The 144179-nt window shown below is 34.7% G+C and overlaps 4 protein-coding genes and 1 pseudogene across 5 annotated transcripts in view; 2 read left to right on the top strand and 3 right to left on the bottom strand.

Moving 5' to 3' along the window:
• Positions 1–14196, bottom strand: part of LOC136235618 (low affinity sulfate transporter 3) — a 15556-nt gene extending 1360 nt beyond the window's left edge. Inside the window, exons 1-11 of the mRNA XM_066025426.1 lie at positions 13828–14196; positions 12025–12073; positions 11679–11886; positions 10530–10704; positions 10262–10327; positions 9698–9928; positions 9295–9421; positions 7842–8128; positions 5030–5223; positions 4799–4908; positions 4142–4218 (exon numbers count right to left, since the gene is read on the bottom strand). Of these exons, the coding sequence (XP_065881498.1) occupies positions 4142–4218; positions 4799–4908; positions 5030–5223; positions 7842–8128; positions 9295–9421; positions 9698–9928; positions 10262–10327; positions 10530–10704; positions 11679–11886; positions 12025–12073; positions 13828–14139 (1836 nt within the window). The 5' untranslated portion in view covers positions 14140–14196. The remainder of the gene's footprint in view (positions 1–4141; positions 4219–4798; positions 4909–5029; positions 5224–7841; positions 8129–9294; positions 9422–9697; positions 9929–10261; positions 10328–10529; positions 10705–11678; positions 11887–12024; positions 12074–13827) is intronic.
• Positions 14197–67243: 53047 nt separating this feature from the next.
• On the top strand, positions 67244–74402 carry LOC136235564 (sulfate transporter 1.3-like). The gene is made up of 16 exons (XM_066025304.1): positions 67244–67612; positions 67701–67790; positions 67871–67917; positions 69440–69783; positions 69872–69920; positions 70013–70217; positions 70330–70504; positions 70814–70879; positions 70966–71079; positions 71548–71664; positions 71908–72034; positions 72478–72764; positions 72854–73044; positions 73656–73741; positions 73821–73897; positions 73996–74402. The coding sequence occupies exons 4-16, from the start codon at positions 69454–69456 to the stop codon at positions 74137–74139; spliced, it is 1968 nt and encodes a 655-aa protein (XP_065881376.1). The 5' UTR covers positions 67244–67612; positions 67701–67790; positions 67871–67917; positions 69440–69453; the 3' UTR covers positions 74140–74402.
• A 5133-nt stretch (positions 74403–79535) lies between these two features.
• On the top strand, positions 79536–87388 carry LOC136201518 (uncharacterized). 2 transcript variants are annotated; one of them, XM_065992200.1, is made up of 10 exons: positions 79536–80044; positions 80126–80264; positions 81506–81627; positions 82087–82290; positions 84050–84109; positions 84267–84405; positions 84954–85072; positions 85302–85526; positions 86123–86309; positions 86789–87388. In XM_065992200.1, exons 1-10 carry the CDS (start codon positions 79562–79564, stop codon positions 86857–86859), a joined length of 1749 nt encoding a protein of 582 aa, XP_065848272.1. In that variant the 5' UTR covers positions 79536–79561; the 3' UTR covers positions 86860–87388. The 2 variants fall into 2 exon arrangements, with proteins under 2 accessions (XP_065848272.1, XP_065848273.1); XM_065992201.1 differs by lacking the exon at positions 86789–87388 and having other exon boundaries at positions 86123–86473.
• Positions 87389–89430: 2042 nt separating this feature from the next.
• On the bottom strand, positions 89431–101862 carry LOC136235199 (acetyl-CoA carboxylase 1-like; annotated as a pseudogene).
• A 16041-nt stretch (positions 101863–117903) lies between these two features.
• On the bottom strand, positions 117904–119437 carry LOC136200475 (non-specific lipid transfer protein GPI-anchored 11-like). Its single transcript, XM_065990850.1, has 3 exons — positions 119137–119437; positions 118514–118633; positions 117904–118207 (listed from the first exon to the last, which is right to left on the bottom strand). Exons 1-3 carry the CDS (start codon positions 119435–119437, stop codon positions 117978–117980), a joined length of 651 nt encoding a protein of 216 aa, XP_065846922.1. The 3' UTR covers positions 117904–117977.
• Positions 119438–144179: the final 24742 nt, after the last annotated feature.

Raw genomic sequence — 144179 nt, 5'->3', positions numbered from 1 at the left:
TGTCTAGGAAGAGCGATAGAATTATGAGTATTAAGCTAGTGATAGGGGATGAGGTTGTGTATGTCATCAGTGCATATACGCCACAAATAGGATTAAATGTCTCTATAAGACAAGCTTTTTGGGAGGACTTAGAGGAAGTGGTGCAACAGGTTCCTAGGGATGAAAAGATGGTACTGGAGGGTGATCTCAATGGACACGTGGGTTCTAGGCGAGATGAGTTTGAGAGTGTTCATAGAAGGTATGGTTTTGGAGATAAGAATGAAGCAGGAAATGATATTTTGGAATTCGCATCAGCCTATGACTTGAGTATCATGAACACATGGTTTATGAAGAGAACATCCCACTTAGTGACTTATCGGAGTGGCGGTAATGTGAGCCAAATTGACTTTTTCTTAGTAAGGAGTTCTTGGAGAAAGAGTTATATTGATTGTAAGGTGATCCCTGGTGAGAGTACGACAACCCAACATAGAGTAGTGGTGCTTGATTTTCGAAGTAGGAAATGTATAAGAAAACGAACACCACAAGTGGAGACTAAGATTAAGTGGTGGAAATTGCAAGGGGAGAATCAACAAAAATTTGTGGATGAGATGACCAAAAAAGATATTTGGACTTGTAATGTGGATTTAGATATAGATTCGATATGGACTAAGATGGAGCATAGTATAAGGGAAGTAGCGAAGGAAGTTCTAGGGGAATCTAAAGGTAGCATGCCACCGGGTAAGGACACATCTTGGTGGACAGAAGAAGTACGACAAGAAGTAAAGAGTAAGAGAGAATCCTATAAAATATTGGGGAAATGTAAGAGTGATGAGAACTACGAAAAATACAAAGAGGCTAAAAGGGAAGTAAAGAAGGTCATACGAGATGCTAGAGCAAAGGTGAATCGGGATCTGTATACAAGATTGGATATGAAAGAAGGGGAAAAAGACATATATAGAATTGCTCGGATGAGAGATAGGAAGACGCGAGATTTAGGAAAAGTTAAATGTGTGAAGGATGTGGACCAGAAAGTCCTAGTTGGAGATAAGGATATCAAGGAACGATGGAGGTTCTATTTTGATGACTTATTTAATGGAGATCGTAGACAAGATGTTGGAGATATAAGTATCCCTCACGATATGATAAATCATGAATGCCTGCGGAGAATTAAAAAGGGTGAAGTCAAAATGACATTAAATAAGATGAGGTTGAAGAAAGCAGTAGGACCTGATGGCATCACTATTGAGATTTGGAGATGTTTGGGAGAGAGAGGAATCGAATGGTTGACGACGTTCTTCAACAAAATTTGGAGAAACAATAAGATGCCATTAGAATAGAGGAAAAGTATCTTAATCCCTTTGTATAAGAACAAAGGCGATGTCCAAGATTGTGCCAACTATCGAGGAATCAAATTAATGAGTCACACTATGAAACTTTGGGAGCAAGTGATCTAACAAAGGCTAAGGAGGACGGTGAAGATCTCGGAAAACTAGTTTGGTTTATGCCGGGAAGATCAACTATGGAAGCCATCCATCTAATGAGACAATTAATGGAGCACTATTGAAATAAGAAGAAAGACTTGCATATGGTTTTCATTGACTTGGAGAAAGCATATGATAAGGTACCAATGGAAGTACTTTGGTGGGCCTTGATAAGGAAAGGCATTTCGCGTAAATATATTGACATCATAAAGGACATGTATGAGGGAGCATGCACGAGTGTACGTACTAGTGTTGGGAAGACTGAAGAGTTCCCTATTACGATTGGAGTGCATCAAGGTTCCGCACTAAGTCCATTTCTTTTTGCCATTGTTATGGATGAACTAACAAGTTCACTTCAAGATGGTATACCATGGTGCATGTTGTTTGCAGATGATATTGTGTTGGTTGATGAGATGAAAGAAAGAGTGGAGAGGAAGTTGGAACTATGGAGACAAACTCTAGAATCTAGAGGCTTTAAGTTGAGCCGAAGTAAGACAGAATATTTGGAGTATAAGTTTAGCGGTCATAGGAGTAGGGAGGCAGGGACAATCACCCTAGATGGGAGAGTTGTTCAGGCATCGAATTGCTTTCGGTATTTAGGGTCTATTATCCAAACGGATGGAGAAGTAGATGGAGATATTGCTCATAGGATTAAATCTGGTTGGTCGAAGTGGAAGAGTGCTACGGGTTTCCTTTGTGACCCTGGCATGCCTAATAGATTGAAGGGAAAATTCTACCGCACGGCAATCCGACCAGCATTGTTATATGGTACGGAGTGTTGGGCAGTGAAACACTGTCACATCCATAAGATGTCGGTGGCAGAGATGCGTATGTTGAGATGGATGTGTGGTCATATGAGAAAGGATCGGGTGAGTAATGAAATAATTAGGACAAAAGTAGGGGTTACATCTATTGAGAATAAAATGAGAGAAAACCGACTAAGGTGGTTTGGCCATGTGAGACGTAGAGCGTTTGATGCGCCGGTTAGGAAGATCGAAGAGTGACAAAGGGATGTAGTTATGAGGGGTAGGGGAAGACCTAAGCAAACTTGGAGGAGGGTGGTCGAGAGTGATATGAGTTTACTGGGAATTGAGGAAAATATGGTAGTGGATATGACGAAGTGGAGGGAGCGAATTTGTGTCGCTGACACGACTTGATTTCACAGTTTTATATGATGGTTCATGTTAGCCGACCCCGAATTATTTCGGGACTAAGGCTTTGTTGTTGTTGTACTATATCTAAGAGTTCTACATAATTTAAATTAATCTCTAAAATCTCTCTAATTCTCTGCATATCTATATATAATATAAAACAGTAACGATGGAGCTGAGGTGTCACTTCCTCCTTTTTTTACTGATAAAAATATAATATATTAATTTTAATTATATTATTATATTTATCTATAAAAAGATTATTCAAAGTAAATGTGAAAATAAAATAATAATATTTAATTTATATAGCACCTTTATATCATTAATTGTAATTATTAAATTATATTTTTGTTAATATTTATATGTTAAGATGAATCCGTGCATCGCACGAGCCAAAAACTAGTTACATTATAATAGGTATCCTATTCCAAATAAAAAACTTCAGGTAGTTGTTGACATCTCTCTTCAGTTACCTAAATGTCATATTATCACTTGTCAATAGACACGTTTAAAAGCTTATTGGCCTGCCTTTTCAAGATTAGTGTTGGACATATGTATTTCCTAATAGACCCGGATCCATCTAAGCCCGCTTAAACCTAAATACAGAGTTGGTTAAGCTTGAAATTTATCTCAAAATTCAGGCCCAGACCCGGCCTAGCTTAAAACTTTTTATATACAAAATTGCAAATTAATATTCTAAGATTCTAACTCCAGTTTAAGCAAGATTAGTAATTTTGTTGTGTTCTATATTAACAGTTGCGTTCACATGGATCCTGATGACTATGTAAATTTAGTCATTTACCGTTAGATCTAGACGGATTAAAATCCTAAGGTGGAGACTCAAAATATCCTAAAGCTTATATTTAATCCGCCTAGATCTAACGATGAATGACCAAATTTACGTGGTCATTAAAGTCCATGTGAACGCAACTGTCTATATTAAATTCAATAAAGATATAGTAACTTTTCTAATTTTGCAGAATAGGAAAAAAATCTATCTTTTTTTTTTTTGAAAAAAAAATCTAAATATTTTATCGAACTGAAAGATATTTAATCTCCAAGTATCTTTTAAAATCGTAAAATTGCAAAACCGTTCCTTTCTTAACCAGCTCATGTAAAACATAAAAATAAAATATTTAGATTCTTCGATGATATTTGAAATTAACTTAGCTTGTGAATATTAGCTCTTAATTGCACATTTATAATATTCGGAGTAAAATTGATTTTCGTTGACAATAAAAGATGTATTTTTTATATCTTATCCTCGAAGTGACGTGAATTATTTTTTATTCCTTTATTAGTTTTGGACGTAAAAGTGAGTCTTATAGTAAAACCTTCATAAATTAATACTCGATAAATTAATAACCTCTTTAAAATAATAATTTCTATTGGTCCCGACTTGGGCCAGATCACTAATTTTATAGTCGATAAATTAATATCTCTATAAATTAATAAAATTTCACGATCCCAATGTTATTAATTTATAGAGATTTTACTGTATATCTTAAATAAAAGTATGCATTTTCTTACTTCTGTTTCATGTAACAACATCTGCTTGTGCAGCTCTTCTAGTGCAATAATTCCTGCTGTGTCAACGTTTGTCACACCTGCAACAATAAACAATAAAAATTCATTTAATAAATTAATTCAAATTGATGAATGTTTAATTATATATTAAAGGCCTAATACACAAATAACCCCTGAACTTGTCCAAATATTACAACTGTCCTCTCCAACTTTCAATTGTAACAATTTACCCCTTAAATTTATTCAACTGTAAAACATAACCCCAAATTGGGAATTTTTTTACCCGTACTTGAAGTAATCGTAAAAATGTTTCCCCGGATTCGTATCACGCCAAAGATCTGATTATCACACTCTACGAGTGTTGTAGCTTTTGTATTTCACGTGTTTCTTCAGTTGCAGTCTATGTCAGCAATTTTGGGTTATATTTATAATTGGACAAGTTTGAGGGGTTATGTTTTACAATTAGACAAGTGTGAGAGGTAAGCTGTTACAATTGAAAGTTTGGGGAGCAGTTGCAACATTTGGACAAGTTCAAGGGGTTATATGTGTATTAGGCCTATATTAAAACTAATTACTTTTGAAATAATTTGTAACTTTTTACCAATTTCAGGACTTACATAGTCATTTTGACTCTTAATTAATTCTTGAATAAATACTTACAGGACATGTCAAGAATTACAACTTGAATCCTTTCTTTTCTGTTTTCTTTAATTTCACCCTCTTCTTCTTCTTCTTCTTCTTCATCAGTTTCTGTCACCCATCTCATTATCCTAAAATATACAACATTAATTGGACTGTTATACATAGATAAATAATTGAGATTTAATCATTTAAATTTAAAATTAAAGAAGTAAATGAGAATTAAATAAAAAAATGGTAAATTAATCTGACCTTTGTCTAATAAAATTAGCATTAGCAAAACAGAAGAAGGAAGAGTTAATTCGGACAGATAAGATGCCCGGAGATTTAATAGCCATTGGATATTGATTTATGTCACCATATATATCTGTTCTTGGAATTCTTCCAACCTCTTCGATACCGGGTCTAATCGAGTTTAACACTATCTTTCCAAACGAGATGCTTACCTGTATTACAATGTTAAAACGGATTATCGTGTTATAATTATGATATAAAGTAACCTAACTTGAACTTGGTAAAAAGTGGTAATATAAATTAATCATGTCATATAAACAATTATTTCAGAAAACTAATAAAATATTTTTGGGATAGAAAGTAAAAAATACATCTAGGAGCAATTTTACTCTCAACGTCTAAAATGATGTAATTTTATCATTAACATTGACAGTCAAACACAATTTTACTCCTAGTGTTGACAAGTTGGGTCAATTGGAATTATTCATCAAATTGTTTTCTCGGTTATGAATCTTGTCATCTACACTTCACATGTGCGTTACTTTATGACTCATTAGTAACAGATTACAAACAAATGATTAAACATGATTTTTTTTAAAAGAAACTAAAAAAATACACTGTATTTTGTACGAATTAGATAAAAAAAATTCAAATATTTCACTCAATTTAAAAATATTAATCTTCAATTCTATTATTAAATTATAAAAAATATGAAATCTTTTTTCTAGAATCAACTTACGTGCAATATGTGCAGAATAAGGAACAAAATATAAGTGTTTTATAATAATATCTGAAAGGCTTAAAACACTATTTGGCCCATGATCTATCCAAAATTTTATCATTTGGCCCCTAATTATTTGATCACATTTGATCCATGATCTATCCCAATTGATAAAATTTCACCCAATTTGTATTCAAATTTAACTGAATCGTTATCTCATTGATAAGTAACGATATTATAACACTTGAACTGGATAGATAGTAGTTTAGGATTTGTTTTTTCTTTTTCTATTTTTTTAATCTAATTAAATATTTCCGCATAATGTGGCAAAAAAAACTTTAAGAAATATCATGTTTCAAGTTCAAGTGTCAAAATATCGTTACTTATCAATGAGATAATGATTCTGTTGAGTATTCATACAATAGATCATGGACCAAATGATAAAATTTTAGATAGGTGAAGGGTCAAATAATACTTTAAGCCTATCTGAAATTGATCCAACTTGTATAAAATTGCTCTTGATAGCCAACTTTAAAAATAAAATGATAAATAAATAAAATGATATTATTTTAGACGTTAAAAGTAAAATTACTCATATATATAAATGACAACTTATCTTAATATTATATTTTTAAATGAGTCAATCAGTGAAGATATTTTCTGAAAGATTGGGCCCAAGATATATTCATCCTACATCAAATAATTTTGTTAGACAAATATATGTAACGGTCCCATTAATGGGTGGTGAGAAAATGCCATATAACATCCATCCATTTTGGCATAAATGAAGTCAACTGCTCCTAGAAAAGTCTTCCCTCATATATCAACTTCGACAACATGTGGAATGACTAAGAAATCACACTCATCAATTGGGACTTATATGTGGAAAATTAAAATCTTAGACACCTAAATTTGGTTAAACGTCAACATCATCTTAAACATAAATACCATATAATGTTAACAATGACTTTGAATAGACATACAAATAAATCTAGGAGACTCCGGGGAAGACTTGGGCACAACGACAGATCTAAAATTCATTCATTAAGAGTAGAGGTGGTAGAAGTACACACGACATGAAATTTTAATGTTTGAGTTTAGCTTAATATGTAATGTGTCATTTTTAAGTTGACATGTAAATTTTTGGGTTGAGTTAGGATTGATGTGCTAACTCGAAAACAATACGAAATGATCGGAGATGCGTATGTAGAGATGGATGTGAAAGGATAATGAAATAATTAGGACAAAAGTAGGGGTTAAAATGAACGAAAACCGACTAAGGTGGTTTGACCATGTAAAACGAAGAACGCTTGATGCGCCGGTTAGGAGGACTGGAGAGTGATAAAGGGATGTAATGGTGAGGGGTAGGGGAAGACCTAAGCAAACTTGGAAGAGAGTGATCGAGAGTGATCGAGAGTGATATGAGTTTATTGAGGATTGAGGAAAATATGGCAGTGGATAGGACGGAGTGGAGGGAGAGAATTTATGTCACCGACACGAATACTTGATTTCACGGTTTTATATGATGGTTCATGTTAGTTGACCCCAAATCATTTCGAGACTAAGGTTTGTTGGAAAAGATTAGGGTTACAGAAAAACTAATCGCAAATTGAAACAGAAATCGAACTGTGTCGTGGCGAGAGCCACTGCCTTGAAAGCGATTACGGCAGACCGAGGTGCAATTAGAAAATTAGGAATCGTTTTTGACCAAATAATTTGTTGAAGAAAACTTCAAAGGAGTAAAACAAACAAGCGAGTGCGCGTGTGGTATATTTACCAAAACCCACTAAACACAACTTAAAGGCTTATAAAGCCCACGCCTTTATATACCCTTGGAAACTTTGATAAGTTTCCCATATGGGATAGGAAAAGAGCTTAGCAAAGTCACAAATTACAAATATACCCACACAAATTAAAGCCATTTTCTCACAATCCCCCACAATAAATCAAAGTCATTTTCTCACAAGGCTTTGTTGTTATTGTTGTTGTATTGTTATATTCTCTCGTATTTTTATATATTAATTTATTAATAAAAATAATAAAATTATAATTATTTCTAAATCTGTTCTTTCTGCATAAGTGAAATGAGTAGATAGTAAGTGAAATTACCGCAGCTAGAAGACCGATCTCAATAGATGCAAATAAGACGCCGAAGAAAGCACCAATGCACGCAAGGAAGTCAAGTTTATCAATCTTCCAAATATGGTAAGCTTCATGTATGTTGATAAGTCCAGGAAGAGCAGAGAGTATGATTGAAGCTAGAATAGCCATTGGAGTATAATACAGAAGTCTTGTGAATAATTCCAGTGACAATAACACTGTAATTGCCATTACTATATTCGATATTACTGTTTCGCATCCTGCACTGAAATTCACTGCCGTCCTTGAAAATGAACCTGTAAATGTAACACTAAAATGAGTTAAAATTCAAAATTCAAGGTAAATGCGACATCATTTGGGGGAGATACGAGTAAATTGTATTGATAATTATTGAAGTTTGAAATCTGTTTTTGTAAAGGTTACTAAATTTTCATTTTGTTTCGAGGAAATTGCCTATCTTTACATAGTCATTCCGCTTAATTTGGGTATAAAAACTCACTAGGATCTCAATGTGGCACAAGATAGTCTACTATATGTCTTTGGTTAAAAAAAGTTTAAGGGGAGGAGGGGTAATTCTCTAGACGAGGGTCAAGGAAACCCTTAAGGTAGATATAGACTATTGAAAAAGACTTACAAATCGTTCCACTTGTATGGACCCCAATAATGACAGCATGAATTGAACTTAGATGGAATATCATAAGAGTCACTTTCTTACTGCTGAACCAAGTCTTATTAGCTGACTATATGTCAACTAAGCATGGCGTTGGACACGTTGTCTAACTTTTTACTGTTGATATGGCAGAAACGTGGTTGCCACGTGACACATCCTAAGGCACAATAAAAAAAAAGCATCGTTGCCCTAACCTAGATTGGGTTATAGGCATTGATGGAACCAGTTAAGAGGATCTGAGAAAGCAATTACAATTTGCAACACTTCAAATCCACTTCTCAGGCGGAGCGTAGAACCACCCTTTTCAGAGTGGATTTCGATTAGTGCAACGAAACCCATACACACTCCTCTCTCTTGCAACACCTAGACCCTTTTATCAGGTGAAATCGCTTAACTACTCTTTCTATAGCGGGTTTCGATGAGTGCAACGAACCCATGCACTCTCCTCCATCCACCACTTGATTCATTATATTAAAATACTGCAAGATAAGGTATCAAAATAGCTTCAAGTTTATCAGGGAAAAAGAACTAATTTGGCCTCATCATACTAAAAAAAACAGTACAATTTCGATCTCAATCGTTTATCAAATGGTGCAATTAAGTCCTCTACACCTAGACGCGCCACATCATACTTCGACCAACAACATATGTTGGAGACTATATGTAAAGAGGTTATCAACACCAACATCTGAAATGTCAATTTCTATTACTAAAACCTTTAATTCCATTGTTTGATAAACGTTTAGACTGAAATTAAAGTACGGACTCCAATTGAAATCGCAATGGATTGACCTGTAGCAACATAACATGAAGTGAAAGATCCAGCAATATTCATGAAACCCATGGCTACCATTTCTTTGTTGCCATCAAGATGGTACCCTTTTATTGAAGCAAATGACCTTCCAACAGCAATGGCTTCCTGCAACAACAAACAATATATATCAGGCAGGGGTAAATTGTATACAACTTTGTCATTTTTCAGATTTTGGTGTATAATTTTCAATTTTGCACACAAAAAACTTTTGGTAACTTCGACCTCCCTAAAAATCAAAATTGCTGACGTGCCGTGTTAACTTGTCATCGTTACCGGCTGAAGTTACCAAAAGGTTATACAGAGTACAAAATTGAAGGTTGTACACGTGTATAATTTAGGCAGTCTCCGAACAAAGTTAAAAGATGAATTTAGAAAACTTACAGTAAGAGCAATAATGGCAGTAATTAAGCCAATTTTGGCTAATTGTCCAAGATGTGGAGTTTTGAATTGTAAATCAGAGATTGAAATAGGATCTAATCCACCTTTGATGTGTTTGACAATGTTGACACCATGTTTATCAGCTTTTGTTAAGTACACAATCAAAGTAGATATTATTACTGATACAAGTGGTGCTATGGCTGGAAACCAGAACATCTTCTTGTTTTTCCTCCCCTGAATGAATTCAATCACCAAATTTATTAAAATAACTAAGAAATATTGTACTCTATCTGTTCCACAATACATGTCTTTTAAGGTTAAGGCACAATAATTAATTTTAACTTAAAAACTTTGTTACCTTGTATTAATTGCATCCATTAATTAACTTTTATCTATTCTCAAAGTAAAAAAGCAACTTAAATGAGGGTATATTTGGTGAAAATCAATTAATATGCATGGATTGAATCAAAATGACATGTATTATAAAACAAAAAAAATTCTCTAGAAAGAGGGATGGTGAAACGGAGGGAATATTAAATTAAAATTTAATATAATAAAATGACTTACAATAAACCTGGCGAAAAGGAGAAAGATGAAGAATGAACAGCCCAAAACGAAATTTAATGGGTTCCACTGTCATAAAACAATAAAAGGGAAATATATCAGTTCACAGCTATGTTGCATAGAAACGGAAACAGAAATAGAAACATAAACTAATATGGAAATGGAAACCGATGCCAGAAATGTTATTTCTATAAAGATATAGTTAGAAAACGGTAATAGAAACAAAAAAAAACGGAAACCCACATGAAACACTAGTGACGAAAAGACTCACAGGATGGTGAATGGATGTGAAAACAGAATGCAAAACAGAGACAACATCTGTTTTAGTAGTGAAATGAGTTATTCCAAGCAGTCCTTTTAGCTGCTGAAGACCAATAACAATGGCTGCACCTCCCATGAATCCAACTACAGCAGCATGTGATAGAAAGTCTATCAGAAATCCCAACCTGTTCATCATTTTCTTAATCATTAAACTTCGATGTCACAATTGGTGACGGATTCAAAATTCACTATAATCTAACATGAGGTGTTTAGAACGTTTTCTCGTTATTTACGAGTGCCCAATTGATATTCATTTTTGGTGTTTTTGCACGTACATAATATCCATGGAGTTTTTTGGAACTAGTTGGTGCTCAAACGCCCTAAATTCGTCACCGGTTACAATGAGTTGGTAAATAGAACTTTTAATGTCATCTTTTTGGTTTGTGTTTTCTATAAATCTAACTATTATGGCATAATGGTCATATTTACAAAACCACCAACCGGAAATATCCTTCAATTGACTTAATTGATTACTAACAGTTGTTTGTGTAAAAGACAAATAAGGATATGGTAAAGCCTTTATTTGGGATTAAAGAGTAGTAATTAGAGGTAAAAATGTCATTAAAAAAAGATGAAGCAAGAAGATAATTGAAAAAACTCCTAAAACTAGCTTTTGGTACCCAATAAGCTTTTTTAAAACTTTTTTCACCAAACACCATTATTAGAGGTTTCACTAGTCAAAAAAAGTGGCTCAAACTTATAAGTTTACCCCCCAAAAATTCTTTACCAAAACTTCTAACTCATCATATTTTTTTAGCCACATGGTTCAATCTATTTTCATTTAGACAAACAGTGAGGTGGATACGTAGTAGAAATATCATGAAAAATCTGACAAACAATGAGTTAGTCAATAGAATTTTTTTATAAATTAATCAGTGAGTGACAGATCAAAGATTTACTGATAAGAGGTGTTTGGAGTGTCCTACTATGATTTGACTTTAGTAGAAAAAATAAAAGCTCCCTACAATTTTCACCAGGTTTTCGATGAACAGTGAGTGCTCAATCTCAACCTCCCTACCCCCTACATGGCTTGAATAACCGTGGGTGAAATTGAGTTGATACTTGAAACAAAATTCAGTTTTTCTTGTGAAAGAAGTACCTAAACAATCCGAATAAAGCTTGGAATATTCCGGAGAAGAAGGTAACGGTAAAAACCAAATTTCTGTAAGCAACAGGGTCAGTAGCAGGATCTTGCAAGGTCTGAATCATGGAGGAAAGCAGCATTGACACAACAGCTACTGGCCCAATTGCTATGTCTCTTGAACTCCCCATTACTGCGTAAATCAACGGAGGAACAACACTCGTGTCTGATTTCCAAACAAAACAATACCAAACTTTAGTTATCGGGAAGGGAAACAAAAACGGACACAAAATACGAAAATACTTATGACGAACAGTTTTCGTGCATCATAGTCTCCAAAATTAACAAAAATACATGGACTTACATAGTCCGTACTGAGGATCAAGTTTTGCTAAATTTGCATATCCAATGCTCTGCACACAAAAAAACATGTCTAAGAATTAAATGCAGTTACCAATTTCAAAACGAAAAAAGTAAAAAAAAAAATTTGAAATTGTTTATAACAGTATTTCTCAGGGAATCTATGGTTTCAATTTTCCATATCACCATTTGTGAACCTTTTTCTTTCTAAATAGTCATTAATATCTAAAAACTCAAAATAAAATGTTGAAAAATTTAAATTATTTAAAATATTATTTCTATCAGCTCTATAATAATGAAGTGTTAAAAGATTAAAAACTTTTATCCTAATAAATAACAAAGGTCCTGATGTTTATTACTGGATTTCAATATCAATCAGTTCAGTTCAGTAATCAGTTTAGTTCAGTAATTTATCATTACTTATTATAATTATAATTATTTTTTTTCATTATTATTGTTATCACTATTATTAAAACTATTATTAATTTTATCAAATTTTTATTTTAATTATTGCTATTTTTAAAGGATTATATTATTATTTCAGTTTCAGTATAATTCAGTTCAATTCAGTTCAGTTTTTTTTTATCATAAAGAACAGAGCCAAAGTTACTTTAGGTTTGATTTGAGGGTAAATTACATCCATGACCACTGGACTTTAATTATTTTCACGATATGGGCAATGAACTTTAAAAATAACATAAAAACTACTGAATTTTATACTGTGTTACACTCGTGACCATTAAACTTTAACTAACTCCTCAAAATGACTCTTAACGACCTCAAAATGAAAATATTCAATAATTAAAGTTGTTCAGAACGACATTTATCATGAAATCACGTTTTTAGTCTTCCAAAATCACAATTTTTGGAGTTTTCACTCTAAAAAAATCCACTATCTCCTAACCAGACAACACTTAAATAACCTCAAAACGAAATTTTTCAAGAATTAAAATTGTTTACAATACCATTAATTCTTGGAATTTTTTTATTTTGAGACGTTGAGTGGCCACATGTATAACAAAAGTATAAAGTTCAATGACTTTTATGTTATATTTTAAAGTTCAGTGGTTATACTGTGAAAATTTATAAAATTCAGTAACCATGGGTGTAATTTACCCTTGATTTTGAAGTTGAACCATAAGTGTAATTTATCCCATCATTATTGGAATAGTTTTTCCCAGTGGCGCAACTAGAATAAAACTCTTGGAGAGTACGGATGAAAATGTTTAAAAATTGGCATTACATTAAAATCATAGCTTCAATGTCAATTAAGATCCTAAATAATTAAAATCATCAATCAGATCTTTGAATTAAGCAGAAATCATTAATCGAATCTTCATCTTATCCTAAAATCAGAAGCTGTGTTTGTTTGATATAGACAGTAATAATTTCTGTGTTGGTTCAACATGTATTTGTGGAAGAGGGTCTGAAACTGTTTAACGGAATGATTTTTGATGAGGCCTCAATTGATGATTTTTGTTTAGAATGAGGACTCAATTGATAATTTTTTATTAGTTTAGGAAGCTGATTGATGATTTTGATAGTTTAAGATCCTGATTGACTTTGAAGTCCTAGTTTAGGGAGCCAAATGAGTATTATGCCTTAAAAATTAGAGATGTCTCCGGCCAATTTCGTCGCTAATACTACATCCTATAACAAATGTACATTACCGACGGAAAATTACATTTACGACGGAAATAACCGTCGTTAATCTAATTTTTCATTTTTTCTTCCTAAATCTGGGTTCGCAGAGGGTCAATCAAAAAACAAAAAAGACAAGTAATCCAAATTTTATTTTATTTTGTACCTGAGGGATACTAAGGCTAGCAAGTGTTAAACCTGCCAAGAAATCATTCTTGAACATAGAAAGCCTGTAATTCCTTCCCCATCTTAAGATCGGAAATAAGCCATGAAGCATAGACATAGCAACTCTTCTGGGTTTAGTTTGCTCAGAAGTTGATTTTCGATGTGGGAAAACAACTTCTTTTACTGAAGAAATTAACTCCTGCAATGCTCCTGGCGGATCAGGAGCATTTACAACCCAATTTCCTCTCTCTCTTCGCCTAATTTCATTTGCTTCATCAATCTGCTCAAGTTCAGATGTTTGGTCTGAAGCCATGTTTATGATTTTCTGTTCAAGTTTCTGAGTTATATGGAATGGAAGTATATTTATAGCTCAATCTGAAAATGGTAACTTTAATAGAGTAGAGGATGATTGATCAAGACTTTTTTGCTTTTACTATTATGGTTTTTATTATTACTTAATCACTTCAATCATAATCATCCAATTATCCAAATTCTGTCTTAAATTATTGGTGAAATCTATATAAAATTGAATAATTCACACTTAAACAATAAGGATAAGGTATCATGTTTTAATATTTGTGAAATGGTACGATTAAAGCACTCGTTAATTGTCGTTAACTACTTTACATCTAGGTGTCACATATTTCAATTTCAATATTACTTTTATTTTTTTGATATCATGCAAAAAGATCACACTGATGACGTCAGCACCATCCCCCTTTCTAGCTAAAAGACCACATGCAAAGGAGTCTACCCAAGGACGTCGTTATAGGCTTTGTCTTCCTCCAATGGAGGAACCTTTGAGAATCGTACATGACAAATGATTCCTCCCAGGACTTAGATTCCTTATGAGACACTGATATCTTCAATTCATAAAAATTCCTAATCAGTGAATGACTTAACTTAAGAACCCACATGTATAGACACAAGATACGGTATGTTAACTATTATCTCACAACTAGTCCATACTCTTAAATCCTTTCTAAATCAGAAACTGACTTAGGCATCAGAGCGGGTTCGCCGGACTCCGGCCCCGTCTGTATCCGGTTCTGTTTTAAAGGTTAATATGACGATGGGTTGTCAAGGCGACTTGGATATGTAGGCAAGTTCAGATACACGGTTATCATTGGTGCGGTGAGCGTGGATCTGATAAATCAACGATAAATCAAATCATCAAAAGATGACTGCTTCCACTCGAGTTCAATCAGAGATTCATCGGAATCAGGAGCAAGAGGTTAATTAAGAAGCAGAGCGCCAAACTTAGCTTGATCCTCAGTACCAGCTTGATAACATCCAGATATTATCCAAAGGCAAATTCATAAAGCTTCACAGACTCAAAGGACCAAAGCAGCATTTAGCCATTGGCTACGGCCGAGGGATACGCCTGCTGGATGGCGTATGACGCAAGCTATATGCCACATGGGATCCTTGGATTCAATGATACGCCTCGAGAAGATCAGACATCTTAAAGAGGCTCAAACTCGTCATATCTTGGGAGACCCGCCATCTAGCATCGATACGCCCAAGATATGTCGGCGCCGTCTTCTAGTATGGAAACCGAAGCTATTAATGACAAGTAATATCTCCATAAATTTACTAACGGTCGTACTTGAATGAACATAGTAACCATTAATTATGTGGCATTAATGGAGACTCACTACTCACCAGATTGATGACTACAACTATCCTAGTATAAATAGCTTAGCCTTCCAAGCTATTGAGGTATACTTTCCAACGCTATTCTTCGTGCTTATAGTTTATCATTTTCTATACTTTACTGGTTTTAGCATCGGATTCCTCCCGGTCGAACCCAACGGCGCCCCCACAGGTGGAGCTCTGACGTAAATTCAACCGGGTGATATCAATTGGTGCAGTGAGCGTGGAAGCTCTAATTACAAAAAGAGCTTACACCGCGGACACAAAATGGCAACAGGGATGATGTCTTCAATTATGAATAACACTTTTCTATTCGTCTTCGGATGACCTGAATCAACAATAAACAGTCAGGGATGGGTCAGAATTCGGTGTCTCCTCTCTAATGTTTAAGTCAATAAGATACTTGAAAGTAGTTATGAGAGAATGTGAATAGTAAAAAGCACATTGAGCTCTGTTTCCAAAGTTATTTATAGATTATTACATAACTAAAGTGTAATGCACTTTACATGTGTCAACACTTGGTTGGGTTTGGTAATGCACCTTTCCACGTGTAGACTTTTGGTTGGCGTCGGACTCATTTCCCTTTATGTCATCCGCAATGTACGACATGGTCTAGGGAAAAGGAGGGTACCTTTGAGTTCTGAAGCAACCATTGGTCCACGTGTTATCTTAGATAACTTCATGTTGAAGCTTCTAAATTTTTGTACAATCCAAATCTTTTAGCTTGCTTTAATATGGGCTTTTGGTACAGGTTCATATTGTTGATTCGGTCGTGCCTTTTTCTTCCCCGGTTATTTTATTTTATATCAAGGGATATCGGCTTTCCTCTAACACGCGGACCAATAGGAAGATATATACATCCCACTTGAACTATATCCCGCCAGATTCACCTAGAATCAAGAAGTCCAAAGGGTAGATCCAACTTGCCTAAAATGTCTTCCGAGAACACCTAAGACGGTAATTCCCTATAGATATGCCTAAATATCACATAATCAAAATACATACTGACCTTCAATGCAATTACTCTCAAATTGCTTAATACTCCATCCTATACACTACTAACTTAGATATTAGAATAGATTCGTGTGTCAACAACCTGTCTCTGACTATCTTTTCTATCTGACCGTCTTAACTCAGACATCCGAAAGATCCCATCAATCACCGGAGTATTAATTCATAGAATCCCTGATATCACTAACTAAACACTTTTATCCTAGTGTTTGAAGTATAAGATCAATGTTTTGAAACACCCATCATTTCCCATAAAATAGTATTTGTCAATGTTTTGAATGCTCGGATATGTATCAGTGCATCATGATGAGTATAATAGAACTTCTTGTTAATCTCTTTGTTCTTAGAGATTCTGGCCAATCATGGTGATGATTTCCATGATAAACAAAATCAAATCAAATTGAATGGGTGATCTGATATGGAATATCCTTATAACGATAGCACAGGAACAGAAAGAGGAAATGCGCAGAAAAGATGGATGGATGGTGGAAGATATTGAAGTCATGTGAAGTAATGATAGACGAATATAAAAATGTATGGAGGAGGAAAGCTGGTCCCTAATTCTTTGGGTTTCAATCAAACTCATTATCACCACCATCCATCACTATAATGGGTAAATTGCTTTTCATTTGATACTAACTCTAATTTGGGTAATTACTTCTAAAAAATTATTAAACTTTATTTGTTTCATTAAAATGATCCAAACTTCTTAATAAAGTTGTTTGGTAAAAAGCATCATGATACGAACATATTAAACCTCTGATCTTTTATTTTCTATTTGTGTTCATACATCGTTATACAATCATATTCCAAATAATTAACTTTTATTATGATATAACAGCTACATTATTTACTTAATTTATCTGTTTGAAAACGCTACATAACACTTAATATGTCGCTACGGTACGGTGTGATAGTCGTGTTATATGTAAACAAAGTATTTTAGAAACCCTAAGACCATATCTTTTGTATTCTATTTCTTTTTTATAAAACTAAAATTTAATTAATCATTGACGGAACCAATAAAAATAAGGGTAATTAATTTATTAGTCCCTATATTTTGATAAAACACACTGTTTAGTCTCTGTATATTTTCAAAAACACACGGTAAAGTCCTTAACGTTTTTCTCGATGAACTGTTTAGTTCCTAACGTTTTTTTCAGTGAACTATTTAGTCTCTGTCATTAGACTCTCATGAAGATTCTGTTAGTCAATTTGGATTTGCGTTCTTCTTTTCCTTTATTTTCCTTTCCTTTAAACTCTAATGCATCTGAAATCAACTTTGAATGTTCTTCTTCTTGATTTTCTTCTTAATCGTTCAAATTCGTAAGCATTGGGTCTGTTCTTTTTCTTGTTCTTCATACAAATAGCTTCTTTTTCTAAATTGCATTTCCTCTTCTGAAGTTTGTAGGTAAATAGTAAATAGTAATTTAGTCATTTCTGAAGTCATAAACGGTAAAAAATCTAACAAACATACGGAAGGACTAAACAGTTCACTGAGAAAAAGGTTAGGAACCTTACCATGTGTTTTTAAAAATACAGGGACTAAACAGTGTGTTTTGTCAAAATATAGGGACTAATAAATTAATTATCCTAAAAATAAAGATCAAGTTTGTAGGTACATAGTAAAGGGTAATTTAGTCATTTCCGAAGTCATAAACGGTAAAAAATCTAACAAACAGACGGAATGACTAAACAGTTCACTGAGAAAAAAGTTAGGGACCTTACTATGTGTTTTTAAAAATACAGGGACTAAACAGTGTGTTTTGTCAAAATATAGGAACTAATAAATTAATTACCCTAAAAATAAAGATCATGTTTTTGGAACCATTTTTAAAGAATGGAATTATTGTTAGGGTAAAGTAAAAAAAAAAAATACCATATGATTTGATGTTTTTACGAACATAGTTATGTAGTTTAAAAACTTGCAAATAAAAGTCTGTGATTTGTGAAATTGTCACACCCAAATATTTGTAAATTTTTTTTCATTGTGGCTATTAACCTAAAAGGGAGCGATTTAAAGAAATTAAAAAATCTGATTTTGCAAATTACACCGTATAAAGTACTTAATTTAACAGATTAACTAGACCACAAATATTTTTTGACAAAGAAATTGACTCACAAATCCTTTAACTGCTAATTGCACAAATAAAAAATCGTTGTTTGCAAGTTTTTAATCAGAAGACTGCGTTTGCAAATCGGCAAATAATAAGTTATTATATATATATTTTACCTCATTGTGAGAAGTTGTGAAATAAATTTTGGAGGGTTCGTATTGTAATATTTTTGTTTAGGGCACTGATTGAAAATGATAATGTGTGCCATTGTTGTCGAATTCAAATTCCATTTTAGTTGACCGTATTTATATTTTATTATTATTATTAAATTCACATAGATAGAGAATAATATTTAACATTTGAGATCTAAATAATTATTGTAATTAGGCCCCTTAAATCGAAAGTCAAAATTGAAATATATTTTGGATTTAAGGCCCCTTAAATCGAAAGTCCTAATTGAAATATATTTTGATTGGTGGCCCCTTAAATCGAAAGTCCTAATTGAAATATATTTTAGATTGGAGGCCTTAAAATCGGAAGCGCCATGCGATCGACTAGGCCAGCTCCCACTAGAGCTTACTTTGTATGTAAAAGTAAAAAAATTCAACGTGGTTGTTACATCACTATTCAGTGGACTTTTTTCTATTTGAATCGGATGAAATAACTTTATTGAAAGTTACACTTTTATTATCATTAAAATAATCCTGATTGGATTTAGCGAGAGTTAAGGGTTTTAACTCTTCCACGTGAATGTGTTTAATAAAATTCAAACATGAGATCGCTCCCTACAAACTCAGCATGCAATATCAATTGAGCTATAAAGTTATGTTCTTTTTTACTGAACTGAATTGAATGTTATTGAACTGAACTGATAATAATAATAATAATAATAATAAACTTTAAAAATAGCAATAATTAAACTAAATAAGCTAATAATAATAATGGTTGTAATAAAATAAAAAATAATGATAAATTATATATATATATATATATATATATATATATATATATATATATATATATATATTTGGTAGAAAAGGAAAGGAAAGCAAAGTAAAACAAGTAACTACACCGGGATTAGCCTAGGAAAGCTAACCCCAATCCTATCCTCTAAAAGAAGAGGAGAAAGAGCGATAGGGGGAACGGTAAGGGTAGAAACACCTAACACCTCCTCATGGCCTGCCGCCGCCAAGTGATCTGCAACACGGTATATAATTATATTTATAATAAATAATAATGGTAAAGGCTATGCTTACTTTGTTTTTTACAAAGTAAGTCTTACTTTGTGTGTTTTCATCATTGGATGAATTTTATACTCCATCATCTAATGGTGAAAATAACCAAGTAATGTTTACTTTGTCAAAAACAAAGTAACCATAGAAGGCACCAATAATTATATATATATATATATATATATATATATATATATATATATATATATATAGTTTAGGCCTATATAGGCATAAACCATACGCAGCCCACTGAACTTGTCACTTTTAGTCATTTTGCCCCCTCAACTTACGGGACGACCTATTTGCCACTTTAAGTATACAAAAGTGGTATTGGCAACCCCCTGTTTTCATTATAACGGAAACAATTGTGACATTTTTCATTGCAAGCACCAAGGTCATAGTAAAAATGGTTGTGCACTACTAAAATAAGCTGCAAATGAGGTTAGTATAGACAGTACACAAGTTCTCTTGTAAAAATAGCAAATATGGTTATGCATTACTAAAACAAGCTGCAAATAAGGTTACATATATGCATGCTGGTTCCAGTACTTCCATGAACACTTGTTCTAATGTTGGAATTTCATTTTGTTTCCGTTATAATGAAAATAGGGGGTTACTAATACCACTTTTAAATAGTTGATGGGGCAAATAGGTCGTCCCATAAGTTAAGGGGGCAAAATGACCAAAATTGACAAGTTCAGGGAGCTGCATATGGTTTAGGTCTATATATATATATACACACATAATGATAAATTATATATTATATATAAATAATTATAATTATAATATATAATGATAAATTACTGAACTGAACTAAATACTACTGAACTGAAATTACTGCTACTAAAAATTAAATGAAAAAGAATAAAACCTAAGTTGTAGATAGATTAATTTGTCCTTAAAATATATTAGAACTCTTAAATCAAGTGGTCGAAAATTTCAAATTCCAACGACTCCATTTGTTATTGGAATTTTAGAAAATATGGTTGAGATTATTTCAATGATTAAATGATTTGAGTTTCTTCCTACTCAAATCAACCTTGATTAAAATGTTTTTTTGTTTATGATTAAAAAAAGTAGCTTCTATATATGAATATGATTCACCAAGAATAGAATTATCCTCCACCGACCCACTATCTTTTATTCCCAACAAAAATAGCATTTCCTTTTTTCCACTCACTCTCTTTACCTCATTTATGCTATTACTACTAGTTGTTTGTAGAGTGACCAAAATTAACCAATAATTGATATACCCAAACTGAATGGAAAAGATGTAATTTGGTTAGGTTATTTATTTATTTAGTTTAGTTTGTATTTGAAAATGACATATTTTTTTTGTTATCGATTATCGGTTTAGTTATTTCGGAAAAAATTGGTGTAACAAAAAATGAACCAAATTATATATAATATAAAAAATAGTATTTTATAGGAGTTCTTATATTAAGCACCGGGTCTTCCTTATCATTCGGAGGACCTCCAATTCACATTTAGACACGTGTATTGTGACCCCACGTAATAATTAAAATAGTGGGGGTCTCTTATAATATGTGTGGGTTCATGTTACGAGTTCTTATATTAAGCACACGGTCTTCCATGTCACTCGGAAGACCATCAACTCACATTTGGACACGTGTATTGTGACCCTACGCAATAATTAAAATAGTGGAACCTCTTATAATATGCGTGGGTCCATGTTACACGTGTTAAAATATATATGGAATGACCTCCATTTGACATGGAGAACCGGATGCTTCTAATAATTTGTCCCCATATTACACGTGTCAAAATATGTATGGAAGGTCCTCCATTTGACATGGAGAATCCGGTGCTTCTAATAATTTGCCATTTTATTGGCATATATGCCCTACTTATTCTACATTTTTATAATTTTACATGGTTATTTAATATATTTACTATTAATGTAATACTATTTTTTTCATATCTATATTATATTTATTATAGATTTTTTGTTTTACAATTTTTATCATGTTTATCATAACACATGTGGGTAGTTTCTCCACTATCCACAAACCAAAAAGATATGGATCTTTACCTAAGAAACCAGCAATTGCATTGAAATCTTGAATTGGTGATTATTGCACTATACATCTTGTTTTCCATACCTTAAACATATATTGATGCGGACATTTCTCTGAAGAACCCTAGTCAAGATGAAGAAAGGCCTCACACGTCGTGTAACATCAGCCACACGACGTGTGAGCCAAGGGTTGAATGAAGAATCGTGGGGAAATACCCCACATGACGTGTGAGCTTGTTGCTGAGCTCCTAGATTGTGAATTGCTATTTCATATGGCGTGTGGCTATTCCTCACACGTCGTGTGACCTGTTGAAGAGGAGCCTTGATTGCTGGGCAGCCGGAGGAATCAGCCACACAACGTGTGGCTAATCTCACACGGCATGTGAGTTGACTTAGCCAGCATGGAGACAGATGCTTCCCTAATCCTGTCACATTCGTGCTCACTCTTAATTATTGTTTTTGCCATTTAGGCATATTAACCACTTTGCCATTTATTCACTTCACTCGATCCTACTCTTATTATTTCCTTTATATTTTGTAACCCTAGTTAGGGTATTTAAGTCTTTTACCTTTAATTTAGGGGAGGTATTTAACCCCATTGTTTGTAAGGATATTGGAATTAACTCCTTCAAGTTTAACTTGAGAAGAATTTTTTTTGTTGATTTACGATTAAAATTAACTTGTTTGTTAGTAATCCGTATCAGTTGGTATCAAAACCAAATTCCTTTCCGGAGGCTTCTTTTTGGTGATGGTTCAACCTCGACTACCCTAAGAAACTATAGAGTCCGTGGATAAACGTTTTGAGGATGTGAAAGCTAGCATAAGAGGGCTTAGAGAGATTCTTATGGAGCATAACAAAGAGATGAGGGAGTTAGTCGCCTCTTTGGAAGATTTCAAGATTGAGATGCGCAACTCCCTTCAACAACCCACTGTAGGTCCTCATCGGAGACAAGGTAAAGTTCTTAGACCCCAACCACAAAGACAACCTACACCACCACGTTCACCACCATAAAAGCAGAACATAGTTCAACCACAACCATCACAAGTAGGCCCTAGGGTTCCCGAGGTAAGACGACCTAATCATGTTATCATTCATAACGCGGATAGTGATGGTGATGGTTTTAATGAGTTTGAGCATGTTAGGGTTGGTATGGATATGGATAATGATGATAATATTGGCGTGGTTGGTAATAGAAATATGAACTTTGTTAGGGGGCAACCCGTATGTTGATGATATATTTGCTAGAGGCGGATATGCGAGAAATTATGATCGGGATAATGCTTTTAAACTGAAAATAGACTTGCTTTCATTTGGGGGTGAGTTGGACATTGAAGGATTCCTTAATTGGTTGTCAGAGGTTTAGAGGTTTTTCGAGTATGCGGGAATTTTGGATGAGCGGAAGGTCCATTTGGTAGCATATAGATTGAAAGGTGGAGCATAGGTTTAGTGGGACCATATAAGGGAAGAGGGGAGAGGAGCATGAAGTGATCTGATAAGATATTAGCTTCAAATAAAGGCAATGTTGAGGCAGAGATTTCTACCATCCAGCTATGAGCAATATATTTACAGTTCTTACCATGGGTGTTCACAAGTAGCTAGGAGTGTCCACCAAAATATACCTCAGAATTCTTAAGACTTTCGGTAAGGGCAAACTTATTGGAAATCGAAAGTCAAAAGACTTATTGGTAACTCGAAGGCTTAAGGTATAACATTCAAGAGCGAATTAGCACGTAAATGGTCATCCGGGTGCAAGGTGCTCAAAATTTGGCATTGAAGGTGGAGTCCCAATTGAGCGTAAGGAGTCGAGAGCATTCTAGGAGGATGGATGGGGATGTTAACACCTCCACTTAGGAACACTTAGAGTCAATAAATGAGGGGAAGCAAACTGCAAGTGCTAGTGGGACTAAAGTGCCTAATGTTGAAACACCTTTCCACATGATTTTGATTTGACAAAATTATTTAAGTTAATCCATGATTAAGACAATTAAATTTAAGTGCTTTGATTTAATTGTACTAATGTGTTTGTTCAATGTTGAGTATAATCATAAATAAGAAAAGAAGTAAAAAGTAAGACAGGACGAAGTCAGCATGAGCCACAGAAGCTGAGTAGAACACGACTCATCATAATAGAAGAAAAGTCTTCTTCAGAACAAACGCTTGAAGACGAAGCTGACCGAAGAAGCTGAGTGGAACGTGACTCGGCCTCACCAGAAACAAAGATCGAAGGCAACGTCTATTAAAGTCAAGCTGAGTGTTCATCAGGACAGTGCCAATGATCCGTTTACTAAAAGACAAGATCCGACAGAGATCTGCGCCAATTCAGAAGCTTTGGAATTACGCAAGGAGATAGTTTCGAGACGCATGGGTCAACTGGCCTCTGGCTAAAAGACGAAACTGGCGCTAGAAGACGAACCTGGCGGAAGAAGACAAGCCTGACGCCTGCTAAATTCAGACGATAGGATTGGCCTGCAAAACTGTATGCTGACCAGTGAATGACGCAAGAAGACAGTTTGAATTCAACGGATACATCCGAATTCAAATGATTGCAGCCTCAGAATTCACTATAAAAGGACAAGCTCTTCACTTGGATCCATTGCCGAAATACAAAAAGAGAAAAGCATACATACAAGCACATACAAACAAGAAAAAGCAAATACTTACACCCAAATCCTATTTCTGTATAAAAGTCTAGATCGAATTTGTATTCATCTAAAGTGTTCTTCATCTAGAAAGAACAAATTTGTATCAATTGTAAAAGTTGAGAGAGTGGTGCTGAGTACTCGGTTTTAGTACTCAGCGGTATAGAAAATCTAAGTGTTCGGTTATAGCGCTTAGTGGGGTTGAGTAGACGAATAGAGGAAGGTACTCTTGCATACTCAACTGCTTTGTAAACGGTTTGTGCTCTACCTTTAAAGAGCTCAGTATTGGATTGAAAAAGCTCGGAAGGATTCTGGGGACTGGACGTAGGCGGTGAGGCCGAACCAGGATAAGTCTGCTGAGTAATTTCTAACTCTTTCTCTCAATATATATATGTATGTGTTGCTTGCTTAAATTACTCAGGATATAAATTGTATAAGCTGACACTGAGTAATCAGAGTGCTGAGTTGGAAGCTGACCTAAGTGTTAATTCCCAACTCACAAGTAAAACGGTTCTAGTCAGCCTCTGACTAAAGCTGTCTTACATCTTTCTTGGCCGTGCTGACCAAAACTGAGTTAAGTAATTTAAAGAATTGATTAAGTCAGCATAATTAAGCGAAAAGTTACATTAGTTCCTAACCCCCCCTTGGAACTAATTACACGGGACCAACACCTAATACCAAGAGGATGCCCGTTGGGGATGGAAAGCAAGGTAGGGGGTACCACCTCCACTTAGGAACAACAACATGTATGCCAAAACGACCCCTTTCAAGTGTTTTTGGTATATTGTGAGCCCATTGAGAGTGGATCCTTCGGGGATGAAAAAGCCATCTATATGGTGAAGGAAGTGCTAATGTCGAGTGAGCAAAAGCATAATCCGAGACACCAATTGTTTAGAACTCGATGTTTAATCCTTGGGATGAAATGTAAAGTGATCGTTGATGGGGGAAGCCAAGAGAACATCCTTAGTAAAGTCGTTGTGAGCACGAACTTTTTCCGGTCCTAATGATGATACTATGTTACTTGCTTGCGGTTTTGTGTAGGCGGGCTTTTACGTCACATTATACAGGAATGCAAGCTAAGACTCGGACCCTATTTTCTCATTTTGATAATTTACTCAAACTATCAAGTTAATTATCTTTTTTTATTTAAAAATTATGTTTATATCACGTGAGTAGCTGATCGGGTATTAAGGTCGCCGATCGGCGACTATTGGCAGTTTCCAGGCAGTTTTTAATTCAAATCATACGGTTTCTTACCCCAAAACAAATATATTTGGCTGGGAAAACCGTCCCATGGGGTAGAAAAACAAGAAAGGAAGAAAAGAGTGAAAAAAGAGTGAAAGTGAGTGAAAGTAAGAGATAATACACAAATTCAACCATTTTTATCACATTTTCATAGTGCAAATACCGAAACCAAACACAATCCTTGTTTTATATAGTCGAAAACATGTTTTCTACAAACTGTTTCACTCTACAATTCTTTAAGTCATTACACTTCTTAGAATTGAGATTTTGGGTCCAAAACTTTCATATTTGGTGCAATTTGGTCCAAGTTAATTTGAAATTATAATTTATGGTCCTTCCAACTCACTGTTACTCGGGTTCAGGTAGCTGCTTTAGATTCCTGTTCCGTGTACATCGGCCTACCACGCGCAAAAAACTGGGAAATCTTTCAGAAGGTAACTTCTAAAGGGTTTAAAAAGCATTTTCCTTGAATTTGCAATCTGTTTACTATTATTTTTGGGGTTTTCGGGTTTTCTGCTTGAAGAAGGAAATCTGTCGTCTGAGGTTGGTCCCCGATCGGGCACCTTATGCTAGATCGGTGACAGGAACCAGACAGATAGAATTCTATCTTAATTCAGGTAGGATAGATTCTGTCTCATTTCGGTAAGTTTATTATTTTTGTTTATACGGTATAAAATCATTCTTAGGATAATAAGGGTATTTTGGTCCTTTTAAATATATTGTGGCTTAACTGCATGCTTTGTGTTAGATCCTAAGCTTGATTGAGTCCTAATTGATCGAGTCCGGTGTCGTAGTTAAATCCGAAAGACGGGTCCCAATGTCCCGCAGCTAATGTTTATTGTTTTGCAGGGTTTATAGATTTATTTCATAGGACTAGAACTGATGTAATAGGACTCTTGCACCATTTGTATCTTGATGTAATATATTTTTATCATTTCAGTATTTATTATCACTTTCGAATGTAAATCGATATTTAAATGAAATTTGATTAGAATATAAATGATATTTTAATAAAAGACAAGTCTACGTGTTCATTAATCAGACCATTTAAACCTTTAAGTCACGCACCTAACTCTGAAGAGGTGACATGATTAAATTAAGCCAATTCCTAGGAAAGATTGAATTGACCATTTCGTATTGGAGGAATAAGGTTAGAAGGGAGTGTCGTATAAACATGCATTAGTTGCTGGAGCGTCTGATGGCTACTTCTGCAGCTTCGAGTTAGACTTGGATGTGCGCCATCTCTATAGCGTGCTCTCCTCTTATCTCATTCACAACATCCTAGATAATGTCCACATTATAAATGAGTTGCTTGGTGATCCTGTCCATAAACTTTCTACTTTCTGGATTGAGTGGGCCCAAAACATTCGTCTATGCATTTGTCTAAATCTGGGGTGATTGCTTGGAATCGGATGAGAGTTCTACTAACATCCAAGGGAGTCTTGGGTTCTTAAGAGGAGTATGTATTTGGAGGGGTTATTACTAGAAGGTTTGAAGTGGCTAGGATCGTGGAATCTTTTAGGTGAGCCATGAATGTAGTATAAGTTCATGCTGAATGAACTAAATTGTTATAAGAAAATATGAGGAGGAACTCATGGATGAACTTTTGCAGAATCAATAATCTGTGGTAACTCAGAAAAAATGGTCAAATGAGGGAGCGAGAATCAACAACCTCACTTAAATTCTTAAGTTAGCACATTTTTAAAGAAACAAGAAGATGTCGAATAACAGAATTCTAGAATTTTGTGATGAGATACCTTAGTTGTGCAATCATTATTTTCTATTTATAGTATGTTGAGAGTAATTCTGACAATTTATTAGTTTCTACATTCTAATGGTGACTCGGGACATGTTTAGGACTGGCAATAAAGAATATCCTTCAATAGGTCAAATGCGATTTGCCATGCAAACTGTCATCCCATAATTACAGAGATTGGCATCTTGTGGTTTCAAGTCTTCTTTCTATTGATCTACGTGTTAATAAGAGTTATGTTCTAACAGAGACACGCTCATTGATCTACCTCTCCTGCTTATTTATTGACATGTTATTTATGAGTATTAAGTATGAGTACAATTTGTTTTCGAATTTATTAATTTATATTCATAAAACAATTACACTACTTATTCTCACACGTGAATCAATTGGGATGTATAGAGTGAGGGATGTCAATGGGTAATGCACCCGTGGGCATCCAATACTATCCTATTATAATGAGACTCCATACCTTGTATAAAAGGGTATGAGACGAGTATGAGATCAAAATCATTACCCATGATGGGCATGGAAATAACCCTAGAGTACCCAATACCTGTTACCCGTTATAAATCTTTTATATATTAAAAAGTATTATTGTTTTTTAGATGTAAGATGTGAGATTCAAACCCACACATTTTGTTCTTCACACGTTGAGTGATACTATTAAGCTGTATTATTCTTATTAATTAAGGTTCAATTTGTTCAACTCTTAAATGAATGGTTTATTAAATTTATACTTTACTAAATTTGTAATATTTTTTGTTTTATGTATTGATTCTTAACGGATAAGGGTACCCGCGGGTATCCGTGAATTAAATGGGACGGGTATGTGATGCAAAAAGTATATCTATTATGGTAATGAGACAGGTACGAATAATTAAAAAAATTAAATGAATAAAGGTTTGAGATTGACACTATCCGCGAGTCAATTTTGATCACATAGACTTTAATGACCATGCAATATGTGGTCATTCACCGTTAGATCTAGGCTTATTAGAATCTTAAGGTGGAGATTCGAAGCATCTTGCAGCTTAAATTTAATAAACCTATATCTAACGGTGAATGACCAAATTCACTTGGTCATTAATGTCCATGTGAATATTCCTGATGCGCGAGTACCCTACCCATTGACATCCTACTCAATATAAATGAGCTGGCTTAAACTAGAGGTTTGATTTTTCTAGCTCGGGTCAGAGCCCAGTTTATAGATACTTTTAGATGGGCTAGAATATGTTTTTAGAATTAGGCCCATCTTGAGCGGCCCAACTCATAAATATGTCCAAATTCGTTGGATTTTATTGCAATATAAGTGGATTCTTAAGGTCCAAAAGAGAGAGGAAAAACATAGCTAAAGTGATAATAAGTAATGTAATTTTTTTATGTTTATTTGTATACTAATTTTTAAAAACTGAATTTCTACATAAATTTCCCAAAGAAAAACCCCCATTTATAGTCCGGATATATTTGGATGGAACCGACAGCCGAGTTAAGATAATTTGTATTCGTTTGGTTTCATTTTTGGAATTGCTTTTTACTTTTTAATTCTAAATATGAAATAAAAAATATATTGTTAAACAATCGAAATACCTGATTTTAACAAAAAAAAAAAAAATCAACTAATATCCATTAAATATCAGAAATAACAAATATCTAACCGCAATAGTATATCAGAACATAAAATGAAATGTACCCGTAATCAGGATATATCCCTTATATAAGCAATATGTAATGAATGTCACATATGAATCAAAATTTTACGCTTAGGTGTTGTTTGATAAAACTGAAAATTAAGTGCTGAAAAAATAAGTACTGAATTTTAAGTAATGAACATGATAAGTGCTGAAAGTATTAATGGTGTAACTGTTTGATAAATATTAAAAATAAGTGCTGAATATAAAAATATTAGTTGTAATGGTTTTTTTTTAGTTATAAATATTTTGACTTATCAAAATAAGTGAATTTTAACTTAATTAATCAATTTAAGTGGTAGAGAAATAACCCTTATCAAACACACTTAAATTAAATAAGTGCGTGGTATTTTAATTTAAGTGATAAATGGTGTTATCAAACAATGTCTTATATTTTGTTTTGTTTTTTTGAAAAATAAAAGTAACAAGGTAGATTAATAATGTAAGATAAAGTACCAAAATTGATAAAAAAAAAAAAAAAAAAGCGGAAAAGTAATCATCCATAGATGCAGGGGCGGAGACCTTCCATGGTTACGAGTAGTTTCGCCCTCTCTAATATTAGTAATAGTTTATATAGACTATATTTGGTAATATTTCATTGTTTAAAGGTAGATGAGATAGTTAAAAACATTTGCTTCATCAAAAAAGATCCTAGGTTTAATTCCTTCCAACCTCAATTTATTTTAGAAAGTGTTTATTTATTTAAATTTTATTTTTTAATAATTATAAAACTATGTTACCATTATTAATTTATTTATTTATTTTCATAATACTTTTGAACTCGTTTTTATTATGTCTTTTCCTTTAAAAAAATCTTATTTTTGAGACTCAAACTTAATATCTAAATTAAATTTTAAAATTTTAAAACTAAAAATAAAAAAAATGTAAAAATGTTATAATTTTTTAGAAACTAGCATTGAACTAATAAAAAAAATTAAATATATCCCATTACGTGTTAGGCTTATCCAAAATTCAAAATTTCAATATTTTGGACCTATTAGGTACTTTCTAAATCCAAATTTCTAATTTTTTTAGGCACGTTAGGTCTCTCTAAATCTAAATTTCTAATTTTTTGGCCTGTTACGCCTTCGTAAATCTAAATTTCTAATTTTTTTGGCCTCTTAGGCCTCCTTAAATCCATATTATTAATTTTTTTTGGCCTGGTAGGCCATCTGAAATCATTTTTTTTAATTTTTTTACATGTCCAGTCCTCCCTAAATCCATTTTTTTTACTGTTATGACTATTAAATGAAATCTAGCTTAATTTTGAGAAATTATACATTAATACTTAAAATTTATTCTTGACCATTCAAATTATAACACGCATATATACAAAAAAAAAAAAAAAAAATTAAGCAAGTTTGATTTAGCAAATTTTTTTTCCCAAACGCACATATAAAATCGGCCCCTCCAACCGAGTAATCATGTATTCGCCACTGCATAGATGACCACCAGAATGAGAGTCGGACATCAAAACAACAGAAAAAGCTACTATATGTGATGTCCGTCTAAAAAAATTAGTTGGTAGTATAAAAAAAAACTAATAAGGATCCTTGAACTGATAACGAGCCTCCAGACTCAAAACAGTAGTAAACTTATTGAAAAGTCCATAAAAATATACATCAAAGTGTACGCTTGAGCCAACCATAATCATCCTTAGAGATACACTCAAATCTAAAACTAAAATGATTGATAAAACATGCAACACAAAATTTAGATGGAGATGACCAATGGTAGAATGGAGGTGTTAGAGCCGAAAAATTAAAAACACACTTACCATTGAAATTGATGGACAGTCCACAAACTTTCAAAATTTCGATAAATCTTGCGAGAAATGAAGTTGCTCATTAAATCCTTGAAAACACTAGATTTTCTCTCTTATGGTAGTAGTCAAATCTACTCTCTTCATGAAAGTCCATGAAAGTAGTCATCTTGACTAGAGAGATATAGATATGAAAAGACAAATGTGAAAGAAGATAAGAGAGATAGAGCACGCTGTAATCACACAATTAGAGAGGAGAAAAAAAACTAGTAAAAGGCTACATAAAGAAAAGAAAAACTGATGAAAATGCCAAAAAAAAATTTTTTTTTATAGTTTGTCTGATTTCTCGGTTAGAGGCTCGTCATCTACCTTTTAGGAGGGTCTTTCTCAATTAAATTTTTATGCGTATACTAGAACTCGAACATGAGATCTTTAGTTAGAGACTTGAGACCTTTAGCCACTCAAACCAACCTTAATTGATTAAAAACAAAATACTGGAATACAACTTCTAAAGAGTGGTCTCACTTTATCTCCCTAAAACCTATATCCGTAATAAATCTTTATCCTACACCTATAAATTTTGTTATTAGATCATACCCACTTTATACCTTTAAAAGTAGGGGTGTACTATGAATAATTTTTTGGTATTTGGAACCAAACCCAACCCACTAAAATAAATAGTTCATGGATTGGTTGTTAAAACCAACCCAGCCCATCAAATATTCAAATTAAAAGAGTTGGATTGGGTTGGGTTGGGTTAAATGTTAATTCAAATAATTCAAAATGACAACTATATATAAAAAAAAAACTATAATTTTGAGAATATTAATTATTATATCAACTAAAACAATAGTTGTAACTTAAAAAAAAATATTAAAAAACTATTTTAATTCTTAATAAACTTAACTAAAATATCAATTAAAATAATAACTCCAAATTTTTCAAAAAAAAAAACCTAGAAATTTGTTCACTTGAATTTCAATTAACATACGTAAAAACTATTAGTCCAAATAATGTAATGTTCTATCAAATTAAAATATAACAATATTATATTAAGATAACCTTCAATCAAATTAAAAAGTTTTCGATAGAATATCATCAAACAACAATGTAGTAATCATCCAAATCATCAAGAATTTTTGAAATTCTAGAATTTCTGAAATTTCAGAATTTTCAGATTCTGAAATTTCAGATTCTGGAATTTCAGAATTTTTGAAATTCTAAAATTTTCAAAATTTTACAATTTCTGAAATTCCAGAATTTTTAAAATTCTAGAATTTTTTGAATTCTGGAATTCCAGAATTTTCATATTTTGGAATTTCAGAATTCTTGAAATTTGTTTTTTTTAAATTACCCTTAATTTTATAAGTTTTCTTTTGAGAATATATAATTTAATATTTCGTGGAATTAGAGAATATTTTTTTTTGTTTTAGACGTTTTATATGAAAAATAAAAAATATATATTTATTAATTATTAAATAAATGAATGTTTTGACGAAATTATTTATTGGGTTGTCGTCGCAGTCTCACATCCTCACATTTTATAAATAAATAAATATATTATTTCAAATGAAACTATATATAATAAGTTGAAAAATCTACTAATATTAAAGAATAAGTATGAAAAGAATAATATGAAGATGAATATAAAAAAAAGAATAATATGAAGATAATAATTCTGATTTAGTGGATGAATAATTCAAATTACATTCAATATTTCTTAATCAAACTCAACCCAACAAATAAATTAGATAATATAGAATATGTTGGATTGGGTGGGTTGGGTATATTTTGTACAATTCTATTTAAAAGTATATTACAGACTTAGATATTAGAGCGTACTTTCTTACACCACTAATGTCTTTTTTATTTTACATGCTAAAGTTGGATCGAAATATAAGTATATTCACGATTTGTGATAGAAGAGGGTGAAAGTAAAACTGTTAAAAAAAATAAAAGTGATTAATAAAGCCTTTAAATCTAAAATTGTCTAATTTAATTAACAAACTATGAACAAAAAAACATAGTAATGAAAAATAATATTATTCATCAATGTGTGATATCATATGATATAATGCTTGAAAATTGTATTAATCCAAAACACGACGTCATTTAGGATTTTGTAATTCGTTGAATAAAAAGTTAGGACAATTTTCTTGGTGTTCGTACATTGCAATCATTATATGAATTTTGCAACTCATCCATAATAAAATATACAAAATCTGTGTGCAATAATTCCAATATTAATTACACTTATGGTCTCACAAGTTTGATCATTATTTTTAAACTTCAAAACTGGATATAAAAATCCATAATACGTCCATACACTTTATCGTAAAAAATTTCAAAATGATCATTAACAACATGAAATTGAAAAAATCCAAAAATTAAATGACTTAGAATTATCACGATTTCGATTTTTTAAATCATAATTTTTTAGAATTTTCTCTCTTCTAACCAAACAACATTTAATTGATCTTAAAACTAAAGTGTTCAAGTATTAAATTTAGAGTTAATTATATATAGATGCCATGTAGTTTCACCGATTTGCTGATGAGTACTTGTGGTACTTTTTTGTGATTTATAAAATTTTGCATTTGGGTTTAACGACCTCGGAATAAAAAAAAAATTAAAAGTTAAATAATATTTTAAGCGATTTTAATTTTTCAACCTTTTAGGTTTGAGGTTATTTAGGTGGTGTTTTTTTATGAGAGAGAAAATTCATAAAAGGATGATTTCGAAAAATTAAAAATATGGTTTCATACTAAATATGATACTACACAACTTTAATTCTTAAAAAAAATTACTTTAAGATGGTTATCGGCCAAATTTAGTAAAGTAAAAAAATGTAAAATTTTATGCGTTTGTAAAGAAAAATATCATAAAATATCAAAGTTACCAATCTGAAAATCTATGTAATTACAGAACATGTACTTATAATTAACCCTTAAATTTATTTAAGTTGAAAGTTAAACACTTTTATATTAGTAAAATTTAGAATTTTTTTTTCTTAATAATTCCATTAAGAAAAGACAAATTGATGACATAATTGGAAATTAGTATACAGTGTTATTGATTTGTGGACAATGCAATATATGTAATTATTTATGGAATTAAACAAAAATTAGGGAACTTTCAACACCGACTTTTGCTTTAAAACTACATTTTTAACCAATGTACTAATTAAAAGTTTTAAAAAAAAATATGGGCTGATCACATTTAAAATTAGAGATATTACAAGTGAATTATACTCATTTGGTATAAGCAGATGTTTTTAAACCTTAATCAACCATTTCATATATTATTATTTGAAATAAAACAATGAAAATAAAGGTCTAGTACATTACCGGCTCCCTGAATTTGTTTAAAATAGTAGATTGACGCTTTGAACTTTGTAAGTGTCTCACCAGCTCCTTAAACTTGTTTATTTCGTATCATCAACTCCCTAAATTTGTCCATAAAAGTAGATTAACTCTCAGAACTTTACAAATGTCTCACCAACTCCCTAAACTTGTTTATTCTGTAACAACTAAATACAAAAACTTATTAAACCTAAATTCTAAAATTATATTTTCATCTGTTCGAGAGATAATTTTTCGCTTCTCCTACCTTTTAACGTAGGCTTAATAGGCACCCAACCCCCTAAACTTGTAACTTTTTTCACCTAACCCCCTCAACTTAGGGGACAACCTCTCAACCCCCTCAACTCTCCAAAAACATCACATACAACCCCTTACACCCCTATGTTCGGTCAAAATATTGACCCGTGTAGAAAACGTGCTTGACTGTTGACCACACCAATGTCACGTGTCATTTTTTTATTAAAATTTTTCATTCTGGCATAAGAATTCTGATCGATATCCATCTCTAGTACTTGCTCGTCGAGCACAATTGGGCTTGCTCGCCGAGCAGGGGTCTCAATGGAAAAATTTAATAAAAAATGACATGTGGCATTGGTGTGGTCAACAGTCAAGCGCGTTTTCTACACGGGTCAATAGTTTGACCGAACATAGGGGTGTAAGGGGCTATATGTGATGTTTTTGGAGAGTTGAGGGGGTTGAGAGGTTGTCCCTTAAGTTGAGAGGGCCAGGTGAAAAAAAGTTACAAGTTTAGGGGGTTGAGTGTCTATTAAGCCTTTAACGTATTATAAGAGTTAGTGTTGCAGGTTTGAGAGATTGAACAGATGATGATCGATAGTTAGTATTATGGTTTTGTATTTAGTTGTTACAGGATAAGCAAGTTTAGGAAGTTTGTGACACACTTGAGCAAATCTACTTTTATGGATAAGTTTAGGGAGCTGGTGATACGAAATAAGCAAGTTTAGGGAGTTGGTTAGACACTTGCAAAGTTCAGGGAGCCAATCTACTATTTTGGACAAGTTCAAAGAGTTGTTGATGTATTAAGCCGAAAATAAACTATAAAAAAGTGGATCAATCAAATACTTATGGTCTGTTTGGTTCAACTATTAGCCAATAGTTATTGCGGTTGCAGTTAGCTTTTTGCAGTTGCAGTAATCTGTTAGCTGTTTGTTATTAGTTGTTTAATTATTTGTGTTTGGTAAAATTATATTGAGCTATTGTTATTTGGATTAAAAATGTCTAATATGGAAATGTTTTAAATTAATCAACAAAGAAATTATAAAAGGGATAAGATGAAAAAATGTCCATAACGTTTATAACTAGGAGCAATTTTACCCATAACGTTGGCAGCTAAGAGCAATTTTACCCCTAATATTGGCAAATTGAGTCTATTTCATACATTATTATAAAACACAAATATTTGATGTATTATTTCTCAAATTGACCCAACTTGTTAATGTTAGAGGTAAAATTGCTATTGACTGCCAACATTAGATGTATAATTGCACCATTTTAGATGTTAAAGGCGAAATTGCTCATAGTTATAAACGTTAGGGATATTTTTGCACCTTATCCTATTATAAAATAAAAAAGGTGTTACACAAATTAATAAAAATAATATATAAAAAAAATAAAAAAAATTTACTGAATGCAACAAAACCTTGTCCTTCCGGTAATTATGTTGTATAAATATAAATAACGTGAAAGAAGAAACATATTTTGTGGAAATACGAAGGATAATTTTGTCAATAACAACTAACTACAAACATCTATTTATGAAAATCTCCAAATAAGAGGTTTTCGTGAAAAGCTCCAAAACACTGCAGTTTCCAGAGAAAATGCTAAACGCTGCGGTTATATAAACATAACCAAACACTATATTTTTTTGCGGTTTGGAGTGAAACGTTAAACGCTCCTCCGAAAAACTGAAACAAACACCCTCTAGTATACATGCTACAAAATTTAATTGAAAAATATATATCTAAAAAATGTGTACAAACCAGTTAAAAATGTATAATTTTCCATGTTATCGTAAAACGTGAATATAAAAACAAAAACAAAAACAAAGACCGGCAGCGGTGAAAAATTGTGTAACTACTCAATCTGACCATTCGGCACTCATCCTTCTTACTGACACTCACTTCCAAGGGATTGAGCATAGTTTTCGATACGAAAATGCCTCGGGGCTTGAGGAGTCATATAGGCAGTAGATACAGAATAACTGGAGTAACTCGAGGGGCATCCAATTCCCTGAGAGATTAGCGAAGTGTCGAGCAAATGTTGAGGAATGGGGTATAAGCTTTCGGTTTCGATTCCGGGGACGCGCAAGACAGCTAAAAATCGACTCGAGAGGCTAAGGGGTCCTGTGGAAGTAGAGGAAGCTGACAGAATTAGGCGTGAGTTGGATATGGTAAGACGAGAGCAGGAAATCTACTGGAAACAGAGATCGAAGGTCTAGTGGCTGCGTGAGGCGGATCATAATTCCAGGTTTTTTCATATGTCTATCAAATCCAGGAGACGTAAAAATGACTTTGATGGGTTGATCAACGAAGCAGGAGTTCGGTGTATATGGAGTGCGGGGCTGGTAGAATCGATTCAAGCACAATTCGTCCAGTTGTTCAGTTCTCAAGGTAGCATGATGGCAGATTGGCTCGATGCTGTTTAGGCCAGGATGTCAGAGGAACATAGTCGGTATCTGGTGAGGGAATGTACGACTGGTGAGATAAACGAAGCCTTGTTCGATATGCACCCAAACAAATCCTCCGGGCCTGATGGTCTGAACCCGGGGTTCTTCCAATAACACTAGACAATGATAGGAGCTGATGTCACAAGGTACTATCTCAACTGCTTAAATTCTGGATCAATTCCGACCTCTATAAACCGAACAAATCTAGTTCTCATCCCAAAGAAATTTCCGCTGATCACAACAACCGACCTATGCCCTATTGCACTATGTAACGTCCTGAGAAAAGTAATGATAAAGACCATTGCCAATAGATTGAAGCGTATTCTCCATTCACTTATTTCTGCATCCTAAAGTGCTTTTGTACCAAAAAGATCAATTACGGATAATGTTATGATAGCATATGAAGTCGGTCATGCCCTTAAGTTGGGAAGAGGTGGCAGACAAGGTTATGTGGCTCTTAAAGTTGACATGTCTAAAGCTTACGACAGGATTGAGTGGGGTTATCTGAGGGCAATTATGGTGCATATGAATTTCCCAGAACAGTTTATTGAGCTCATCGTGAGTAGTGTATCCTCATTTGAATTTCCGATAACGAACAGGAATGCAGTTTTCCCTGTCTTTAAGCCCTCCAAGGGGCTCCGTCAGGGAGACCCGCTCCCCCCTTGTCTGTTCATTCTCTGTACTAAAGGCATGTCAGCCTTGTTGTAACAAGCCGAGATATGTGGAGCGGTTCATGGATGTTGTATTAGTCGGGGAGCCCCGTCAGTATCTCACCTGTTGTTTGCCGACGATAGCTATTTTTTCTTCAAAGCTTCCCTACAGGAATGTGTGAACATTAAAGAGGTCTTCTCTCGCTACAAAGCCGCTTCTGGTCAGAAAATCAACTTCTCAAAAGCAAAAATTACCTTTAGCACGAAAGTCCCAATAGAGAGGCGTGAATACCTGGCGAGCATCATGCAAGTTCAGTAATATGACAGTAGTGACCGTTATCTGGGGCTACCAGCGTCTATAGGGCGAAGTAAAACATCGACTTTCTAGTACGTCGTCGATAGGGTCCAGAACCGAATCCGGGGTTGGAACCTTAAGAGCCTGTCACAAGGGGGCAAGGAGGTTTTAATTAAGGCGGTAGCTCAATCTATTCCGTCTTATGTGTTCCAGGCATTCTTACTTCCTAAAATTATCTGTGAAAAGATTCAGACATTGTTAAATGCATACTGGTTGGGCCGTGGGATAAAGTGCAAAGCCTGGAAGTCTTTATGTTTGCAGAGAGAGTGGGGCGGGATGAATTTCCATCAATTCCATGAGTTTAATGTTGCACTTCTCGGCAAACAAGGTTGGAGGTTCTTGTCAAATCCTACCTCTCTTCTAAGCAGATTATTCAAAGTGAGGTATTTCCCGCACACAGATTTTCGTGAAGCTGTTGTGGGTTCATGTCCAAGCATCGTCTGGGCGAGTGTGCTTAAGGCACATCAGCTGATTCGAAGGGAGGTTTTCATGCAGATTGGTAATGGTAGGCGGACTCGTGTTTGGCAGGATAAGTGGCTTCCATCAACTACGGGTGTTTCGGAATTTCCGCAAGCACGACAAATCATGGTGGACATTAATTGGACGATGGATCGTTTTTATCGAAAACGGTGAATGGAATTTAGAAATGCTTGAGACGGTTTTCTCTTAGGAAGATAGAAATTACATATTACAAATCCCTTTATCTTCTTACAATCATGAAGACCAGTTAAGTTGGCGGGGGGAGGGGGGGAGGAATCTACAGTGTTAAATCCGCTTATTACGCGCTTATGGAAGACTATCCTAGTCCTCCTGAGACGGTACGAAACGCACCTTGAAATAAGCTATGGAATATACTTTGCCCTCCGAAGGTAAAAAATTTCTTGTGGCGAGCCGCATGGAATATAATCCCAACAAGAGTGTCTCTCCATTCACGACGAGTCGAAATAAACCCACAGTGTCCATTCTTTTCAACATCAAATGAGTCTTTATCCCACATCATGTTGCGCTGCCCCTTTACTGTTGCAGCTTGGAATTTTTCACCAATTTCGCAGCTGCGTGGCTCTGGTCTGGTCGAATTCGAAAGCTGGTGGGAGGAGCTTCTGAACAACGCCAATCCGGAAGAAGCAGGTAAATGTGCTAATCTTTTATGGTATGTTTGGTTCTGTAGAAATCAAAGGGTGTGGCAACAGAAGGATATAAGACTAGAGGCATCAGCTCTAAGCGCGGAGGAAATCTGGAAATCGTGGTTTGCAGCAAAGGAAGGCTCGGACGGGTCGACTGTCAGTACAGATAATCGAAATTCTAATGGGAGAGACCAGGGAGGGAGTATACGAATTAACTTTGATGCTTCAGTCCAATCAACTAGCTCTCGGACAGGTATTGGAGCAGTGATTCGTAACAGTGAAGGAGGCTTCATTGCAGTAAGGTTCGGTTCAATCTTAGGCCGGTTTCCCCTTGCTGTGGCAGAAGCAATTTCGTGTAAAGAAGCGCTCAGTTGGATTAAGGAAAGGGGCGACGTTTCAGTTTGTGTCGAGGGAGACTCTCAGATTGTCATTAATGCGTTACGAAATGAACCGGTAGAAGATTTTTCTAGTCTGGGGATGATTTTAGCGGATTGCAGAACAATTACTTAGGTAATCCCAAAGTGCGACTTTCGTTTTGTTCGTAGGGAAGGTAACTGACTAGTAGATGAGACAGCCAGATTAGGACTATTTTCTTCGGCTTTTATTGTAACAACTTCTACTCCCCCTTCGCTTATAAACCTATTGGCATTGGATTTATTCTTTTATTAAATTCATTATTTCATTCAAAAAAAAATAAAAATATAACAAGGTATTAAGAATTGAATTAATAAAATAAAACTAATAGAAACAAATATTCAATTATAAAAACGCTTTCTTAACAAAATATCTTAAGTTTTTAGTGCAATTTAAATTTTACTATTTAAATTTTAATTTATTGGTAACTTTTACTTTTTTTTTTTTAATCAAAGAATAGAATTTTTATTAACTTGAATCACAAAGAATAACATCGTAAAGGAAGTGAGGGGCAGAATCCCACTCACTACGAACAGACTGAGAACTTACTACTTTTGCCAAGCAATGAGCAGCAACGTTCGCTGAACGTTTAACAAAAGAGACCGAAAATGAATCTAGCTCTTGTAACAAAGTTCTACACTCAAAGACAACATCCTGTAAGTATGAAAATCTAAAGGAAGATGTGGATTGATGAAGTGCCGTAATAGCTGATAAGCAGTCCGACCGAATATCCACCTTCCTGTACTCATTAGTCTTGAGCCAAGTCAATGCTTCCTTAATAGCAATAGCCTCAGCCACCACCGGTTCATAGAACCCATCCAACACACCATGGAAGGCGTAAACACAGACACCTCGAGAGTCCCTCAGTATAAGACCCATAGAACAATATCCTTCTTCATGAAAAACACCAGCATCCACATTACAAGCAAGAAAACCATCTGCTGGTTTTTGCCACCGAACAGCAGGAGATTTATTGCCGATCAGATTTCCACGTCTCAACTGGATTTCCCGCCATTCAGACAGGTCTCTTCTCGCTGATAGCACGATTGATACCGGATTAGAGCTCTTTTGTTCCCAAACCACAACCTTTCTATGTTTCCACATATGCCAAATTAAACTAGAGATTTCCGCAATATCCGTACCCCCCGGGTTTTGAATTTTGTCGCCAAACCAATGAAGAAAATCCCCAATAGACACCATACGGTTATCCAAAAAGAAATCCTCCCAAATAGAAGCAGTAAAAGGACAGGTTAAAAGAAGATGATTCTCATCCTCATTATACTCCTGACAGATTGGACAAAGGTTAGGATGGTTACTATGCTTCTTCGTCAAATTAGCCATTGTGGGGAGATAAAGTGAAAATAAACGCCATATAAAGTTCACCATCTTCAGAGGAGCTTTAATTCTCCAAATACCTGACCATAAATTCTCACTCATCGGGTCTGTGACCAGAAAATTCGACATCAACCTTCTATATCCGCTACGAACCGAATATACACCACTTTTTTCAAAAAACCAATACCAGCCATCTGCCATGGAGTTATTACGTCTTGGTATTGATTCAATGAGTCTCCTTTCACTTTCATTGAAAATATTTCTCACAATGTCAAGGTTCCACCTTCCCTCATTAGTTAACAAATCACATACCTGTCCCGTAGGAAGCGTGGAGTTGATTCCGGATTCCGGCACAGGCTGAGTCGCAGAAGGTAACCAAGGGTCGCTCCATATCGCAATTGATGTTCCATTGCCAACCTTTGCCCGTAAACCCTCAATTAACACGTCCCTTCCAGCTAAAATAGACCTCCAGATATATGAGGGGTTGTGGCAGATTTCAGCAGTAAGAAAATTGGATGAATTGAAATATTTGGCTTTCATGATCCTTGATACAAGTGAATTTGGTTGAGTCAAGATCCTCCACCCCTGTTTTGCAAGTAAAGACAAGTTAAAACATTTAGTATCCTTAAAACCCATTCCACCTTTGATTTTTGGTCGGCAGAGACGGGACCAAGACTGCCAGTGAATTCCAGAATTCGCATCCCCAGAGGCCCTCCACCAAAATCTGTTAAGTAACTTGTCTAACTGCTCACATAATTGGTTAGGTAGAACAAATAAGCTCATAATATATGAAGGGATAGATTGGAGGACCGATTTGATCAAAATTTCCTTACCCGCTCTTGACAGAAACTTTTCCTTCCAGTTGTTGAGTCTAGTCCAAACTCTATCTTTGATAAATGAGAAAGTCTGCATAGTACTCTGACCCACCTTAATCGGTGCTCCAAGATAAAGACCCAATTCCTCCACCTCAATAACCCCAAGTTTAGCACAAATCAGTTCTCGGTCCAGATTACTCATACCTTTGCTAAACAAAAGTGATGATTTCTAAAAATTAACGCTTTGCCCGGAAGCCCTTTCGTAAGCCTTTAAGCAATTTTGAATCACCACAGCCTCCTGTTCCTTAGCTTTGAAAAATAAAAAACTGTCGTCTGCGAAGAATAAATGGGAAATGCTTGGTGCCTGTCTTGTAATTGCACATCCATGAATCAGACCAACCCTCTCTTTAGACAATAGGAGTGATGATAAACCTTCTGCACAGATAAGAAAAAGGAAAGGAGACAAAAGGTCACCTTGACGTAAACCCCGAGAAGGTTCAATTAGATCCAACTCCTGATTACCACATAGAATGTTGTATCTTACAGAAGATACACACAACATAATCATTTTGATCCACTTATCTTGGAAACCAAACTTCTCCATCATACAGCTTAAAAAATCCCATTCAACACGGTCGTAAGCCTTGCTCATATCTAATTTCAATGCCACCAAACCTTTCTTATTTTGTCTCATAGTTTTCAAACGATGAAGGGCCTCATATGCAACAATGATATTATCTGAAATCAAACGTCCAGGTAGGAAGGCGCTTTGAGTCTCCGAGATCACCGAGTTTAGAACCTGTTTCAAACGGTTAGCTAGCATTTTAGAGATAATTTTGAATAGAACATTACAAAGCGCGATGGGTCGAATATCCGTTACAAACTCCACATTCTTTTTCTTCGGGACCAGAACAATAAATGTGTCGTTTAACTTTTCAGGAATTGATACCGTGTGAAGAATATTTAGACAAGTAGCCGTGACATCCCCTCCCACCACATGCCAAAATCGTTGGTAAAACGCCGGATTCAAACCATCGGGGCCCGGGCTCTTATCAGGATGCATCTCAAAGCAAGCCAGTTTCACTTCTTCATCAGTAAATAACCTCCCTAACTCAGCATTATCCGTATCAGATATCCGAGAATGGAAAGCAGATAGAACCTCGTTAACTTCGCTACCACGGCTTTTGAAAATATCTTTGAAATAATCCTGCACAATTTGCTTTAACCCATTTCCTTTCCCACACCACTGACCATTACCATTACGAATTTCCTGAATTGAATTATGTCTTTTCCTGGCCGATGCGTAGGCATGAAAGTATTTGGAGTTCAAATCTCCTTCCCTAAGCCAAAAAAGTTTGGCCCTCTGCTGCCAAAAATCATCCTGACGCTGAAGGACCTTCAAATACTCAGCCGTAGCCTTAGAGTACTGCTCCCTTCCAAAATAGTCAGTTCGCCTATGATATCTGGAACGAATCTCTCTCAAAATTGCTAAAGATTGATGAAACTTACCTTCGAGTTTCGAGCTCCGTTGTTGAAGTGCAGAAGAACATCGATGTATCTTCTCTTCAATAGAACTGCTAGGAGAATCCCAAGCCTGTTTAACAATCTCACCACAACTTTCCTCTATAAGCCAGCTATTTTCAAATTTGAATATTTTAACCCCCTGATTTTGCACCCATAATCTTAGAGTTAGCAATAAAGCCGTATGATCAGAACAAGTGGTTACCTGATTTTGTAGCCTTGATTCAGTAAACTGACTTCTCCACTGTGTATTAATCAAAACCCTATCAAGACGCTCTTCAATCCACCTGTCAGTTCCACGATCTACTTCCCAAGTAAAAGGATATCCTTTCATAGATAGGCTTGACAATTCACAATCCTCAATTGCATTTTTAAAACCTTCTAATAGATTCGTGGGGTGGCGGTTTCCTCCTCTTTTCTCTTCTTGACAAGTTAAGTCGTTAAAATCTCCTATACAACACCACGGTCTTCTTAAAGGGTCAAATAACGTAGCATATCCCAAGAAGCTTGTCTTCTAGATCTCTCCGGAAATCCATAAAAACCCATCAATCTCCATTGCGGGATATTGAACATATTGATATAGGCATCAATAAAGTTCAGACTGGATGATTGTATGACAACTGAAACAGAATCCCTCCATAATAAAGCAATACCCCCTCCATGTCCCTGACCCTCCACAACAAAACAATTCTCAAAGCCAATTTTCCTACAAACTTGGCTTACCTTAACTTCTTTGACCATTAGTTCCATCAGAAAAACAATTACCGGGCGACGAACATGTACCAGGTCTCGTAGAACATTGACTATCCGTGGATTGCCCAGTCCACGGCAGTTCCAGCTTAACAGACTCATAATGTCCAACGGGCCTGGATCCCAGGTCCCGTCTTGATAACAACCCAAATTATTCTTGAATAAGGAATAAGAGAAAATTAATAGAAATAATGGCAAACCATTATTCATTCTAAAAGAGATATTTATGCATGATTAATGTGGAATTAATGATAATTAATACAGGGGCGAATATGCAAATAATGAGGAAAAGGAAGGAGTCTCTAGCATTATGCCACGCCACGTGGACCATGGCGAGATACGCCATAACGAGATACGCCCGATGAGAGCGAGTAGCGGAGACCCGCCATAGCTCTCAAGGAGAGCGTACATACGCCTTGACGGATCAAAGAATACGAAAAGGCGCCTTTATTACCATTCATGAATGGGAATAAATACAATTAAATGGCAATTAATAGCCATTAAAGGGGAATAAAGACTTGACTGTTCAAATACCTAAACTCTCAGGGTTTCAATGCTAAATATTGGGATTAATGGAGAATTGATAACAATTAAAGACGAGTAATGACACGACTCTTCACATGCTTCCCCATTAATGTTGAAGGTTACAAAAACCTATATAAATACCCCAGCTTCCTAGGATCAAAGGTACACTTACTGATTCTCTACTTTTGTGCTTACAGTTTATTCTCAGAAATATTACTGACTTTGGCATCGGAGTGTCCCCGGCCGATCCCAACGGCGCCTCACAGGGAAGTGCTCCGATCAAGGATTTTTCCACAAGTTATCAATTGGTGCGGTGAGTGTGGATCTCTAACAAACAGAAGATCACAAAATCTTGATTGTATAGAGTTTCACAAAGAACAAAACAATGGAGTCAACAGAATAGAAATCGCAATCTCAAACTTTGGCTCAATCAGTACAACAAATCTATCCAAAGATACAGTTCTCCATATATTGGTGGGAAAGAGTTTTCTACATTAAATCTGGAATTTTATGATGAAAAAGATAAGTTTCCTCCCCTTTCTTATTCCATTTTTAATTAAAGAAAATTGAGATCCCTCACTCTTATAAAGTGCTATGAATATCATTACATGTTATTATGATAAATCTAATAAACTGTGAAAGATGAAGTCATAGACACAAATCTTTCATTAAATCTTGCATGCTTACTATGCCCTCATATTTTTATGCATGACAAGTGTAATATGATATTATCATTGAATTAATACAAACGCATGTATAAGACCCGTAATCTTGGGATTTACAAAAAAAATCATCCATTCAATGTGATTTTCTCATTTGATATTAAAATATCATAAAAGGGCTCATGTAATTACAAATGATTTAGATCTGGTCGGTCTTTTGGATGAACATGCATATAACTATTAGAAGAAATTACAAAAAAATCATATTTGGTTTTTCCTTGTACAATTCACCATCTATATATGGTTTTTCTCCTATATAGTACTTTTAATATCAAAAATTCATATTTTTGAATATTGTTTTGTCAAACAGTTATTTCATTCCCTTTTTTACAAGGATGTGTCTATTCATATAAAAACTGTTTATTTGACATTGTTAGAATTTCTGTTACCAACACAAGAGACTTGAAAATATTGAGTCTATTTGTAATTATCCTGTAATTATCCCTAACTATTAAGGCCATTATGGGCTGATGAATTACCAAATTTGATAAACAAAACTTTCATGTCCTGAGCTAACTACAAAATAGTGCAAGTGTCGGTTTCGGATCAGAACATCAATTTATGCAAAATTCTTAGGATATACATGAGAATTCCTTAAAGATTAGAGGATTGTATGTGAAGGTAGGTGAGAGTGAATTTTGAGTAATTTTCCTTACACTCCAAATTGGAGGAGAATCATGGTACATGTATTTTTCTTCCAAAATTACCCTTTCTCTTTTATTTTATTCGTACAAATGAAATGATATAAGAGTAATTTTATATATAACTATACTATTAAATCATCACTTACCTTTCTTTAATTACACATCATTCAAATGAGGCTTTAATGATCTCTGAATGTCATTAATGTATGGATGCACAATATTAATTGCAAGTAAATAGCAACTATGTAAGATATCTTACCCAATATAGAATGTCATAACTTGTATGACATTTAAAATAAATATGTTATCTTGGATATTAATGCGCATTGAAATACAAAATGACATTATTCTTAAACCATTCACATTATGGTTATTTATTAAGAATTCATTATGATATTCATGTGCAGTAGCAATCTTTATGGTTATGACCGTTATACGTGATATTATTATTAAAACAAACACGATTAAAATTCTATTATGAATTTGTTTGACATATAATATTTACTCGGTTTTATCCTTTGACTAAGTTCATTCTAGAGTCAGGGACCAACGTGAAGGAATTATTAAGTTGATTCCAAGATGAACTAAAAATTCCATAAAGAGACATTGCATTATACATGATATTTGCCAACAAGGCCAATGCAAACAGTCTTTTGCTATGAAGTATGTTCCGTGGATCAAGCCACTGATCCCCAAGGTAAGTGAATATAGCTTTTATGCCTTACCACAATCTTTTAATAATGGACAGGGTATGCCCCACTTCTGGAGTTCTTTCAGTGCTAACCCACAGGTACAAGGGAATCGCTAATAATGCAACCAGTGCCAAACACTAGCATGAAAAATAAAGCTCAATCCAGAAAAGTGTATATTCATAGTCACTTCAGAAAAATTCCTTGACTATGTCATTAGCAAAAAAGGAGTTAGAGCAAATCCAGATAAAGTAAAAAGCCCTGCGAGGAAAAAGGTGAAAAGAGCGCCTAAATAAAAGCCATGCGAGGAAAAAGGTGAAAAGAGCGCCTAAATGAAAGCCCCACTATGGGTGAGAAAGATCCAGAGGTTGAACGGGCGGATCATCGTACTAGAAAGATTGTCAACAAGCATATATCAAGGTATAAAACAATTCCTAGCAGAACCACCCTTGATGAGCAGACCAATCTGAAGGGGAGACCTGCATTTGTATCAATCTGTCATGGATAAAGCTATGTGCACCGTGGTTATTCAAGAAGAAGAAGGTCAGTAGTTCTCCATCTATTATGTTAGCAAAATGTTGAAGGATGTGGGGACAAGATATTCGAAGCTAGATAAAATGGCTCCCACGATTGTGACAACATCCATCCGCGTTAAACCATAGCTTCAAGCATAACCTCAACATGATCGAGATCAAGATCAAGAGCCGGCTTCACCATCATGATTCAACATTGAACACACGAATGATGAGATTGAAAGGCGAGTGCATGTCGCTCTGGATAGACAAGAGAACAATGCAGAAAGATACGCCATCCAGTTAACAGGAATTCGCCATTCACAGCGCGAATCATGGGGTACGAGGCAGAAAAAATGATTAAAGCTTCCAACTTGCTACAATATAAAAGAAAAGAATCAATATAAGCGGGACATTACATATCTCGAACCCAAAGGAGGGGAGCATGTAACCGTTGGAAGAAACGTCAAAGCGTACTACAGGTTGGCCACCACACTGAAGCTTGCTGGGAGCTGGCAAACTAGATAGCTTTGTCCAGAATAACAAATAACAAGACGACAAGTAGAAGACAGATCCCAAAAGGAAATTCAAAAGTGTCATTAATGTCATAGCAGATGGACCAGTGTATCAGCCACCCGTGGAAAAAGCAAAAATATCCGTTCTGGATAAAACATCCCTTAATTGCCCCTTTTGCAGAAACAGGTTCAGTAATCTCTCCACATACAGATGCGTTGACAATTGAAGGATGTGAGATGAAATGAAGCGAGTAATGGTAGACACGGGCAGTTCTTGCAATGTCATCACCATAGGTGCATTCGCCAAACTCAAGGTTGATCCGATCCAAATAGAAACAACCATTGTTGACATCATGGGAGTGACAGATCATACTATCCGGACCAAGGACCATGTAACTTTGGAATGCAAGCTGGCGGATGATGATCAAGTGTGGATTGGTGATCTAGAGTTCTCTATTATGAATGGACAATCAGCTTATAACATCATTCTTGGGCGGCCGTTCATCTCAGAGGTTGCAGCCCCAATTTCCATCCGTCGTATGGCAATGTACATTCCCACCAGCAAAGGAGGAATAATGATTAGCGGGAACTAAAAGGTGGTTCAAAAGACCTACTCGACATCGCTATCGATCCGCCCACAATTCAAAGATGACGAGGGTGAGGAAGATGAACTTGTCACTACAGCTTTGGGCGACACAGAAACGCTCCTTATTGCTGATGGAAAGCGGGTGCGGATCGCCAAAGGATTAAAACCCGAGATCAAGGAGGATGTTACGAAAGTTCTCATTGAGTTTGAAAGCCTATTTGCATAGGAGAATGAGATCCCCACAGGAGTAAGCCCAGATGTGATTACTCATAAGTTAAACATCATTGAGGATGCGGTTCTAGTTGCTCAGAAAAGACGGAACCATAGGCCTAAAAATCAGTATTTTTACGTATTCTTATATGTGCATTAAACTGTTATAGTATCCTATATTTTATAATTTATTCTTTCTCGCCATACTTCTTATATTCATTTGCCTAGCTTTTATTCCTGATATACGCCCAGTGGCTGGCGAATGAAAATTTCCACAGACGGATCAATTACCTCAAAGATAGGAAACAATTGATCGTCGTCAGAGACAGAGTTAAAACATTTCTCAGACGTGAGAACTTTACACTCTCAAATACTCTTCCCAAAGAAGAGTCTCAAGACCTGGCGGTGGATCGATTCACCTCAAAGATAGGAAGCAAATCGATCGCCTAAGGCAGCTTAACTTCCTCACCAGGAATAAAAGCTTCTAACCTTCACAAAGGTTCACATATTGGGGTACGACTGGCCACCTACCCTAAACAATCGGAGAAATCCTAAACCAGATTCTAAAAAGTTACTTGCTAAAAGATATAATGCATTAGTAAAAATAGTTCTGGAAAGAAAAGGGTTCATCCAACAATGAAGCCTCGTCTTCATCAAGATAATGAAGCCTCGTCTTCATCCAAATAATGAAGCCTCGTCTTCATCCAAACCAATGAAGCCTCGTCTTCATCCCAAATAACGAAGCCTCATCTTCATCCAAATAATGAAGCCTCGTCTTCATCCAAATAATGAAGCCTCGTCTTCATCCAAATAATGAAGCCTCGTCTTCATCTCCAAATAATAAAGCCTCGTCTTCATCCAAGTAATGAAGCCTCGTCTTCATCTCCAAACAATGAAGCCTCGTCTTCATCAAAGTAATGAATTCACGTCTTCACGAAGAAGAAAAAACCCCTAAAAGTGCATCATATCCATATATGATCCCATCTAAGGCGGGTCCACTTTCCTCCAAGATGGAAAAATAAAACACCATTTAGACAACCCTAAAGAGCTTTTTATACCTTTAGGGGGGGCTTCTGATAACAACCCAAATTATTCTTGAATAAGGAATAAGAGAAAATTAATAGAAATAATGGCAAACCATTATTCATTCTAAAAGAGATATTTATGCATGATTAATGTGGAATTAATGATAATTAATGTAGGGGCGAATATGCAAATAATGAGGAAAAGGAAGGAGTCTCTAGCATTATGCCACGCCACGTGGACCATGGCGAGATACGCCATAACGAGATACGCCCGATGAGAGCGAGTAGCGGAGACCCGCCATAGCTCTCAAGGAGAGCGTACATACGCCTTGACGGATCAAAGAATACGAAAAGGCGCCTTTATTACCATTCATGAATGGGAATAAATACAATTAAATGGCAATTAATAGCCATTAAAGGGGAATAAAGACCTGACTGTTCAAATACCTCAACTCTGAGGGTTTCAATGCTAAATACTCAGATTAATGGAGAATTGATAGCAATTAAAGACGAGTAATGACACGACTCTTCACATGCTTCCCCATTAATGTTGAAGGTTACAAAAACCTATATAAATACCCCAGCTTCCTAGGATCAAAGGTACACTTACTGATTCTCTACTTTTGTGCTTACAGTTTATTCTCAGAAATATTACTGACTTTGGCATCGGAATGTCCCCGGCCGATCCCAACGGCGCCTCACAGGAAAGTGCTCCGATCAAGGATTTTTCCACAAGTTATCACGTCTCATCTCCGGATTTCCTCTGTCCGACACAGGTGGTTTCAATCTCCATTATCACATCACTATCACTAGTTCGCTGTCTTTTTGGATCCAAGCTAATGCCATCTACTACTCCACTAGATTGCCCCAAACTCGTAGTCTGTTTGGAAGGTTCCCGTTGGATATTATATTTAGTACTCAGACCCATATCAGGTTGATCCCCAAGCTCACTCTGAATCTCAAAACTGTCATCAGTTGGATCACGCAGCCATTGTTTCCCTATTTGAATCCCTGCCTTACGTAGAGGGGCTCTAAGGAAACTACCAAATCTTTTCTCAGTTGGTTTAGTCGGATTGTCAAATAGCATTGTACAAAATTTGTCCGCATGACCAATTACCCCACAATAGAAGCAAAATTGAGGAAGCCGTTCATATTTGAAATCAACCCAGAACCACTTTCCGCCTCTTCGCTGTAAGTTCTGACCCATTTTCAGACTTCTATGAACATCTATGGTTACCTTGATACGAAAGAAGCTCCTCCTAAGTCCAGTGAAATTCTTAGGATCAGCTGCAATAAATTTGCCAAGATTGTTTCCCAGGGCTTCACACACCGCTATTGTTTGAAATTCCAATGGGAGACCAAAGATCTGAATCCAAATAATCAAATCATTGAGTTCCACATGAGTTGCTTGTTCTGAAATATCCAAATTTCGAAGAATTAGCAGGTTTTGGTTGAAAGTCCAAGGACCATCATTGAGCACCCTTTACCTATCAAGCTCGTGATAAAATTGAAACAGATATCTTCCTTCGACTTTAGTTTCAGTTACTGTCACTCCTTTAACTGGTCTCCAAATTGCTGCTAGAGTGTTTTTCATTGATTCAAAATGGATATTCCGATGAGCAAGAAATTGCCCTACAACAAAAAAGAATTGTTGATCCGCAGCCGCAATTAGTAGGTTATCCTCAACAATAAGCCCCTCCTCTTCCTCATCGTTAATATGTAGTCGTTCATAATCTTGCGGCAAAACATTAGGTCCTGCCATAGACTTTTCCACAGATTGAAATACAGATACAAAACACAAGCGATGATTATTGACGGAATGTAGCAATGGTATAAAGCAGATGGGAACGGTAGGTTTAGGGTTTCAACTCAATCAGAGAAGACACACGACACTCTAATAGGAGAGACAAATTACTTATCGAGATCAATCGAATAAACAGAGCAAAGGAATTAGGGAAAGGCAGAGATTATATAAACCAGTGAGAAGAGTACGGCGGATGTAACGACGAGATCGGATGGATTTTTCAAGAAGACTCATCGACTTTCAAGAAGGGCTTTTGGTAACTTTTACTTGAAACAAAGAGAAAAAAATTAAATTTTTTATTAGAGACAAAATTTTAATTGGAGAGATTACATCGTCCAGTTTTATTATCGTAAAAATAAATAAATTAAAGCATGTTTATATAGTATTATCCTAAAAAGTTATCAGATTGCACCTTAATTTATTCGTTTATGTTCTAGTCTAATTTTTTTTATAGGAACTAAATTTTCTTTCTTTAAGGTATTACAATTCTTTATATTTTCATATGATTTTCAGTATTTTTTTTTTTTGAAAGACAGTATATTTTTTTTATTCACCATTAAATTATTAAATTACATTTTTGTCTTTTTTGTAATGGTTCATTTGGTTTTAAATATACCCTTCTCAAAAAGAAAAAAAAAGATCTGTATATCAAAAGATGATGAGTACTAAAGAGGTGGATTGTAGAAATATCAGTCTTGATCACATGCACATTAATGAACATGTAGAATTTGCTTATTGACCGTTAGATCTAGGCTTATTAGAATCTTAAGGTAGAGATTCAAAGCATCATGAGTCTTAAATTTAATAAGTCTATATCTAACGGCGAATGAACAAATTTACTTGCTCATTAAGGTGCATGTGAAAATTCATGGTAGAAATATATACTACAAAAACATGTCATTTTTATTTTCAGATTAAATAAAAGTCAACTCTGAAGTCCATAAAATAAATTGTGGATGCTTCTAATTTAATTCTAGTTAATACGTGTATTTGGTAATCTAAACTTCCAATCCCTTTTAATTGGCTCGATATAAACTACCTAGGAGGATTATGTGTGATGTCAACAATGATGCACAATCAAAAAATAATGTAAGACAATGACTCACATATTATTCTAATTTAATAACTTAAAGAATATTCTCTAGCATATTCTTAGAGATCGCCTTTGACATGTGGATCTTTTACAATTTGGATGATTTAGAGAGACCGTCTGATCCGGGCTAAGAAATATCCTCTAAAAATGTTTATAGTACAATTCGTCATGTGGATCAAGATCCACCTTTCGTCCGAGAATCAGTATTACGAAGGAAGGAAAGCCCTTGGATCACATGAGGCGGTTACACAAAAGACGACTGCCATATAGCAGGGCCACATGGATTACTATTCACCATTCGGATCAGAATCAATACAATAAAGGACAGAGAGCCTTTGGATCATGTAAGGATGTCTGCAATATGGCATGGCCCGCTCAATGTTATAACAGTTTGAGTGCATCAGGACCAATCGGGTGAGGGCACATCTCTGGGTAAATTACACCAATGGTACCTGAACTTTACCCTATTCACACTTTGGCACCTAAATTATATTTTGTCTCAAAAATATACCTGAAGTAACGATGACCGAACAATTTAATGTATTTTACCGGTTAATGACCGGTCAACGTGAGTTTCATATGTTAATTACATCAATGGTACCTGAACTTTACGTTAATTCATATTTTGGTACCTGAATTTTATTTTATCCTAAAAACATAACTCAAGTAAAGGTGACTAAAAATTTTAGTTCATTTGATCGGTTAGTGACTGGATGTGAGTTTGACCATTTTAAACTAAACATTGGGACTCACCATACACTCAATGAATATAAAATTATAATATTGCTATTTAGTATATATATATGCTTAACATGTAGTTCATCCATGCAGCGTCCAGATAACATTATGCATCACGACCTACATGTTAAGCATATATATGCAGCGTCTAGATAACATTATGCATCACGACCTAGTGTTAAGATGGGAGGGCAACCACTATCAAGATCTGACACCCAAGATTCCAATGAGGAGGGATGAGCCAGATCGAAAGTGAGTGGTGGAGCTTCAGCATTGTTCCAGAGATAGGGAAAATAAGGAGAATAATGAGTCATGAAATTGATGTATTTTATCATGCTTTTATGGATTTCAAAACATATAAAACATAAATACTGATCTCTTAAGGATCTACCATATGCAATTTTAGTTAAGGTTAGGGAAAAATAATTACCTTTCACTAAAGATTGGGAGCAGTCTTCTTGATTGAGATTAAGGAGTTGAACAGCGAACTCCCTCTACTTTCTCATTTGTGGGATAGGAACTTGTGTTTGCTAAACACTGAAATCAAATCCAATTTGTTTTTACTCATTGAAAGAAGAACAGATGATGAACAGAGACTTTAGAGTTTTTTGTTTCTCTTTCTTTTCTTAGTGTGTGAAACGTAAAAACTGACTACATATGGAATATGGGGCCGAATTTTAACTTAATGGGATAAGGAGTGGGAAGTTATTTTTCCTAAAAACACTCTCCCATGTTCCATTTTCTTTTAATTTAAAATTTTATTAATTTAATTAATAAATAAAGATAATCCAATTATCTTATTAATTTAAATAACAAAATCATAACATAATCTTTAATTAAAATTACATACATAAACTATGTATTAATTTAATTCATATAAATTAATATCCATTTAATTTGCTTTAGATTATGTGGGACTTTAATTTAAATACCTTTAATCAAATCCAATTTGATTAAACAAATACTTAGTTAGACATAATAATATCCAAATTATTATTTAACTTTAAACTAAAATATTATATTAAAATTTGCACATATAACATCTAATGTTACGTTATAAAATTCTAACTATAATAGTAATTACTGTATATAACAATATATACAAATATAAATATATTATCCAATAATATATATATATATATATATATATATATATATATATATATATATTGAATTTACCTTTCCAATTTAATTCGATTAAATTGAAATTAAACTTCAGATTGAATTTGCCCTTTATTCATTTCCTCATTTGGACCAAACTGAAACTGAATTCAATCCAATTGAATTATCTTATTCATCTGGGTCCATTAACTTTGTTCTATCTATTCATAAGAAAAACCTTGATTTCGTAGTAGTTCCATTCCATGAGCAATCCAGATAGGTATATCTAGAGGTGGCAATTAGTCCGAACTTCCAGTTTGTCTGATTCAGTCATCAGTAGGGTTTAGCTTACCTCTATAACTATCCAACTCAAATATTAATCTTGTATTCAAATACTGGGAACCTAATAAAAACCTCATAGTAATCCCTTGCTAACCTATATCAAGTTGAACATGAGGCATAGTATTGTCATCCTCATATAGTATTCAAATGTTCCTTGATCTCGTAGTGAACTAATCAATTTAAATAAGCAATACACATTGCTTCATTTGAGTGCGGTAATACTCTTCTCAGTTCCACTAATCAAGTGATCGGTGATATCTGCTCTCCTTCGAGAGAGTAGTAATTCCCGCACTTCATTCATGGTCCTTCAGTATGATTCAATGCATACTGGCTAACTCATACTTTACTGACCCGTTGGGCGATAAAAAAAAGTATGCAACGTCTCATCTAAGTCTGATAGTGACTTTGGGTCTAAAAATTCATCTATGACCGTTACATGAGAACCACCTCTAGCATTAATAACCATGTGGTCTTCTCATAGCGGATCAATCCAACGTTTACTCCATAAACCTTAATGCCCTTGGTTTGACACTTCATGTCTTTGACCGGTGAAACACCATCACAACCAAGGCACAAAATCGTCTTTAGTTATTCTTCGTTCCCCATGATAATAACATACTAGAGATATCTAGATTAGTATCTTATTGCCACACGACTTCACTTAACCAGGTCCTCAACCCGTCAAACGTGCGCAGATCACTAATCTTGGATACTCCGTTAATCATCTTGCATAAGTAAGCATGACTTAATAGATTATTGCCTTATAGTTAACGATATCATTAAACACAACGTCTCGGGACTAGGGCATACTCCAACAGAAATCTCCGATTAGCAGGAGACATGCTTAGTGATAGGAGGAAACTAGTAGACGAAGTAGAGGATGACCCATCAGTAAGAGGGAGATGTATGAAATAATCCAAAAGGAGTTGTAAAAGCGCAATACCTGAGATATGAGTACAAACAAGGCCACCAGAGATAATAGATACACGAACCCCACTATTTGTAGAGACCGAAAGTCATTTGATACCTAGAGGATTCAGCATCCCCGCTCTTAAGGAATATAGAGGACCAGGCCCAACCACTCATGTCAATTTTTTTTGAAGAACCATAGAAGCTACCACGGGAAAGGACCCTGCAACTCTAAAAGATTTAGCGGCTTATTGGTATGAGCAACTCTTCCCTCGTTCCATTCGGAACTTTAACTAAATGACATCATCATTTGCGGAGCATTGTATAACATCCATCCCTGAAGGAAAAGATGATACAGTACATGAATATGGTGATCCAGACCGAATGGGAAACTCTAGCACAGTTTATCAAGCGGTTCGAAGCATTAGCCATTCATATAAATGAGTTCAACATCGACAGACTGGTAAATTCTAAGACCATGCTCCCTTGAAATGTTCTAGACAACCATCCTAAATCGTGGAAAAGATTATTTGATTTAAGATAATCATGAATTCCATCTTACAATTTAACGGGAATCAAGCAATAACAAAAGAAAAATTGGTAAATAACAATATGATAAAGTAAAAAGGAAGAAAACATGTATATATATACATGAGATAAATGTTTACAAAAACATTACAACAAAATTAAAAGTACAAAAAGACAAAAAAAGATCAAGACTTTATAGCCGCTTCCTGGCCAACACCGAGGCTATTGGAAGTTCTAGGTTTTGGTTTTTTTACCGCCAGGCCTTCGATGTTGAGCCCCTCAATCGGGCCTTCAATCTTTTCATGGGCTGGCTCAAGCTGATCCTCGACATTAACCCCTTCGATGGGCCTTTCAACATTATTAGGAACTTGGACAACAGGATCCAATCATGAACTTCACCAACTGGAGCATTTGTCTGGTGGACCTCTTCCTTGTCATCTAGATCAAGGAAATTCAAATCATACTCAAGATTCTCAACATCAACCTTGATAACAACCCAAATTATTCTAGATGAGGAATAAAGGGTGGGATTTATTCATGATTAATATGGAATTAATGATAATTAATGCAGGGTTAATCCAGGGGTCTCTAAACCGTTATCAAGGAGAAAACCTCCGACATTGATGATACTAACAACTCAATTAATATTGAAACCATCGAGTATAACTAAAGTAATATCAAAACCTACATTCAAGGACAATAAAGGGGATTAATGCGATTGTTACAGAATTGCATATAAATACCCAGCTTCCTGGGATCAAAGGTACACATTATTCTAACCCTACTTTTGTGATTATAGTTTATTCTCTCAAGAATATTACTGACTTAAGCATCAGAGTGTCCCCGGCTGATCCCAACGGTACCTCATAAGGAAGTATTCCGATCAAGGATTTTTTCACAAGTTATCAAACCTCGAGAGGAAAGATGTTCACCCAAAATTTAATGTCAACATTTGGATACTTGTCCCTTGTCGCATGGAGAATCTTGACCTTGAACTTATTAAGTCTCCCCCAGCCAACATCATTTTCACATTGAATGGCTCTCTTAGCTTCCACTTTAGCTTTCTCCTTATTTTCTTTTTCTTTTACTAGAGCTTTTTTCTCTTCAATTAGATCAGCTCACAAATTTTCCAGTTTACCCTTTTGGTCAGCAACAGGCCCTGGAGAGCTGTGTACAACTCCTTCAACCGATTAAGCTCACTCCTGAAAGAATGGGACTTCTTTTGAGTTGATTCCAAATTCGCTATTAGGGAAGCCATGACAGCATCCTTTTCTGCCAATTGAGATTCCTTTTCCTTCAGAACCCCGATGTTTTTCCAGGACCAATCTTGAGAGTCTTTGAGGTCAACTTTAAGTGTTTTCTCCTTCACCCCAGCCACATCACGCTCCGCCTGAAGTCTTTCCTCAGTGGCCTCGGCCTTTTTCCACGTCACGTCATTCCTTTTTATAAGTCACTCTAGCAAGTTGGTTTTTTTCTTAAATATAAGTCATTCTAGCTTTTCAAGAACTTTTTAGTTTACTTTTTTTTTGTCCAAGCATTAAATTTTTTTATCTTGGTCCATGTGTTTTTTTAACATTGCAGGAGTTATTCCCCAACCATTATATAAGAGAGAATTTTTTTTAGTTAGCCAATATAAATTCATTAATTTAACTCTATGTTAATTGTATTTCTTAATTTATGTAAAATAACCTAGAACGACTTAAAAAAAAAAAGAATGAAGGGAGTGATATATTTTCAAAAAAATCCCTTTATAAATATAGGATCTCATTAATATCATAAATTAATAATGGGTTAATACACATATTTGTCCTTGTATTTTCACGTTTAAACAGATTTACCCTTATATCAAATAAACACATAAATATATCCTCATATATTTCAAATGGCAACAAAAATGCCCTAATCTAACAGACTGACGAGATGGCACTAACGGTGCAACACCTCAACCTCCACGTCATCTCCACCTTACCTGCCACCTCAATTAAAAATTATCAAGTCAGATCTTTTAGCGACGAAATTTTTACGATAAAAATTTTTACGACGAAATTCTTACGATGAAATTTTTATGACGAAATTTTATACGGTGAAATTTTACGTACTAACCTTTCCAGATTTTATCCCTTAAAAAAGACCTACCGACGAATTTATTGATGAAAATCCTCCCTTACTAAAATTTTAGATTTTAGGGTTTTTACATTTTCTATCCCTGTGCTATGTACTATAATTTTATTAGGGTTTAAAATTAGTTTTAATGATGTGCAATATGTTAATTGGTATTATGGGATGACTAGACTAACGGTGTTAGCCAAATAAGCTTACTGATTGGAGCATTTTTGCTGTAATTTGAAAAATATAAGGATATATTTATGAGTTTATTTGATATAAGGATATATGTGCTAAAATGGACAAATACAAGGACAAATATGTGTATTAACCCATTAATAATTATATAAACTTACACAAACATAACTAAGACAATTTAGTGAAATGTAATTTTAGTGTTGTTTTTTTTTTTCTTAAAATATGATCTCTTCTGTACTCACATAATTCTTTGCGTATTTGATCCGTCATTGTTGATTTTGTGACAGCTTTGGTGTTGTTTCAAAAAAAAAATCTATCTTGTTATTATAGAATTTGTTATCACCATCATGCATTGAATGTCTTTAATAAAAATAGAATGAATAGTACTTAATTATTAGGAAACAATGAACATTATTATTTTTCAAAAAAATGAACTTTATTTATTAGTTTTCATCAATATATTTTGTACAATGATTCTATATTTTAGATTAATTCAATTAATATGATACATCAATTTAGATTAATTCAATTAATATGATACATAATTAATTAAAATGTTTGGCTCCTTTCATTCCTCCTCCACCAGACCTTCATTCACAAAAAAAAAAAAAAAGTTTCAATATATAATACTCCAAACATCACAAAAAATTTATCAAAAATAATATATATTGAAACTTTTTATTTAATAAACTTCACCAAAAATATGATTAAAAGGATATATTTAGAGGGTGATTGTTTTACCTTTTTAGAGAAACGTTTAGCGTTTCACTCCAAACCAGATGAAATATAATGTTTGTTTATGTTTATATAACTACCGCGTTTAACATTTTCTCAGGAAACTGCATCGCTTTAGAGTTTTTTACGAAAAAACTCATTTTAAAGCTTTTACATGAAAAGTTGTTTGTAGTTATCTGTTATTGACAAAAATTATACTTCTTATTTTCATAAAATGTGTTTCTTCTGTAACATTATTTCTATTATTATAACATAATTATCGGAAGAATAACGTTTTGTTGTGTTTAATAAACATTTTATCATTAATTTGTATAATATATTTTTTATTTTATAATTTATTTGTTGATTAATTTAAAACATATCTATATTAGATATTTTATAATAACTTAGTGGAGCGCAGGAAAAACCCTAAGGCGCCGGCTATCTCCATAAAACCCTAAGGCCACCGGATCTCCCTTAGTCTCTCCATCGCCGGTCTCTCTCTTCGGTCGGTGGTTCCTGTTCGCTCCGTCGCCGTCGATTGTGCCGTGAGGTTCGTTTCCCGTTCGTTCCTTTTCTCGATGTAATCCTAAGGCCGTCGGTTCTGTCTCTCCGCCGTCATCTGCTATTTTTTTCTGCTCTGATCATTTAGTCTGAATGTCTCTCCCAAAACCTCTTGTTTGCAAACCCTAAAAATGGGTCTGGCTGCTACCTGTCAGATCTGTAGACGGTGAGTGAGGAAGGTGATTCGTCGGTTGTTGATACGTCATTGGTGAGAGGGTCTCTCCGATTGTGAGAGTGGTTTGGCGGATTAGCATATTGATTTTGATTGTTTTTCTCAATTACAAACCTTTATTGTATTTGAGTTGGGGTAGATTGGTTGGGTGGATCTAGGGGTGTGGTGTGGCTAGGGTAGGGTTTGCATTTTGGGGTATTTGGTTTGGTTTTGTGGCTTAAAGTTTTTTTGGATTTCAATTTCAATTTTGTGTTTTGATTTTTTCTAAAGAAAGGGAAGATTTGTTTTCTTTGGAAGATAAAATTGACATATTTTTACTGATTATTGTTCTGTTGGGCGCCTCTGCACTGGTTAGCTGATCTAGTTGTTTGTGAATTATTTGTTGGTGGGCATTTTTGGTGCTGGTTGATCTATTGAGTTTGATTTGAGAATATCCTGTTGTTGGGTGTTTGCGCTGGTTATTTGTTTTTGTGATAATTGTGTGCTATGTTGGGCGTTTTGCACTGGTTATTTTTGCTGATTTGTTTTTGTATTTCATAAGAGAGATATGGAGGCTGGGTTAGCAGGAATGTCTATAGAGGGGAATGATGCATTGTCCATCGAAGTGGAAGTTCAACATCAAGGGGATGGAAGGATAGATAATGGTTTGAGGTTTTTGGCTCGGTTTGTTTCAGATAGGCCATTGAATTTTATGATGTTACTAAATCATTTAGCATTGTTGTGGAGGCCAAGGAGGGGGTGGATATTCAGGAGGTGACTAAAAACAATCTTTATTCTATTGTGTTTTTTCATCCTGTGGATAGAGATAGAGTTTTAGCTGGGGGTCCTTGGTCTTTCGATAATTACAATCTAATTATGAAAAATTAGAAGTGGGGAGATAGTCCGGATGAGATAGAGTTGTTTCAAATGCCGATTTGGGTGCAGATTTATGGTTTTCCAGTAGGAACGATGTTGGAAAGTGTTGGTAAGCAGTTGGGAAATTTTCTAGGCTCGTTCATGGAATATGATATGAATAATAATATGGGCTTCCATAGGCAGTATATGAGAGTGAGGGTTGGTGTTGATAGTAGACACCCGTTGAAAAGATTCAAGAAAATCAAGTGTGGAGAAGGGAAGTGGGCGTTGGTCACGTTTAAATATGAAAGGTTGGGAATATTTTGTTATATTTGTGGAATGATGGGGCATACGGATCGGTATTGTGAGAAGCTTTTTGATTTGCAAGGTGGTGAAGTAGGGATGGCAACGGGTAGGGTACCCGCGGGTAGTTCCAATCCCAACCCCTTACCCATTTTTTAATTACCCGTACCTTTCCCATTACCCTAACGGGTATATGTTTTGCATCCCATACCCGTCCCATTTAATTCACGGGTACCCGCGGGTACCCTTACCCGTTAAGAATCAATAAATAAAACAAAAAATATTACAAATTTAACAAAATATAAATTTAATAAATCATCCATCTAAAAATTGAACAAATTGAACCTTAATCAATAAAAATAAAGTAGCTTAGTGGTATCACTTAATGGTCGAAAAATAAAAGGTTGGTGTTCAAATCTCACATCTTACATATAAAACACAATAATTTTTTAATACATAAAAAAGTTATGATGGGTAACGGGTACCGGGTACCCTGGGGGGTCTTCCCATACCCGTCCCATTACCCTAACGGGTAATGATTTTGATCCCATACCCATCTCATACCCTTTTATACAGGGTACGGATAGTCCCATTAGGGCCGGGTAGTGCCGGGTACCCATGGGTAGAATACCCGTTGCCATCCCTATGGTGAAGTGGTGAGGGAATGGGGTGAGTGGTTAAAGGCTCGAGTCCGTAAAGGTGGGAATCAAAGTGGGGCTAAATGGTTGAGGGAGGGAAGTGGAATGGGCATAAATGAGGGTGTTGGGTTTTCTGGAAGGTGGGGAAGGGGGGGAAGAAGTGCCTTGGGGGATATTGTGAATAAGGGTAAGGAGAAGTTGAGTGGAGGAGATATGCCTCAAATGAGGGTGGGTGATTTTGAAGTAGGGATTTGCCCAATGTTGTGTCCTTTTGTGAAGATTCAGGAAGAAGAGCAAGGGGTGGAGGTGGAAGAATAGGAGGGTGTTGGGGATCATATGCTTGAGGATACTGAGCTTGAGCTGACTGAAGCTCGGAAAAGGAGGAGGGAGGAAGGAAAAGGGAAGGAAAGTCAGGTGAATGATCAGAAAGAAGAATCCTCTATTCCAGTTATGGATGGGAGGGTTTCTTGTGATGAGAGATCGGCGAGCCCTCGTAGTCAGGGCCGTCGGGACAAATGAGTTGCATAAGTTGGAACTGTCGTGGTTTGGGAAACCATCGGACAGTTCTATCCCTAAAAGAGTTAGTTAGATCCCAAAAACCAGCACTTTTATTTTTGATTGAGACATTGGTAGAAGAAAATAGAATGCTTTCCTTAAAACAGAAAATGGGTTTTGAAGGAGTGTTTTCTGTAAATAGAAGAGGGAGGAGTGGAGGGTTGGCTTTGTTATGGAAAAAAGATTGGAAAGTTAGTATTGTTAGTTATTCGGATCATCATATTGATGCTTCGATATCTAATCCTGTAAGGAGAGATTGGAGGTTTGTTGGTTTTTATGGTTATGCTGATCGGAGTAAGCATGGGGATTCCTGGAGGTTGCTGAGACAGTTGGCTAGTGTGTCTAGTCTTCCTTGGGTTCTTATCGGTGATTTTAATTGCATCTTGAGGGCAATAGAGAAAGAGGGAGGTACAGAGTTCCCTAGTCATTTAATGCAGGATTTTCAAAAGGTGCTTGATGATTGTGAGTTACATAAACTAGTGCTACAAGGTAGTCAGTTTACGTGGGAGAGAGGCAATGGTTCTAATAATTGGATCCGTGAAAAATTGGATAGAAGATTTGCATCCAGTGATTGGATCTCTCGCTTTATTGATTATAATTTGTCTTCAGTAGTGATGTCTTATTCTGATCATCTTCCTATTATTCTCAATTTAGAAACTGGTACTAGTGGAAAAAAGAAAAAATGGTTTTATTTTGAGGATAATTGGTTAAAAGAAAGAGTTTGGGGAGTTGGTTAGAGGGACTTGGAGGAATCAAGGAGTAAAGCTTGTACCAATAAAACTTACAGAGTGCATCAGGTCTATGAAGGATTGGGGTAGGGTTTTTAATTCCCGTTTTCAAAGTCAAATCAGGTTTTAGAAAAAGAAAATGGAGACTTCTTATGGGGAAGAAAGATAGGGATTCTATTGCTCTATTTTTTATGGCAAAACGGAAATTGAATGAGATTTTGGAGTCTGAGGAACGTTTCTGGAAGTAAAGGGCAAAGGCTGGTTATCTGAGGGAGATAGGAATACAAAATTCTTCCATGCTAGTGTTGTGGAGAGAAGGAAGAGAAATCAGATTGTTGTACTGGGTAATGGTCTTAGGGAGGAGACTGAGGAACAAGGTGCTATGCTTAGGATGGTTCAAGGGTATTTCAATGATGTTTATTCTGAAGGTGAAGTGAGGGAAAATGAGACATTGGATGTGGTGGATTTGATAGTTGATGATTCTATGAATGAGATACTTATTGCTCTTTTTGAGGTTGATGAGTTTAAAAATGCTTTGTTTTCAATAGGTGCTAATAAATCTCCTGGACCGGATGGTCTTGACCCGGGTTTTTATCAAGCCTTTTGGGATACGATTGGGAGTGAAGTGGCGTATGCTTATATTGGGTGGTTAAGTTAGGGAGAATTTCCACATGGTCTTAATGATACAATTATTTCACTTATACCAAAGGTTGAAAAGGCGGTTCTGCTTAAGGATTTTCGACCGATTTCACTTTGCAATGTGTTGTATAAAATTGTTGCAAAGACTTTGGCAAATCGATTAAAGTTTGTTCTTCCTACTTTGATTAGTGAGACTCAATCTGCGTTTGTCCCTAGAAGATCCATAATTGATAATGTACAGGTTGCTTTTGAGTCCATACACTATATGAAAAGGCAAAATATGGGAGCTTCAGGACATGTGGCTCTTAAAATTGATATCAGTAAAGCCTATAACAGAGTTGGGTGGAGTTTCTTAAAAACTGTTATGGAAAGAATGGGATTTAATGAGGTTTGGGTGAAATGAAGTATGCTTTGTGTATCTACTGTTAAGTATAAAGTGGCAGTGAATGGAGAATTATCTGATGAGATTGTGCCAAAGAGGCGGCTTAGTCAGGGAGATCCTCTTTCCCCATATCTGTTTATAATGTGTGCAGAGGTCTTATCTAAGCTTATTTTGAGGGCTGAAAGGTTGAATCTGATTTCAGGATGCAAAATTTGTAGACAGGCTTCAGCTATCTCACATCTATTTTTTGCTGATGACAGTTGTTTTTTGGTGCCTCTGGTCAAGAAGCAATAACAATTATGAGTATATTAGGTGAGTATGAGAAAGCATCTGGTCAGGCTGTAAATTTACATAAGTCAGGTATATTTTTTAGTTCGAATGTTGGGGTGGAGTGTAGGGAGGATATTAAAACTATTCTTAGAGTTTCGACTCCTCTTGACACGGGTCGGTATCTTGGTCTTCCATCACTTATTGGGAGATCGAAGAGGCGTATTTTCACCTTTTTGGTGGAAAGATTGAGGAAGAAATTTGGGTGTTGGGGCTTTCGTTTTTTGTCCCAAGCTGGAAAGGAAGTGTTGTTGAAATCAGTTGCTCAAGCTTTACCCACGTTTTGTATGAGTACTTTTCTTATTCCTTTATCTACCTGTGATGAGCTTCAAAAGCTCATGAATTCTTTCTAGTGGGGTAGGAAAATGGATGGGTCAAAGGGGTTAAATTGGTTTGATTGGGCTAAATTATGTAAATCTAAAGAGGTTGGAGGTATAGGGTTTAAAGATTTGCACATTTTTAATTTGGCTATGTTAGGGAAACATGGGTGGAAATTACTCAGTTGTCCAAATGCTTTAGTGAATCGTGTCTTGAAAGCTAAATATTTTCCTAAGGAGGACTTACTTTCTTCTAAATTAGGCAATAATCCTAGTATGGTTTGGAGGAGTATTTGGTGTGGGGTGAGTATTCTTGAAAAAGGTTTGTCTTGGAGAGTGGGAAATGGAAATAAAATTAGAGTATGGAAAGATCCATGGGTCCCTAAATTAGAGGGGTTTAGAGTTCATTCTTTTCAGATACCAGGTCTTGAGGATTTGAGGGTTTGTGATCTTTTAGAAGAAGACAGGAGGCATTGGGATATGAATAAATTGACAGGCTATTTTAGTGAAGATGAGGTTGCAGCTATATGTGATATTATATTGCCTCTAAGGGATAGAGAGGATGTTTTGATGTGCCATTAGTCTAAGGATGGGTGTTATAATGTAAAATCCGGGTATACCTCGGGCATGAATGTGGAGGTTGGTGATGTGGTAAGTGAGGGTTGGAAGGTTTTATGGAAGTCAGAGATCCCACCAAAGTTGAAAATGTTCCTGTGGAAGGTGTGCTCAAAATGTTTGCCAACTCGACAAAGACTTGCTCAAAGAAGGGTTCCACTATCTTTGGAATGCCCAATCTGTGTTGAGGATGATGAGACTGATCGACATTTATTCACAGTTTGTTCTTTTGCAGGTGAAGCTTGGAGAGTTGATAGTCTGGCGGTGCCACAAGTGGAAGATATGCAGTTTTCTCAATGGCTTTTACAAGATTTACTGTCTTCATCAAAAGAAAAGATCATTCGCACATGTTGTGTCTTGAAGATAATATGGGAACACAGAAATAGGGTAGTTTGGAAAGAAGAGTGGTGGCCAATTAATCTAAGTTGGAATGAGGTAAGGAATGAAGTTTGGGACTGGATAGCTTATCGAGTCTATGTGCCAAACAAGCCTAGCTTGGTAGGCCATGGTTCAGGGTTAACATCTCGGGACAGTAGATCTAGGACTGGGGTTGTGGGATTAGGGGAACGTGTCTTTTTAGATATTGATCAGGGTCGCACAGGTATGAGCTATTGGGTCCCACCTTCTACTGGAGTAGTCAAGTGCAATATGGATGCGGCTATTTTTACACAACTTGGAAAGTGTGGATTAGGAGCTGTGGTTAGGAATGCTCTTGGTTCTTTTATATTTGGGAGTAAGCTGCATTATTTCAACATTGAAGGAGCCTAAAATTGTGGAAGCACTTGCACTTCGTACTTGTCTATGTTGGTTGGCTAGCTAGCCAAAACTTCACTAGAGTTGATTTTGAGTCTGATGCTAAAGTCGTGGTTGATGCTATTGCCTCTAGACGTCAAGACCTTTCAGAGTTTGGGTCAATTATTCAAGACTGCAGAGATATCTTAAACTCTCAATCCGGTTTTAAACTTTCTTTTGTTTCTTGTTTAGCGAATAGGACCGCTCATTTGGTAGCTAGACGGGCCTGTTCCAATGCTAGCGATTACTTTTTTTTCTGTTTTACCTGTTTGGTTGTCAAACATTATTTTGGAAGATGCAAATTCTTTCCATTAACCTATTTGAGGTTTTGCCAAGAAAACAACAAAAATTTAATATAATTTTATTAAACACTAATAAATATATATATATATATATATATATATATATATATATATATATATATATATATATATATAACAACAAAAAGCTAATAACAACTAGACCTGGGCATGGGCCGACGAGCCCGCCCGCCAGGCCCGGGCCCAGGCCCGTTTAGCCGGGCCTGGACACATAAAAATGTATTCAGGCCCGGCCCGGCCCAAGCCCGTATAAGCCCGTTAAAAATTAGACGGGCTTGGGCTTTGCATATATTACATTGGGCCGGCCCGGCCCGGCCCGATACAATATATTCTGTTTTTAAATATTATTATTAATTATATAAATATTATTATTATTAATGATTTATTATAAATTTATAATATAATTATATAAACAAAAATCAAAATCATTTTCTTACCCTAATTATACTGTTTCGTTTGATTTTGGTTTTGTCATGATCTTTGATTTTGATACTGTTTTGTTTTCTTGGTTTTTGTCAAATATCTATGGATTCATGTATTAGTAAGTATTATATTGTTACCAAAAATGTATTATATATATCCATGTAATGTTGTTGTGTAATGTTGTTGTGTATATTACATTTTAAATTTAATTATATATATTTTTTAAAAGTATACAGATGGGCTTAGACGGACGGGCTTGGGATTCGTATCTCAGGCCCGAGCCCAGCCCGAGTCCGAGCCCGATAAATTTCCTGCGGACTGGGCTGGGCTTGGGTTCAGCAGGCTTTATGAAAAGCCCGACAGGCCCGGCCCGAGCCCGATCCATGCCCAGGTCTAATAACAACTGCACAGTAAAAATATATATTTATAATCAAATACTTTTTTATTGGTAAAGGTCAATGGTTTGATTTGGTTGGCCACATGTGGGACTATAAGGAAAAAAAGGGAAAAGAGTTTCAATTAAAATCCAATCTATTGAAAAGACCAAACCTACTCAGCTAAGGTTAACTTGACCGTAAACACGTCCAGGTTCAAGATTGACAAACTCATCCAAATGGGTCCACCTAGAAAAGCTGCAACATTTTTGACACGTGTCACCTAGTCAATAGACTCAGAGATCAAGAGAATGGCAGTTTCGTAATTACAACAGTTTCGTTATTTACCAAAAAAACTGCTCTCTCTCCCGTCTCCTAAACATCTACGAATTTACAGCTTCAGTTGCTAAAGTTTTGGGGTTTTTTTTTTCTCTAATCATTAATCTTTACTAAACTTTAGGGTTTTTTTCTGTAATCATTCAAGTTTCGATCTTTGCCATTAAATTGTTTGAAAAAAACGTTTTTTTTTTGTTTTCTGAGTTTAGCCCAGATGGGAAACTTTATTTTCTTAACAACCAAACAAACCCTTTCCTTATTTATAGTGAGGAGGAAATTCATTGAACCTAGCCCAAGTGAGATTCCACCATTAATGTAGTAGCAAGGAAGAACAGATTATAAAAAGTCTAGTAATTCTCCTTCAATTTTTGACATTTTATGGTGTGTCTCTCATCCGATAAAACAAACAGAATAGGTACAATTTTGCAACTGTTTGAATATTATTTTATTGCTTCAAAAAGTTGTGATCTCAGCCCTCATTTACTTCATTGTTTCTTTCTTAGTGTTAAGTTATCAAAAAGAGACAACACAAAAATTTTCATTTTCTGGTAATTGAGCCTTCTTGATCCTATTTTGCTGCACAATTTTCTCAGGTAATAATATAAATATATATTGTTTTCTCTTCTTTGATCTTTCTTTTTTCTACAATTAAAATTCTTTCTTTTATATACAGAGATTGAGTGGTGAGTAATCCTGGTGTGCTGTCCACTATCAATGGAGGTGAGAAAAATAGACTTTTCTTTAATTATTCTCCTATACAAAGAAAAGTGAAATTTCAATTTTGCTGGTTTTGATTTTATATTATTTAACCTAATTCTTCTCATGATTTCATTAATATGAAGAATGTATAGAGCCCTAAATTAGCTATAAATGCATCTAATTAATATAATATATATTTTCCTCTTGTTTGGGATTAATTAGTTTGGTCAACTTGGCTTTACAGACTATTCATTAGGCATATTGAGTTTTTTAAGCCTTTTAGGGCCGACAATTTTGATATTATAATACTGCTAATGATCTGCTAATGGTGAGCTAATTATACCTTAGTTTTGCTAGTTACCTTTGGTACAGCATATTCTTAGTGGAAAAGGTTTCAAATTTAGCCTTAAAATGCTTATCTTTTCTCGACTAGAATAATACTAATTCATTGTAAACTGGACATTTATGTTCTTTTCAAGAATAAAGTTTTGAACTTTTTTTTTATAATCATGAAGTTTTGAACTTTTAGTCCACTTATAGGAACCATAAAAATCAGAAGAGCACAAAATCAATTATAATTATAACATATACCTATCTTTTATAGGGAGCCGCACTAGAGGAGATAACAACAACAAAGTCTTAGTTCCGAAATGATTCGGGGTCTGCTAACATGAACCATCATATAAAACCGTGAAATCAAGTCGTGTCAGAGACATAACTACCATAGTTTCCTCAATCCCCAATAAACTTATATATCCCTTTGTCACTCTTAAGTCCTCCTAACCGGCACTAGAGGGGATAACGACACCAAAAAATACCCGTTACTGTAAATATTGGGGATTGAGTGGGGAATACATCCCCATTCCTACCTAGTAAAGAGTTATGATACTTTGAAGAATTGATTTGATTTATTCCCAAAACACCAATGAAAAACAAATAGAACCAACTGATCTGGATGGTTGTGAAACTTCACTTTCCTAGCATTATTCAAGACCTCTCTTTTCAGTTTTGAATTAGAACTATGAATTTCATTAGAAAAATTAATTAGAATTTGATTGAATGGGATTGCTGCTGCCACCTGTGTGCTGAAGTCAACACCTTCTCAAGTTTGATTTTTCTTTATATATAGATATATATTAACTTATCAAACATCACCATAACTGATTGTCTGCTCGATTTAGACTTAGATTAAAAAACTAAGGAAGAAAATAAAAAAAGTCTACTTTGTACTATTGTGTGACATGTAAGTGAGATATGAACATGTTTTGATCATAGACCTGAAGAGTTTGACTTGGTAATGCACTCAGAAGTTATATAAAAGGAGGAGTTGCTATTACTTCATTTCATGTTCAATAAGTGATTGCACCTTCCTTTTCCTTTACTCTTCTTGGTGAGCTTCAATTTCTTCTTTACTAATCAATAGGTTTCGTTTCGAAAGCTTTATTCGGGTATGCGATAGGCTACCAGATGAGAAGTTTAGTTTGAAACTTGTTCTGGCCTAGGCATTGTCTTGCTGATAACAATCCTGCTGCTTGCTTTTCAGGTGTATTAGCGTAAATGTCGCGGTTAGTGCATTCGAGAGACGAGGAACCTGAAAGAAGAGAGATGGATATAAGAAGCTCTTCGTCGCACCGTCAACCTCAAGTGCATAAGGTTGGACTTCCTCCAAAGCAGAACATCTTCGAGGAATTCAAAGCAACTTTGAAAGAGACATTCTTTTCAGATGATCCTTTTCGTCCTTTTAAGGATCAACCAGGGTCTAAGAAGTTCATCCTAGGCGTTCAAGCCATCTTCCCCATCCTCGAATGGGGAAGAAGTTACAACTTAACTAAGTTTAGAGGGGACCTTATCGCAGGTCTGACTATTGCTAGTCTTTGCATTCCTCAGGTAATAACCAAGCTTTAGTTGCTACTACCAGATTGATATTTCAAGCAACAGATAATCAATCTGAAAGTTTTGCTTTATGTTGAGACAGGATATTGGGTATGCGAAACTCGCACACTTGGCACCACAGTACGGGCTATGTAAGTTTCTCAGACATGTTTCTACAGGTTACATTAGTTTATCCTCTCTTGATGTATGCATAATTGGTGTTTTTGTTTGAAATGTTTTTCAGATTCAAGTTTTGTTCCACCATTGATATATGCATTCATGGGGAGTTCTAGAGATATAGCAATAGGACCTGTTGCTGTGGTGTCTCTCTTGCTGGGGACTCTGCTTCAAAACGAAATCGATCCGGTAAATACAGAAGAATACCTGAGGCTAGCATTCACTGCTACCTTTTTTGCAGGAATCACACAAGTTACCCTTGGAGTTTTAAGGTAAACAAGTAGCATTAAAACAGATAGCAATATATACAATACAACATCTAAGGTCAATTCATTTCAATTCAAATCAATGTATTGAACATCAAATGGTTTGGGTGTTGATCAGGTTGGGATTCTTGATTGACTTCCTTTCACATGCTGCTATTGTTGGTTTCATGGGAGGGGCTGCCATTACAATTACACTCCAGCAACTTAAGGGTCTACTTGGAATACAGAAATTTACGACGAAAAGTGATATAATTTCTGTAATGAAATCAGTGTTTCGTGCAGCACACCATGGTGTAAGTTCAAGTTGTTTCTCCTTTGCTATTATACTAGAAATTTGGAGTTCAAAATTTAGTAATTGTATTGTTGAGAACATATGAGGGCGAGCCTTGGCGCAACGGTAAAACGTTGTTGTCGTGTGACCAGAGGTCACGGGTTCGAGTCTTAGGAGCGGCCTCTTGCCAATTAAATTGGCAAGGGAAGGCTTGCCCCCAATACACCCTTGTGGTGGGACCCCTCCCCGGACCCTCGCTCAGCGGGGACGCGTAATGCGACCGGGCCGCCCTTTTTTTTTTTTTTATTGTTGAGAACATATGTTTTTGCAGTGGAACTGGCAGACTATTGTTATTGGTCTTTCCTTCTTAGCTTTCCTTCTGGTTGCTAAGTACATTGTAAGTCTCAAATCATAGTTTCATTCACATTAATTAGATTTTGAGGAAGTAACTATCTCCTAACTCTCATATTACTTGTGATTCAGGGAAAAAAACACAAGAAATTCTTCTGGCTACCTGCAATTGCACCCTTAATATCTGTTGTTTTATCCACCTTTTTTGTGTTTATAACTCGTGCTGATAAGCAAGGGGTTCAAATTGTAAGCATTTCTTCTCCTTCTATACTATTGAACATTTTTAGGGTAAATTACATTAATGGCTACTCAACTTTGGCTTTACTTTCTTTGTGGCCCCTAAACTTGACCGTATGGTCCTTATACCAATAAAAAAAGTCCGTTGTGAAAGTAAACGGCCTCAAAATGGAAAAGTTAAGAATTAAAGTTGTTTACCATTGCATTCCCATGGAACCCATGCTTTCGATTTTTCAAAGTTCTATTTTCAGAGCGCGCTCTCTCTAAACAACCACTTTATATCTCCTAACCAAACAAAACCTAAATGATCTCAAAACCAAAAATTACAAAAATTAAAGTTACTAAGGGCTTTTACGCCCCTTTGTGAAGTTTATCAGCTATAAACAAAGTAAACTCAAAGTTGAAGGACTATGAGTGTAATTTACCCAACAGTTTTAGAAACCTGAGAACTAATTCTGGCTTTGTTGATTTATGAAGGTGAAGCACATTGAGAAAGGAATCAACCCGCCCTCTTTGAACCAAATATATTTCACCGGTCAATATCTTGGTAAAGGGTTTAGGATTGGCGTTGTGGCTGGAATGGTAGCTTTAACGGTGAGACAACATTGTGTTTATCTTCTTAATAAATTGCATTCTCAAATATAGTTACGGATTCAGGATTCACTAGCAGGGTGTTTTAGTGCCTAAAAAATTAAAGCTCCATGCGTGAGTTGAATGGAGTGTTTTTTAACGAACAGTGGGTGCTCAAACCCCTTCTCAACCCCCTAGATCCGTCACTGCCGGACCTCAAATTTGTAACTAAATTGTTTCTGTTTTCATCTGTAATGGTCTTATCAGGAAGCAACAGCAATTGGCAGAACGTTTGCTGCCATGAAGGATTATCAACTGGATGGAAACAAAGAAATGGTGGCACTAGGAACAATGAATGTGATTGGTTCAATGACTTCTTGCTATGTGGCAACAGGTGAGAATTAAGGATGAAAATTGGAATTTGCTCCTTTTTTGGGTTTTTATATGTAGTTGTTAAAGGCGCGCCTCAGGTTTAAAAGGCGCTATAGATAATTGGATACGATTTTTAGTATTTGACTATTGATTGAATTTTAGAAATGTTTTTTTTTTCTAATCTAACCATAAGGTATCCTAAGATAATAATCCAGATTCGAACTGGGTAGGTCCTTCTCGGGGGCAAATCTCTCTCACAAGTATTTTAATCACAACTGCATTCTCATTTCCAAGATTCAGACACTTAGTTGAATTATAAGTTGGTCCAGTAACTTAACCATCTAGACTACATTTTAGAAATGCTAGTCGTTATTTATGATTTTCGGTATTATTATTAGTACCCTTACGACTTAGTGCGCTTTTAATAACTATAGTTTTGACTTTGTACATGATGTGTTTGTGCAGGTTCGTTTTCACGATCTGCTGTGAATTACATGGCAGGGTGCCATACGAGTGTGTCCAACATTATCATGTCGATTATTGTATTTCTGACCTTGGAATTTATCACTCCACTCTTCAAGTATACACCTAATGCTATCCTTGCTGCTATTATCATCTCGGCTGTGATTGGCTTAATGGACATTGATGCAGTCATTTTGATATGGAAGATAGATAAATTTGATTTCATTGCATGTATGGGAGCCTTTTTTGGTGTAGTTTTCATCTCTGTTGAGATTGGACTCTTGATTGCGGTGAGTAACAACTACCTCTTTTAGTGTTATTCATATCCTAAAGAATATATACACGATAACTCGTTTTGACACCCTTATTGCTTGTGCAGGTCTCAATATCGTTTGCTAAAATTCTTCTACAAGTGACAAGGCCTCGGACTGCTCTTCTTGGCAAGCTACCTGGGACTACTGTGTATAGAAATGCTCTACAATACCCAGAAGCAACTAAGATTCCTGGTGTTTTGATTGTCAGAGTTGATTCTGCAATTTACTTTTCTAACTCCAATTACATCAGAGAGAGGTACACTACAAACATCTTTTTTTAGTTTTTTACAGAGTCAAGAAACTAATTGACCTTAAAAACTGATAGAAAAAGCTAACAATAGCTTTTATACACCGTCACATGACTAATGTTTCTTGAACTTGAAGGGTGTACAACACAGATTCATCTTACCATGTTTTGAAATTTCACTAAATGGATTGTCAAGATATAAACATTTTAACACATAATCTAAGAGTTTCTTATTCCTCTTATAGGGTCAATTCGCACAATCAACTTTAAAACAGTTATACCTAGTTATACCTAAATTTCGATTCGAGCTAAACTGGTGTCAAATTCACCCTTAATTCATTGTTTTTTCAACGCAACTAATAAGTGTCACTCTGGAACAATTTAATAAAATACCCGACCAATTTGACCTCAAAATGCTCTTTACCTATCAATTTAGTACATATCTTAGACTTTTTTTCCCCTCAAGTATAACTTGATACTTGTTAGCATATAATTTATTGTTTTTTTTTTTTTACACTTCAATTTTATTTTATACCGATGTGTTATTATTTGGGACCAATTTAATAAAAAAATACTAAAATTAAAGAAGCAAAGACTAAGAAACTATAACTTTGTTGCAGGATACTAAGATGGTTGATAGACGAGGAAGAACAATTGAAAAAATTATGCGAACCACAAATCCAGTATTTGATAGTGGAAATGTCACGTAAGTAGCGTGTTTTTTCTTCTTTTTTTGAAATAAAATCCTTGTTTGAATTGAAGCTTATAAGTTAATTAATTTGCAGCTGTTACTGATATTGACACCAGTGGAATTCACGATCTAGAAGAATTATACAAGTCTCTACTGAAGAAAGATGTTCAGGTTTGAAATTCAAATTCAAATTCAAAATCAAAAAGCATGAATCAAGTAATCGCATTGTAATTAACTAACCTGGAGTTGTTTGGCTGTGGTTTTTGCAGCTAATTCTAGCAAATCCAGGACCGGTGGTGATCGACAAGCTTCACGCCTCCGGTTTAGCAAGTAAGATCGGCGAGGACAGAATCTTCCTTACAGTAGCAGATGCAGTGGCGACTTGCTTTCCGAAATTACCTCCGCAAGTTTGAGGAAGATTGAAATAGTAAGGAAATGTTTGTACAGATGAAGAAGATGAAGAAGAAGAAGAGGATTAGAAATAAGCAAATACTCACAAATTTTTTGTATTGCTAAAAAATGTGAACGAATACTCACTTCCTTATGCCCCACCTTCTTTTCTGGTATTTTTACAGTGTTCAATATACATGTTATGCAGTTAATATTCTGCTTGTCCATTTCTACTGTGAATTTCAGTGAATATATATAAAGATCCGCCTACAATTCCTGCTCGCTAGTAATATTTTCTAAGACAATATTTTTTCTTTATCAATATTTTTCGATAGGCAAATAGAATTAGTGTCATTTACTTGAATTTGAATTTGAAGTGTATACAACAAACTCATTTGCTTGAGCTTAAAAGGTGTATGACAATCATCGAACAAAATAATCGAATTTAAATATCAAAAAAAAACTATTTGGATTGGATTAGTTTGGATCAAATATATTAGGTTTTGATCAATCATTACATTTTACTATCTCCATTTTATATTACTCGTCTAAATATTCTTTTTTGTTTCATATTATATATCATTTTATATGATCAATACACGTTAAGTCATCTTTTTTTCCGCTATAAAACGTGAATTTACGAAAATTAATTAGAATAATGGACTCATTATAAAATAAATAAATATTAAAATCAATAAATAAGGGACAATAATGTCTTTTTTGTAATATCTTTAATTTCTATATAACTCTCTAAAAAGACATATAGCATGAAACGGAGGGAGTAGTATTTTATTTTTGATGTTGGAAATTAATTTCTTTTAATTTCTATGAAAAGAGGGTGATAAGTTAACTAGTGGAAAGTTGAATCTTGCATGGTTATATGGACTAAGTTGATAGGAATATTTGGGGTAGTCTTTTGTGATTTATGAGTACTGATTTGATATTTATAAAAAAAATTACTTAAAAAAAAAAATCTAATGAGTTAAATAGAATTTACAGTATTTTCCCATACTTAAACCTCTTTGTATCTGTTCTTGAATTCCATTTAGACATCACTAAATTTTGTATTCAATAAATTTAGTTTAAAAATATTCTATCCCTAAACCTATTATGGAATTGCAACAAATATAAAAATATTTACTTTCTAGCTTAATATTTTTTTCTTAAATAACATTTGAATTTATATAAACTTATTAACATTGAAATTAGATTTTTCAATTATATTATTTATAATGTTAGGAGTAACATTATGTATACCTTATCCTTTAAACTATAGTATAGTATAAAACATACTTAGTTTAAAGTATAAAAAGAGAGGAGTTTGAGGTTAGGTTTTGTGGTGAGGTAAGCAGATGAGACATTATTTAAAGTTGGGTTGAACCTGGCTTGAGGGAAGGGTACATTCATGCATATAAAAAGGAAAAGCTTTTGAATATTATAATGGAAAATATCACAAATGATTCTCTTTTCTTATTATTTTACTTGTGGAGATAAGATTCAGACAATACCCTTTTGCAGATGGATTAGAGTTATATTATTTTATTTATGAAATGGCATAATTAGAATATCACTAACAGAAATTGATACATATATCTAATGGTTATTTATTAATCAACAAAATTAAATTAAAATATATATTACATTATCTAAAAATAATAATAATAATAAATTATTTAATATAGAAAAACACATATATATTTGTAACACATCTTTAAAAATGCGTAAACATTAACCTTTTTCAATAAGAATATCATTAAAACAACTCAAACAAATAAAATATAATATTCACAAATATTATAATTTTAAGAAACAAAAATCATATTATGAAAACAAATATAGAACACAATTAAACTAAAATATCCGAAAATAATAAACACAATTCACAAAAAAAACCACGTTACATATTCAAAAGTGAATTATAATAAAGCAAAAATAATAATAATAAATACTTTTGTTCGTCATCGCTTAGACGGCTAAAAATAGTCTAGGAGCCAAAAAATTTGTCAAGATGGACTAATCGAAGAAAATCAGGGTGAATTCTCGATTTCAAGACCTAGACGGTCCAAGTGACCTTATCTTTGAACATTTGCTGGTGGGAGGGAAGATTCAGGATTGTTTAGTGATAAAGATTGTTTAGTGATAAACATTATGTACGAATTTGTGAAGAGTTAACGACACAATTACCTAATGTATCAATTTATATTAGTGGGGCTTCAAATTACGTCACTTGATAAAAATTGAGACTGAAATTGTATATAAATCCTAAATTAATTCTTTTTAAAAACCTTGAAACTATTTTCGTACCTTATCTTTTGATTCTATAAAATAAAAGGGTGAAAGGGTGAAGTGTAAATGTAACCTATTATCGGAAATAAAAGGTGAAGTGTAAATGTAACCTATTATCAGGGGAAGAACCAATTTGGAGCATCTTAGTGTTAAAGGGGAAAAATACTTTTCTCTACTAAAAAATTGGGTGAATTACATAGAAGTCATGAATGGAGTATATATTTATAATTTCCTCATAGTAAAAAAAAAATTCTTATTTTATTATATATTTTTAGTTTTTTTACCACATCCGAATTTCATTTTTCTTTTTTTTTTCAAAATTATGGTTTTTGAATAATAAAAACATAACTGAATTTGATAAAATGAGAAATAAAAGTATGAAATGATAAAACATAAATATAGAAATTTCTTAAATGTAAAATAAAATTCAAAGTTGATATTTTGATATAATTTCCTAAAAAAAAAAAAAAAAATCTAAACTTCATTTTATTTCACATACTATCTTTATTAATGCAGTTGCGTTCACATGGACCCTAAGATGAAGATTCAAAACATCCTAAGGCTTATATTTAATCCGTCTAGATCTAACGGTGAATGATCAAATTTACGTTGTCATTAGGTTCAATGTGAACACAACTACTTTAGTAATGTTAGTAATAATGTAATTTCAAAAAAAACAAAAAGAAACAAAAGAACTAATATGATATTAATAATTCGAAATTATATGAAACCAAAAAATATACAGATTACTTTTTAAACTTAAAGTAAACAAAAAATAGAATAAGGAAATTCTGAGGCTTGTATTAGATAATTTCCTTAAGACATAATTTTCTCGCTGTTGGACAATCTTCTCTTTAATATGCAACAACATTGTCGTTCGAATTCGATCATGTGCAGAGAAGTTATTGTTGGAATTATCCCAGCAAAACGTGGTGGAAAAAATCGTTAAGTCCCACATAAAACAAGTCAGATCATATGCATGATAATGAATAAATTAAATAAAACGTATCGTTCTTCTTCGAATTGAGATCAGAGAGTTAAAATAATCATAAAGATACATGGACAAATAATGAGCTATTACTAATTTGATCTCCCTCCATAATATCACACACAGAAAGCTTCTCGATTAGATTGTGTGCTAACACCGGTTGCAATCGATTACGGATTCAAGTCTTTTATGTATTTCAGAAAATCAGAGAAATAAAAACAACTTTTTTCTCTTATATTGTATTCTGTATTGTTTACAGTAAGTCTAATTAGGTAAGGAAAAGAATACCCAAAACCTAATTCAACATAGAGGGGGCGACGCATGTATAAATAGGGTTAAGGGAGTTTTTTCAACTTTAAAAAGACCAATGAAAAATGGGAACTATGTGTTGACTTCACCAATCTTAACAAAACATGTCCCAAAGACTCATATCCCCTCTTGTGCATCAACGTTCTGATCGACTTCACGGCTAGATATGCCAAGATGCAACAATCAAATACCACCATGTTCCAATTACCAAATGGGACAAGGAAAAGACAAGCTTTATCGCCCTAGAAAGGACCTATTGCTACAAGAACATGCCTTTTAGCCTCATAAAGAGCTAGAGCAATTTACCAGCAACCAGTGGCGGAGTCAGAGCTCAAAGTCCAGATGGGCTCCATTGCATGAAGATTTTTTTTTCTTAATAACGACTTAAGGCTTTGATTCATAGTAGTCAAATCAAAATTTTCAAATTTTTTATAATATAAGGGTAAATTTGATCATAATTGGAAACATTAAGGTACAAAACAACTAAGATTCAATATAAAGTAAAGATAATGTGCAAAAATACTCTAATGTTTACATCTAAGAACAATTTTACCCCTAACGTCTAAAATGATGCAATTTTACCCTTAACGTTGACAGCCAATAGCAATTTTATCTCTAACGTTGACAAATTTGGTCAATTGGAGAAATTATTTATCAAATTGTCTTCTTGGTCATGAATTTTGTAACTAAAAAAATACAATTAAAAATAATAAAGGAGAATGAGGTTAATAATGATTAAAAATGATACTTAATATTGATATTTTTAAAGGAGAATGGGGTTTAAGGAAAAAAATTAAAATGAGATAAAAAGTGAAGAGAGGGAGATTCGAATATAGGACCAATTGGATGCAGAGGTTCCTTTAATTATCACTACAACCAACTATGCAAACTTAGTTTTATATCATATAATCACATTCTACATTATAAGTACTAATTTTAACTATTTTTGGGACTGTTCGGGACTGAACCACTGTTCGTCAAGAGTGTTCCGGAGGGTCGGGAGACCCTCCCCTACCCCTCCTGGCTCCGCCCCTGCCAGCGACTGATAAATAAAATCTTCAAAGATATGATCGGAGATAAAATCGAGATATATGTTGATGACATGACTGTCAAAAGCAAGAGCATCAATGACCATGCTTGAGACCTCAATACAGTCTTTCAAACGCTAAAAGAATACAATCTGAAGCTAAACCCAAAAAAATTCATCTTCGGTGTAAATTTCAGTAAATTTTTAGGGTCCATGATCTCGCAGAGGGGAATTGAAGAGAATCCTAATAAACAATGATGGACTCTTTCCAAAGAGATAAAAACCACGTCCAAAATTGTTTTGTTCAATTTGTTAGTCGGTCTGTGAATAATGTAGCTTATACATGAATAATTCTAAAAAGAAAAAAAAAGGTAAAATACATGAATATCATAATTAAGTATAAAATTACAACTAAGTCATATCACCAAATTTAATTTTTATTTTGTCATTATTCTCTCTATATTATGATTTTAGACCATAATTTAAAAATTCTAAAACTCCAATTCATAAATCATAAACTCTATAAAATATATTCTAGATTTCTAATATATAAATTCTAATCCTTAAAATATATTAAAAGTACTGATTTTACTAGTTTGACATAATCCAAAATTATGACTTGACATAGTTGTAAATAGTTTTTGAAATATGAATTTCGTGTAATTTCCCCAAAAAAAAAGAAAATCAATCTAAAATCAAACTTAATTATGGGCTTCATTGTGACCCAAATTAAATGGGCTAAGCCCAACAATTGTCTTAAATCCCCAACAAGCAATCCCTGAAATTTCATCTTCTTCCTTCTTCTCAAACTATCACACACCAGACCAGACTGCTAATGGCTCAGGCTCTTCTCCCTGCAATTCGCACCATTATCACCCATTTCTTCGCACCCAAAACACTACCTTCTCTTTTTCAACCTCCAAAAAACCTCTCTTTCGTCCTCCGTCTCCAAACACTCAAACCTAAAACCTTTGTAAAACCCCATTCTACTCTCAGTAAGAATCCTTACTCAAATACCACTTTCGTTCACAACACAGACCAGCGTTTTCTGGCCTCAGATGATAAATTCCAGAATGATAGTTCAGGCACCACAATTGCTGCCATTGTGACCTCAATTGGTGGCCCGCCTTCTGCTGTGGGGATAGTGAGATTGTCTGGCCCATCGGCAGTGGACATTGCTTCACGTGTGTTTAGGCCCATGAGGAAAAAGAAGAAGAAGAAGAAGAAGAGTGAGAATGAGAAGAACGGTTGGCGGCCTACCAGCCATGTTGTGGATTATGGTTTGGTTTTGGATAATGATGGGAATGTAATTGATGAGGTATAGCCATTTCTTTAGCTATTGGAATTGGAATTGGGGTTTTCTTTTTTGTGAATCTGTTCGCTGCATTTTATTTTTCAGGTTTTAGCTTTACCAATGTTGTCTCCGAGATCTTATACTTGTGAAGATGTGGTTGAGCTTCAGTGTCATGGAAGCGAAGTTTGTCTTACTCGTGTTCTGAGAGCTTGTCTTGCAGCTGGAGCTAAGCTTGCTGAGCCTGGTATTCAATCTTATACTTCAATTCATGAATTTATGTAAGAAAGCTATGTTATTGCTCAATACTGAGTGGCGTTAAAAAATGATTAGTAGAAAAGAAAAGGGATAAGGTACAAATTTAGCTCTAGATAGAGCAATTTCAGACTCCATTAACAGCAGACCTGAGCAGAAGCTTATTTCCTGTTATTGGTTCCACGTTTGCTGGCACATAAGGTCCAAATTTAGACTATGGGTTATTGGAGAACTGATTAGGCTCCATGTAAAAAATTGTAGTGGCACAATATGTAACCAAATTAACAGAAAATGGAATTCTGTTTGAATTTTCTGTTAATGGAATATGAAATTTTTACATCTATAAAATGTCAGTGCTAACATTGCACGGTTTTATAAGTTGAGTCTACAATACATTTGTACCTTGTGCCAAAAACTAAAATGTGATGGTAGAGTTCGAAAAATGTCTACAGTTCATAGAATTGGAGAACTTGGTTGCATAAATTGTTGTCAATCAATGTTGCACGGACACTTCTCTATAGTAGCGTTTCTGCTTTTCGTGTCCGTGTCAATGCCTGTATTTGTTTGAATGCTATTTTATGAAGGTTATGTTTTAGAAATAGCATTTCCGGTGTCCGTTTCCGTGTCCATATCCATGCAACATAGGTGTCAATGTTCATAATCCTAAAAAAAACTTCTGTTAATTGTATGCCAGAATTGTGATCTCAAAAATATCTTTTCTTATTTCATTAACTTCTTTGAATTGAACTGTACATCTATGAAACCTATATAGATGAAGAACAAGATGTTGAAAACATTTTTCCCCCTAAATTTGCTCCCTTTAAAAGCTTCAAAGTGATGCAACACAGCAAATAGTAAATGATCCTAAGAACATGACAACATTCTAATACCCAAATCTTTTATGATTTTTTGAATAGTAACATCTTTTAAAGAAAAGTAAATAAATAACGTCACGGATAACTAAATTCATTATTCAGTAAGTCTGGTTTTATCAACTTAGCTGGAGCAGCATTGCATTAGATGGTGTATAAGTACTTGCATTGCATCTGAGGACCATCTTTCTTCTGTTTATAAATTATAAATCACCCAAATCTTTTACTGTTCAGAACTAGAATCTGCACTGCAGTTGGCCATTGATAGAATTCATGCTTAATCCACTTTCTTGCTGTAAAATTGGTTCATTTTCCCTAAATAACAAAAATATTGAATGCTTAGTATAATTTCTTCTTCCAGGTGAATTTACTCTACGTGCATTTCTGAATGGCCGCTTGGACCTTTCCCAAGCTGAAAATGTTGGAAAGCTGATTTCAGCCAAGTCTACAGCTGCTGCAGATGCAGCATTGGCTGGACTGCAGGCATGTCTTCTTGTACACTTTTAATGTTGTTGATACTCTTTGTATTTGCTCTTGAATCCTACTTTGAGCTTCAACTTACTACTAGTGTGTAAAGCCAACAGAGGCTATATTTTGGCTTAAGTAATACATCAGTGCCCCTGTTCTTGGCCAAATAATCCGATTGGCCTGTCTCATTATCCCCTGAATTTGCTTAAAATGACGTGATTAACCCACTAAGTCTTACGTGGCAGATCAAAGTGGAGACTTGGACAAGTTGAATCACGTTTTAATTTAAGCAAGTTTAGGAACCAATAGGTCATTTTAAGCAAGTTGAGGGGCTAATGTGATATCTCGAAATTCAGGGAGCCAATCAGATTATTTGGCCAAGTACAAGGAGCTCCTGATGTATTAAGCCTTATATTTTTGTTAAGTAAGGCTATATCCATGAGTAGGCATTAGGTGACATGCATTCTTTGACAGGGAGGCTTTGCTTCGTTGGTGAAATCATTAAGAACGCAGTGCATTGAGTTGCTAACCGAGATTGAAGCTCGATTGGACTTCGATGATGAAATGCCACCACTTGATTTGAACCTAGTCATGGACAGAATACATTTCATGTCACAATCTGTAGAGGGTGCACTGGAGACAGCCAACTATGACAAGCTTCTGCAATCTGGATTACAGGTACAATCTGCAGGACAGTTTTTTTTAACCTTTTCATCTTCTGACATGGTACAGCTGCATGGAAGCCTACTAACTTTGCTTTGCATGTTTATTTCAAGGAAATGTAAACCGATATCATGGTGTTTACTGAGCTATGTTGCACGGAAAGTTTGATTTTAAACCGTTTCATTTTTCCGTATCCGTTTCGGAAATCGAAACTCTTGGAAGCTTGTATTTAATGTTTTGGTTGGGTCACATTTCCGTAATTTAAAAAAATTCGAAACTCCTTTTTAGGATATAATGTGTTTTGAGAAGTGGATCAATGCCAATCACATGTTCAGTAAATCCCTAATATTTTCTAGAGCATCTTCTACAAGCTTTCAAAATGAAAAAATCTCTTTTTTCCCTATATTATGTGAGTTGTATGTACTTTTTTTAAAATGTATATATATAAAAATTTGACATAATTCTTAAAATTTAAAAATTTATATATACATGTATTTTTTATTATTTACACATTTTCTTAATGTTTCTGTTTCCTACACTTTTTACAAATAGCGTTTTTCGGTTTATGTTTCAGTTTCCATATCCTTTCCCGTGTAACATAGTTCCCTAGGATGCTTATTCATTTCATTTATGTTATACGTTCTCTTTAAGTCATTGAGCATATCCAACTCATGCAAAATTGGATAAGAATAAGCACCTATTAAAGAAGTGAAACCTATGCAATTTCTTTTTGATGTTTCCGTATGGACTTGCTATTTATTTAGTGACTGATTGTGGATTTTGGTTTGTTATGTTGAATTTTTTGGGGTAAAATACATCTATGACCTCTGAACTATACGTTACTAACATTATGGCCCCTAAACTTTATTTCATAACATTAAAATCCTTGAACTTTATACTTTTCTGGCATTAAATTCCAAATCAACAAAAATCTTTTAAAAAAAATTAAGGCACAAAGCATAATTAAACCCTTGAACTTTACCTGTTTTAAGGATCAAGCCCCTGATCAATTATTTTTCCATATTGAATCCCTGATCATTGATTTTGTTATAGATTTAGCCCTTATTTAACTTTTCCGTCGAGTTTAGGAGATGAGAAGATCGATTTGGCGATTCTAATGTTGAAAACACAAAATAGGAGAGGAGAAAATCGAGTTTGGAAGAATATACTGGAAATTAATTTCTATAATTTCGTGTTAGTTTTTAATTTTTATCTCTCCTAGTCAAGGAATTCTTATTTTTATTTATCCATGTCAACAAGCTGAATCGCTCTAACAATGTATGCAGTCCAAACTCAATGAAAAAGTTAAATGAGGGCCTAATCCATAATAAAATCAATGATCAATGGTTCAATATGAAAAACTAAATGACCAGGGGCTTAATCCTTAAAACAGCCAAAGTTCAAGGACTTAATTATGCTTTTTGCCAAAAATTAATAAAATGATGACCTGAACAAGTTTGACCATATCATTGACTCTTTTGTTATCCATGTCACCAAAAATTATGGTCAAATACCTATTTTACCTTCATTATTTAGTTAATCTTTAATAGATTTTTCTTGATTTGGACTTTAATGTAAAGTTCAAGGATTAATATGTCAATAAATGAATAGTGGCCATAATGTTAGTAACACTATAGTTCAGGAGCCATGAATGTAATTTACCTGAAATTTTGGTATCTACACAAAGGGTGGTGATCATATTAGATAAAGATAAATACCGGATCAATGCATGTTTTACAAGACTCTCATCTGTTGATGTCTTTAAATCTTGCAGATAGCAATTGTTGGGCGTCCAAATGTTGGAAAGTCGAGCCTTCTTAATGCATGGAGCAAAGTACGTTGCAAATTTTCATTTCCCTTTCATTTGACTTCAAATCTGAAATTTTATTTGACTTCGATATAATATAATCATATCATCACGGTCCTTTTTTCTATTGTTCTTAAATACTGCCAGGATCAAAATTGAGTACTATGTTTTATTTAGTATGCAGAGTGAGAGAGCAATAGTTACAGATATTGCTGGAACTACCCGAGATGTTGTGGAAGCTAGCATTACAGTTTGCGGTATCCCTGTCACCCTTCTCGATACAGCAGGCATTAGGATGACCGAAGACATTGTTGAGAAGATTGGTATGACTTTCCTACAAACTTAATAATAATTATGGTGGTTTTCAGGTCATGTAGGGCCTTTTTGATTCAGCAGCTGCTATATATTGTCTGGTGTTGGTAGCTAATAGATGTTGTGCTCGGTCCGGGGAGGGGTCCCACCACAAGGGTGTACAGGGGGCAAGCCTTCCCCTGCCAATTTATTTGGCAAGAGGCCGCTCCTAAGACTCGAACCCGTGACCTCTTGGTCACACGACAACAACGTTTACCGTTGCGCCAAGGCTCACCCTATGTTTAATTTATATATACATTTAAAAAATTAAATATAAGTCACAATATAGAGAGGAAAAAAGAGATTTTTTTTTTTTTCATTTTGAAAGCTTGTAGAAGATGATCTAGAAAATATTAGGTATTTATTGAACGTATATTATTGATGCACTTCTGAGAAAACTTTACAGTTTAGAAAACGAGTTTCCAATTGGGACTTTGCCTAAGCTGTCCTTGATGTCTTCTTTCCATGAGAATATGAATTAACGAGTACAGGGAAAACTGTGTTGCTATTTTCTCTACAGGTGTACAGAGATCAGAAGCAGCTGCTATGGGGGCTGATGTCATTATCATGACTGTAAGTGCTTCTGATGGGTGGACTTCAGAAGATACCCAACTTCTAAACAGAATTGAATCTAATAAGGTATTTGCAGTAGGAGTGTCAAAACGCGTTATCATGTCATAATCGGTGTTAAGTGATTTATATATTTCATATGATTATATATGATATAATCGTGTATCGAGTAGATTATCTTTGCAAAATTGTGTTCTTGTGTCAGAAATTGACAACCCTTGTATTTAGATGGTACAATTGGATGAACTCTAGGCCTGCCATAGTTAAAGAGTTTGTTTCTTTTCCTTGGTAATTGCAGATATCTGTTGGGTCTTCAACACCAATGATCCTTGTGATTAACAAAATAGACACTGTTTCATCTGAAAGCTTGGAATGGATTGATAGATACAGTGACTCCTTTAATAAGCATGTTTCCACTTGTGCTGTTACTGGTGAAGGAATTCAAAGTTTAGAGATGGTGATTTCGGAGATTGTTGGTCTGGACCGGATACCTACAGGCGGTCGGAAATGGACAGTGAACCAGGTTTTGCAACTCATCAATTTTCACATTTACCATGTGTTTCATTTTGGCTGTTGATTTATGGGATAAGATGCAAATTTTGCCCAATATTGGGGGAGAAAAGAGTTGGATTCAATGTTTAAAACCCTGCAATGTTAGCACTAATATAGATAGAACAATTTCAAACTCCATTCATCGGCAGATTCAACAAAAACCATTGTCACTGTTTTATTTGGTTCTTTGTTTGTGCCACCTAAGCTCCACTTGCGTCCACATGGAACCAAACACAATTTTATATACGGAGTTTGCATTTTTTCTTCCCTAATAATCATAGGGCTAAATTTGTATCTTAAGTGGTGCATATGTGAAACCAAATCAACGGGAAATGGGCTTCTATTGATTTGTCGTTAATGGAGTTTGAAATTGCTTGGAGTCCAAAAATATGTTCTTCCCTAATAACGATAGGGCTAGCTAAATTTGTACCACTTTGTTACAATAAATTCTACAATCCTCAAAATGTCGAGAAATCACGGAACCACATAATTTTCTCTACAGTTTAACTTAATTTGTATTTATGAGGATTGATTTGTGGACATAATTGAAATGGGGGTTATTTACAGAGACAATGTGAGCAGCTAATGAGAACGAAAGAAGCACTTGGAAGGTTAAAATCATCAATGGAGGATGAATTGCCTCTAGATTTCTGGACTATCGATTTGAGGGATGCTGCATTAGCTCTCGGCCAGATAACTGGAGAAGACATCTCTGAAGAGCTTCTCTCCAACATTTTTGGCAAATTTTGCATTGGTAAATAGATAACATTACCACTTCCAAAGATTGTAAAATACTTGCTCTGGCCTAATATATATATATATATATATATATATTTTTTTTTTTTTTGCAACACTGGCCTGTTTACTCTGTTAAACTGGCCTATGTACTTCGATTTTGGGCGTTTTGAAAAATAACTGTTAAATTGTATGTTACTCAGTGTGTTTTTTCAAATTTTTAGTACATAATTAACTAGGAATTATTTATCTATTATGATGAGGTAAAAAATGCAAGATAAGGAAAAGTAATGCTTGAAATATTTTATTTTAATCCAAAGATTTCTCTCTATCAAAGGGGACAATGAAAAAAAAGAACTTGACGATAGATATTAAATATTAACTCATTCGATTCAGTTGTTGTTGTTTATAGATATTAAATATTAATTTATTTTCCTGCTAAAATAATTATTTATATTTCTTACTAAATACTTTTTCTTTTATTTCACCTTACCGAAGGAAAAATAAAGCCAAATGAGGCAATAAGTTTCTTGGTAGATGGACCTTTGATCTGGAGCTTTGGGCCTTGATTATGACTAACTTCTGGTTGTAGCCATATTTAGCCGGCTATGATAATGATGACAACAAGGAGTGAAAGAAATAACGAAATGAACAAATGAGACGGCTGTCTGTCTTAACTATATATAAAGGTTCTTCTTCATCTTTCTGAAAGTGAGTACGTTTTTTTTTTAACAAAATGTGGTTCATTGTGAAGAAGGAATTGAGCAGGGAAGAATTGAAGGAAAAAGAAAAGAAAAAGAAAGCAAAGCTCAAGGAAATAGAGAGGAAGGACAAAATGAAAAGAGAAGAGACTAGGAAGAAACATGAAGAAGAAGAGGAAATTGAGGAATTCAAAAGGAAAGAAATGGAGAAACTTGAAAAAATTAAAAAGAAAGAAGAAAAGGAGAAGAAAAAATTGGAGGAATTGAAAAGGAAGGTTAAGGAGGAAAGGGAAAAGTTGAAGATGATGAAGAAATAGTCATATTTTCATTTTGTTTGTATTGTTTATAAAATAAAAATTCTATTTTTTCAATCAATAATTTGAGCATACATTGGTTGAAAAGTTGTATTATGTGTCTTAAAAAGTTTTTAAAATCGTGTTATATTATATATGTATTTAACATGATTATAAATATTGTGTGGTATCATATTTGAGAATTATTAGAAACATCTGGTTATTCATGTCAAATAGAAGACATTCCATGCATATTTTATCATATGTAATATAAACTCACACATATTATAAGATGTCCACTATTTTAATTATTAAACGAGATCACAATACACGTATTTAAATATGAATTATGGAATCCTCAAGTGACATAAAAAAACTGAATGTTTAATATAAGAACTCATCATATTTTTTTTATTTTTTAATTTTTTTTTTTGGAGTGGATGGAGGATTGTTTTGATTTCTAAATGTTTAATCCTTCTTAATACTCTAATTCGGAATGTTAATATTTAGAACAAGATTAACTTCTCCATCAAACTTTATTAACCCTTATCCTTACAAACCCTTCTTTCCGATATGTTAAACCTTACTTTACTAACCGTTCCTAACCCTCGTTCCAAACAAAATGTCAGTTTGGTTATCTACTGGAGTGGCTACGGTATTCTAGAGGTCTCTCCAACAGCCTCTTAAATTGATTCTTAAGTCAAAATTTGAGGAGGAGAATGAAAAATCAGCTCCAACAGCCTCTTAGTGGCTCCTCAAATTACTAAGAGTCTCTCCATCCTCTCTATTAATAGAGAGCCTCTCTCCACCTCTTAGTGCCTTTTGATTCATTTTTTATTAATAATTTATTATTGAGGATGCTCTCTCTCTCCTCTCACTATTGATAAATATAGTAACAATTAATAATTTTAATGATAAAATAATAAATAAAAAGTGAATATAAGTAGTATTGTTAGAGATAATATGTCTTAATCACTTTTAAATCACTAAGAGTCAATTATTTATATTATTTTTTAGAGCGTGCACTAAGAGTCTCTTGGAGATGTCCTAGCTTTCTCACTCTCTTTCTTTTAATGAATTAACCAGAACTTTTTTAATAAATTAACCGAATCAAATAAAGATCAAACATTTAAAACAATTTATTAAAACGAAACAGTTAACTTTATAATTGTTAGGGTAAAGTACAATAAAACATTGTGGTTTGATATTTTTACAAATATAGTCTCATGCTTTAAAAATTTGCAAAGAAAGGTTTTCAATTTGTGCAGTTTACAAACTCAAACAATCCATCAAAATTTATTATTGTAGTTTATCCTAAAATGGAACAATTTGTCTTCCAAAAAAAAAATCTAACTTTGCAAATTAACTAAACTATATTCACTTACAAATCCTTTAACTACAAATTACACGAACTACAGACCATATATTTGCAAGTTTTTAAACCATGGTGTTCTGCAAATTGGACAAACAGTCTGGGCCATACCATAGCTCTGCTTTCTTATAGGCGTGAGTATAGGCAAAAATAGATTGAGAACCAGTTCTTCAACTGAAACTGAGCAATATGGTTTTCACAAAGGGATTTCCCTCCCCTTTTTCGAATAAGATAAGATAGAGGCTACGTGTTTTGAATATGTGATTACTAATAAATTCAAATACGAGATAATAATTATTTATAGATATTTTTTAACAATTAAAATCTCAATAATTATTGTATTATAATTTATAATTGAATAAGTTTTGGATTGGAAGTCTCCCTATATAGGAGGTTCAAGACAGACCCATATACCGGTTCCCCTGAACAGGCACTAATTGGAGGCCCTCTCTAAATAGGAGGGCCAGCACGGACACCTAAGATGGCTCCCCCGAAAGCGGGTGCCGATTATCTATATAAATCATGTTGTTGTGTCAGAAGTTGTCACCCCCTGCTCAAATTGCATAATTGGATATATAAGATATTTATTTTCCATTGCTTCAAATTTATCCATTAATAACTTACTAAAAGAGACGGCATTTGATGATTTTATTCAATAATTCAGACAGGCAAAATGCAACAATTGGTAATTTTCCGAGGCCTGATGAACTTTTATTCACATATATAATATTAATTATAGAAAAAAAAATCACTAACAAGCCAAGGAACAGCCAATAATATAAATCTACTTATTCCCCTATTTCACTTTCAATATGATCCTCCAATTTACAGTGAGGTTTTCTGTTGATTTATAAACTACAGATGCCATAGGGTAAACATAATAACTACTAGGCCTTTCTCTACTCAACCTGACTACAACAGAAGTAAGAGCAACCACATTTGGCAGAAACCACTTACCAGATATCAACTAAGCACCTTACGAAGCTCATCGATCAATGACGCTCGGCTTGATGGCTCCACCTGCATTACATTTAAGCACTAGGGTGTCAAAATGGGTTGTCGCCTCATAATGAGCGTAAATTACATACATGGTGTACAACTTTTATCCTTTTTCATACTTTGGTATACAACCTTCAATTTTGAACACAAAACTGTACAACCTTTTGGTGACCTACTACTAAAGTGTATAGGCGGTAATTATGACCGGTCAACATGCCATGTCAGCAATTTGACCTCCGTAAAAATCAAAATTGCTGACATGGCATGTTGACTTTGCATTGACCGGTCAACTTTTGACTTTCAAGGAGGTCAAATTGCTGGCGTGGCGCGTTGACTTCATGTTGACCGGCCACAATTACCGGCTGTACATTTTAGTGGGAGGTCACCAAAAGGTTGTACACTTTTATATGCAAAATTGAAGGTTGTACACGTATGTAATTTACCCCCATAATGAGCTATATATTTCAGATGATTATAGATGCACCATATAATGATTTACCTTTCTTAGAAGGGCAGCAAGACCTTGAGGTAGAGCTTTTAAATCTGACAGTGATTCGCCAATGTTTGTTAATTGAAGCAGCACCTTCTGGACTCGTAGCTCCTGTAGCTTTTCTTCGTAATTCGCTGGATCATCCTTCCATGCAAAGAAAGCTTCGTCGTCTTCCCAAGCGTTTTCTCTGCCTCGAATAATATCTGAATCTAGAAACCAGTTTTTGATCAAGTCCATTGCAGATTTATGTGGCAGCTGATCACCTGCTGCATCTTTCACAGTTTTCATTAGTGAAGCCTCTGCGATTCGCCTACGTAACCTTTTGTAGAAGTAAGGGCGGGATATACCCCAGTCCACAACTTCTCTGATCACCCCCTTTGCAGCCATCCGTAGAGCTGAATCGTGAAGCTCTGCAAATCTGGTGGCTATCTGAGTGTATAGTGGCAAAAGTTGCTTTTCACGAGATTTTATCTGCTGCTGTATGGAATCAATCATCGCGTAAGTTCCACTGTTCTTCGCTTCATTAAGTTTAGCCTTCAAAGTTATCAGCTGCGGATCAAGCCTATCCATACAATCAAGCAGTTCCTTTGTCCTAAACTTGATCTCAATTATTCCTTCTGGCTCGAGGACATTACCTTTAGCTGTTCTATCTGCATACATTTCAATCTGGTCGGAATTTATCTGACTATCCACAACTACCCATGCGCCACCACGAAGCTCACCCATCATTGGGATGTATACAAAAACGGGTTGGTTATACGTCCTCAAGTTCTCTACTATGGTTGAACCTGCCTGAAGGATACCTTCAAAGAGGTCCCTCTGTCCGCCTGAGAAGCCTCTCCAATTAGCAAGAATGAATAGTGGAAGCTCTTCTCTGTTGAAATCCATTATTGCTTGAGCTGTTTTACTTGCAGAATCCGGAAACCATACTTGTCCAGCCTGGGGTACAACCCGCTCATGGGAATCAAGTTGTCCCGGGTCAGCAGGAATCACTTGCATCACAGTTTGAGTTTCAACTGCTATTATACCAACAGGAATTCCTCCAAGTTTTGCCCTTCCCGTCACAACTGTCCTTGCCCAGCCTTCCAATGTCTCCACGAAGCTGTCCTTGTCGAAAATACCTCCAAGCCACCTTCCACTACCATCTAATGTACCTGAGATAGCAGCCCGTGGGTCACATGATGTTTCTGGGAAATATTCTACAGGCCTTTCAGGAGGATCCGAAGGAGAAAATATCGGAAGTGTGCCACCACTTTGAGGAGGAATACAGCTTAGCCATTTCAAAATTGCTGATATACCTTCAAGATCGTCCGAGACAGTAAGATGCACTACCCCATTGGTGGCCATAATTTTAGGTCCACCAAGTTGCATGTGAGAGCTATACACCTCACGGCCAAGTAGTTTGTTCAATGCAGAGAAGCCGGTCAAAATAATGGGTTGATCAAGCCTCTGTATGCAACGCATCCCAAGCCGTGCAAGGTAAGCACCGATTCCCACTGTTCTTCCTGTCACATATGTCAAGGTAAAGGTTTCCTTGTATGCCCTCGAGTACGCGCTAGCAATGGCTCCACTTCCAGATAAATTCTCTACACCCAAGCCATCCTCCTTCCCAACAATGGCATCTATCACCCATCTGGTTTCTCCACTAGGCAGTTTCAGCTCATGCGCTATCACAGATGATTCAATGTTTGTATAATCCTCTGGAGTCAAATATACATACTGAAAACCACTCTCAGGACATGATTCATCTGACCATCCAACTTTAAAGCAACACTTGACTTCCTCAGCAACCCCTATTCGGGCACCAGAGTTTGCTGCCAAGTAAACCAAAGGCAGCTTTTTAGTGCAAGCAAGATCAGTTATTGCAGAAAAGAATGCATCTTCCCTTGGACCAAAAGACCCAGCTTTGAAGGTCACATCATTTGCTACTATTAAAATTCTCCTTCCAGAAGGGGACTCGGGGGTAAACATTTCCATGCACCATGCTACCATGCCTACATCATTAAGTCCAGCTGAGCGTTCCGCAGGAACAAGTGGAGTACCCCAGCTGCCTTTCTGATTAGCAAAAACAAGCTCTGAAACTTTGAGAAGAACATTTTCTTTATTTCTTTTAGTCCCTGGTAACTGGGATGCCCATAATTGTTCCAAGGCTGTCTCAAATGCCTGAAAACAGAATGGCGTTCAGCAAAATAATTTGATCCAAGCTTATTTTTATCCTCCCAAAAAAAGCAACTGTTTATGAGTAAATATTAAAAACTAACCAACGGAAAATCATAGCAGTAGGTTGTGTTGTTCTTCCTTGCCAGCAAACGTTTTCGGTCAAGAACTCCCAAGGGCTGATAGACTGCATTCACCAACACATTATGCAGTGGACCCCTTGCAGAGATTGAATGGTACACCACTCCATGTTTGCTGGTATCCTCGAGTTCCCGGTATATCTGATTTTCACATTAATCAGCAGTATAATTACAATGTGATTTTTTTTTTGAGAGAGAGAGGAAAAAGAAAAAAAACCTTCTAAGCTACATTGGAACTAGACTCTATATGCAACTTCTTCCATGGAGGTAATTTTCGTAGAAAAGTTTTCATGCTACACTTAGATTCACTACCAAGCTACACAACCTGTTGTAAGAGTCAAGTTACCCAATTCTCCATTTGCCAACACTATATATACACACACTGAAATGATAAATCACAAAAACTTGTCGGTAATGGTCAATCTGAATCTAACCAGTGATGGTACTCACTCAGATTGGTAACCGTTCAACACTTTGCGTTTGCAAGATATTCCTAATTTACTTTGTCCACATATGCACTGATGCTACAGCTCTTTTTTCAAGCATAGAAATTTGAACATGTATAAGATGCAGACACACTTACATGCACTGCACAGGTATGCCCAGTCACATTAGTGGTAACAACTCTCCAGGCACCATTTGCCTGTCCAGATGATGCCATCCAAAGCTTCACTTCCCACTCACAAACATTTAACCTATGCATTCTGACACCAACCGATGCATGTATCGTCCTTGCCAGTTCTTCCAAGATTTTCTCTACTGCAGCTTCTTCCTGGTTGGCATCAACATCAATTCTCCTGGAGATGGAATCTCATAGTAAGTACAAATAAAATTATGGTACCAACTTCACAATATATCAAAAGTTAACAAGAAGATAGACATAAATACTTGGGGTATGGCAAAAGATCATCGATCCGTTGCTCCCTTAATATACAGAGGTACATGTGAGCATGGTCAGATTTGACAGTAGCATTGTGCACGTGAAGCTCCAACTCCTCCATTGCAGCTACTAAGGACCTCAAAATGCTCTTTGATGTAAAGGACATAGCCCAGTGCACATTAGGTGCTTCAGTGCCCAGCCCATGATATGACGTAAGCCCTTCATTTCTTGTCGGCTGTCTCACAAGGGTTCTAAGAAACATCCTCTGGATTGGCACTGGTTTGTCTACAACAGTGTACAAGTGCCATTGTCTATCCCTTGACTGAGTATATTGTCTATTGTCATAGCCTTTAAGTTTGTCCTGGATCAAAACAAACCATAATAAGCTTCAGATTAAATGATGCAAAGTTATCAAATTTCACCTTATAGCTTTTTCTTTCTTTCCGGTTCTGTAAAAACAGAAGGCCAAAACCATTGGTAAGCCCCTAAACTTTTCATTCTACTCTATTAAATCCTCAAATTTTTACTTCAGTGCCCATTGGGAGTCCTTAAACTCAACGTATGCATTACAAAAAATAACAACAATTGTAATTACTAATTATATTCCAAGTTCTAACTGTGAATTTAAATAACATTCAAGAATTTCAATGTAGTAAAGTAATAATTTGAGACCTATAGAACAAAACTGTAAAGTTCAGGGGCTTAATAATGGTTTCTGCAAAAAAAAAAAAAAAAAGGAAAAAAAACAGAAGGGCCTATTGAGCCCAACCATAGGTAACAAACCAGTTCAAGGTAGATGGACAACGGAGGTTCTAAATGTCGCAGTAGAGGCTCTTCCTCATAATAGAGCTTTGCCACTGACCAGTGAAAGGAATGCCTCAAAGGGGCTCTCCCTTCATCCCTCTGTACAATACAGCTAATAACCCCAACGCCTGCCATGCTTAAACTGGAACCTAATTCTTGTTCTTTGAGAATTTTGGCTAACTTGTTAATTCTCTCTTGGGCTTGATCCTCGTCACCGCTGTAAAAAGTCAAAGGACGATGCCAGTGAGAAGGGGTATTACCAAGTTGATTACCTATAATCATTTTGACAATTTGACAAAACTTATGTTTGACATGCCAGGCATGTTTCAAGGGCTAGAGAACTTGGTAACTCATTATAAACTTTAAACAAAAGCTGAGGAATTTATCCGAATTTCACAAGGTTACAAATGAAGTAAAAAAAGTGGCAAGTCTTACAATCAAAAGTTAATTGTACCTTTCTACAGAAGGCAATCTGCTAGTCTATTTATGTTTAATAGAAATATGTTTATTGTAAAAATGAAGGGGAGTTACCTATCTTGTAGCAGACTCATCTGATTATTGATACCCACCAATGCTATATGCATCATATTACCAAAGTTGGCTGATTCTACTGATCCACTTGGAATTGTTTCATGAAGGTTATGATTTGTTTCCCTTAATGCTGCGCTAATAATTGTAGGCAAAAGTTGTAGAGATTTGATGATAACCATGGCTCCCCATCTCCTATCAGAGTGTTTCTCAACCACTGGTTCATCTGACATTTGATCTTCAGATCCATTCTTTCTCCCGATATGCTCTTCTAAGAACTCCCATGTAGCAATAATACCATACCTATGCCACTGCATCCTGACACTACCCTTTACTAGATAGGGCTGATATAGCCTACGGACATAAGTTTCCACCACCCTCCTTTGAAGGGTGTGATCACTGTGTTCAAAAAGACCCACAAGGGCATCTTCGACTGCCATAGGGGCACTCACAAGATCCTCCATTCGTTCATTAATGGCACTTTTCCTTTTGGGAGTATCCATATTTTCACCATCCTCGGTAAACATCTCTAATTCGGACAGGCTTCTAGCAATGGTAGAACGGAGTTCACTCAGTTTGGTTTGTTCTAGAAGTTGACTTGCTTTCAGTGCCAGCTGGTCGGACAATTCAGTATTAGGATTTTGAAAAAGCAACATATTGATGGCACTAGTCAATGACCATTAGAAAATGAGAGAGAGATATAATTATGCTTCTAAGAGAAAACATTACAACACTCTTCCTGTCAGTCACAATCTTATGACAAACTCTCAAAAAATGAACTTATGAACCATAAGGCAACGCAATTAAAAACTTCATTAAGTTACAGTTAGACAAGGTGTAGCTGCCAACCTCAGAATAGCTTGTATGGTTCAGCTGAGAGAACCGGATAAGTTTATCCCTATATCCAGCAGGGTTGGGGTAAACAAGCTGTTCCATGAGCCGTAATATCAGCTTATTTTTACTCCTGACGCCCTATAAACCAACAAATGCAGTAGTTATTTCAGCAAACTCAAATATCCATTAAAGAAAAAAAAAAGACAAAAATGAAAACCAACAGAACACAGTTACAGATTAGATACCTGATGAGAAAGGACAATGTCCACAATCTTCAAAAGATCTTTCTTATATTGAAGTCTAAGACGTTCAATCACATCAGCCTAAAGAAAAAGAAAATTACAAATTACAATATCAGAAAAGGATAGCCTGCTTTACTGCAATAACAGAATAACACTAATAATTATAATCATCTACTAAGTTCCTAACAGTTTTGACTTGTTAATCACACATAATTAGGCTGTGCGTAAACTACAGGATTCAACTCCAAGCTTGGCTAGAAAATAAATAGAAATTCCACTTTTCTAACTTGTGAATAATGCATTTCATGATCTAAAAGAATAATGGAACGAATATGAAGTATTATTCTATGAATGAACCCATTATTTTTCCAAAAGATGCCAAATAAAAAGATCTTTAGAATTCTTGTAATCCCATTTATATCTTGATAGGAAGAAGCTAACCTGGATGTTGTCACTAAACAATTCTTCTACAGATAAGTACTCTTCAAAAAGTGATTGCACAATGACTCGGGCATGGCTCTCCCGTCCTCCCTCATAAGACTTTACAAGACTCATCAAAGGTTCAACAAGCCTTTCCAGGGCTCCTTTTTCTTTCTCAGGACTACATGAAAGATGCCTCTAGAGAAAAATGCATACACAACTCATTAGACTGCAAAAGAATGGACAATGAAGAGTTCCAAATGTGGAGCATGCAATAAGGAGCCCACCTCAAGAACACCCCTTAACAGTTTGGCAGGGAAGTCAATGTTCTGGGAGCTTGAAATCCCCTCGAATTCTGGATATTTTGATTCCAACTATACAATTTGGCCATAGCACATTAAGATCAAGTTATGAGCATGAAAGAAGAGATAAACAAAAATACAAGAAAAATATACCTCGTTTTTAAGATCCTTGGGAAGGCGAGTTGCCAGAACAGACAAGCACTCTTGCCACTGAAGGAAAGGGAGTTCAGGACTGTCAAGGCAATTGAGCAAGTTTTGCACTACCTATAGAAGTCATTGAGATGATACATCAGGTTTCAACAAATATTTGTTAATATAATAAAACAAGTGCATAGTTTGTTTCTGTACTTTGAAACACATAAAAACCCAATAAACAAAGATAAGAGTGAACTGTTGATTAATCAAGAACTTAATTTCACACTGAAACACGTCAGCATGCAAGAAACAACTCACTTCATCAATATTGTGATCATAGCCAGCCAGAATCATTCGAGCTGCATTTAGACTTGCAGCACACCTCTGATGCACTTTACCAGAAATAGCAGTTGGAGGGCCAAGTATCGGGAAGCTCCCATGAAAAGGTTCTGCCTTTCTTACAGCAGAAGGATCATCAAGATCAAGCCTACCTATGAGCTCCCCAGCCTACAAGAAAGCTTCGTAAATTCACATCAAAACTGACTACCATATCACCTAAAGGTACTTATCAAGCGAGAAACATGTTTGTGAAACCAAACACACCTGCATTGCTTGACCTTCAGACATTTTGAAATGGACAACTCCAGAAGCAGGTGAAAGAAGAGGCATACACATCTTCATAACTTCAACCTCTGCATATGGAGTGTCAGCTTCAATATGACTAACATCCGAAACCAAATATCTCAGAAGCTTGCACGGTGTCTCCGCCACTAACTTTGACGGATCATGATCATTTTGTAGCAAGCAAGTCCTTCCATCAATGAGAAGGCGAGTTCCAGCTGCTTCTTCTTCAGCATATATTACATGACTGTTTCCGTCTAACTGTGAAAAAATAGGACATATTCTGTTATGGTCTCCACAGCAGAATCTTGAAGAACAGAAAAAAGAAAAAGAGATAATCACGAACAGAGAGTGATGAGAACAGAAAAAAGAAATGTCAAATAACGCAAAGGAAGAACATTTATGAAGAAAATAATCGTGAAGTGTTGTTAGTGGAGAAGTGCACTTGCCTGCATCAACAAACCTCCATCACGTAATGTATGTATTTCCGCCTCTATCTGTGATTCATTCATCCTCAGTCTATAGCTCCCTGGCCCCCTTCTAACCATGTCAATCTAGCAATGATTTACGAATGTTAATAACATGCATTACCAAAGCATATGAACCAAAAAAAATCAGAAATAACTGAGAATCATAAACAAAAAAATTTTAATTGGAGAGATTATAATATGGCAGGTACCATACCATGTATTTACTTCCTTCAATGTTCAATGAAACATGAGAGTTCACGAATGATAAGTGCTGAAAACACAATCAACTGACATCAATATCATAAGCAGTCACCAATTAAGCAACAGATACATATATAAGTATACTTCAGAGGTACCTTAGGAGGGATTTGCCCCTTTTCAAGGTAACCAACATAATCTGAAACCATAGCTGCGCTGCTAGCAGATGCTTTCTGATGCAAAAAAAAAAAAAAAAAAGGACACTTAAGTGGCAAGTTCTGCAAGACAGAATAAAGCATTCCAAAAGAACATGGGTCCTCCTTTTACGTAAAATCATGACTACTTACATACAGAGCCCCTCCAACAACAGAGAGGTACCAAGGAGGTCTTTCTGCTCTAACCCGCATGGCAATTCTACTGTCCAACCAACCTGTATGGATTTTATTCTCTCTATAATCTGAAGCCTGCATAGCATTTCAACTCGTGTTCATTTTCATCGTGGAAGTTTACATGTATAAAAGGATTATCAACAGCTGAGAAGTTTACATGTAAAAGGTCAACGGAGTAGTCAACATTGGTGCGAATTTCTCCTCTGATTTGAATTTCTTTCAGCCCAAGGACCATATTTGCTATGGCCAAAGCTCTGGACTCCCCAAATGCAAAAACATGTCCTGAGGAGAGTAATTGTGATCATAAGGGACATAGATTGTTATAACAAATGAAATATACAGAAAAGACAAACAGCAAAATTGAACATGGTTCACCATCACAAGAAGATTATGAAGAGTATTATTAATTTGTAGCAGATTGGATAACTCATCTCACAACCTTTTCATAGTTATCCATGAAGCTAGGTTATGTTAGCGGCTGCTACTTACCAAATTGAGAATCCGAGAATTCATGAATGCCTCCTCCAGACTACAAATCAGAATTGAAGTTATTCGGTCAGAAATCAAGGTTCTGTCAAGAGAAACATGTTCTAGCGAAAGAAAGGAGCAAAAGAAAAGGCACCTTCACAGAGAAATAAGCCCACACATTTGGCTTGCTTTTAAAACTTAGCTCCTGTGCAAGGCAATACAATTACAAGTTTATTATGAGGAAAATGAAACTTAAATTAGAAACCTGAAAGCCCTACCTGTACTTTTCCACTAGTAGGCTTAAAACCGTCATCTGGATCCTCACTTGTCACACGCACAGCTACACAATGACCTTTTGGCTTTATAGACTCTGCCTTGTCAAAATCAAAAGGTGTAGCAGCCACCGAAGTTTTCCTCCAAGCATCATATCCAGCGCCATGTTCCATTCCATAAAATCGCCTAATCTCTAATCAATCAAAGCAACAGAACGTAATTGAAATATACGTCTAATGACTAGAAAATGTGAATTTCCAACTTTTGCTATGCCATACCAGGATTTTGCCAGAGAGGAATTCCCATCCCAACAGCTACCTGGGCTGCAGGCAAATTTATTTCAGCAATCCACTCAGTGACAGGATGCTCCACCTACATCCAAATTAGTATAGAGATTAAAGATCATTAGAAAAATCAAAGAACAATATAGCACAGCATCTATTGACAATTTAAATCATAAGGTCACTAGCAACAGAACTCAAGGGGAAAGAGGTAAGAAACTGGATTCTGTGTGGTTACTCAAGGGAAAAAGGTAAGAAACTGGATTCGGTGTGGTTTTTCCCATATGAGGACATTTTTATACTAGCATCATCAATTAAGTAACATAACATTTAAACAATGAAAAAAGTAATTTTGGTTGGAAAATAAATTTATTTTAATATTCCTAACTGCTATATAGCATATGAACTTCCACATCCGTCTCAGCTGTAGTCATTTATGTAAACATGATACAACAAATATGCAACATAAATTGAAAGAGAACAAAGAATCTGGGAAACAAAGAATTGCACACCTGTAACCGAGGGTTGAGCTCTAGAAAGTAATACTCGCCAGTGTCCATACTGTACAAATACTCAACAGTAGCAGCTCCAATATAATTCACACATTTTGCCAACCTTCGAGCTGCCTGCTCTAGTTTTTTTACAGTCTCCAATGGTGCAACGGTAATTGGACCCTCCTCAATTATCTGTGCAACATCTCAAAACAAGTCAGTCTTTTTTAGAAATGATATAGATATACATATAATTTTGGGGAAGAAAAAAAAATTGATCATTACTTTTGGAAGGCTAAAGAAAGAAAAAAAGACCAAGCCACAGCCTAAAAGTTGCTGCCTCATTCCTCAACAGGCATGCGATCAGAGCCGTAGGCTCCTCCCACTGTTTGGGAGCTTATAATTTATGGTCTATTTCACTAAGTAGACAAAATTTAAGATTACTTATGAGAAACAAACATGCCTTTTGGTGCCGCCTTTGAACACTGCAGTCACGGCTATGCAAAGCTGCTACATTTCCATATTGATCACAAAGCAACTGAACTTCTAAATGTCGACTCTAAATGAGGAAAGATCAAATTGAACATCAGAATTAGATGTATAAGCCAGGAATCACAGTGCAAAATCTCTTCATTCAAATCAAAAGGTAGATAATATTCTAACCTGGGAAGCAACCTTCATTATAAATATGGGTGATCCTGGAACTTCACCCTGAACTTGTTTGAACAATGCTCTAACTTCATCATCATTATGAACCTAGAGAATCCAAAAGGATACGCAAAAGTCAGCCATAGTTTTTTTCAGGGTTAGAGACCCAAAACTTCATTATGTAGAAGCCAAACCTTTCTTATGCCTTTACCACCACCACCCCATGATGCCTTGATCATTGCAGGGTAACCAACAACTTGGCAACTCGCAATAGCTTCCTCTGTTGTGTGTACACAGGCTTCTTTATATATGTCATCTGGGATGGTAATCAAACAACTATCCGGAGGAATTTTCACCTGTCAGACAGATCAAGATATCTTAGATTTGGAATGATTACAGAAAATGAAAGAGAAGTTTGAGAACGATACTTACATGAGAGCCACTCCATGGAAGAGTAGGAACATCTGCTGCTTGGGCAATCAAAGATGAGCCAATTTTATCACCTAGTGCTCCCATGGACGAAGCAGGGGGTCCAAGAAATACAATCCCCTTTGCAATCAGTGCATCTGGCAGCTCTGGGTTTTCAGATGCATGTCCCCAACCAGGCCAAACTGCATCAACATGGGTTACCTCTGCCATCTGGACACAAATTCAAACTCTGTTATGTAAAATAACAAGGGCAATAAGAGTGATTCTAATTGAACTTTTTCATATGGCAATAAATCACAATTGAGAAGAATGCTCTTGCATTAACATATAAAAACAATATTTTCCAACAATAAAAATTTGCTTCATATCAGCCTATTCATCTTCGTGATTTTCTGAGACGTGCAAAGATACAATTTCAGAGGTTCTACATTACAAATTCATTTATACCATTTATATTATGATTAATGGATTTCTACGGAACCAATTGACAAAAAAGATTGTACACTACTCGAAAATCCTTGAATACATTTAATATAATTGTATGCCTAGTTTTTTCATACTTCAAACTAAAACAACAGAAGAAATCCAATAGGCTAAAAATTGTCAATGTACACACCTCAACGATAAGCTGCACATTGGCATAATTGTTATTGTTTGTTCCCCCAGGAACTTCTACAAACTGATCCGCAATTCTGATATGCTCTGCATTGATTCTCATGTCTTCTGGAGTTGCCATGGCCACCAACAAGATTGCCTTTTCGGTGCCAAAGGTTTCATAAGCCCATGTTCTAACACTTCGTATAAACTTGACAGCTGCCATTCCATTGTTTGCAATTAATATACTATGAATTGGCCTCTTCCCTCCAAGAGCACGGCAAAATTCATCCACTTCCGATATTGTAGCAGGGCTCCTTATGGTAAGCACACCATTTGTATAACCATTACCACGAGTAATACCCAATGGCAATGGCAATGGCTGTTTCCTCTGTGCTTCCAACATTCTGCATATACAGGATTTACGTTATACAACATCCTAATTGAAAATACAGTTATCAAATTTGAATATATTCAATACTTAATATTATCACTGAATCTTAATTGCTCATACCGCAACACGAAAAGTTCAAAGATCAAAAGAAATAATTCAATTTAAGAGCAGCTATGACTTGAAGAAAAACCATTCACTTAATCACACACTGTTTGGTGCACAGAATAGCACTTCATGTAGACTTCTCAATGGCACAGTGAAAGCTAACCTCTTCCTTGGATTATTTTATCATTAAAGTCCAAATAACTAAAATTGAGCCCCAAAATTCCACAAGTATATTCCAATGTAAGTTTTGAGCAACTAAACCAAACACAGCATTCATAAAGTGCCTCAGATGCAGAATCCCATAAACACAATGAAAGAGATGCTTAAATAATACTTTAATAAAAAAAACTCGGTGATCAGATTCCCAAATAGAAGCTGAACTAAACCTCAATCAACAAAATTCACAAAACCATCCATAAAGAAAAAACAACACTTCTACTTCACATAGTTCAAATACAAACAACAATTGCACTATCCCGTAGTTTCAAGCACCAGAAACAGAAGCAGAATTTAAGCAGCAGCAAGTTGAGAACATAATTCAAACCTGATAAAATTAGGCGGAATCTTGGAAGCAGGGATCAAAAATTGAACTCAATTGGAAACAAACAAAGCATGAGTGAGTTAGAATCAAGAAGGGAGCGGAAGAAGAATTGAGAATCTAGAAACGGTAGCTAAAGGTGTAAATGGAATACGCTGAAGTTATTAAGAGAAATGCAGAGGGGTGGGTAGGTTTGAGTTAGAGAAGTGGGCCTTGAAAGCTTTAATGAGAGGTGGCACGTGGTAGCTTCCTCCGCCACGCCTCGCCATTCATCTTACTAACTTCTCTTCTCTTCCTTTTCTACCATTGCTGCTGCCTTCACTACCAGTCCTCATCTACCTCTCTCTCTTACCATGTGCATCTCTATTAAAAGCTTTTCCAAACAAGTCCTAACATTATTCTTATGTAATTATTATTAATATAACAAGCAATTTAATATCTAAATCGTAACTTTTGCAGTTTTTACATCATAAATATATAAGTTCCAAAAGTGTGGATTTAATCTCCATTTGTAAAATAATGGGTTAAGGTGTAAAAATACCCTAATTTTTTGGATCACGGGCAATTTTACCTCTAACGTTGGAATGCAAGAGCAATTTTATATCTAACGTTGATAAATTGGGTAAATTTGAGAAATAATTCATCAAACTATCTTCTCAGTTATGAATCTTGCCATCTACACTTTACACGTGTGTCATTTTAACAATAACAAATCACAAATATATGTTTGGATGTGAAAAAACTATACTGTCTTTTATATAAATTAGACAAAATTCAAAAAATTCACCGAATTTATAAATATTAATCTCCAATTCTATTATTAGATTACAAAAAAACATGAAATCTTTTTTTAGAACGAATTGATATGCAATTGGTGCAAAATAAAGAACAAAAATATATGTGTTTTATAATAGTGTTTGAAATTTACCCAAATCATCAACGTTGGGGGTAAAATTACTCTTGTCTACAAACTTTAGGGGTAAAATTGTACCATTTTAGATGTTAGGAGTAAAATTGCTCCTGATACAAAACGTTAGGAATATTTTTGCACCTTAACCTAAAATGATATCAACGTTTGTAAAACAATACCAATTTAATCATGAATAACGAAACGCCTCTTTCCAAACTTGTCAATTTTAAAATCATAGAACCTTTATTTAATTATTTATATAATATTAATATTTTGTTTTGTTTATAAAAATATTAATACTTTTTTGAGAAAAGAAACATTAATATTTTTTATAATTTGTTTAATTTTTCGATTGGAGCTCAACTTAAAGCTCTTAATAACTCAAATCAACGTTAATGATAAAAATATTAATATCCTATTGATCAAAATAGAACTTGATACTAAATTATTGATTTGATGTATAAATACCTTTGATATTTGATGCTAAATTATTTTGATACTAAATTATTGATCAAAATATAACTTGATGCTAAATTATTTTGATACTATTATTGATACAAAATATAAAGTTTAGAATATAGTGATATTGTTTTGTTCCAACTCATATTTTTTTTTTTACAGAAAACTTAAATCAGAACAATAATAATGAATTTTTTTTTTTTACAAAAAATGTTAAAAGCATGATTTTATATATATATATATAGAAAGGATTTAAAAATATAGGTGCAAGCTAAGCTATGGTTACTTTGTTTCAACTCAATTTTTGTTTTTAACAAAGTAATCATTACTTTATTTTTTTCACCGTTGGATGATGAGATGAAAAATTAATCTAATGGTGAAAAAAAAAAAATTATCATCTAATGGTGGGAAAAAACAAAGTAATAGTTACTTTGTCAAAAATAAAATAACAATACTGTTTTCCATATATATATATATGGAAAGGAATTAAAAGCATGATTTTACTCTCAGAACACTTAAAAGTAATTTTAACCTGACCATGATGATTATTAAATTCGTAAAAACCATATATACAATAATAATATATGTCCAAATCTAAGATACATATTTAATTAAATTAATCCATTCAAATTTTTTATGATTTTGACGTAGATTGACTGATTACACATTGAATTCAACTTTTAATTAATCTTTAAAATTATAATTTTATTTTGAAGAATTTAAAAATAGAATTTAATTAATTATGTTAATGTTGTGAAGGAATAATTGAAAGAAAAATGAAAGTTTGTGTGTTGGGTGGTGTTGTCGACCAACCTTTTGCATTGTACAAATATTAAAAATGTTTTCCTGTTAAAGAATATGTAAAAATAGATTTATGAATGATTAAAAGAATATTGAATTTAATAGGGTGTGTGTAGGTGAAGGGTGACATAATTGTAATTAATTTTATTTATTTATTTTGCATGGGATAGGAGGGTGTTTGGTTATGGTTGGAGGTTAGGTACATCCATGCTATTCTCATTTCTTTCTTTTCTTTTCTTGTAATTGATTTATTTATGTCTTTTTCCTATTTATGTCTTTATTCCATTTCTCTTTATTTAGTCATGCATGAGTTCATCTTTATCTATCATAACAATATATAAATAAATAACTTTTTTAAGGTTTTTTTAATGAGTCTGTTTGGTTTAACGGTTATTTGTTATTTATATATTGAATCGGGAAGGTTTATTATTGTTTTCTTTATGTATTGTTTGAGAGTTGATGCTAGTATTAAGTAGATGGTAGTTGATTTTCCGTATAAAATAAATAAGAAAAAAATAAATAATCATAAACGGTTGTTTCTGAGAATGAATCTAAATTGACAACTTTTACATCTACTATGATGAGCTAAAAAAAACTTAAGATTGTATAAAGAAAATGTTATATTTTTTTATGAATGAAATTGGAGTTTGGCGAGATGCAGAGGCCAAGAGTTCCAACTAGGCTGACATCCTTGACAAATACTACAAAACAGGAGTCTCAAACTTTATTAAAAGAAAAAAAGAAAAAATTAATACAATCTAATAACATCAAAGGCAAAATTGAACCAAATGAAATTGCTCTAAACTCTAATAATCATTGCTAAAAAAGGCTACAACATGATGAAATCGAATTCCACTGAAGAAGCTCGGTAGAAGATAACCCGTATTTCTCCAACGTATCAACCACACAATTACCTTTCCTATAGATATGCATAACCACGACATGCATCGAAGCTACCCGAACTAGACATTCGAGATCTTGTCTTATGGCCATTATACCTTAGAGGAAAGGTGTCGAAACAATTGAACCATATAAAAAAGGAATCATATTCAAGCCAAAGACGATGATAACACTTATCACGTGTTGTCATAACAACAAAATTATTTAACTGTAGCTCCACTATAAATGAGAATGAATAAGCAATTATGAAAACAAAAACGCCAACAACAAAGCTCAGACATTCCTAAAAACACCTCCTATCTTCACCGGACTTAGACTCCCTATTTGCAGAGCCATTTGTATTAACTTTCCACCAACCCAACAGAGGTAATTGCACAATGTGAAGCTCCAAAAGTGAATTAAAAAAATGAACCAATTTGGAAAAAATAGTCTTTTAGACAAAGTTTCATAACTATCGTAACATGATATGAACATTAGGCGATTCATTATTGAAAAAACATTGATTTCTCGCACGCTAGATAATCCAAACCAATCTAATAATGTTTGTATTCCAAACAAAACACCCACTTGAGTACTGAAATTGTTATTAATCACATTAAGAATCAACCCAATTTATTCTTTTACCCAAATAAAAATGACACTACGTTCCAAATTTCCTTAGCAAATGGGAAAGAGACGAGGATGTGATATACAATTTTGAACGCATTATTGCAGATACAACAACTTGAAATAACTTTTGAGCCTGAGATGCTATAAAAAAATTGATAAAAATGTTAGTGACCAACAACCCTTCGTAAAATATGATACAACACAAATATTATTAAATAAACAATAATGAAACAACACACAAACATGGGTTTGCACAATATGATTTTTGTTGTCCTTAAGGAATTATTGCTCTTATTATGTTGCTCTTAGGTTTTGCGGAATATTCCTACAGAATTAACAAAATCATAAATGAATTCATGTTGAACAAAAGCAAGAATTCCCCAATAAAGAGAGTGAAATAGAGTAAGAACAATAATATGAGTAATAAGACCAAAAAGAACCAAGCCATATATTTATCCATCCATTAGATATTTATTTATAGTGTCACTTTGAATAGTTATATTTTTACATCAAAAGACATGTGTCTTTCCAAATGGTCATGCCTTTATATGAAAAGACACATTTCTTTTCAAATGAATAGTTATGTCTTTACATAGAAATGCACGCTTCTTTTTAAATGAATAGTTGTCTTTACATGAAAATACATTTGATGTGGGATAAATTGAGATTATCTTCCTAGGTCCTTCTAGTGCCTCAGATAAGACTAGAAAAATGATCAATGAAGGACCGATGACCCCACTTCGAGGAAAATGACACTAAAAAGTATGTAGTCTGAATATGCAAAGAGAATGTTACCATTTTTCTGCACTGTGTATAAAGTGATGGTGTGTATGCCTTAGATAAGATAGATTTCACGTGTCAACTCCTAATGAAAGAGGTCTGATGACAACTTGAAATACTTGTGCTAGCCTTAACCGATGTCCATAATTTAAGGCGCAAGACTATGGTTGAATATGTGTGACTCATCTGTCTTTCTTGACTGGTCCATGTGGCACTAGCAGTTGTATCTTTGAGAGAGGTTATCTTTATTGGACAACGTGTAGCTTGATTATTATATTGTGATATCAAATGTTCTCCCTCAAAGTTTATGAGCTGAATTGCTTTAGGACTTCATTAGTGTGAACAAGCGAATGATAAATTTCCATATCCGAGCTTCAGTCTTTGCATTGGATGAAGTAATGCTCCAATCAATGCATAAGATGAAGCCATCCTCTTGAAGAGTCATTCTTTTGATTTTAATGATTGTTTCAATAAGTGAGTTTTGTTTTTCTTTAAAAATGGGTAGGATAAATGATGAATATGTGAGGTAGTGGTTTTTTCGATGCTGACACACCACATGAGATTGAGATGTGACGTCACCTTACTATTCTGACGGCTCCTATTGTGAATTCCTGCCAGATGTCCATTGGCATGACTTTTATCTTCAACCAATGTAATTAATGAGCCCATTTCAACTATCATTTCCACTCTATAGTCTTTTTCAAATAGTGTGATCATTATTTATTGCCTCTCAAATCTACCGCTTTGATATCTCTTTGAAGTTTATAAAAGGGGGAAGGAAGATTTGAAGAGATTTTGTTGGACTAATTTCTTCCCCGAGCCCTTTATAAGTTTTCTCTCCAAGATTTAGTATGTATCTTTGCCATCTTCTTACCTTTTTCTTTTAGATTTCTTTTGTTGTATGGAAACACTAAGTCGACACTAAGTCGTAAGAATTATAAGAAAACTCTCGCTGCTAAGATTGTTGAAGAATTTGCTTCGTATGTTAACATTCACAAGAAGGAAATGGTTCTTAGAAAGTCAAAATAAAAAAAAAGATGTTGAGAAACCCACTACTGTCAAGCAGTCTAATCCCATGTTTGGGAGCAGATTTCAACCCTGATTGTCGTGGAATTCATTGACACTATGGCTTGGCTCACTTAGCTTGATAAGATGGAAACAAGTTTGCCATTTGAAGATCAACAAGTAGATTCTGGATATGGTGGCCATTTGGGGGATGTTCACCATTATGTTGAAATGTGGGCTTAGGTTTCCTCTTTTAGATGGACTATCTTAAAAGAGTTAAATCTTTGTTCGTGCTAGATTTCACCCAACATCTGGCTCGAATTGTTGGCCTTTACCAAGGTCTGTGAGGACTTCGAGATCAGCCTGACCTAACCTTTGTTTTGGTCTTATTGGAAGTCTACGAAGAAGTCCATGGACAATATGTCCTATTGGCTAATGGTTTCTCGCTGGAAGGCTTTCTTGATTGGGAAATCGCAAAGTGTCAAGGATTTTAAGTCGAAGTGGTTTTGTTTGAAAGGGAATCTCAAAATAAAATATGGTTTGTATGTTGGTGGCTTTCCTTTTAATACTACTTGGAACACATATACCTGTATCCTAGTATTTATCAGGGTTTGCAGGATTTGACTGACGAGGAGCGAGCAGGTCAGGAGCTCCTATTCAACTACTCTATTCAGTGGAACTACAAAGAGATGTGGAGCTGATTCAGTAGAGGACACATATAAGGCTCTTTGGAATAAGGATGAAGATATTTGTTACAAGGGTTGGCGGGTTTATCGAAGCCTCATAAAATAGATTATAATTTAATGATTCTCTATTGGATTACAATTTGATTTGTAGTACGTAATAGTAAGACCAGGTCGAATCTCAAGAGAAAAATTAACCTTTTAATTCAAATAAGCAAACAAAATAAAAAAAAAGGGGGTTTTATTGTGAGAGATTATTAAATCAAAATAAACAAGTAAAGAAAGATGCAATTCAATAATGACAAAATCTGATTCAAGAGATTGGGTTCATTAGGTATTCGTCGATCCTTGGTTTAAATGGTAAGCAAATTAAAATTCAAAGAGTGTAAGGATTGCCTAACTAACTTTTTCCATTAATTCATTGATATAAATGAAGCATCTAAATCAACCTAGTTATTAAATAAGGAAATGAAGCATATCAAATTTCTCAATAACCGCATTAAGATTAATAAATTTTATCAAATCAATTCCTATTGAAAGGAACATCAACAAATAATAGCAATTGACTGAATTCTCTTCCCAATCAATCTCAAGCAAAAACTCAATTACTCAAGATCAATTTTACTACTTATTGTAATTTGTGCAAGACAATTACAGATCAAGAATAGTTACTTAGCAATAGAAGATTGGATGTGATTCAATAAACATAAAAAGAAATAAAGAAGAAAATCAGACATTGAATTAATACTTGAAAGATTTAACATATGAAATCTCACAACTTTAAACCAAATGAATTCCCTCTTGAATCAGAAAATGAAATTTAGCTACTCATAATGAAAACAACTACACAATATAATAGAAATTCTATGAAACCCCATTACCTCTTAAGGATGTGTTAAGTCTCTATTTATATGGAAAATCCCTAATGAAGAAAGACTAAAATATCACTATTAGGTGTGAAATAATAAACTACGACTCTCTAATTAATAAATGACTAAATTAGAGATCAATAAAACCGGAAATATTCAAATCCTAACTAAAATGTGTTACAACTAAATAAGATAATATCCCAAAATCAAATCTGAAATGATCTTTTTTTCTCTTTCAAATTCGTCCAGCCACATGCCCGCGCCTTAACATAAACTATATGACAAATTCCCAATTATAGCTTAATCCGAGACAGGATATGCCCACACCTTAACTAAAACTGGTCTCTAATTTGCAAATACTCCAAAAGCTATAAATTTCTAGATTTTTCACCAAACACCTAGACTTTCTCCTAAAATAGAATATGAGATAAAAACATCAATTGAACACCAAATATTTCCAAATTACATAGAATAAGGTAGAAAGTAACAAGACTAAAATAGTCTTGTCAATGGTTAATAGAGGCGAATAGTCTTTTAACTTAGTTTTTTTTTCTTCAGTTATGGATGCAAGTACTTTCTCTAACATGTATATTCATACTACCGTGTTAGCCGCTTGGGTGCTCTCGAAGTTGTTGATCCGGCCAGAAAATGCTGAACTGGGGACTTCATCGATTGCTCATTTGGTAAGCAAACAACCTCCATTCCTCATCCCCTTCCTCAAAGTGTAATTGGAGAACAAGTGTTGCCGCCATATTTCAAGCTAGATTCCTATGATCAGGTTGTCCCTGAGGTGCATATTATGGATGAAGATGATATTCTAAATAGTTTGGTTCTAGAGGCCACACCTTTTGACACTCATGAGCAGTATGTTCAAAAGGCTACTTGTTGTTGTGCTTGTTCATGTAGATAGAGATCAAGTTCATCATCCTCATAAATCATTTAGATCACCCTCTACATGTTCCTCGAGCCCTACACTACTATTTGAAGACATCTTGGTGAGATAAAGATTATGAGGTTGTTTTGTTTGTGTAAATGGTGAGGTTGTTTGATGACATTATATATATATAACTCATATCAATCTTGGTAACTTTTACAGTATGTATACAACTCATAGGCTCGAGACACCTCATTTTAATAATGTGAACTTTTACAGGCTAGATCTGATTTTTACATTCCAGAGACAACTCTTATCAATAATGGTAACTTTATAACATGGATATTGTTAGTGTATGCTCTAGACCCGAGACATTATAGTCTCAAAAATGCTCTAATCATAAGGCAACAATCTATAATGATTATTTACTTGTATGAATCAACCATACAAAGTATCCAGAATTAGTGACCTACTCATATTTGACAGGTTGAGGACTTAAGAGAGTGAAACCGCAAGGCAATAAGATACTAATTCGAAACCTCCGTGATTTTTTTGTTACCATTGGAACAGTAATGAACAAAAGATTAGTATACGTCTTGGTTATGATGGTGTTTCACCGGTCATGGGCAATGGATGTCAGATCAGTGGCATATGGGCTTATAAAATAGTAAGTAATGGATCGATCCACTATGAGAGCACCATATGGTATAATGTGTCATAGTGTAACCCATGTGATACTCAATATAAGTCCTTAGGTCGTGAATCTCTAAAGGGCATAGATAAGACACAGTATGCTTTGACCATCTGCCTAACAAGCTCATGACTGAGTGCCAATTATGGGTTGATTAGGTATGCTGTGAATTATGCTTAGCAAACTATGAGTAATAGTAAAAGGGATTTCTACTCTTCAATAGAAGAGAAGATATCACTAACCTCCGAATTGACCAAGTTGTTGGATGAGTTGGATCATGCTAGTCTTGATTTCATATGTGTTGGCCGGAATGGTGGGGGCAACGATTTTGTTGCAATTTTGAGGGCGATGCGGAGCAAGAATCTCCATCATCGAACGCATGTCATTGCCTCCACCATTGCGGTTGTTATTCACGGGTTGCACCGGTGGCCTTTGGTTGACCTCGGGTTGGTTAGCTTCATTGTTGAGGTTTGCCATTTTCTCTCTCCGAATCCTACAAAGAGTACGTTCAATTTCAAGATCAATAGGAACGGGAGTACCACTCCGAGATCGGGTGTGCATAAAATAAATAAATAGAAAGAATTATAAACAAAGAAGAATATTGTTAGTAACAAGTATATATAAACAATTTATACAAAAATAATGCTTAGACTAACAATAAAACGTTTTTGTCTAATATTGCAAGAAATTATAAATCCCCGGCAACGGCGCCAAAAACTTGATGCGTGCGTAAACGGCTAGGTAGAGCTTATGAAATATATATTATGATAAGTGCATTACGACTATGGACGTGATCTTCCTAAATGCTCTATCTCTACTAGACGCTACTACTTAGGGGCAAGTGTACCCCGTCGTATCAAGTAATAATCCGGTTAAGACCGGGTATCGAATCCACGGGATTTATAACTACAAGTATTAAACGACTCGGTTTTATACGTTATCTAAGCGGTGAATACTTTGAGTTGATTCGGGGAACAACTACAAACTACTCCTAACTATGGGTGAGACAAATTTAGATAACAAAAACTCTACGAAGTGGTATGGATGGTGATAAGTTATAAATACGATAAACAATGACTCCCAATATATACGGTTAATGATTTACTCTTGCAATGACGACTACGTGTAGTGTGACCGACCCGTGAAGTACCTAGACTACGTGATTCCTAGTCAAGGCGTGTAGTGGAAAGGTGTTTCAATAAAAATATCTTCTCATGCATCAATAGGAATAAACTATTTCAGAAATTATTGAACATACCCTTGGTGAAAGCATTACACCATTCATGCATGAAAAATTCAAATGAAATGTATTACATATAACATAGGAACCATAGAATATGAAGAGATTGGATTGGAAATTGGCCATCTAATGCAAGCTTAAAACAAAACATATATGGAAATACACGATGAAACATTCCTGGAGTAATAAATGCATCTCCACGAAAACGAGCAGCAACATATTAATAAGAAAGCATATGTTTAGACAAGTAGAATGATCAAGGGTTTCGATAATGCTCTGTTCAGTTGGAAAGTTAGGGAAACTCTCACCTGCATTTGCAATTAGAGTGAGATGCAATCATTGATATGAATTGTCCAGTTGAATATTGAAATGGTGGCTAAATAAAGAGTTGTAAAATGGTCATATTTTATAGATGTACATCGAATATGCAAGTTAACCTTATTGAAATAAGGTGTCTCCAGGCTATGAATTGTATCTAGTCATCATTATTTCAACTTTCAACATTATCATCATTACTTCTAAGGGTGGTTACGAGGTAGGGATTCCCTTGTGGGGATTCGAACCCATGGGGAGGGGGGGGGGAGAATATTGAATTATTTGGGGGTAGGGGAGATTTTACTCTCAATGGTTAAATTTGGGTGGGCGTGGGGTTATTACCCCTCATCCGTGGGGATCCCCGTCCCGCCTCCAGGAAAAATCCCGTAAGATTCCAAAAAATCGCCGATTAGAAATATATATGTATATATAAATATTAAGCTAATAATTGATCACATATAAATAATAATAAGCTAATAATTGATAACATAATAAGCTAATTATTGTCTAAGAATAGGTTCCACTTCTACCTAAAAAGTTCAAATTATATTTTGTACAGTTGATTTTGACTCTTATACGATTGATCACATATTAAATCATCATCACATGTTTTTCTAATAAGTTTTATTATATGGTTCTTTAATTATGTTTTGACTTTTGTAGGCTTAAGATGAACCCTTGTGTCCTCTGCATTGATTAATTTTCTTCCTTTTTTAAACTAAACAATTATGTATTGTATCGCCAGCAGTTTGCACGGGTAAATGTTCAATTCTCAGTGAACTATGGCGTTCCTGATAGAAGTGAAGAAGATTACTGAGATAGATATTTATTGGTTGGTTAAGGTTTTTTTTTTGTGATGGGGATTCCTGGTCACCCGTGGGGACTCGTTGGATGCAGATGTGGGGGTAAAAAAATCCTCGGTCCTCTTTTTGGGGATTCTCTGAAAGTATTAAGAGTGGAATGCGGAATGCATCCCCAACACCGCCCCATTTTTATCCCCAATTATTTCACCTTTCAACCTTATCATCATTACTTTAACTTCCAACCTTATCATCATTATTTCACCTTTCAACCTTATTCAAATTTTATGTAGGGTGTAAAAATCAAAATTATTTATGCAAGTTGTTTCCATGATATGAGTTGAATCCAGGCTATAAAAGTTATAATTTTGAGATGAGGTATGTCTAGGCTATGAGTTGTATCTGTTGGGAACGCTACAACCATTAAAACATACCAAAAATTATTTTAACATAAAAACACCAGGATCTAGCATATAACTAAAGCAAGTTTATAAGATATATCGTTCTTCGAGCTAGAAATCGAGATTCGATTTTTGTTTCTAAGATGAAGGGTTGAATAACAAACCTTTTCTACCTTCACGATTGCACCTGATTGAATCAACTCGCTACATGTTCTTCATCAAAGACTCCAAGAATCCAACCTTTCTCTTCGGGGGGCTTGGATGGTAATATTATATATTATCTAATTAATTTATAGAAAGTAAAAACTTAAATTTATAATTTTTTTTTGACAAAGGTTTGAGATTTATTTACATATGCAAACTTTATTTTTTTTATATAAAAAAATCTGAAGTTAGTGAACCATTTGTCAATTTGAGTAATAAGAATTTAAAAATATATATATTTTAAAATTTTAGCATTCAAAGACAAAGAAATATACATGTCCAAACAATTTCAGCAAACAAAAGATAGTGCCCACCATATCTTTTTATATTTATTTAGGGTAACATGTATTTACACATTAAAACTTAACGTCCATGGTTATTTTGAACTTTTAAAATAACATATTATATATATTTGGTTTTAAAAACTTATTGTACATTTATAATTGGCTTAAAACCCTTATTACACACATATAGTTGGCTCATTCGGATCTCTTGCACATAAAATCGTTGATCTGTCATCTTTGATAGATGAGGTAACATATAGAACGAACTCATGCGTTTTTGTTTTTTCTATAGCACTCATGTGTCGAATATGATAGATTAACGATTTTGTGCGTAGGATGTCCGAATGAGCCAACTATAGGTGTGTGATAGGTTTTTAAAACCAACTATAGATGTGATAGACTTTTAAAGCCAATTATAGGTGTGCGATAGTTTTTAAAACCAACTATAGGGGTGTGATAGATTGTTTTAAAGATTTAAGGTGCCAATAGACAAAACTAGCCAAATTTAAAGGTGTAAATATGCATAAAGACTTTTCTTTAAATTTTCGAGAAACAATTCACGCATGGTGCAGGAATGACCTTTAATTACGATTCTCAACAATCATAGCCGACATGTGTTCAGCACACTCTCTCGTGCAACTCTTCACCGAGAAAGGTTCCAATTCACCTGGAAGGTCATCAAATCCAACGACCTTCCAACTTTGAGAGGCTCTCTAAATTAGGTCTCTAATGGTTGATTGGTCCTTACAAATTATAAATTGGTCCATATTTCACATCATTAGAGTTGCTCTTATAAATAAAGGTACATGGTACACTAAAGTGCAACATTTTTCTTGCTCATTCAGCTACATATTTTTTAATATCATTCTCATTTAGCTTTAACAACTTAAATATTAGGATGAGATCTAGGGATGGGCGGAGCGGGGAATGCATTTTCCATCCTCCTCCCCGACTAGTCGAGGATTCCCTGTCACCGTTCCCGCGAGTTAGACAGAACAGATTTATTCCCCATCTCCGTCTCCGTGGGGATTTCCATCCCCATTTAAAAACACTTTTTCCCTATTCCACATCATCATTTCCGCAGGGAATCACCATTTATATCTAAAAACAAATTAGTATATATTTTTTTTCTCTTCTCCTTTTTAATTATAGGTTTTGTTCAAACAAATGGTAGAGATACTATGCCTTTAATTTAGTTTAGGTTAGAAAAAATATCCATTTAATCCTTGACTAATATTTTGTTTATCACATTTTATTTTTATTTGAAAAATAAGTCTATTTAATTTTTTTTTTAAATTTGCGCAATACGCTTACATTAAAGAAGAAAGAAAAATCCCCACCAGACCCGGATGTGATTCGAACCCATGACCTCCCTAGTCATAGGTAAACTCTCAACCGTTAGGCTAAGTCTATTTAATTTAAATTAACTGTTATAAATTATAATATTTAAAGTATAATTTTGATTATACTGGGAAATAATTGGGGATTCATCGAGGATTCTCCATCGGGGATTAATGGGATGGGGTCAGGGATCCCCACGGAACGGGAATACCATTCCTCATTCCCGCTCTCATCCCCGTTACGAGGAATAAAATTATCCACATCCCCGTTCCACTTGCATCCCTAGTGGGATCGCTCGTGCTTGTTCCCTTCTTGATTCTTTTTCTGTCTTATGACATCAAAAGGATCCAAAAGAAGCTCATATAAGATTATCAAATGTCAATTATGATTAAAATTTGTTTAAATATATAAAAGGTTTAATATATCAGAATATCTTGAATTTGGTAAAAAAAAAATCAAATTCATCCTCAAAACTTTAATGGTGTCTCTTTAACTTCCTCGACTTGTTTAAAATATTTTACTATCCTCCTAAATTCATATTGCAAACAATGAAAGATTTAAATAAATTAAAACACTTAAGTTTAGAAAGTTAATAAATTACTGTAATCACATTAGAAAATAATATTTTATTTTAAACAAATTAAAAACGTTACTATATCATAAATAAGTTCATGGATTGATGTCAATTAATTGGATTATGATAGTATAAATATGCATAAGAAGAGCAAAAGCCCAAAACCTTAGAGACCGTTAAATCTACCTAACACCTGCTGCACCTACCTACCTGAACTTTATTTTGTTTCAATTTTTTTATTTATTAAATTAATTTGAAAAATATTCTGGATAAATTATAAAAGTCATATATCAGGTCCTTAATTATGTATATAAAAAGTTAAGTAATGTATGAAAAAACTTAAAATTAAATATTGAAAAATTAATAAATATTATAATCCTCAAAAGTATGAAATTATAAAGAGATGATGAAGCAAGAATATATTAGAATAAAAAGAGAGATAAGAGAGTGACGGGGAATATTAGTAAGGTGAATTTTTAATATATGTAGATACGTTTTAAAACCGCAAGATATAAGGTTTTGGAGTTGGATAAAACGGATAATACCTACATGGTATTGAACCAGGATATTACATTTGATATAAGAGTTGACTCTCCTGTATGATGTGTGGTTCAAGATGAACCTAACAGAAACTGGATGACCTATAATAATACGATTAAGAGTGGGCGATATTAGGGTAAAAGACCTGAGCAAAGAGATGTCTTACGGGATGATGATGAAAGTAAGAGTGAATTGGATTCCAAATCGAAAATAAAAATAGTGGTATGGTGAATTTTTTATATATATTTATATTGACACGCTTTAAAGCCGTGAAACCCAAACAGTAAAAAAAAAAAAAAAAGTGAACAATGGAATGGATTGAGTTTTTTTTTTTTTATTATTATTCTATTTAAGCCAAAATGGCATATTTCTTATTATCTGAATTGGGAAAATAAAAAAAAAAGAATGAATTGGCACTCCAAGTCACTAGATAACAATAATGATGGGTGTTGGACAATCATATCATAATCAAGAATTGGATATCTAATTATCCAAGTAACAGTTAGCTATTCCTTTCACGACTGTTCCACATACAATTACTAATTTGTCAACAACTTTTCTTTCTTTCTTTTTTAATGGAAAATTAATTAGTAATTAAACCCTAAACTACTTTTTTTTTTTTTACTAATTAAAAGTTTTGGGTGCAATACGCAGAACTTTTTTAAGAGTCATCTATCTTAATTCTACTTTTATCCAAACACGACTGATGCATTAATGCTGGTATGATCACATCGACCCTAAAAAAATTATTGTATTAGAAACAAAACTAGTTGCTACGTTTGATCATTTTTTCAAGAATTCAATTCAAGGTTTGGTGGATTGCACTGATTTCAAATTATATATATATAAATTTAAGCATTTCGTTTCTTAATTTATCAAATATTATTCAAATTTAGGACTTAATTGATATCTAGTATTTAATTTGGGCTAAATTAATCTTAGCATTCAAACTTTAGGAGCCATTATTTTCATTCTTAATTCGAAAGAGATCATCTCACATGTTCATCTAAATTAAGCAAAAATTTAATCAGAACACATACACAATTAGATTTAAACAATAATTAATTAAGAAGATTTACAGAAACTTGGAATTATATAGAAATTTAAAACTGCTAAAAAAACAAAAATTCAGCTAGCAATAATATTAATTAATTAAAGATCACAACCTAGCTACTCTACTAATCAAGATTAATTAAGAGAAATTAAGCATCCTACACTATCATCATGCTAATTATAATTAGGACTAAATTAATAATGGAGATTATTGAAATAGAAGATGCTCCTGCTTTTGTAGGAGCTGGTGCAGCAACTGGTGTTGTTTCTGATATGATAACTGGTGCAGGAGCTGGTGATGTTTCTGATATTATAATTGGTGGTTTCTCAGGTGAAGCAGATGAAGCCGGAGATGGCGATGATGATGATGATGATTTTGGAGCGCTAACTGTATAATTAGTAATTAATCAAACAACTAATCAATCCATTAATAGTTTAGTAACTATATACAAAATGAAAATGTGATAAATTAGAAAAAATAAATTCCTTAAATGTATATAAATTCTAGGGTTTGGATGTCTCAAATTGGGTTTTTTCAATTAGAGATGTTATGTTTAATTACAAAATTCCAAGATTTAATAATTAAATCGCAACTATTGATTTTATAATTAATGATTGAGATTTTAATATGGTCTTTCGACTTTCGAGAATCTTATATTAAAAAAAATTAGAAAACTTTAAAACTATTACATACCTGGAGGTTTCGAACTCGAAGGAGCCTTAGGTGATGGAGAAGATTTTGGTGACAAATGGGAATGAGGAGGAGGAGAAGACGGTGACGGTGTTGGTGATGGAGAAGAAGATGAAGAAACCGCTGCAAAGTAGAAATTAATTAATATGTATGGCATAAATTAACATATATATAATAATAGACGGCGACAGTGTATGTAATTCGACTCTCACTCATCCACAATATCGAAAAAAAAACGACACATTTGTGGTTAATTATTAAAAAATTCTTTCTTTAAAGTGGATTTCGAACTATTTCTGTATATATATAGTGATTCTTGGTCATCCCACCGTTCTGGAGTCAATCCGCCTCTCTAAGGGACGGACTAATTAGTCCGCTACAATGGTGAATACAAGGTAATATATATGAATATCAAAAAAGTAACTGAAATTAGTATACTTGTTTTCTATCTTTCTTTTGGCAATGCTGACCCGCGCGACGAGTCAAAATTACCACATTTAGAAATAGCACGAAATCTCTTGAAATTCGAATAATTTTTTCGATAATTAACTACAAATGTGTTAATTTCTCAACGAATTCTTCGTCACCTTCTAAAAGAAATGAGATAAAAGATGTGTTATACTCACAACAATGGGCGAGAGAAGGAGGAGCGGTCATATTGCAATCAGAAGGCAAATGAAAAGCCCTCGTAAAGTTGAGCCGAATCCCCAACGCTACACTTTCCTTGAATCCAAAACACAAACAGGAATTATCTACACTCACTACAGACTCCAAACCGTAACAGCAAGACGAATCTACTTTTCCGATATGGCTGCCCTCCGACAAGTACGGTATGCAATCCAACATATCATAAATCACGGTCGAACAATCTACTAATGCAGCTGCCGGTGTTGGCGTTTCTTCATTTTTCTCGGCTTCGATCACCATTACTAAGCTGATTAAGATCGTAATTAAAAACATCATCTTCGTCATCTTCTTCGAATGTATAAATTGGAATTTCAATTGAATTCGGAATTAGAATTACTGTTTGATAATTTACTAGAGAAAGATGAACTATGGATTAACATATTTATACTTTTTTAATTTAAGGGATGTTTTTGTGATGAGTTCAAATCAGCTAAGAAGTAGCTATATTAGTTACCTAAATATTTTATTTAATCTTTTTCATGATTTTGATATCTAGTTTGTTAATATTTTCGGAATATTTATTCTTTCAATTTCAGAGTTATTTTTATTTTAAATTTCAATTTTTTTTTTAATTCAAATAGTTTGTTTTGAAAATGAAGAAAGGTTTACGTTGAGTATAACGGCTAGGTTGACAATAATTTTGTGGAAGAAAAACAAATATATATATATATATAATTTTGTTAAAAAAACGAAACATGCATAAAAAGACTTCATAAAAATTATACAAATAGGATCTTTAGGTATAGAGTTAATCAAATTATTGGTTCAATAATAGCATTTAATCTCCCATATAATAGCATTTTATAATAATTTCTAACACGACCATATGTACGATAATCTTAATCGTCTGATTGCCTTATATCTACTAATAGGTCTAAGGGAGTGCTTCCTAGTTTGATTTTGATACTCATTTGATATTTGTTCCTAGTATATTATCACCGATAATGCTATCTTAGTCTTTGAAGCTTTTCGTAGCATAAAAACAATGATTAAGGGTAATATGGATAACTTTGCTTCGAAACTAGATATGAGTAAGATCTACTGCCGAACTGAATGGTCTTTCTTAGAAAAGTATATCCGTATGAGATTTCTTATTCATTTTATGAACTTCTCATGATGTGTGTTACAATTGTTTCTATGAATTTTTTGGTTAATGGACGGTCTAAAGGGTGGTTAAAACCGTCCATAGGTTTATGACATAGAATCCTATTTCCCCATATACGTAAGAATATTTTTTTTCCGATAAAAATGTTATTGTTTGTAATCAGAACTTAACAATGTAATTTGAAATATTTTGTTTTGTAAATAAAATATACCACAAACCTTTATTTGCAAATTTTTAAACCACATACCTCTATTTGCAAATTGAGTAAACCAAAAACATTATTTTTGTACCTTTTCTTATAAATAAATACAAACAGTTATTTACAAAAAGCTCTATAAAGCCGTTGTTTCTATAATAAATGTTAAATATTGTTGTTATTGTATAAATCTAACCAAACGATATATTTCCAACAATTTGGAGTGAAACACTAAATGCTTCTAAAAAGCTAAAATAACCCCCCTAAATGTATTAGAGTCTGTAGCTTCATTTTTTATGGTACATGGGCTAAGCTAGGAAATTTAATTTTATGTCCAATTTAGTCCATAAAATTTAGTGTCAGATCTAAAATAAGATGGGCCTTTCATTTGATTGAAGCCCAAATTAAATAAAAAAGTTTATGGAAAAAGACTTCTGTTCTTGATAATAAAATCTTTTAATCTCAGTAGGAGGCTATAATTATGAAAAATGAACTGTAATACGGATATACTAGTGATATATTTAATATTTTAAATATTTTTCAATCTTAAAGTTATTTTCATAAAAAAAATTATAATTAAATATATATTATGTTTAGTTTCTTTTAAATAATATGTAAACATGTTACATTAGTAATATAATATAATGATATTATATTTTATTAGTAGTGTTCATAGGAACCGAATTGATAAAAAAAAAAAAAAAAAAGTTGATTATTCATCTTTAAATTTAGAATCATTGTAACTTTTTTTGGGCAGAGGTCATGTGTTTTGTACATAGATGAAAATAATAATGATTTATAGGAAAGTAAAATCATTTTATCTAATGTTTTTTAATTACTAAACCTACCTTTTAAAACTATTTTTTCAAAACTATTTTTTCAATTAAATTATGAACAAGTTCAGGAACTGGTGATGTATTAGTGTAAAAAATAATATGTATAAAAGTATATTATGAAATTGGTTCTTGTATTTATACCCTTACTGAATGGGATATCTTAAACGCCCCTGGATTGAATTACAATCTCATCACAATCGTCAGTCCTGTTGACTGCGAAGGGTAGCTGATAGAAAAAATGAGCTAGAACCGTAGCATTTGGACTGAACATTACCTTTTTGGGTCCATATAAATTAGGTATCTTAAACTGCTATACTAATCTAGTTTTGAATCCTGTAATTTCTTTCGGAGGTAAAATTCTCTCACCAAATATTTTTAATATTATAATTTAAAATATAGTTTTAGGGTAAAAGGAAAAATCTAATAATTGAGAGTGTAAAAAAAGAGTGAAGGACAATCATTAGATGGAAGTAGGAAGATTTGAGTTATAAATATTTAACATATTCTGCACTAAATTACAAACCTTATTACATTTTTGTCAATTCATGTTTGCTCTTTTCTTCTCACTTGTCATTCCCAACCAAACTCACCTTGCATAATTATATAATTGCATAACTAAAAAATATTTAGGACCCGTTTGTTTTACCTACTGTTTGCTGTTGCTTCTTATTGTTTGCTGTTGCTTCTTACTGTTTGTAAAAAGCTGATTTTCAGGTGTAAAAGGCAAACAGGAGGTCACTAACCAAACACCTAATGCTGCTTTTCATGTGTAAAAGGCAAACAAGAGGTCACTAACCAAACACCTAAAACTCTCGATTTTAAAGTGAAAAAGCAAACAAGAGCACGAAAAGGAGCAACCAAACAACCCCTTAGTCTCCTGATGATTTATGGGTCCTAGGTGGAATACTAAATAAAAGATCTTTTTAATAAAAACATTTTACGTAAAAAAACATTTAAAATATATTTCAATACATGAAAAACAAACAAAAAAGTATTTCATTAATAATTATACGGTATGTATTATTACGTTTATTAAATACAATTATTTATCCAAAATCAAAAATATGTTTCACAATTTCATTAATTATGGATTAAACCCCTATTTGGCTCACGTGGTATCCAAAATTTTGCCATTTGGCTGATGTGGTATTATTTGATAATATTTGCCCCTTAAAGTATTTTCATAAGTGACATTTAATTCATTTTGGATAAAGAAAACTAACCGATTCGTTAAAAAAATTTACAATAATTTTTTTTTTATTTTTTTTTCTATATAGACTTAATACATGGATAAATAATAATAACAACTAATTCCTTATTTATCTACATATTAGGTAAAAAATTAAATCAATTTCCACATGTATATATCACGTGTCAAAAATTGTGTTATGTAGATTTTTCCATCCAAAATGGGTTAAATGTCACTTATGGAAATACTTCAAGGGAAAAATGTTACCAAATTATATGACAAATTTTCGGATACCACAAAGGCGAAATATGAGTTTAATTCTTAAATTAACCTTCAATCTATATTCAAAAAATCAATTGGACCTCTTTTAAGTTTAAAATATTAGTTATTTTGACTTTTTAAAACCTAAATAATAATTTAGGTTTATGAATAGGAAAAATTACACATAAATTCATCTTTTAAAAACTATTTACAACTATGCCAAGCCATAATTTTGGATTATGTCAAACTAGTTAAAATCAGTATTTTTAATATATTTAAGGATTAGAATTTATAAATTAGAAGTCTAGAATATATTTTATAGGGTTTATGATTTATGAATTGGAGTCTAGAATTTTCAAATTATGATGTAAAATCATAATATATAAAAAATAATGACGTATTAAGAATTAAGTTTGATGATATGACTTAATTGTAATTTTTTAATTAATTATGATATTCATGTAATTGACCCTTATGAATATCATAATTGGTTGTAAAATTACAATTAAATCATTTCATCAATATTACTTTTCAATTTGTCATTATTTTTCATATATAAGAAGTAAATATAATTTTATACTCTAATTTAAAAAATTTAGACCCCAATTCATAAATTCTAAACCTTAGTAAATATATCCTAGACCTTTCATTTATAAACCTTAATCCTTAAAATATATTAAAAATAATAATTTTAATAGTTTGACATAATTTAAAGTATCATTTGATATAATTATAAATAAAATTTTAAAAGTGAATTTCTATGTAGATTTTTCTAATTTTAATATTCATATAAATTTTGTTTTTTTTAAGAAAAAAAGTTTGCTTTGAGAGGGAATCAAACATAGATCTTTCAATCGGAATTGAGTGCTTATACTAATTTTTTGGGCTTTTTATATGAATATATCATAATTGACTACAAAATTACAACTAAATCATATCATCAAATTTAATTTTTAATATGTTATTTTTTTCTATATACCAAATAAACTATATTTATACACCTAATTTAAAAGGTTTAAACCTCAATTCATAAATTCCAAAATTTTAACAATATATTCTAGACCCCTAATTTATAAATTTTAATCTTTAAATATAATTATTTTATTAGTTTGATATAATTCAAAATTATGATTTGACATAGTTGTAAATAGTTTTTCAAAAGTGAATTTCCATGTAAATTTCCCTTAATTTTATTGTTTTTTTTACTTCATATACATATATAATAAAAAAAATTGGACCATGTCTTGGGCCCTAGGCCCAGGGTCGGCCATGTTGCTTATCTATCACCTGCTCTATTTTATACAATCTTTATTGGAATAATATATAAAAAATGTGTACATCATTATTTATTAAGAGTATATGTCATAAATAATATGATTGATGGACTAATTTTGGTAACTCGAACAAAAAAAAATCCAAATATTTTATTTACATATATTCTATAAATAGTTGCATATTATCTATTTTTTATTTCCGATTTCTCGTTTCGAGACTCGCCAGGTATTTTTTAGATGGATTATCTTCCAATTAAAATTTTCTGCGTACGTTAGAACTCGAACTCTAAATCTAGTTTAAACAACTTGAGACGTTTTACCATATTACCCAATTATCTATTAGAATGCAACAATTTTGCATTTTTTTATAATTTCATACTATCATAATAAAGTGGACTACAATAAACTAGACAAAAAGTGAACCACATTAGTTATGCAAATGGAGTTATACATATATATGTATCTCCTAAAATTATTAGTTATAAAATACTCCTACTATTTGACAAAAAAAAAAAAATGAAAAAAAATCATTAAAATGTGTTTATTATAATATTAGCTTACTAAAAACTTGATATAAATATTTCTAGAACATAAATCATTTTTTCAATTTTATTATAATCAAATATTAAATGTAAGGATCAATTTGAAAAATATTATTACAAGTGTTATTCAACTGATAAATATTTTGAAATTAAAATATTTTTCATGAAAAGACATTTTCTTAAAAAAGCATATGAATGAAGTAACAAAAAAAAATATTTTTGTAAAACCAACTTAACATGAGATGATAAATTAAGGTTGGTTTGAGCAATAAAGACTTTTAACTCGTTTAATTATAAATTTTGCGTTCGAGTCATAATATGCATAAGAAATTTTAATTAGAAGGTGCCCAAATAATTTAAAAATATTTAAATGGATTTATGGGCCTAAACGTTTAGTTGGGTGTGGGACCCAAATGACTCATTGTGGTCTATTTTGTTCCTTTGTATTGGAAATGGTAGGATGGATGTCTCAACCGTTCTAATGATAGGATGAGTGTCTCAAACGCAAGGACTGTGTAAAAACATGAGCCAATTTGTTAGCTTGTCATCGAATAAAAGTGATCGAGTAAGAGTCATTTCGACAAATAAGAACTTGATACTGATCAGTCAGTTCGCCATACTTTAACAGATCAGTAGAGATTGAATTGATAGTATCCACAACTACCTTTACATCCAGTTCAAAAATCCTGTTACGAACCTTGATTTTCCACCCACTTTATTGTATGAAATACAACCATACTTTCACACTCTTAGACTTACAGAACGCTTGGTGAACAGCAGAATGAACAACACAAATACTAAATTGACAACTGATGGAGAAAACCGCAACGTCAATATTACACTTGAGAAAACTATGGAAAATGTTGTCAAATTGGGCATCCTCGCAGCAATCACCACAAGAGTATTAGCGTTTAAAGTCTGATTACTCCATCGACTATAATTCGAATAAAAAATCGACTAACATAAACATCAAATAATTAACACGAATAATTAATAAACAATTAAATTAAATTAATTAGATCCAAAATTGTAGGAAAGCTAAGTAGAAATGTGATGTGGTGATTCGGAAAAAAAGCTATTTAAAACTCCAAAGGTCGTATGGAAAAGAAATTAAGAAGAAAGAAACTAATCAGAAAACAACATTTATTTATAATAATTATAAGGAGGAATTGATCAATCAAAAATTCAATTCATGACAAAACTCTCAATTTGCGGGTCCCTTATATTGCTTATGTGTAAAGTTATGAATGGATGGGACTAGATGGACCTATCATTACCTACGTGGATTTGTTTACGGAGGAAGTATCCGATTTTTTATGTCAAATGAAGGATCTTCCATACATATTTTGATATGTGTAACACGGACCCACATATATTATAAAAGACCCTATAGAGTACAAACTAGTGTCAATTTAGGTTTAATGTTTAAAAAATGGTATCACTTTAGGTTTTGATAACAAACGTGACACGTCAGTTATATTATTTCGTTAAGTTGTGTCTATTGTACATAGCAAGAAATCAAAACTTAACGGAGTAATATGATTGACGTGTCAAGTTCCGTTATTGAAGTCTAAATTGATACATTTTTTAAACAGTAAGTTTATACTGGTGTTTTTTTTTATATATATGGAGTTTAAGTGGATGTTTGTTTTAGTTTTTCGGAGGAGCGTTCAACGTTTCACTTTAGGTTTATATAACCGTATCGTTTAGCATTTTCTCTGGAAACTGCAGCATTTTGGAACTTTTCATGTACAACTGTTTGTAGTTATTTGTTATTGACAATTATCTTTCTTATTTCCATAAAATATTTTAAAAACATGTCCATATTGGACATTTTAAATACTAATAGCAATATTTTAATATAATTTTACCAAATACTAATAATTTAACTGATAATAACAAACAGCTAACAACAACAGTAAACAGTAAACTGCAACCGCAAACAGTTAACAACAACAGCAATAGCTATTAGCTAACAGCTGAATCAATCAGATGCTAAATTAATACTTCCCCAAAAACCATAATTATATTTTCGCACCTTATCCCATTTTTTGTATGACAAAATCCCAATTATATGTCTTCTTTCATCATTGTATTTTGTCAAAAGTATCATGTGATCCCTCCAACATTCCAATTTTGATAGATTAAAATTTTCATCTCGATATATTATTTAATAATTATTTATCTTTTATCACATTAAATTTTTATTTATCAAATTAATTAATTGTGAATATACCATTCAATTAAAAAAGTATTACACATTTCAATTAGGTATAAAATTATAAATTTTATAATTCAAAATAAAAATTTTACTCTCTCTAACAGATGATTTCAACGGATATGATTGTCTATCGCATGAAACATAAATCTAAAATATGTGAGAGGTTTAAAGATTATAAATGTGAAGTAGAAAACCAACTTGGCAAAAGTATAAAAGTCATCCAATCAGATTGTGTGGCGAATACTTAAGCCAAAAGTTTGACTCTTATTTTAGTGAGTGTAGGATTGTCTCAGAGCTCACTCCTCTTAGAACACCAAAATGTAATGGTGTATCTGAAAGGAGGGGTCAAACCATATTGGATATGGTTTGATCTATGATGAGTCAAGTATTACTACCAACTTCATTCTAGGGCTATGCCTTAGAATATACAGCTTTTCTCCTTAACAGTACACCAACTAAGGCGGTGGAAAAGACACCATATTAGATATGGACGGGCAAGGTGCCCAACGTGCTTTTCCTTCGGTTTTAGGTTTTGGGTCCCATGTTAAGAGATAAACATAGGACACACAGTCATCCAAAATCAACAAGTTCTATTTGTGGGTTCTCATAAAGAAACAAAAGGGTGTTATTTCTACCTCCCAGAAGAGAACAAAGTATTTATTGCTTGGAAGACTGTTTTACTTGAAAATGAGTTTCTTCTCAAGAAAGATAGTGGGAGTATAGTTGAACTCAGGGAAGTTCAAACCACACAAATTCTTATAGATGATTGTTTGGAGACTGAGACTGAGCCACTTAGAGAGGTGCAGTCTGCACCGGTCACACAAGAACCAATAAGGACTGGTAGGATTTTCCAAGAGCCCATAAGGTATGGTCTCGTGATGATAATAATATTATGGTTCAAGATCAAAATGAACCAACTACATATTAGGAGGCTATTAAAAATCCTAAATCAGCTAAGTGGCTTGGACCATGGAAGCTGAAATGCAATCGATGAATGATAACTAAGTTTGGAACTTGGTTGATCCACCAACTAGTGCTAAGATAATCGATAGTAAATGGATTTTTAAAGTAAAGGCCAATAAAACCTTCAAGCGGTGGCTGGTAGAAAAAGGTTTCAAACAAGTCCGTAGGATAGAATATAATGAAACATTCTTTCCAGTTGTTATGCTTAAATCCTTAAGGATACTGCTTTCCATAGCTGCATTTCACGATTATGAGATATGGTAAATGATTATCAAAACGGAGTTTCTAAATGGAAACCTCATTGAGGATGATTACATGTATCAATTAGAGGGTTTTCTCGATCCAAAGTATCCCAATCAGATTTGTAAACTTCAAAGTTCCATTTATGTTTTGAAGCAAGCATCCTGAAGTTGGAACATTTGTTTTGATAAAGTAGTTAAAGAATTTGGCTTTATATCAAGAATGAAGATCAACCGTGTGTGTATAAGAAGGCTAGTGGGAGCATAGCCATTTTCCTCATTCTAATAAATGGATGACATCCTATGAAGTTGAAATGCTATTGGGTATCAAGATCTAGATGGATAGCTCACGTTAGATTTTAGGCTTAAGTCAGGAAAAGTACATAGACAAAGTTCTTAGTGGATTTAGAATGAGTGCTGTAAAAAAAGGATTTACATGTACGTCATGGCATCATTTTAGGTAAATAAGATTTCCACTCTTCAAAGGAAGATAAGGAGTTAAGTCAAATCCCACACGCTTTAGCCATTAGGACGATCATGTATGCCATGTTATGTAGGCCTAATGTTGCACATGCACTAAGCATGACTATTTGGTACCAAAATGACCCTAGAAAGGCCTATTAATCCACAGTCAAAGCAATCCTAAAGTATCTTGAAAGGACTAAGGCTAGCTTCTTAGTGTGTTGTGGTCAAGAAGAGCTTGTTGTACATCAGTACTACGATCCCACCTTCCCATCGAACCCTGACGAACTAAGATCACATCTAGGTATGTGTTCTTGTTGAATGAAGGTTCTATCAACTGGAAGAGCTTAAAACAAAGTACCATTATAGACAATATATCAGAGTATGAGTATATTGCTACATCAGATGCCGTAAAGGAAGAAGTTTGGCTCAAGAAGTTTCTAATTGAGTTAGGAGTTGTTCCATCTATCATAGGCCCAATTGACATCTTCTACGACAACAATGGGGCTATAACACAAGCTAAAAAGCCTTGGTCGCACTAGAAGACCAAACACATCCTCAGAAAGTTCCATCTCATTCGAGAGATCATCAATAGATGATATGTGAAACATGTTTGGGTTGCATCAAAGGACAATGTCGTAGATCCATTGACCAAATAGTTGGCTCAAGTCAAGTATGAGGGTCATATTAGATCTATGAGGATTAGGAGCATGCCTAATTAGGACTAGTGCAAGTGGGAGATTCTTAGTATATTCCCTAGTCCCATGACATTGTATTTTTATTATACTAATAATAAGGCATTAATCTATTCAGTTGATTTTATCTTGTGCAAAATTTACTTAATAGAGAATCCAAGTATAGTGATATGCACATGTTTGGAGGGTTGAGGACATAGACAAGTCAAACCAGGGGGAAATAAGATAATAAACTAAAGCATTCATGGGAACGATAACACACTAAAGACTAGTATGTGCCTTGGTTATTGATGGTATTTCATCGGTCATGGTTAGATGTCAACCAAGGGGATATGGGCATATGAAATAGTAAGCACTAGATTGATCCATTTCTATGTTCAGCATGAGGTATGGTCTTGTCACCTTCATCTATTGCTAAAGCATTTCTTGATTCTCTAGTACTGATAAGCTTCAAATTAGCAGTAATGATACTGCCTAGTTTGGGTATGGTTGTACACTTCTCTGTCTCACTAATCAAGTGGTCGGCGATATCCTCTTTCACATTGGAGAGTAACAGTCCCCTCTATTCACTCATGGCTCCTCAGCATGATTCAGAATATACCCAATTAAACCCATACTTGACACATTGTCATAGGCCTATTAGGCGAATAATCCAAGTATGTTGTGTCTGATTTGGGCCCCATAGCGACTTCGAGTCTAAGGAGCTCATTAGAAGAGTTACATGACATACACCTATAACATATATGGTGAGAAGGGATCACATAACGTTACTGTTCGATTCTTGTTACTTACAAACAAGATATTCATTGAGTATGGGTTATCGTAATGGCTTGCTAGAATCCGCTTACAATTTGTGGGGCAAAGAATAGAATCGGGCCACTACCAGGTCTGGATGGGCATATGATAGGGGTCAAAAACCCTTATCTTTAGATACGGTTTTTAGGGTAGTTTTGGTTGATAAGCGAGTATTTCTCGCATTTTTATGCTTTTGTACTTGTTATTTAGTTTTCGCATACGATTTATTTATCTTTGTAGTTTCTAGCCATTTTTAAGTGTTTTTGGGCAAAATATTGCCAAAACAGCACACACTTGAACTTCACCTTATTTATCTTGACTAATTGATCCACCAAAGGTCACATCAAAAGGAGTTTTCACTCAAATCTAACGACTGGTGGGTCAATTTAGCCTTTGGACTAATATTTTCGGAGTTTGGTGTGTGTGCGCAGGTTGAACATGATCAAATTCAGCAAGAAATTGTGTCTCGGGGACCCCCGGGATTCGCTCGATGAAGTGGGCAGAACCAACCCATCGAACTGGCCTCTGCAGTCCATCTCGGCGAGCTGGCCTGCATGAATCAGCTTTTTAGCTGATTCTCGGCCCCACAATTGCACGATATTGCCCCCGCTCTTCCACATGCATTGGGAAACAAGTTAGACTAGGTTTAGGGACAAAGTACAACTTTAAATAGAACATTTTACATTGTATTTGATATCTTTGGCTTTGTGTAAAAACTTAACCCTACCTTGAAGAATCCTTCTCCTTCCTCCGTCTGCCATTGAAGAATACCAACCTCCGCGCTCCAAGGGATTATTCAAGGTTAATCATCTTTCAAGTCCTAGGAAGACGACTGTACTGGTCGACAGGTTCCCTGAAAAGGATTTTTTCTCTTTTATATCCGTTTGCCTCTGATCCATTCTATGAATCCTAGGCTAATTGTATCTCCATGACAAACAATACTTTCATCTTTAGTATTAATTCAAGTTTTAATTTCTTCAATTGATTGTTATTTCTATTCTGCTTATGCTTTGCCTTTTTAGGTTAACTCATTCAAATATCCAAATATCGTCTAGGTACATATTGCGAGTCGAATCTGATTAAGTCAAAGACCTATAGGATTGACAGCTTTATAGCTGATAAGACCCAAATTGCTGAACCTCAGAGCTAGTTTCGGCCTTACAAGGGAATCACGAACTAGGAACTTTAGAAGGATAAGTCGGTTTAATCGCCTTAGGCTTAAGTGACTCAGATTAGATTAACAATTGAATGATAAATTAGGGCTGGAATCGATATTATCGTATCACCCCATCTCATTCTAGGTTAAATTACCTTGCTAAATATCAATTAGGAGTAGATTTAACTTAATTAGGAGTAGCTTTAACTTAATTAGGAGTAGGTTAACTTAAAAACATCAATCTCAAACCCCACATCGCCTAGATAACATTAGAAGCCTAGTAGTTTGGTACTTGCGGTATAAATCCTGTGGATTCGATACCTGGACTTGCGCAGATTTATTATTTGATAACGACAGGGTACACTCCCTTAGTGAGATATTCGAGCGTCAGCTCGGAGGCGCATCAGCATACAAGATCGCATGTTAGAAAATTTGACAAAGTCAATATAGGTAGCACATAATAGATATAATGGTTATATATATATATTCTGAACACCATAGGCAGCGAGTTTTGATTAAGTGGCTGATTTAATTGGATTAATGTCAGGTCAGAACCCAAACCCGAACATTGGGGAATTCGGAGAGCATATATATATATATATATATATATATAGGATAAAGTATATATGTTATGATGTAATTATATTTATGAATTGGATATGAAAATATATTTATATTAGCCATAATACCCATTTGACTCCCTAAACTAAAGCTTCAAAGTCAATAAGGACCTTAAACTATTAAAATCATCAATGAGGTCCCTGAACTAAGTGAAAATCATCAATTTAGTCCTCATTCTAAACAAAAAGCATCAATTGAGACCTCATCGAAAATCATTCGGTTGAACGATTTCATACCCTCTTCCATAGACCCATTTTGAACCAACACATAGATTATTACAATCTATATCCAATAGTCACATTTTCTTATTTTAGGATAAGGTGAAGATTGCATTGATGATTTTTGCTTAGTTCAGGGACCTGATTGATGATTTTGATAGTTTAAGGTCTTAATTAACTTTGAAGCCTTTAATTTGAGGAGGTAAATGGGTGTAATGCCTTTATATTAACTAATTAGATGATAATAATAAGTTATATCACTACCCAAAGCCCTCTTCAGACGACGGTTCAAAACTGTCGTCCCGCACGATATAAATCTGTCACAGGGCTCGTTGCCGTCTGATAAGGCATCAGACGACGGTGGAGTTCTGTCATCTTTCGAAGCTACAGACGACACGCGCTTCCTAAGCGTCTATCATCTCTTTCATGTTACAACGACGTTCGACTTTGTTCAAACCGTAGTATTGGATAATTTCTAATGATAGATTTTTTATATATACCGTCATTGTAGTATGTAAAACCATAGACATTTTTATTGTCATACGACATTTTTTTATTATTGTTTGTGTCATTGTATATAAGTTACGACGATAGTTTTCCTCTTTGTTTCTGTCGTTCAATGATGTTTGAGTTGACGTTGTCTTTAAATTTTTTGTCTTGTCAGTGGATTTCACATGACATTTTTTATTTAATTAAATGTCATAAAAGTCAATCAAATTTGACTACGTTAATTGTAAGACGACAGTCCTATTTTTTATTTATATCATCTTAGCGTTTTAGTCATGACAGTATTTCATTAATCTGGTATCGTGTCACGCGTCATAATATGACAATTTTTTAATTTTGCGCTCATTCATTAATACATTGGACGCTAGATTTTTTATCCCAACTGTGTCGCATAACCTGTAACCCTTTAATGCACCTGTACATATTGCAATTGAAATTATATGATACCACTACTCCAATTACAACCAAGCTATAAACTTCATATATAACTTAACTATCCATTATTTACATAATATGTACACCAGTTGTGCACAATATATACACAGAACCAGTGGGATATCATTGTACGAAAATATGCACCAAAAAAAGATCCAAAATATGCACAACAACAAGTGTACCACAAACTGATTATCATATTGTACGAAAACAGGATTACATACACAATCCATTGCCACTTCAAGTAAAGCACATGATCTGCCCATTCTGTGCGGAGATGATCCAAATCCGAATGGCTGTAACTCAATCCACGCTTGTTTATCCACTACAAAACATAAATGCTTTACTATTAGGAATTTGATTTATATCACTGATAACAACTGCATATATCTGAACATAATATTATGGTAATGAATTATGGTACCTTTGCAACAAAGTTTAATTCCTTATCCATGACGATCTCTCGCATGTACAGCATTATCCAAAAACCATATGTTTTATCATCTCGTTGCTCAGGTATCCCCTGTGGCACGGAATATAATGGTTAGACCCCAAAAAAGACAATATACACTTGCTTGTGTAATTGTAAAACTCACTAGAAGCGGTGTCATCTTCAGCTTGGTCTTCGTCACCTTCTTTGGGTCTTTCTAAGCATAGTAGAACTTCATCGCACTGCAACAAGTGTAACAACATATGTGCGTATGTGATTCACTATTTGAATGCGTACACATTAGAGGCATTTTGTAACTTACTTGCTCACAACATCCGTCCATTCTGTGGAATTTGCCAATCTCCTTTTCAATGGATCTAACCAATATGATTTTTTCTTCTCAATGTCAACAACAGTGAGAGTCCAATATGATCTGCAAACATTAGCCATTTCAGCTGTATCAATATCAGATTATCAACTGATAAACACACATTACAAAGGATTCATAGTTACCCTAAGTTGTAAGGAATAAGGAATATAGAATTAGCACCACCCTGTTTGAACCGATCCATCAACTCCTTCGAGCGGTCCGTTGGAGTTTTCTTAGTTCCAAGAGCAAAAGTGGTACATGGATAAACAAATAACACCCTTTCTTCCATTCGTGCTTTTTTCAATACATGGTATAGATGACTGGGCAAATACATGTATAAGTGTTGATGAAATAGATATCCAAATTAATAAATTTGTGTATTGCATTCATATACCTCATGTAAAATGTAATTGTGCCTGCGATCATCTCATGAAAGTGTACCATTGCATATAAATCGCTAGGCATCAATACTTGCTTTCGTTCTGCTCCGAACAACTCAGGTCCAAAAGTTTTGGTTATACATTTGATTCCATCCATCATATTGGTTCTCGCCCAATTGCACAACTTTTGCAATGGGCGTGGTAAATTTGTTGGCAACTTAACGAAATCAATCGCCTCAGCCTCACTATTAACTTTCTTCAAGGCCTTCGCAAAAATTTTGTTGCCTTGTTTGCCTTCTGATTGCAATAATTAAACACGCATTATACAACCAAAGAAATAATCGAAACACATAATACAACCAACGAAATAAATGAATATTACCTCAACAGATTTGACACTACATAGCACCTTTGGCCATGCTACAATAGACCCCATTGCCTCCCTAATAACTTCCATTTCACCTTTTATCGGGTATGGCAGACATGCAGCTCCATCATCAAATGACACAATCTCCACTCTATAATTGTCCTTTCCCAGTGGTCGCTCATGGATTGTCTGCTCTTCTTGGTCAATGTCTGATTGTATCAATCTGCCATGGGCAACAATCTTCCCACTCTCTTCCACTGATAGTGCAACCTCAATGTAAAGTACATTGTCCTGATTCAACAATTTCAAACACAACTAATTAACTAAGTACATATAAGTGATAAATTCAATAAGATGACAATCATAATAACCGTTTACCTCTGAGATCGTTGGAATCTCATATCCTGCGCCTTCACCAACAACTTCCTCTTCTATGGTATTAGAGACCTCTAATACCAACTTCTTCTTCGTCACAGCTTTATATTTCCCTAATATCTCCTCTCTATCGATATCATCTCGATTACAACTAGCTTCTCCTGATTTGCCATTGTAAGTTGTTGGTGCAGCTGCTGGGGATTCCTCAGTCGTAACCCCCTTGGACACAAGTTTCTCCATTCGATCTAGTTTTTGGACCATTTTCGCTTCAGACTTCTTTAACTCATCTTGATACATCTCATGTATCTTCTTCAACTCTTCATCATGTTTCCTTGTTGACACTTCCTCCCACTTTGCCCTTTCTGTTTCAAGCAATGCTTGTAACTCCTCAGCTCGCTTCTTTCTTCCCCTCTTTTGACCCGGTAGCTTGAAGAATACTACCGGCTTCACAGCACCCACTCCTCTAGCCCTGCCACTGTGTTCTGGATTCCCTAATACCTCAGTTAGCACATCATTACTACCCTTGGCTTTAAACACACCTTCAGTCTCCTCCTTTTCCAGTTTCAACTATGGAAATAAACATATATAAATCAGTTATACATATGCGTTTTATCAATCACATTGTGTATTTGAATAAATGCTACTTACAATTCTTTTAACCGCCTCCTCTACTTCAGTGTCCTTAAAATTTCCCAGTTTGTCTTTCCACTTCCTCTTTTGATAGCTCTGAGGTCTGCCACATAGTACGAATAATATCAAAAATCATACAAATCTGAAGTATGAAAATAGACAATAAATGACCATACCATTTCAACCTGGATTCCTCTGTACCCCTTGCGAGACATCCGGTGGTTGTACTTGTACTTGTTCTTTTGTCTATCTCTCATCCACTTAGGATTCTTTTTTTGGCCGGGATAACTCAACTCTAAGAACTTCATATGCTCCTTGCAATTCATACATATTTCATAGATAAGCAATAATAACTTATTCTATAAACAAACAAAAATAAAGCAAAATCATAAGGTATACATGATAGTACTTACAGAAAATAAGGTTGTACATCGTCATAGTTTTGCAAAACTGTTAAATGAGCCTTATGCAGTTGTTCTGAGTCCACCTGTACAATTGTAGGGGTAGATAAAGACTTGCATCCATTTACTAGTCCCTTCACGTTTCTTCTAGAAAGCCCCACAGTTGCAACATCTCCATTACTCATATGCTCTTGAACAAATTCTACGGCTTCTTCAACAATGTAGCACTCCGCAATGCAACCCTCAGGAAATTGTCGATTATGAACCATTCCTTTAAACATTTTCATATACCTCTCAAAGGGGTACATCCATCTATAAAATACCGGACTGCACAACTCGACTTCTCTTACAAGGTGTAGGGTTAAGTGAATCATTATGTCAAAGAAAGAGGGTGGGAAAAACTTTTCAAGCAAACAGAAGGTATTGACAAGCTCACTTTGGATTTTGTGAAGGACTGATATGTCGATTACTTTAGTGCAAACAGATTTAAAGAATAAGCAGAATCAAATGATGGAAATTCTAACAGGTTTGTCCAACACTGAACGCAATGCAATGGGCAGCATCAATTGCATTATAACATGGCAATCATGAGACTTTAAACTACCTATTCTGGAATCTTTTAACGAAACTAGGTTCCGTACATTAGATGAAAAGCGAGAGGGCGTCTTCATATTGAAAAATGAATTGCAGACAATCTTTCGTTCTTCCGCATACAAGTTGATCTGACTCATAGGCAACTTGTCTCTCTTGTCACCAGATGTGGGTTTCAAGTCAGTACGGATCCCCATATCAATCATATCATTTCTAGCTGCAACTCCATCCTTTGTTTTACCCGGTATGTTCAATAGTGTCCCAAGAATAGACTCACAACAATTCTTTTCAATATGCATTACATCTAGATTATGCCTGACTGGAAGGAATTTCCAATATTCTAGTTCGTAGAATACAGACTTCTTCTTCCAACACGGTCTAGACTCAGGGTCACCCTTATACGGAACAGATTTCTCACCCTTCCCACTAGCTTTGGGCAAGCATTGAACTCTCTTATATAACTCCTCCCCAATTAATGGTTTAGGAGGATCATCCTTTTCTACAGTATTATCAAAAGCAGAAGCTTGCTTCCTATAAGGATGGTTTCTTGCAGTCCACCTACGAGTCCTTATATAAGCCATCTTTTTAGAATACTTCAACCTTATCGGTTTGGTCTGGTCAATGCATATAGGACATGCATTGTACCCTTTAACAATGCTCCTTGATAAGTTCCCATAAGCGAGAAAATCGTTAATAGTCCACAACAAGACCCCTCTCAACCCAAAGTATTCTCCTCTCACTGCATCATACACCTGATCAATTCCATCATCCCATAAGACTTTTAGGTCATCTATTAAAGGCTGCAAGTACACATCAATATCATTTCGAGGCTGCTTGGGTCTGAAAATTAACAAAGTTAACCTCATGTACTTTCGTTTCATACATAGCCATGGCGGAAGGTTATAAACAACCATTATGACTGGCCAACACGAGTAGGTGCTGCTAAGATTGCCAAATGGGTTAAAACCATCTGAAGATAGTCATATCCTAAGGTTCCTAGGTTCACTACCAAAATCTGGCCACTTAGTGTCAAACATTTGCCAAGTTGGGGAATCAGCTGGATGTCTCATCAATCCATCCTTTTTCCTACCAGTCGAGTGCCATGTAAGTTCCTTAGCGGTAACTGTGGACTGAAACATTCTTCTAAACCTTGGGATTGGTGGAAAATACCATAAAGTCTTAGCTGCTACCCCTACCTTCTCTGTATTATCCCAAGCTAGTTTCCAACTAGAGACATTACATGATGGACATTGAGTAGCACCCTCATTAACATCTCTATACAAAATGCAGTCATTAGGACATGCATCAATCTTCTCATATTTCATCCCTAAAGCATGAAGAGTTTTTTTTGGCCTCATTGGCAGACATTGGCATTTCATTCCCATCAGGAAGTAGGGTGTGAAACAATAATAAAATGTCAGTATAACAAGACTCGGTCAGACCATGTTTAGCTTTCAGATTAAAGGTTTGTAGTAAACCATTCATCTTGGTGGATTTAGTACAACCAGGATACAAAGGCTTGTCTCCATCATGAACGAAATGCACAAATTCATCTGACTCTACTAAGCACCCATCTTTTTCTAAGTCTCTCCCTAAGTCATGGTTCATTTTAACTGTTTCAGAACTCTCACCTATATGATTTGAGTCTCCAATAGAACACTCACCGTGCCATACCCAAGCTGTATATGTTTTCATAATTCCATTACAGATTAAATGATCCTTAATAAAGTCAATACTACCACCTCTGAGGTTACAACATTTGACACAAGGACAGAAAATATAGTTCGAGTTTGTAGCATTAGCAGTTGCAAACTTCAGAAACTCTTGTAAGCCTATTCTAAACTGTAGTGATCTCCTATCAGCCACCATCCATGATTTATCCATCTTGAACAAACATAATCTATAATCAGTTATATTCTAACTAATAATTAATAATAAACACATACATTGACAAACATAAAATAGCAGAGAAACCCAAAATGTATATGTAAATGTATCTGCAAGACTATAAACCCAGCATCAAAAGTACATTAAAAAATCATATCCAAAGTAAACACAACATCAAAAGTACATGAAAGAATCATCCAAAGTAAACCCAACATCAAAAGTACATGAAAGAATCATCCAAAGTAAACCCAGCATCAAAAGTACATGAAAGAATCATCCAAATAGAACAGCATTGCCAAAAAACCAGATAAACATAAAAAATAACTAGATATACTAAAACCACATAAAACCCTTATTTCAGAATGTCAATACCTAATTTTAAGCAAACAAACTTCGAATTATAGAAAGAATATGCAGTCGATTAAGTCAAAACTAACATGCAGATAGTATAATAATTTCAAGAACAATAGTCATGAACATAGCGTAATGTGTTAAATAAACCCTAAAACGAACCTTACCGAGATAAAGAATTAACGAGTTAGAAGACGATTCACTCGATTGAGAGAGATAAACCAAGCAGGAGAAGATGAATTGTGTTTAGGGATTTTGCAGAGGTGGAGATCGAAGGAGAAGAGGAGGATCGAAAGACTGGGTTTAGGCTAAATTGGCCTTATATATCCCGTTCTTTTTTAAGCGCGCAAAATAAAAGTTAGAGTTTTTGCTCCCCCTCTTTTCTAAGTTTTGGTTGCCGCTTTTTTATTTTCGTACAACAATGACAGTCATTTATTCGAAGTGTCGTCTGATGCTTAAGTGACTTTTCCATCAAAATCGCGTTCTTTTGGGATGACAGCATACTGTAACCGTAACGTCATCTGAGACGCGAGCGCATTTTTTATTTCGCCTTCCGATGACATAGAATTAAAATACTGTCACAAAACATATTCAGACGAGTGTCTGTCATGTATATTGTGTCATGTGAAAGGAAAAATGGCATAGTGTATGTATAATAATAATAATATATTGGATATATATTAGTATAGATATTATTGTCATTGATTATGTTATTATGATTTTATGAAATATTAATTAGATTAATATTAAATTAAAATCAATTCAAAAAGAGGGAAGTTAATAATGGATTAAAAGTGATTTAGTCTCCTCTAGTTTTCATGTATCAGTTATATAATGTGTTTTGAATTTTTTTTAGGAAAAGCCATTGATGCATCATTGGCTTAGAGGCTCTTTGCACTAAATTAGAAACACCAATTTGATCAGATTGATCATTTTTACAGTGATAGCAAGCTAAAGACTTTGGACATTGCTTTCACATGTGTAACGATAGAGGGAGATCGTCTTACAACTCATCGTCTCACTTCAATGGGATCAACTCTCATCCCAAAGAGAACGATAAACAATTTCCCTACTCTATTAAGATATACGAATCTTTTGGGATTTTAATTGCTAGAAAAAGTTTTTTGCCTTGTTTTTCTATATACGAAAGTTGATAAAGAACAGCAAGCAAAATAAGGGATATTAAGAAGATAAAGAGCTAGCTTAGAGATGAATGTTATTTACTTAGTATTGAAGATAAGAAAGAACACAATTGTGAATCAATAAGGGTAAATACAAGTGAATATACCCTCCCACAGGGACACGCCCCTTCCCAGACCTCTCTCTCCAAATCAGCAGGTCTCAAAAATAGCTAAACAATTACTGTCCCCCCGATGGATCTTCTCAATTGGAGGATCCCCTATATGGATAATACACATTCCAGTTGACCGGGCCTAATTCTAATTGTTTTGTTCCGAAGCAAAGATATCCAAGGGGCGGTTCGTCCTATTCAGATATTCACGACCAAGAAGTACTGGATATGGATTCTCGAGAAGAGAGGAGCCGTGGTGGTCCCCTCCGGACCGCCCGGATCCCACGAGTGAATAGAAAGTTGGATCTACATTGGATCAGGAAACTTCTTAGCCCCTTTTCGGCTTTGGCATTTCTTGTAGGACCCTTATTTTATCTAGATCCATTTCAATCCCTTTTCACTGAAACAAAGCCAAGCGCTTTGTCTGATGTTGCACCGAATGTGCATTTAGCCGGATTCGGGCATAATTTTCTCTCTTCACTCTGTTATTTAATTAATACTAGTTACCCCACAAAACACACAGCCCTCACTCCCAAAAGGACAAACCAGTATCAAGGTCCCACGTGTCTATCTTTTCTCCTTTCATAAACCTTCCACAGCTTAGGTGTCACTCTTTTGGAGGTATCCTCTCCCTTCACTACTACTTCATTAACATTGCCATCCTCATGAAGAACAGTTTTGTCCTCAAGACTTAAATCTGGAAATTGAGTCTTGATGTTTATTTCGTCTTCCCAAGTAGCTTCCTCGACGCCCCGAGTCTTCCATTGGATGAGCAGCTGGGTAACATATTCACCATTCCTTTGGACCTTTCTTGTGGCCAAAACCTTCTCGGATAGTGCTGATTCGTCAATGGCAACCTCGAATCCCTCGGGTAGGGATGGTTCCACCACTCTCGGTTTAATGGCTGGCTTCAACATAGAAACATGAAATACCGGGTGGATTCTTGACTGTTCCGGGAGCTGTAATTCATACGCTACTTGACCGATGCGTCTTTTGACTAAAAACGGAGCAAAGAAACGAGCTGCTAGCTTTTGATTGACCCTCTTCACGACTGATTGCTGTTTGTGAGGCCTCAGCTTAAGAAAAACCCAGTATCCCTCCGTATATTCTACATCTCTTCTGTGTTTATTGGCATTGACTTTCATTGATTCTTGTGCTTTACTTAAATTAAACTTCAATTGGGTTAGCACTTCAGTTCAGTCCTGAAGCTCACGCGCGACCCATTCGACCTTAATTTCACCCGGGATAAACTGGAATGGAGTCGGAGGCTTGCGACCATAGACGATCTCAAATGGAGTCATACCTGTGGATATGTGAAAAGAAGTGTTAAACCAATATTCTGCCCAAGGAAGCCAATGGGCCCAAGTGCGGGGCTATTCGACGGCAAAACACCTTAAATATGCTTCAACACAACGGTTCGTGACTTCCATTTGACCATCTGTTTCCGGGTGGTAAGCGGAAGACATGTTCAACATGGTTCCCTGCATCTTGAAGAGTTCAATCTAGAAATTGCTCATAAATATCGGGTCTCTATCACTGACGATAGTCTTGGGAATGCCATGGAGGCGAACTACCTCTTTGATGAATACGTCAGCTAAGGATTTGGCCGAGTAAGGATGGCGAAGCAATATGAAATGACTATATTTGCTTAGCCTGTCCACAACAACAAAAATGACATCAAAACCTTTGGACTTTGGCAGCCCCGTAATGAAGTCCATAGACAAGTCTTGCCACACCACATCGGGGATAGAAAGAGGTTGTAACAAGCCGACAGAAGATAAAGTAGAAGCCTTGAAACGTTGACAGATATCACATTCCCGCACAAACTCTTGTACCCGTTTGCTCATCCCCACCCAGTAAATGTTAGCAGCTAACCTTCTGTAAGTTCTGTAGAAGCCAGAGTGTCCACCTGTAGGAGACAAATGGAATTCTTGAAGCAATGCTGGAATCAGGGCTGATTTGGATGAGATAACTAGTCGATTTTTGTAAAGCAACAAGCCATTCCGCAATTGATAACCCGAATGAGACTGTGGGTCTTGTTGTAAATCCTTTCTGATCTTGATCAAGTGGCTGTCGTTCTCTGCTTCTTTAAGTAGTTATGCACCATCTTCCCAACAAGGAGAAGAAGAAATAATTACGGACAGTTCGGCCTCCTCATCGCACCGAGAAAGAGAATCAGCTGCCCTATTGAGCTTGCCCGGCTTATAAAATATATAGAATTGGTAACCCAATAATTTTGCTACCCAATTTTGCTGATCACATGTGTTAATCCTCTGGTTCAACAGATGTTTGAGACTTTTCTGGTCGGTGAAAACACGGAACTTCCTGCCTTGTAGATATGGCCTCCAATGTTGCATGGCAAGGGCAAGTCCCATGATCTCTTTGTCGTAGGCAGACTTTGACAGGGTGCAGGCCGCTAAAGCTTTCCTAAAGAAAGCAACAGGCCTGGCATTTTGCATGAGCACAACCCCAATGCCCCTCCCGGAAGCATCACATTCAACATCAAATACCTCTCCAAAGTTTGGTAAAGCTAGTACTGGAGCTGTGGTAAGGGCTGACTTTAATGATTCAAAAGCCTGTTGAGCCTCAACATTCCACATGAATCCATTTTTTTTAGTTAACTCAGTCAAAGGTTTAGCAAGTTTACCATAGCCAGCGATAAATTTCCGGTAGTAACCGGTGAGCCCTAAGAATCCTTGAACTCCCTTCACAGATTTCGGCACCGACCAATTCACCACTGCTTCAATTTTCGCTGGATCCATAGCGACTCCATTACCTGATATGACATGACCCAAGTATTCCACACTGCTGCCTCCAAATTGACATTTCTTAAAGTTGGCTACAAACTGATGTTGATGTAATATAGCCAAGGCAATATCCAAGTGAATCAAATGATCAGCCCAACTTCTACTAAATATCAGAATGTCGTCAAAAAATACCAAGATAAATTTACGTAGATGAGGGCGGAAAATTTCGTTCATGGTAGCTTGGAATGTCGCGGGAGCATTCGTCAACTCGAAAGGCATGACAAGAAATTCGTAATGTCCGTCGTGTGTACGAAAAGCAGTCTTCTCGACATCCTCTGCCTTCATGGGGATTTGGTAGAAACCAGCCGTCAAATCTACTTTGGAGAAGTACTGAGATCTATGAAGCTCGTCAAGCAGTTCCTCCACAACCGGAATTGGGTACTTATACGGGATTGTAACCTTGTTTAGCGCCCTATAATCAACGCACAACCTCCAAGTATCGTCTTTCTTCCTCACTAGCAATACCGGGCTGGAATAGGAGTTGTAGCTGTTACGGATAATGCCATGTGTTAACATGTCTGAAACTTGTCGTTGGATTTTGTCTTTGTGATGGTGGGGATAGCGGTAAGGTCGAACACAAACGGGCGGGCTGCCCTCAACCAACGGAATGGCATCAGTAATTTCTCTATGTGGCGGTAACCCCCTGGGTTCACTGAACACAATTTTGAATTTCTGTAGCACTTTATCCATTTGGAGCTGATGTGTTGGCTGTAATTTAGAACCTTTCTCCTGATTCTAAAATTTACCCACTTTCACCTCTCCATGCCCCTTCTTAAGCAACATTTGAAGAGACAAATCAACCCCTTTCTACTCCAATCGGTCCCCCAGACAACTCCACTAGTTTTCCCCATTGCCAAAATTTCATCCTCCGTTTTTCCCAATCGTGACACACTTCGCCTAAAGTGCGCAACCACTCAATTCCCAAAATTAAATCCAATTTGCCAATATTAAAAACTAATGCCCTAATTTGGAAATTGAAATTTCCCACCTTCAACTCTATAACCGGGCAACATTCGGCAATCTTAACTCGATAGCCATCTCCGAGGCGGATGATAATTTCCCTTCCAACTTCTGCTTCGAGTCCCAGTGATTGAACTAGTGCTGTTGATATGAAATTGTGGGTGGCCCCACTGTCTATCAGTATTGAGATGGGTATGCCTTGGACAGACCCTGCGAGCTTGAAGGTCTTCAGTTCTTCATCACCGTTACCGATAGCACCGTTCCACTCAAGAGTTTGGCACTCCCCTCTAACTTCTGTTATCTCTTCTTCATCTGGGTATAAGGCTTCTACCAACAGAATTTCACCCTCTACATTGACATCTTCATCATCTGCCAATAATAAAACCCTTAATTTACCTTCAGCGCAACGATGGGAAGGAGAGTATGG

The sequence above is a fragment of the Euphorbia lathyris genome, chromosome 7 (assembly GCF_963576675.1).
Source record: "Euphorbia lathyris chromosome 7, ddEupLath1.1, whole genome shotgun sequence".
NCBI lineage: Eukaryota > Viridiplantae > Streptophyta > Magnoliopsida > Malpighiales > Euphorbiaceae > Euphorbia > Euphorbia lathyris.
The sequence above is the reverse complement of the archived record's forward strand: the minus strand, read 5'-3'. Positions and strand labels throughout refer to the sequence as shown.

Coding starts and splice junctions, on each gene's coding strand:
- LOC136235564 (XM_066025304.1), top strand. CDS start 69,454: ATGTCGCGGTTAGTGCATTCGAGAGACGAGGAACCTGAAAGAAGAGAG. Junction 71,665..71,907: donor CTGGAATGGTAGCTTTAACG/GTGAGACAACAT, acceptor TGGTCTTATCAG/GAAGCAACAGCAATTGGCAG. Junction 72,035..72,477: donor TTCTTGCTATGTGGCAACAG/GTGAGAATTAAG, acceptor GTGTTTGTGCAG/GTTCGTTTTCACGATCTGCT.
- LOC136201518 (XM_065992200.1), top strand. CDS start 79,562: ATGGCTCAGGCTCTTCTCCCTGCAATTCGCACCATTATCACCCATTTC. Junction 80,265..81,505: donor AGCTAAGCTTGCTGAGCCTG/GTATTCAATCTT, acceptor TTCTTCTTCCAG/GTGAATTTACTCTACGTGCA. Junction 86,310..86,788: donor TTTTGGCAAATTTTGCATTG/GTAAATAGATAA, acceptor ACCTTACCGAAG/GAAAAATAAAGCCAAATGAG.
- LOC136200475 (XM_065990850.1), bottom strand. CDS start 119,437: ATGGTGATCGAAGCCGAGAAAAATGAAGAAACGCCAACACCGGCAGCT. Junction 118,634..119,136: donor TCCTTCTCTCGCCCATTGTT/GTGAGTATAACA, acceptor TCTACTTTGCAG/CGGTTTCTTCATCTTCTTCT. Junction 118,208..118,513: donor TTCGAGTTCGAAACCTCCAG/GTATGTAATAGT, acceptor CTAATTATACAG/TTAGCGCTCCAAAATCATCA.